The sequence below is a fragment of the Buteo buteo genome, chromosome 16, assembly GCF_964188355.1.
Source record: "Buteo buteo chromosome 16, bButBut1.hap1.1, whole genome shotgun sequence".
In the NCBI taxonomy this organism is placed as follows: Eukaryota; Metazoa; Chordata; class Aves; order Accipitriformes; family Accipitridae; genus Buteo; species Buteo buteo.
Window position 1 is genome coordinate 3,985,256 of NC_134186.1, and position 114,651 is coordinate 4,099,906.

The following is a 114,651-nucleotide window of genomic DNA, read 5'->3' on the forward strand; positions in this document are numbered from 1 at the left end:
CAAAAGGAAAGGGAAAAGCAACCCAGCCTGGAAAACACCCGCTGCTGCACAGAGCGGGGTCTGTGGCACTGAACAGCATCGCCTTGTCTTGCTTGCCAGACACCCACCGCAACCACAGCTCCGACCCCGGGATGTGAGGCTACAGGCAGCGACGTTGTTTCTACCAGAACGGTGGCATCGCTCCCCTCCAGCTCCCCAGCAGCAGGGGGACGCGGTCCCTTGGCCCCCGCTGTGGTCCAGAGGGGAGCGGGGTGGCTTAGCCCAGCAGCATCCCGCTTGCCACCCCTGCCTGCTTCAGCCTTACAAGCCTCTTGGGCTATAGTCAGGGTTTTTTCAGGCTATTTTTGGATTTCGTGGCTTTCTGCGGAAAAGGGGTCGGGGTCTCAGACCTCACCTGGCTTAGGTCCCACTGAGGTTGATGAGGAAAAGTCAGGATGAAGAAGAGGAGGTCCCGAGCGCCTTTGGTGTAGCCAGGGCTTCTGGTCCTGGTCGTCATCCTCACGTGAACCACAAAATCAACCTTTATCATAAAATTTCTTCTCCTGCCCCCTCAAATCATGTTTGTATCCTCATGCGGAGCTTTACATCGAAATGGTCCCAGTTGCTCCTGCAGTCAGATGTAAGGGGCATTATGGGGCTACAACCTGCTGGGTATTCCATACGTTATCTAGGCACGGTACACTGGCAGCGTTCATCAGGGAGATTAACGACCAGCCCAGGCAACGCACTTAATTACACATATTTATTTGCATCTAGGTGAGAATCACAGACATCCCCAATAATTTAGTGCTCGCTGGTACTCGGGGAGATCCAAAATTCCTCCCCAAATCCCCAAGAGACTTCAGAGAGATCTGAGGACCAAACCCACATTAAATTCTTGCCCTTTTATATCCATTTGCAAAAATGGGTCCTTTTTCATTAGCAGTTTTACGACGGGAGCTGTGAAATGGAGCCAGGATGAGGTGAAACACCTACCCCATAGAAAGTACGAGGGAATATAAACTGATCGAGGGAGCTTCTGGGATTAAAGACGCCGTTCTATTTGTACTTGCAAAACAGGGCTCAGGAATGGGCATGTTTTAAAAATAATTGATTAGCAGGTCTCATGCAATTAATCCACCTCTGGGATGGTTCCCCCCCTGTTCAGAGCCTGGTGCACAGCTCTCCCAAACAGCCACAGTGTGGGGTCAGCTTTCGGGTGGGTTTGTTCCCTCCATGTCCGGGGAGAGCTCCGTGCCGGCTAGAGGCAAGCGGGTACCTTGCAGAGGATGATTATTTCCCGCCAATAATAATATTGATAGAAAAAAAAAATCAGACACCCCAGCCCCAAACCTTTCCCCCTTGCTCTCAGCACCCTGAAGCTCAGGATTCGCTTTGTGGGCATTGCTGCGAGTCAAGGGCAAACCCAAAAAGCCACCGAGCCTTAATGCTCCCCTGCAAAACACAACCCCAGCCACGAGCCAGCCCGGCTGCAGCTGCACGCTCCCAACCAAAGCGCAGGTACGGCAACCGGCACTCGCCCCCTCGCTGCCTGCACCCTGCCTGCCTGCAACCCCGCTGCCTGCGAGCCGCAGAACCACCCAGGCATTGCTGGTTTTGCAAACCCACCGGTTTTACCCCTAGCAAAGTGCTGCTTCTAAGAAAGCTGTGAAGGTCCCTGAAGCAAGCGGGTGGCTGTACGTGCAGCTCCGGTGTCGTGAGCCGGTGCGGCAGAGGGGCTTCGCAGCACACACACACGTGCACCCCCCCACACACAACCCCTGTGCAGCCCAAGTGCCAGGACCCAGACACCAGCGAAATTCAAAATGAAGGGCTTTAGCACCCATGGGTCTGCTCCGCAGGGAAAGCCGCCGCAGCGGTCGGTGCTTCCCAAACAGCATCGCTATGGGCAAGGCAGGGATGGGGCTTTCACTTTATGGATGGGAAACTGAGGCACGGGGCGATGGGGACTAAAACGGCCATTCCTTTGGAGAGATGATTAAAAGCAGATGAGTCGTTGCCTTTAAACGTGCACAGCCCAGCATGTCTGCGGCGTGTTGTGTCATTTCGGCACGCAGCATTTTAGCCAACCCAGCCACCAGCATCTCACCCAGCCGTCCCAAAACCCGAGTGGCCACTAGTGACCCTCTCCAACGCCCCCGGCTGATGGCGATGCCCAGCCGAGCCCGGCCGAAGCAGGACTCGCTTGCCCGAACCCTGAGGCTGTGACGGCACATCCCTGCTCCACCACCAATCCCAGCACCCTGCCTGAAGCCATGGGGATAGGAGGCATGTGATCGGCTCCATAAAAACTGTCATGACCCAGGAACAACTCACGGTTGTGTCTGAGCTTCACCCTCGCCCTTCCTCGCCGGCGCCAAGGAGCTCTGGGAATGCCCACGGCCGGTGCGCAGCGCCCGGCCGCGTGGAGCCGTGCGGCCGTGCCAGCGGCACAATGCCGGCGTTGTAACCCCGATGCCGGCAGAAGCGATGCCTCCTGACCCCAGAGCAGGGACCGGCCACGGGATCTCTACCGTCATGGCTGCCTTGTTTTCCCTGTGCATCCCAGGGATGTAAGGGAAAGCACCCGAGCCTGGGAGCCGCGGGTGCCGCTGCGGTGGTCCAGGACCCCGGTGCCGAGCTGCTGGGGATGCCAGAGCGGGGAAGAGGTCGAAACCGGTGTGGTGGAGCCGATGGTCTGGCGGAGCTGCCGTCCAGCATCTGCGGGAGGTACAGGCAGAGGGAATCTGCAGCGGGTCTGGTGGATTGTCCAGAGAGGTGACCATGGCCCTGGGATGAGGGGAAAAAAAAGAGGGAGATGAAAAATGTGAATTTAGGAGGGGACATCTGAGGCAATTCAGTGGTGCCTTTGGGCACAGACCTAGCGCCTGCCCGGACGTCTCCAGAGCCCGGAGGGGCTTTGGGAACAGAGGTGTTGGCAGGGCAAGAGGGACAGGAGGGGGTGGCTGTGCTCCTCTCCGCTCCCGCGGGACCCCGAAACTGCCAGGGAGGGGGTGCAATGCCGGCAGACCCACGGGACGATGAGCAGGTTTGCAACACCCATCCATGCCGTGCACCGGCCGAGCCGTTGGCAGCCGTCTGCCATCGCACCGCGGGTACCCCGGGAGGGGGCATCGGGGTGTTTGATGGGGCTCGGGGAACGCAGCGCCCCGGAGATAAGAGCTGAGAAGAGACATTTTAGCCGAGAGCACGGGCGAACCCGAAGGGAGAACCCCACGGGGTTGCGCCATCGGCGGGTCACGCCGCAGTCACACGCCGGCAGAGCCCTTCGCCTGACCCTGGGGATCGCAGGCAGGCGCCGGTGGAGGGGGGGGCTGGCGGTGTCCTGGGGGGGTGACAGCCCCGACCCACCGTACGCCCTGTCCTGGCGAGTGCCGGCCCCTGTCCATCACCGGCACTGAGGGGGTTTGTTGCGTTTGCAAGGAGGATGAACGAAAAAGTGGCGGGACCGGCAGGTCCCCACGGGGCCGAAGCCACTTCTTATCCAGCCCCGCAGAGGGAGAGAAAGTCTAAAAATCCCCCAAACCTCAATTCATGCACTGAGCATGAGGAAATTCTCTTTCCTTTGGGGGTTTAAATACATCTGCCCGTTCTGAAATACCCAGGGGATCACACGGCGATCGCCCACCCATTTTAAGTGCCGCTCTCGCAAACAGCAAGGCAAAAACAAACAACATTTTATGGCAGAGAACGTGAATTTTTGTGTCTGGTCTGTGGTCTTGGAGCGTACGTTCTCCAAGAAGAGTTTCCTGCAGAAGCCAAAGGAGCTGAGACGGTCGCTGGTGGGTTCTCACTTGACATGTTTCCCATCAGGGATGACCACACCAGAAATCGATCCAAGTTTACCAGCACGGAGAAGAGCAGGAGCAGCCCGAGGTCCATTCCCCACTGCGCTCAGTCCTATGGTCCCACCACAACTTGTGCCAAGAGCAGGGGGGTCCTGCAGCAGAGGCCATGGAGGGAGGCTCCAAGTGTTTCTTTTTTTAAGAGTATGTTTTGCAAGATTGGGCATTAATAAGGAAAAACCATCATCTGGAGAGCTTGGGGAAAACTGCCGTCGCCCTCCAGCTTCCTTGTTTCCCTTCCCAGGAGGTGGGGTTGGATTTACTTTATTAAACAGAAGCAATAATTCGCATTTCAAGGGGCACCTGCGAAGCAGGAGTGATGGGGCTGCGAGCAGGTAGGGAGGCCGCGGCTCACCCAGGGCATATTTTGGGGCAGTGATGAAGATGGAAAGTCAGGATCCCGGCTTTTTCCCCCTGTTAAGGACCCGCTGCCCTCGGTAGGACGCGCTGGGCTTGCGTTTCGCAGCCGGCCGCTGCTTCTCTCCGCAAGAGCACGTGTGGGCTGCAGCTTGTTTTCGGGCACCTTTTGAAGTGGTTAGAAAAATGAGTATTATCCCCACAGCCTGTGGGCAGAAGTGGATTCGGAGACATTTTCCACCTTGAAGAAACAAAAAAGGAAAGAAAAAGCAAACCAAGAGGTGGAGGTGTCGCCACCAACGGAGGAGCTCAGCAGAGCTGAGTGCGGCCTCGGTGGGGAGCAAGCATCCATCCATGGGTGATGGAAACCCTCCTGCATGCCCTGTGCTGCTTGGAGAGAGGAGGATTCATGTAAAATTCCAAAAAAATTAGTCTGGACTTCGGAGGAAAGGTGGAAATGGCAACTCCTGAGCACTCAGTTAATCAAGGAGACAGTGGAGGAGGGACCCCAAAACATACATACACACATATATATATATATATATATATATATTTGTCCCAGTGCCCTGCACACTCCTGCTTTAAGGATCTGATCTATTGGGCTCATTGTTCTTTCCCATTTTAAAATCCACAACCAAATCTAAAGGCAAAGGTGTGGTTGAAATTTTTTTGATGTATGGTCACTATTCGTAGAAAATACTGGTATATTAATATAGTCAGGAAATTGTGGAAAAGAGACCTTGAGGAGTCACCCAGCCCCTTCTTATAGTGCATATATACACACACACAGACATGCATATATATATATACATATATATGTATTTGAATTTCCACAGAATTTGTAAGTGATCCAGTTGGAATTATTACCTGGCATTTATAGAGCATTTCACAATGAGTGTGTCTCCATAAATAAGGTTCACATCTTTTTTCATTAAAAACTTTTCACTGAAAATGGCTCGTTTAAAAAAAAAAGGCACAGGTTGTAGTTTGGCTGAGATTTGGTTTTTTTCCACAAAAACCTCATTTTTCCACCCCATTTCTTTCACTTTTAAGTAGAAAGTTTCACCTTTGTTTTTAAACTGAAAACTGAAGTTCTTTTTGTTGGTCTGTTCAAGAAAGGCAATTAGCTATTGCTCAAGTCGTTAAAAAAAAATACAGTCCCCCCTGAAGAAGGAGCCCCCCCGCCAGCTGCGGATGCCGTCCATCCCTCAGCCCCGGAGGTCGCTGCCTTCTCCATTTGCAACTTCAGTCCAAGCCAGAAGCGTCACAGATCCCACCGTTCTCCAAGCCTCGAGGGGGAGCAGATACAAATCTGGTTATTAGAGTAAACCCAACAAATAAACCTGCCCACAAACGAGGTGCTTTTGAGGGGAGGGCAGAGCTCTCTCGCTGCAACTGCTCAGGGAAATCTCGCCTTCCTACAGGCGCCTGCATGAGCCCCCCAGTTTTTGGATAAAAAATTGTTCCTGAGCATTTTTTGTGATGGGAACGACCTGGGAGCAGAAACACCCGAGTGCACGAAGGAGGCACAGCCAGGAGAAGGTGTTGTCCATTGGAAGATGCCTCCCTGGGTGGGAAGGTGCAGAAGGCATCGGAAAAGCCGGACTCCTCCTCCTGTCTTCAACAAATATCATATTCAGGCTGGTTTTCCACCCCAAATCCAGGCATGCCACAAGTACTGGTACACCACTGTGGGGAGAATATCCACCTGAAAAGGGGCTTGTAGCCTTCGGAGATATCCAACACGACGGTTTTGGTATCACTTCAGTTTAACTTGTCTCAGGGTTTCTCTTCTAAGTCCACTAAAACCAGTACAGGACGCAGGTGTGTTGGGAGAGCTGCCTGGGCTAAGCCACGATGACCATTTTGGATCCTACTTGCACATCACGCTTTTGGTTCACCAAAGATGCTGTTAACCAGATATTGCCATTATTTTGCCTTCCAAAATACCGCTCAACCCAGCGATGCCAAGGGAGAAAAGCGCAGCCATGGCTGGTGCAAAGAGCCGTGGGCAAGGAAAGTCCTTGCAGCTCTCCTGCACCAGCGGAGTGAGGCGGTCTCTGTTTTAAGGTTAAACCTGGGGGTTTTGGAGGTTTTGCCCCTTTCTACTTCAAAAGTACCAGCGGCGTGGCAAACTAGGGTGAACTTTTATTAGGGATTCAAGAACCCGGGGTCTGACACCCAGCCCAGCCGTGACCTTGGGCATCTGCTCACAGAAACAAGATCCTTTTCAAATCCACCCCGCAGAAAGTATCCCTGAATGCAACGTTGGATGGGGACCGGGATGGGGTCAAAGCCCTGAGTCCCAGGAGGATTTGACCATGACCAGCTTCAAAATCCCAACATGAGCCTCCAACACAGCAACTGGCTCTGCCGGGTGTAGGAAAGGACCCTGATCCCTCTGGGTGGGGGTAAAAGCTACTGTAATGCCAATAATACACATAATTTACTACCAGCTGGTCACCGATTCTCTCCTGCCATCCATATTGCAAGTACTATGTTTTATTTCAGAGACAAAAATCTTTATTAGGATTACTACCGAGTTACTTGCTTTCCTCCAGAGAGAAGAGATTCAAACCAGAAGGGCTAATGGCTTAAAGACCAGGGATGAATTTAAAAGGATTCAACCCATGGTGTTCTGTTCCCATTCACGCAACACCCCTTTTGCTAAACAAAATAACATTGCCTCCGTTTCTTACTTTTTTTCCTTTTCTTGTCCTTTTTTTTTTTTTCTGCCTCACAGGCAGCTGTTTCCCTTGATCACATCTGTAGCAAATCTGCACTTAATCCCCCACTGACAGTGCAGAAGAGGGTGGAAAAATGGAAGGGCTGATCCCAGCGCCAGGGATGTGCCAGGGAGGGAGGGAAGGGCTGTAACGGGAACAGGAGGCTCCGGCCGGGGCGAGTTCCCAGGAGCGATCCCCACTCCAGACCCCGTCTCCCCTCCACCCCCCGTCTCCCCTCCACCCCATCCCACCGTGACTCCGAATCTCCAGAGCCGTGGGATCCACCTCCACCTGCCTCGGGGAGCCCCGGCTGCAAGCACGGAGAGATGCAGCTCGATGTTTTGCCTCATTGCTTTTATTTTATTTCCCTTTAACCCACCTATGATGGTCTGAGCCCTCAAGGACTTTGCTGCAGAGCAGGGCTGTGCCAAAAGTAGGTCGGCAAGAAGTTCCCCTGCATCATTTCGCCCCGTGCGAGGTGGGAGCTGATGTTTCCGAGAGGATGGAGAGCTACTGCTGTGCATCCCTGGGGCTCCCGGCTGGGAAGCACGGGGTGACCTCGCATCCCATTGCTTCGAGGTTATCGCTGCGTCACCTCGGGCAGGTTTTGGTTTGAATGTGACGCTTCGGGCCGGTGACCTGGCAGCGGTCGAGGGCGAGCAGGCAGCGATGAGCAGGGGGTTCCTGGGGGGCTGTTTGATGGGCGGCTTCTGCAGAGACTCCTTCGCTTGGCACCGGGAAAGCAACGGTCAAACCTGCCTCTTATCCCGGTGCAAAGCAGCAATAATCCTGCCGAAGGCGACGGAGACCCACCGACACAGGCAAAGGCAACTCAAACCCCAAAAGCACCTTTTCACTGCAGAAAAAAAAATTGAGGACCAAATCTGGCTGCTTGGGGGATGCCAAAGCAGTGCGCGGCCGGGGTGAGGAGCTGCAGTGGGCGCAGCCACCCGTGGGTGCTGGGGGAGTGGGATTTCAGCTGGGATCTGCCCGGAGCAAGGAGCATCCCTGCCAGGGAGCAGCCAGGATGCGGCGATGCTCTCAGCAGGACGGGGGCACTTTGCCACTGTCTGCCACCTTCCGCAAAATTTCACCCTCTATAAATATACATAAAGTAATTTGTAGCCTAAATTGTGATTCTTATTATTGTCGGCGTCTCACCATAGCTGGCGTGGGGAAGGTTTAGCGCTTCGGCTGCAGCATCCCAAAACGTGAGCACAGGTGATAACACCCCGAGACCCCCCCCCAGCTCTTCCCCGCGCCTGCGAGACGCAGGGCTTCGCATCGGCACCACGGCGCGTGGGGCAAAGACCCTGCGAGGGGCCGGGGTACCCGGGGAGGGCTGGGGGTCCCCAGAACCCACTGGGGGACGGCGCTGGGGGCACATCTAAATTTCACCTTTCATACCCAAAGCGCTTCACGAGAAGAAGCGGCGATGGGGGGGGAGGTTTGTGTGCAGGAGGGGGCACGTCCACCCCCACCTCCCATCGCTCGATTTCCCCACCACCAGCTGCTTTCAGCGAAACCCTCCAGCCCCCCAGGTGCCCCCTCCACCTCCCCCAGTACCACGAGCTTCTCAGAAGGGCCTGTCGCCCCCCCCTTGCGCTTGCCGCTCTCGCTTACTGGAAAGAGGTGCGGAGAGGGCCCCTGGCACGCTCTTTCCTTTCTCACCGCTTTTTTTTCTTGCCTTTTTTTTTTTTTTTCTTGAAACTTTTCGAGCAAGAGCTCAGCAGCATCATGAGTGAGCCCGGGGCGGAAGCAGCACCGCGGGACGCTTGTCACGAAGGCGGTGGCAGGTGACGGGGACGGAGGCAGAGTTGCAGGCAGGATTTGGCAGGGGATGGTCGCGAAGCACCGGGGCTTGGCTGCCAAGCCGGGCAGGAAACCATTGGGCAGCACCGCACGGTCCCCGGGGGGGCTTCAGGGTACCCTTGAGGGTTTTGGGGTGAAGCGGCGGTGGGTTGATGCTAGGAAAAATTTCCCCCTCGTGGGGTGCTTTGGGGGTGATGGGGGGAAAGGGGAAGGCGTGCGGGAGAGGAAGAGGATGGGGGAAGCGATGCTCGAGCACCGGCGTGGTCCAGCCACGGCTCACAACAGCTATTTAAAGAGCAGACCGTGGGAAACTTCTTCAGACGTGCGGTTTCTCTAAACGGAGGGACTTGTGTCTTCGCTGCCGCCGGGTGAGTCACAGTCAGAGCAAGAGAGAAGGGGGGGAGAAAGAAAAAAAAAAACCATTAAAAAAAAAAAAAAAGACCAACCCCAGGCCCCCAGCAGTGGCAATTAGTGCCGCTGTCTTGGAGGACCCACAGCACAATTATCTCCTGTGCAGCCAATCAAGGCCAGATCTTTTAAGAGGAGGAAGCTCCAAAGAGGGCTTTTTTTTTCACTCTTCAAAGAGGAAAACGGTCCCCCGCCTCAAAAAACCAAAGAAAGAAACCCCAAACCTCTTATCTGAAATTGTATCGCATGGGAGAGGCAGGAGAGATGCTAAGGGCTCCTCTGACCCGGAGGGGACCCTTGAGGGGACCCTGGGTGGCTCCGGGACCTCGGGCAGCTGCAGAGGTCGAGCATCCTCATCCCCATCCTCAGGGAGGGACCCTGGAGGTCCCGGCCACCAGTGTGGAGCTGGGTCACCTCCTTGATCTGGGAGGACCCCAAATGTCCCTGGAAAAGCCCCTGAGCCCGCGGGGAGCCGAGCAGGGTCGGGGCGGGAAGATGCGCATCCACGGTTTCTAAAGGCCTTTTTTCTCTTCCCTTCAGAAGTCGTACGATTCCCTGCGGAGGGTTTCGGTTGCTGTTCTAGCCCTAAGGGAAACTGAGGCACAACCCAACGTGCGCTCCCGGTTCATTGTGGGTTAGCAGCGTCTTTATAAACCCGGGGCGGCTCTAAGCTAGAGCGACGCGAGCTGTTGAAGTGGCATTTTTCTGGGTGAAAAATACACATTTCTGGCTCTCTCAGTGCCATCACGTACACGACGTGAGATCCTTCGAGCTCCAGGATCAGGCGGGTGGCTTCGACCAGCGAAGAGCCACAGTGGGAACCGGGAGGTGTCTTTCCCTGGGGACAACATCAGCACAGAGACAGACACCCGTGGGGTCACAGGGGCTTCAGCGGATGCTGCTGACGCACATGGGGGGCACAGGCAGCGCTGGGGGGGGCTCACACCTCCCCGCAGGCGTCACCGAGTCTCCTCCTGAAACGAAACCGCTCGGAGATCGAAGTTTTGAATTCTTGTAATTTGCTCTGAATCATTTTGGAACGGTCTCTGCAGGTGACTCAACCTGGGGGGGGGGGGGGGGGGGAATTAAAAATAAATCGCAAAGCCACGTCTCATTCACGTTTGGGAGGTACCTGGGGGGGGAAGGTCAGGGTATGTACGGAATCGCGCTGCCGACGGCCGCAATGGGTGACGGGCGATGAGTGACAGGTAACTCCAGCACTGAGCCGGGGCCAGGGCAGCAAACAGGCACTGGCTTTCCCCCAGCTGCTCTCGGTGCAAAAATCCATTCAGAAATACAGTTTTCCCCAGTTCCCGAGCAATTTTGAGAACTGCAGGAACTAATATCGAGGGTCCAAATGCAACAAAGCCGATCAGAAAGGAAGGAAAAAAAACCCAACCAGCAAGGTTTGCATTTGGCTTGGGAGGAAACGCTTCATTTCAGACACCAAGTTTTCTAAGGTTTTAATTTAGAAAGTAACAACTTTTTAGTGTTGAAGCTACTTCCCCCAGGCCATCCTGCCAGGCTAAAGGGAAATCCAAACCCTTTGCCAGGAGACCTCGGGGCTTGACCTGCACATCCCCCTTGGCGCAGGCAGCCGAGGCACCCCAGGGTGCCGTGGGGTGCACTGGGGGGACACTGGGGACGGTGGCGGAGCGAGGAGTGGGCATCGCGTGGGGACAGGGACAGCGGCTCCGGCTCTGCACCGCTCGGAAGGATTCGAAACCCAGCAGCCACAGACGCTGCTGAACTTCGCAGGAACCCTGCGGTGACACAAAGACACGGGCCAAAAGTCACCTTATCTGTGACCCAGATAACTGATGTGAAACCAGCCCGGCGCAGGGGCTGGCCGGGAGCCGGCTCACCCCAAAAAGTGATCTGGCCCCCCTGACTGCAGACACGGTCTCTGCAATAGAAAAGGGCTGCGGGAAGCTCCGGCCCTCGCTCGGAGCATCCCTCTGGGGTAACACCGGTACCAGAGAACCAGACCGGTGTAGAGATGGCTTTGCACAATTTCTGCCCCAAAACCGCTGGGGGTTTTGCTCTGGGGACCACAGAGAGGGGGTGAAGGGGATGGGGGAGCACCCCCAGAACGGGGTCAGGCTGCGTGCAGGACCCCAGGGCTGAGCATCCACCCCCCCACACCCACTCAAATGCCCCCCAGCTCTGTCACCCACAGTCCCCACGGCCGGGAGGAAGCGGAGGAGAGCGTTTCCCCCCAACCACCACCTCCAGCAGACAGAGCCGCTGCATGAAATCATGAAATCGCCTTTTTTTCTCAGCAATGCAGCAGACACAACACGCGGCAGCTTCCGGGGACGGGGAGGCGGGGGGGACCCACGGCGTAGCAGCTCACGCACCCCCGGCTGCCCACCGTGCTCCTCAAGCAGAAGTCTGCGCCGTGCTGGGGAAGTTGCCGGTGGCCAATGGCCCCGGCGTGGTTTGCAGCCCCCGACACGCCGAGGCGGCTGCGTGGGAGAGGATGCTGCCGGTGGGGGCGGCTGGGGGGGGGGGGGAAGGAGACGTGGCTTCCAGTGACCCCCCCACCCCGACACACACACACACACCTGCAGCTCTGTGGGGCTTGAAGAAAAAGCCAACGTTGCAAACCCCACTGGGGATTTTTCTTTCTAGCGAAGATTTATGCTGAATTACCGTCTTTCAGCACTTCGCTTCTCTCTTCCCCGGCGCGTGGTGAGGGCCAGTGGGTGCAGGGAGGGGGATGCCAGCCCACTGCTTTGCCTTTGCTGGCCAGGCGGACACGGTGCCGGACCCCTGCGGTACTTGAGGTGACTCTTCCTGACCATCGCAGAGCCTCAAGCCCACCAGTCCAGGGTGTTGGACTGGCCTAGATGCAGAGAGGGAGTAAAAAAACCCCAGATTAGCCCTAGCTTTGCAGGAAAAAACATCACAAAATTAAAAATACTACCCAAAACAACAACAACAAAACCCAAACCAAAGCAAAATAACAGGGTTCGATGGTTTCTAAAACCAAGAGGCACCCCAAGCCTGGGCTCTCTGCTCCTCCCGTGCTACCCACGAGCATCCCGGTGCTGCATCCGCATCCCCGGAGATCACAGGGGACAGGGACGGAGCGCTCGGGGTGGGCGCTGGGGCTGCCTCTGGTGCCAGCCCCCCAGCCTTGCTGGGGCCGGCCACGCCACAGTAGCAAGGACAAAACCGCAGCTTTCTTAGCCCAAAGCACGACAGATCCTGGCCGGCCCCAGTCCCCGTCTCCTCTCTCGGGATGGATCCCCAGTTGGGTGAATGCGGATCGCGAGGCGAGGGAGGTTTTTCCCCTTGGCACGAGCAGCCAGCCTGACCCGACCCAGCACGCAAACACCGTAGGAATAATTTACCAAGAATCTCATAAACACTTGCAACCGCGGCCAGTGCATTTCCTTGATTACTAGCCCGAAACTTTTCATTAGAAATTACTTATTAAACAGGGATCTAACCTTTCTCCCGGCTGGCAGTGGATAACAAGTGTTTTATTAAGTTGTCAGGAGTGAGCGGCAGCTAATGCAAGCTGCATCCGCTGCATCCGCAGGGCTCTGTACTTCATTAGCCATGGATTATTATGCCATTTATAATTAAACGTTCACTGCTTTAAAATATGGCGTGGCAAACAGTGGCGATCAGGCGGAAGGGACCAGGGAAGGCTTCTGTAAACGATGTGTGCTCTACAGCCAAAAAACACCTTCCCGTGGTTTTGGCTACTGGACGATTTAACCAATTCTCCAGTTTTTCCAGCCCTTCCTCAGCAACCAGGGGGTCTCCAGGCAGGGACGATGCAACACCCATGGGCTTCTCCAAAGACCATGGCCATGAACTCAGCGGCAAAATCCCCTCCAGGTGCTGCTGCAGCAATCGGTGAGACAGCACGGAGCAAAACCCCAGCCTTCCTTGCCCGCCGTGCCCGGGGTCTTTGCGGACAAACTCCACAGAGCACCCGCTCTCCGGCAGCACCATTTCCATAACGCGGCCGTTTTACAGCAGAACCACAGTCCGGAGCAGCCTGATGGTTTGGCTTGATTTTAACCCAAAAGAAATATCTCATTTCTGATCTAACTGGAAGCATTTCTTCCAGGGAAAGACCAGCTTTCTCTGCCCCACCACAAAAAGACAAACGTTATGGATGAGCCGATGGCTCATCTCACTCCAGGTTTTGCCAAGCCCCCTACGCTGTTATTTTGACCTAGAAGTAACTCGGTGCTTGTGCCCATCCCAGGGATGCTGCCAAGGGCAAAGACAGCCCTGTGTGAAACACAACATTTCCTTTGAGTTGAGTCCATGCTGTCCTGGAAAGGACCCAGCCAGCTTCAGATTTTGGGCTGAGAGTTGCCTCTGGACCAGTGTTTGCAAACCCAGGACCCTTCCCGAGCAGCAGGCAGAGCAGCAACGGCCACACGGACAGTGCCCGCACGTTCAAGAGCAGCAGCAGCTTAAGAAGAAACAATTAGGAAGGGGAATTTGGATAGGCAATAGGCTGAGCTTTTCTCTTGCCTGGGAATAATCCCATAAATTTCAGCTGAGTGAATTAAGTCCAAATTGATGCTCAACTTGTTACATGTCTCTGATATTTTGATCTTGTCAAGAAAGAGGATATGTAAGATTAGAGGGGTTTTGTCATGTGTTTTAAGGCAGGGAAGGGAACGAACGCTTCCCTGATGGAAACCGGGCGGCAGCACATGAGCGCTCGCCACGGCATGGAAACAAACGGAGATCAAACCCAAACTTGGTCCAGTGCATCACAGACTGGGGCAAAACCTCCCAAAGCAGCCGCTCACCCCGAAGGAAGAAACCTCTAACGAAAAGACTAATTAACAAAAGACTTCATCCCTACGCCAATAATATAAACCTGAGGAGCAAGGAAAGAAAAACCACACTCCCATTATTTCAGCCTCGCTAAGTTTGGTCAGTTGGGTTGTGCTTTTTCATTAGGCGCTCTCTTGCAATAAGTAATTTTCCTTAATGCCTCAAATCACTCTTGATACCACTGTGGTGTGCCTGTGGCCAAGGTGAAGTATGAGGAGGTCACAGCTGATGTGTCTTCGTTGGGATGGGGTTTCATTAAATGTGAGTGACCACAGAATTTAACGGTGGAGCCCAGCAACACTGCCCACTAATTGCTTTAGTGTGCTTCTGGTACCACCACAATTTCCCCTCCTCGGTATTGGGATTTGTGTACTTAATCCAATGCCCTTCGTCAGGATTGTAGGGAGATGTGGCCTCATTATGTAAATACGACTTTTTCTGAGTCTTCGGTATTTCTTCAGCGTTGAGAAGAGGTAGACAGCCCTGTGCAGGAAACTTCTCAGTGCCAGGGGAGCATCAGTGCCTGGAGGACCTCCAGCTCCGTTCACCAGCGCTGTGAAGTGACCTGCTGGTGACACCGCTCAACAGCATAACCCATCGCGAAATGTCCCTGAGCCCATTTCACAGATGGGGAAACAGAGGCGATGGCAGGAAATTGCCCAAGGTCACCCCACAGCCTGATGCGCATCTGGGAAAAGCCAAAAGCTGTGAAAGCACACCAAAAATTGGGGCATATCCTGGGTGCTCACAGCACTTGCAGAAAAATAAACTCCTTTAAGGTGAGCGGAGCTAAACACCCTGCGACAACCCTCCGAAGCAGTAGGTAAACAAAGCAAAGCCCCATCGCAGCCGGGAAAGGGACGACGGAATCGGGGACTGAACCCGAACCCCTGCCCTGCATCCCCGGCAGCTTCAGCCCCACTGGAAGCTGCTTGGAGTCGTCTCTATTGAGCGGTGTTATGGCTTGTTTTCCTTTAACTAAGTAAAATCCATCTGCTCTATTGTGCTATTTCTATTCCTAAATCTTGCATTACATTGAAAGTCTTTTAAACTGTCTGCACAAGAGGACTCTATGTGGTTTCTAGGGCATTTTCTGTTTAACTTGCATTAAAGTGTACCAAAGAGTTACAAGTGCATTAGCGGTCCTGCTCCCAAATTGCTGTTATAACCTTTGCCCCCGGCCAATCAATCTTGCTGACACCCATTAAAATGAGCTCATGGTGCTGTTTTTATGGCCGGATTAAGTGGTATATCTGTAGCTCAGGCGGTTCGGTAAGGGCGTCACACTGCTAATGATTTCTTTATTGATCTTTAATGATTTCCTACATTAGTACAAGCAACATTAGCCTCAACAACATGCTCCAGGACAGATTGACTAAATAATTCACTGCAGCAAACTGTGATCACATAACTGCACATTCCTCCTTTGTGTTAAGAAACAGGGGTGGAAAGTGCATAATTATATTCTCTGATATAAGACAGAAAGCTGTTGTCTCCCCCCAGACTTCTCCCGGCTGTCCCCCCCCAGGGCTGACCCACCATGAGAAGAAACTTTCCCATTAGGGGCCGGTCATGTCCCCCAAATTACTCACCAGGAGAAGAAATGCATCGACGTGGTTGAGGCTTCGCTCTGCTTCTGCCCGAGGAAATGCAGTCCTTGGGGGGCCGAGGGAGTCGGGAAAAGTTGGGCTTCGGCGGCTCTCGGCATCGGGGCACTGCCCGGGGACTGTTGGCTCAGAGGGGACATCACTCACGGAGGACGTAAGGAGCTGCCGCTTCCCCAGCCGTACCCCTCCCCACAGGACACCCCACGGCTGATGTTTAAGGGGCGACTGGTGTTTAAACTTAAATATTAAGATCCCAAACCCCAGGGCTTGGTTTGCATCCTATGTGGGTACCCAGCGGTTTGGGGGAATGTCACACCACGGCTGCCTGCGAGGGCAGGACCTGCCGGACCCCGTGGAGGAAAAACCTGTCCCAGCTTGCTCTGCTTCACCTCCAAACGTGCCCAGAACAGCAAATGAGATGAGAGGCGCAAAGGTCCTCAGCGGCCTGAAATGAGGTTTTAAAATTTCTGGTACGAGTCTGATGTTTACCACTACCTGGAGGATGGATGGATGGATGGGTGGGTGGGTGGGTGGGTGGATGGAGGGCTCCCCATGCCACCAGTGTGCACAGGGTGGATGGGATGGTTTGAAGGAAACCTCTCGCCGAGCCCAGCTGTAGAGGAACGCCCGGGGCCACAGCCAGCACGGGCATCCCTGCAGGCAGGGCGCTCTGCCATGCCGGTGGTAGCAAGAGCAGTGCCAGGGTCACGGCAGAGCCCTGGCACCGGGGCATGAGCGGAGCTGCGCAGCACCAGCCGCGCTCCTCTCCATCCACCTCCCAGCCACCAAACTCCGGGGAAGCCCTTCAAAAGCTGACTTTGCAGCATCGCTTCACTATTTCCTTGCTTCAACCTACCCGGGAGCTCCTTCCATCGACGGCACGCCAAGGACCAAGGCCAGGATGGGGATGGCTGCTCCCTGCCAGCCACCGGCCACGAAACCATTGCCCCCAGCCACGTGGCTCAGGATGCATCGGGGGGTCTCAGGCACCGCGAGAAACCTGACTGCGACCTACAGCCTTCCTGCCGGGAGGTAACGGGGAAGCGCCGGTCCCGCCGCCGCACCATTTAATTGGGGAAAGCACTCAGTGGCGTGGGTCAAATTCTCCATGGGTGCTGGCGCGGAGCCAGCTGATGCTGGGCATGCCACAGTCTTCATTAGCGTAACTGGTTGCAAACCACAGCTCTTGACCTGCAAACAGAAATGATTTCTTCATTAATGGAGATGTCAACAGCGGGGAACCTGTGGTTTCTAATGACACAGCCATTTTCATCAAGTGTACAAACAAACTATTAAGAAAACAGAAAACCGGAGCCTTCTGCCCTCTCCCCCGACTCAACACGGGGATTTTTTTCCTTGAAATGCAAGGCGATGCTTCCGAGGTCCCGCAGCCAAGGAGCTCTCTCCTGCAGAGAGACCGTGTTGAGCATCACCATGACTTACTCAACTTGGCAAGAAAACTCCTCCCTGATGTTACCACCAGCACATCAGCAATGGGAAGGGCTTCAGGATGGCACCTGTGGATGTCACAGCTTGACAGTCCCATAGAACAAGGCTAGAGGGGCACGAGGACACAGGGCAGTCAATAAGGACTGTTTTGGGGACCTTGGCAGTGACTAACAAGGTGTCTTAGTTTGTTCCTATCCCCACTGTCCTGGACAGGTGCTGGGGAAACTGCCTGCCTGTGCCACAGCCTGTGCCCTCCCCGGCTGGCACTCGCCTGGCACTGAGCCCGCAGGAGCCGATAGCTTTACTGGGTGATCTCAGTGCCTAGGAAAAACATCCCAGAAAAAGACTTTTTTCAAGCCCTGGTACAGATGGGCTGCCTAAACAAATGAGGCTGCTTGGACAAGTCCAAATTAGAAGCCAGAAGAAGACAGACTATGGCTCTAAACAAATAAACAAACTAAAGCAAGAGCTCGTTTGCATCCCTCAGCCCTCAAACAAACCACAGAGGATATTCTCGGCTGAAATGCAGAGACAGCGTCTAACACCTGGACCGAACCCTGCTGTCAGGGTGCCCCACACCCCAAACACCAGCCCGGCCGCCGCTTCAAAACCCTCCCCAAAAAACTTGCCGAGGGCCATTTCCAACTCTCCCATCTGGATGCCGTGGAACGGAGGACGCGCTCGTTGCTCTAATTATTATCTGCAGGAGCAAAGCACTGCCGGCAGCGTTCGGTTTGCATCACGGCAAGCAAAGCCGCTGCAACCCGATGCTGCAGTGGATGGAGCGGGATTTTGCTGTGGCCCCGTAGCAGAGCATCACCTGAGCATCTTAACAGCGGTTCAGAAATGAGAGCCAGTTTCTGGCCTTGTGGTCATGAGCAGAGAGTGGAAAAAGGAAGAGAAAAGCCTCCGCCGTGCTAAGGAGAATAGCCTCTGCTTATTTTATTTATTTTATTTTTCTGGGTGATTTTTTTTTTCTTTAAGGCCACCCTGGGCAGCTGAGTGTGCAGGGTGGCAACGCTGTGGACTCAGCAGGAGAAAGTGGGTTTTCTATGGAGCAGAAATAGAGCAAAAGGCAAGAAAACAAACCCCACTGAAACTGAGTACTTGGGCATGGGACAGGCTCAAACTGAATCCGGCACTGCCAGTAGGAAAACAGCCCTCAACCCCAAAGAGTTCACATGGAGAGCTTGTTGCAGAGACATGATCCCGGTTTCATGGCGTGTAGCTCTAGCCCTCCCTGTGCAGACACCCCTTGTCCCTCCGGGAGCCTTTTCCCGATGGTGAAAATCCCCACGGATCAGGGAAAGCAGCTCCTCGGAGCTGGCTCTGCTCCTTTCCAGCCCAAAACACGTGCACAGCCGAGCCCTTGCCCGTGGTTTCTCGCAGTGGACATCCCCACAGACTTGATTCACGCCTCGGAGATGCCACAAAACGGGCTGCTGACAAACACCGCCCCGCTGAACCCATCAGCAGGAAGATGTAAAGGATCTCGTTAAAGGATCCAGCCATCAGCCAAGGCCTCTGCTGCGAGGAATCAGCATCGCCCACCTTGAAGTCAAAGAAAGCAACGTCCAATGTTACTTGCTGAAGCTCTGAATTTACACGTGTGTTTGGGGAGACCAGCAGCGCTGCACTAGGAAATGCCACCTCCTTGAGTAACTTCCACATTAGAAAGGATTTTTTTTTGGGGGGGGAGGGGGAGGAGGCATAAAGAATAAATACATAAACTTGCATTTAATCACACAATCTACATGCAAGCAAACCAAGCGCTGGGTAGGTGGGCAGCCTCACTGTGCCAGAGGGAGGTGTCAGGTGGAGATGGATTACAATGAAAAATCAATTTTTGTTCTCACCCATACTCGTTGCATTTATTCAGAATAAAATACTTATACTCCAGAAAAAGAGCAATCCCTTGACAGAGGAGTCATTAACTGTCACTTGGGGATAACCTCCTGCCAAGGGACTGCTTCTCTCGTGGGCTGAGCAGAAACCCAATCCCACGGATTTTCAGCCCTTTTGACCCCAGGAAAACCTCACTGGTGTGCGGCCAGGACAGGCAGGTAGGATGAACAGGCAGGGATCCACGCCCTGGAGGGGAGAGAATGGTGCTGGCGGCTGCGGGAGCCCCGACCGCTCTTCCCATGTGGCTTCAGAGCCTTGAGCCGCTGCCGGCCGTGGCCGGCGGCTCCGACGGTGAAGCCACAAACGGTCCCGTCTCCTGGTCCCCTAATGCCCCGCGGGGTGCCACCACGGTTGGGGACATCGATCGCCGTCGCAGCGGAGCGGCGGCCAAGGCCGTGCGGGGCGGCACGGGGAGCGCAGCCCGGGCACCGGCACCACGCGGGAAAACCGCGTGCCATCGCACGTCCCGCCAAAGGACCGCGGCGGTGGGTGCCACGCCATCCGCCATCCCCAAGGGTGCGAACGGGCTGGGTTCAGCTCACCCGCAAATCCACACCTGAGTCCTCGAGGAGCTCCCGGCCCCACGCGGGAGCATCCTCGGTGCATCCGGCTGGACCATCAGCTGGGAAAAGCCCCAGCAAGCGCTCGCCACGTGTCTGCGGCAGCAGGACTGGGGTTCCCATCCCATGGGGTACCCAGTCTCACCACGCACCCTGCACCCACCACGCACCCACCAGCGGAGCGTGGGGCTTTGTCTCCCTCTAGTGCACATCGCTCCAGAGCAACTCAGCGATGGGATACACTGGCCGAGGCACCCCTGGATGTGGCTGGAGCCCCAAAGCTGGGGGCTTAGCCGCTGGCTGGCCACTGCACCCACGCGGGATGCACCCCACGGCACCGGCCGGCAACGCCGCTTCCCCGGGGCAAAACTTGCAGCAGCGTCGCGGCGGCATTCACGGGCCGTCCGGCGGGTCCAACCGGTCCTGACGCAGGGGAACGCGTCCGAGCGGAGGCTGCTATCCTCTTAGGGCACAGTTTGGACACAGGACCCCAAGATACCGCTCACCTGAAGCGGCACCTGGAGTTTGTCACCTACGGTGATGCAGCCGGGAGGATTTTATCATGGCCCATGCACCTTCTGTATTGACTTTCCCGGTTTGTCCTATTAAACAAATATTCTGGCAGGGGTACAGGGTGACTTATTATCCTTGCGTTGCAATATCTAATCCACTGATATATCTATTATTCATTTATTTTTCTATTATTCATTTATTCACTGGGAATTTAGAGGCAATCAAAAAGGCACTCTTGGTCATTTTGCTATAAAAGCATTTTTGATCCTCCTCTCTGCCAACACGAACTTGTCTCTCTTGCTTAAAATACATTAATGACCCATTACAGGGATGGGATCTGATGCTCTGCTTATATATAGGAGCGTCTTCGGAGATTTTGAAATTGATATAAATAAACGGGGGCTTGTTGTTAATGTGCTCATTAAGCAAGGGGTGGGCTAGGATGAGGAACATAATATTTTCCACTCCGAGCTCCCCGGGGGCTCTGCGATAGTAGATGTTAATGCCTAAAAACAAGCGACAAGCCAGGCTTTACTGCCCTGCACCAGCAGCCAGGACCCCCCAAACGGTGCCGGGGAATGCCATGACCATTCAAACCACCCCAAATCACCAGGAATCGCTCACCAGGTGGTGGGGACCATATCCAGCATGTTTGGAGGATGAGGTGATCACCCAAGAGAGTGGGAAGGTCCAATCCTGCTGCTATCCTGTCCACCTAGGACCAGGAGGCCGTGGCGGTGCTGCAGCTCAACTTTTAGGTGCATAACTACAATTTTAACACAGGCATACAGATAACCTTGCAAGAGATTCTTGCCAGAGAGGCAAAACTTTGCTTACAAAAAAAAGCCAAAATTCACAAGGTAAAATTAACAACCACAGCTCATTTAGTCAGTGCAGCTCTGCATCGGGTGCTGAGCACCGCTCCATGCTGGCACCCTCCCTGGTTTTACTGAGGCCAGTACCTTACACCAGGTCCTTTGACAGGGGACATGTCACGGCTTCACCGGGTCCAGATGAGCACTGGTGCCTTCGGCCCGCTGCCTCGAAGCCGTTAGCGAGCGGGGTCAAAGTCGCACTCGCGACGGGGGAACCTGTCTTCGGCACCGGGGGAAGCAGGCTGCGGCCACCTGGGAAGGTAGAGGAGCACCTAAGAAAGAACCAGCTGCAATATTATTCTAATAATAGGGTGATATCATATGAGACACAATGAGGTGCATATGTCAGCCTCTTTGTACTGGCTGAGAATTGCCTTTACTCACCAGCAAGGAGAGTGGGCAGAGCCCGTCCTGTTCTGCAAGACGTGCACAGCTTGGGCCACCACTTTCTGCCTCACCTTCAAGGATCATGCATCCCTTCAAGGTCCATGTTGTAGCCTTTTCCCAGGAGCTAGAGACCCTTTCTGTTAATTAGGGGGTTGGACACGAAATGGCATCATCTGCCACCGCACCGATGCCCATCTGCGGAGGGCAGGGCTGGGGGTACATCGTCACCTCCACTTGGCACCAGGTTTGGAGTCGCAGGAACTTACAGGGGAAACATCATCCAAGAAAAGCTAGCGGCAATGGGATAGTGAAGAGGAAGAACAGAATTAGACAAGGGCTATCTCTGCCTCTGTGCCACCGCTCCCATTGCCTGTCCCCAGTGGTGTCGGGACAGGAAGGTCCCTTCCCCAGGGCCAGGAGAAGTCACTGGGATCACTGAGCTGGACCAAAGGCTGCCCTCGGCCCTGGAAAACCCTGGAAAAGCAAATCAGTGCCCACCCAGCACCGACCCAGCCCTCGCCACCACCCGGGATGGGCCGGCTGCAGCCACAGCCACCAAGCTGTCCCAAACCCTGCACCCCATTTGCTGGAGCAGGGAAAGCCCCAGCACAGGGACCGGGTCCCAGCAGCCCCCACAGCTGTGCAATGGCTCCTCGCTCCTGTTTTTCTGTTCCCAGCAGCGGTCACCCCACGGGATGGCCTTTCCCCGCTTCCCCCTTTGCTCCTGGCCCGAGATGACGCCAGTCCCTGGCTCCGCAGGTGCCGCGACTTGATGGCTTCCTTGCTCCCAGCGGCTCCTTTTGCACTGGCGAAGGGCGAACGCAACTGGTAGGGCACCCTCTGCTAAGGGCTTCTCTTCTCCCTTGCCCAGGGGAGCCGGCCCCAAGCATCACCCAAGGCTGCTCAGCAGGGCAAGGGCACAACGTGGCCGCCAAGAACCCAAAACCTGTCCTTGACCACCGACGCGACTTCCCTCAGCTCCACTGGTTGAGCTCGCAGCCTACAGGGTCACCGTCACCCACCGCACAGCCGCTTCTTGGGGTTGCGCTTTGAGACAAAGCTAGACAAGGTGGTTTCCCGACGTCCTACTTCTTCTTTAGCATCTCGGCTCTTCTCCCACTTCCATAAGCAGCATCCTCTCTGCTCGCGGAGGGAACGGGCTCGGCGAGCGCCTCGACCCACCGTCTGGTCCATCTTCCAGGAAAGCAGGTCATCTCTGAGGATCCCCATGTCTGGGAAGACACACACACACACACACACACACACCCAGGAGGAAAAATGAAAGCAGGGAATAGGCTGGAAATGAGGTCTTGACCCAAACCCTGATGTCACCTGGAGATTTTCCATCTCTTCCAAAGGGTGCCGAATCTGGTGTCCCCATGCGATTGCCATTGCCTGGTCACAAGCTCCGGTGGTATCGCACCGGCGGCAGAACCGAGAGCTTCATGCTGGAGGATGGCCCAGGTTGCGCGCCCTCCCCCGAGCCCACAGGCTTTTGAGACTAAAAGAAGCAATAAAGTCCCAACAAGAGAAGCAGCGGCCGGGTGAGAGCCAGGACCTGAGCAGCTCCCTCTCATCCCAGCCATGCAACAGTTGTGGAGCCCCAGCAAAGGACAAGTCCTTCGCAGCACAAAGGGCCCAATACGGACCAGGGACAAGTCTCGGAGCAGGCGCTTGACCCTAAAGGCTTCCCAGGGACACTGAGCTCTCCCCAGGCGCTGTACACCGACCCCAGCCCCGTCCAAACCTGCTCTGCCCCAGCTGTACACGGAGCTGTGCCACGGCGCAGGCGATGCCGCTGCAGAGCATCCCCGTGGGCTTCGCATGGCGTAGCCAGTGGCACAAACCCCTCCGGCACTTCGATGGCAGCTCCCAGCTGTTGCAAACCCCAAAACACCCAACGTCTTTTCTTTATCCTTCAAATACCCATTTATCAACCTCTTCTGAGGCCGTTGAGGGCTACCGCAGAGAATCCCCATGGCAGGCACAAAGCCTCTGGGCCACAGTCAGGGCCAGGTAGATGTTAATTATTACATTAGTGAAACACATTAAAACTAAAACCAACAAGAAAAAAAAAAAAAAAAAAACAACAACCAAAAAACCCTTGACCAAAAAAGAAAACAACCCCAAACCCCCATGAAACAAATGGCACCAGCATTATGGAAAAAATAAAGTTATTACTGGCTGCAAATGCTCAGGCTCCTGAGCAAAGTCTTTCATAGGTAATTTCTGTTGTAATTAACATCTCTGGGGTTAATGGATCAGAGTTTCAGGGGATAAAGAGCGGTATTGTTAAGAGCCCGCGCTCCTGGCTGCGTCCGTCCAGGCTGGGGCTGGACCAACCGGGAAATCTCCACTTTCATCTGCCATTAGTGTCAACCCAGCTGTTATACCCAGGAAATTAAAACTATTCACTGCAGTAAAGTTTTAATGTCCGCAGTTTTATTTGACGTCCCATGACTTATGGGCTGGACTGGATCCCCCTGCTCTGATCTCTTGGATTTATGAGTTTGAAAAAGGCACTGAGCAATGGACCCCGGCACCCAGCCGCTGGCCAGGGACCGACACACGGCCCCGAGGTGCCTGTTTCCCTCTGTCGGCTCCCGACTCGGCAAACACGGGGCCGGAGGCAGCTCGGTTTGCAGCTCAGCAGCTCCGTCCTGCCTCTGTCCTCAGGAAACCTCCCAGCTGCTGCCTGCGTGTTGGCCTGAGCGATGCTCGGATTCTGATCGGTTTTTAATATCCATCAGTGCTGCCGTGCAGGGCGGGCAGCGTGGAGCAGAGCATCACGGGGACGCCCGGGAGAAGGGACGGGGACACCCAGGGAGAAGGGACGGGTCCTCCAGCGCTGGAGGTGGGGACAGTCCGCTGCAGGAAAGAGAAGAACCCGTTGTGTGGCTCATCCCTGTCTCAAAGTGTCCCGTGTGTTCTATAGGCTCCCGGGCACTGGTACCTCCCTGCAAATTTCCGTGCTGGCCCATCCCTCAGCAATTTGTCCATTTGGGAACAGAGGGAAGAGGCAGGACCCTACACCAGCCTCCACCGACCACAGTTTTCACTGGGGGCAAAGCAAGTAAATCAATACTGCATCCGAAACCTTAGGGAAAATTACACTCAGTACCCGATCTCCCCTCACAGGGACAAGGAGCTTCGAGTTGTCGGAGGGGAACACGCGGTTCGGGAGAGCCGAAGGAGCTGTTCGGTGCCACCGGCCGTGTCGGGAGAGCGGCTGCAGCGGAGCTACTGCAGTAGCATCCTGGATTTCAGCAGGCAAAGAAATGCTTAACAGATGGATTTTGCATCCATCCTTGTGGCTCCTAGAATATCTTCATAAGCCACAATGTGCCCTTAATCCCACAACAAAATCAAGTCAAAGAGCAATTAATATTCTGATACCTGTGGCTAGCTGAAGTGATATAGAGCTGAAGATTTCTTTTTCCATTTCACTCCAACTGTGGTTTTGTTTTTTTCCAGCCATTCTCTGGTCAGTGGTTTTAGGGGCACCAAGGTTCACTTTTGTGGGTAACCTCCACTGCTAGCTGTTGATTTAATTAACTCAGGCTCCTCTGCCTTCTTGACCATACCAACCCCAGCAGGGCTGGATTTCAAACACAAGCCATGAGTATTTCTCTGGGCTGAAAGAAAAGCCCTGGGAAATTAAAAAAAAAAAAAGAAAAAAGACAACTCTGAACAACTAGGCTCCGCAATTCCAGGATAGCAATATTGGTTGCTTAGTCCTCAACCTGACTAGCAATGAGCATCTGTGACTTGTTTAGCCTAAACTTGAACCAAGTGTTAATGAATGCGTTCGACGGCTAAAAGTCAAGGCACGACCACGGGGATGCTCGTGGCATCTCCCGGAGGCAGCACTGAACAGCAGCTCCTGCTGCTTTGCAGGGACATCTGATTGCACCCCCCAAAAAAAGGGAAGGTAAGAGTTTCTGGGCAGGTCAGGCAGAGAGACAACCCCGGAGCTCAGGGAAGGGACCCGTGTTGCCCCAGCACAGCTCCACAACCCACGGACAGCATCTGCAGGTCCGAGTCCAGGAGAAGCCTCCAAGTCCTCTGGGTTAGGAGCAATGGGAAAACAACTATTACCTACAACAGCATTTATCAACAAAGTCACCAAACCGGACCCCGGTCAGAAACATGGTCCCCAGTCCCCAGGGAGGGGTCGGCATCCAGAAACCCCCGGCAAGACCCGAGGACATCCTCCATCCCCTCGCTGAACCTCCTTGACCTTCGCCGGCAGCCGAAACCCCGGCCAAGCGATCGGCCCAGGCAGGTGCTGCCTTGTTTTTAGCAACCTCGTTGAAATTTAAATTGATTTGTTATTTATCCAACTGACAACAAAGAGAGAAAAAAAAGTCCTAACTCTGTGCGCTGGGGAGATTGGATTCCTGTATCACTGTCAGCTGCATTAACTTACTTCCTGGACCTAAATTCAATTAGGGCAGCATTCCCTAGCATTAATAAATCAATACCAATGCCATTTTGATATATTTTGAATGTCTTTCATTATATATTTCAGGGCAGGGATTAGTGCTGAATTCGAAGTTAATGGGACGTGACAAGGCAAATCAAGTTGGGGAGGTAAAGCCTTAAAGCCGTTAGCTGTAATTGCTTTCTGTTGCAAAAGATTGCGGCGGCAAAACAAAGAGCTGCTGAACTTTTCTTGTCCAGGAGTAATCCCAGCCAGGGACTGTCTCTCTTTACAAGGGGGAAGAAGAGTTAAACCCCAGCAGAAAGTCTCCGGCGGGGTTTGTGTCTGCATTGCGATAGGGGTACGGCATCAAGTCCCTCCTGCAGCAGCTTTTGGGATGGATTCGCATCTCGTGTCTCTCCCCGAGGCTGCCGAGAGCTCTGGCTCCACCAGCTGCAGCATCCCCGGCTACCCGCACGCTAGGCTGGTTTTTAAATTACAGGGTTGTAGGCAAATTGAACTGGTTTTGAAGCTCAGTTAAAAAGGGTGAGACATGGTGATGCAATAAAAAATTTGTCCCCCAGCCCCTCTGAAGCGGTCTTTTGAAAAATCAACGTGAAAATCCAGCAGCTGGGACATGAGCCCAGCCGTTGGGTCTGTACGTGCACGCCAGCTCACTCGTCTCAGCCCAGGCATTTTTCACAGCAACGGGGCAGTCAAAACGCATGTAATTTCTACCGCAAAGACTCGTTGCAAAGCAAAGAGCGGTTTGCAGAAGTGATGGAAAAGCCTTTACCTGGGGCAGGGAGAGTTTATGGGCATGAGGAAGAGACAAGCAATGGGTAAGCAGAGTGGTGCTGCTGGCACAGCTAAAGACATAGCAGAGCATCCTTCACATTGGCATCCTTAAGCCTAAATATAAAAGGCAAAAATCCAGATCCTCAGCTGGGATTAACCTCACTGACTCCTGCAGACAACCTGACCCTTGTTTTGGCTGCTCTGGGCAATAATCCCTCGATAGCTGCCACAGCAAAGGTAAATCTCGGCATCTCCTCCTCGCTGCGCACGAGCCCGCTGCCTCTCAAATTGATCAGGACAGTCCTGATTGCAGATTAAGTGACCGGCTATCAGGGATTTGAATCCTGTCCATCAATCACTCAGTTTGGTCCCTTGCAAAACATTAGTGAAGTAATTTCTCAGAGCGACTCTTTCAGACAATAAACCAGGCACCTTGCAAAATGGAGCGTGCGACTGTTAAAGGTCTTAAAAGCATTTGCCAATTATGAATGGCCTGAAGGGAGCCATTCTTGCTGCATCTGGGGATGAATAAAGATGGAAAATAATAGTATATCGATGGTATTGCAACTTTGCTGTATTAATCTTTTAAGAATTAAAGTTGCTCGGTCCTTCTAAACAGGAATGGCATGAGATACCTCTGGATTTTGGTGCATTAAAAGTGGAAAAATGTAGAGTCTGAGACTTGTTCTGACCTGTGCCCACTGAGCTTGTTGCGGTTGTGTCCCTGAAAAGCTGATGTAGCCTGTACAGGAGACAGGGACACATGGGAAAAGGCCCTGACTGCTAACAAACTCCCAACATTTTGGGGCCAAGAGCCAAACTTTGGGAGATCCTTCATCTCCTTCCCAGGCAGCTGCTGAGGGGATGCCCAGCGAAGGCAGTGGCAGACTCTGAATCCTGCACTTGGCCAAGCTCACTGCCACTTCTGTGGAGAGGAAGATGTTTCACTGAATCTGGAATCACCCAGGACCCCTCTCAAAAACAGCGTAATCTGATCAAAAATCCCAGGTTAAAAAAACCCCACGCACCCTCCAAGTTACTCCCCTGCCCTCCTCCAGCTCACTTGGGAAAACCGGGCAGACACGGACACCCTGGCCCGCTTTTCCACCAAAAACCTTCCTGAACTCAAACTTCAAAGCACCAGAAAAGCCCAGTGTTTCCTTTGCCAAGCAAGCAAGCCCCCAAGTCGCATTATCCTGTCCATAAAATCAAAATATGCTATTAAGAGCACTTAAGAGTCAGGATTGCCCTTTGAAACCAGGTGTTTTCACTTTCGGGGGCACCATAAGCTACAAGAATAGGGGATTTATATAGATTTTCCATAGTTGACTTGGGAAAAAAGAAATAAATGGAAGGAGCCCACTAAAGCGTAGCCCCGAGAAGGCAGGTACAGTCGCATCCTTTTGCAATTCATTAGATCCTTCCTCCTCCGGAGGCAGGTGCTGAGCTCACCCGTGGGTCGGGCAAGGGAAGGAGGTATAAAAAACCACCACATTGTTGATCAAAACCATTTAGGCCTGACAAAACCCAAGTAGCTCTTTTTCCAAGTGAACTCCAAAGCCTCATAAAAAGGCACCAAAAGTGGAACGACCTTATAAACCTCAGCCCCAAGTGCCTTTGGGGGCAGTTCAGCTTGGACCGCGCCATGCAACGAAGTACCCAAAATGGGTTTGCCCCTAAAAGACAGCAATTGCTACCCTCCAGGTGATGCAAAAAGCCAAATCCAGGTCTGGAGGCAGGATCCGGCCGCCCTGGCCAACATGTTTTCCCAAATACCTCCGTTGGGGCTGGGCTCCCCTGAGGTCTTTTCAGCCGGTGGGAGTCTGGCTCAGTGAAAAATCAAATGGAGATGTTTTGGCCACATCTGCAGCTTGCCAAAATAAATAGGGCATTTTCTGCCCACTTCTGAGGGACTATAACATGGGTTTATAACTCCTGGAGGGTGTGGAAAGTCGGCTATCGCAGGGGGTTTTTTAACTTGGCCACGGAGACTAAAAAAAACAAAATAGATGTTCAATTAACCAGTGAGGATTCTTCAGCCTCAGCCACAGGCAACACACCCTCCTGCAGGGGCTCCGCTCATCGATTTGATGGTAGTAACTAAACATGGACAAAACATACCCAAAATAAGATCCAGGCATGTCTAGCATCGCATCACAGGCTCCTCAAAAAGAAAAGCTGAGCAAGTGATGGGTGATGTGCCACCCTCAGCCATCCTTCAGGAGTCACCCAACGGTGCCTGTGCATCGATGGGTTTTCTTTGCCTGTCCACGGTCTCCCTAAAGCACTTCCCTCAAAGCCTGCCCGCCCGCTTTTGGCTGTGCCCTCCTTTTAACAGGCAGCTGAACTCCATCCCCCAAAAGCCAAACCCCAGCCAGCAGCTCCGGGCAGGCACTCCCCAATGCACAAAAGTGATTTATCCCCCGCCCCCGCAGCCTTCAACTTTTATTTTTCAGGCTCAAAACCTTTCACATCCGCATAACAAGCAGCCCCCGGCACTACCTCTCTCCGCGCAGCCCCGTCCCGGTGCTACCTGCCTCCCCCGCGTTCGTGCCAGGTGAGACCCCAAAAGCAACCGCCATCCGGGCTGGTTTCCCCCAACTTCCTCGTCTCATCCAAGCGCTTAACCCACTCCAGGGAAAAGAAGAAGAATCAAGAATGGCTTTGCCCAGATGCATTGCACAACCTTTCAAAAAGCAGAAGCCTCGCTTGCAAAGAAACCTGCTTCGGGCAGCCCAGACGAGCCCCAAACCTCTCTGCCCACAATCTTGAGCAATAATTTATCCCAGCCACAATGGGGATCTTCTCTCCCCATGCCACAGCGAGCCGAGCGCAGCCCAGTACCCGGGAAGGCTTGAGGTTTGCTCATGCATCCAGCTGCTATAAGGTCTTATTAAGGGGGTCTTCATCCTGCAAACAGGGCACGATGCTGCCGGCTCGCTCCTAACCCAGGGGAACGAAGGAGGAGATGAAGAACAGGGCTTGGAAAGATGGAAGACCCCACATCTGTCTAAGGGATGTTTGATTTTTCCTATTTTTAATTAATTACAGATGTAAAGCGAACGGCAAAGGGAGCCAGGGCTGCCAAGACCCAGCACGGGTGCAAAATCCTGCGTACGAATGTGAAAATTAGACAAGGTGTTTGATGACCTGAAGGTGGGGGGTGGGGGGGGAATAAAAAAAAAAAAAAAGAAAATATTTCAAACATTCCAGAAATAACACAGGCAGTTCCTGAATTACCACCGCGTTAATGGAGACTGCTCCGCTGGCAAGCCACCGAAATCTGCCGTAATCCCACAAAAATCAATGCAGCGATAGCGCTGCCAGCCTGCCATAACGTCGGCATCTTCTCGGACTCGCGAGCAGCGTTTCTTCGAGGATGCTCAGATACAGCAGCGAGGGGGGCTGCACTGCAAGCAAGCGCTCACCTCTCAGCCCATCATCACCAGCAGATGCTTAAAATCAAGATAAGAGCATTACTGCATCAAGAACCATCAGATCCAGGACCGAACACAGCAGGAAAAATCGTGCAACCTGCAATCCAACCGCTAACTCCCTTTTTCTACCCCAAACAAAGCTTTTATTTTTCTCCCTGGAGAAATTTTTGAGGCTCTCTTTCAGCAGGGTTAGAGCCCGTCAGAACGACGGCAGGACTCATTTCAGGGACAAGCCCATCTCCCCCTACTTCTTGCCTTTACTTCAGACATGACCTTTTGATTTCTCGGGTAGAGTGTAAATTACATGTCGCCAGCATAAAATATTAAATCCAATTTATATTTAATTATTGATGTTATTATGTATTCCATAGTAATGGCAGCAGGAAAAAAAAAAAAATCCACCCCACCATTAAATAGCTCGGTTGCATTAGCAGCTTCTTGAGGTTAGAGATCTTCCTCCGTTCCTTCTTAACGGTAAGATTGATGGGTAGGGGGAAGTTTGTAAATAGTCTTCCAGAAATATTTTATCTGATTATTGTACCTATAAAAGGGAGTGGGGAGGGGGAGAAAGGGCCTTTTTAAACCGCTACTAATTATTTGTTCAGCTAAAGGGCAAACAGCTCGGCGAGCTGCGTGCGTCTAATGCTCTCCAGCAACCCCACTGGAGGTCGGCAGCTCCGATAGCCCCCGTAGGCAGAGACGGGGCCATGGAAACCAGCCTGGGTTTAAGAAAAAAAAGACGGTGGAGAACCACAGTGGTTTTTTCCAGCTGAGATTTAACCAGTATGTTAAACACGAGTTTGACATTTTTACTAAAATATTAATCAATTCTGTTTCGACTTGATTAAGCTAATTTTCTCCCCATATATATTTAATGCCAAAGCCACCCAAGGTGCGCAGAGCCTCGTTGCGTTGGTTTTGCTCCCGTGGTCTTCATGTGGGATGAAAGAGAATTATGGACATCCAGCATGGACTGGGCTCCCGGTGGGGAAAAGCTCATCCCACCACCCCAAAGCGCTGCAAGGCTGAACCACCCAAATCACCTTCACCCCCCACCACAGCAGCTTCACCTTCACCGTAACACGATAATAATTCAATTTATTTCTGCAGCGCCCTCGCCCCCCGCCAGCATCCTCAGCTCCCCACTCAGCACAATAAAAACAACATTATCCCCCTCACTTTAAAATTCAAATCAATAGACCAAATGGAGAGAATCCGACTCAAGAAAAGTAAAGAGAAATAATTCATCCGGGGACTGACAGCAGGCCACTAAGTGCTCGAGTGTCACCACGCTGGGTGACAACCTTTGGGACCGGCCAAGCTTCGGAGACGAGGGGGAAAGTTTCTCCAGCCCAAGTACGTCATGAAGCTGCTTCTGTAAAAGAGCCATGTTCAAACAAATAAGCAAGTTCCTTGATATTCCCCCCCCGTCTCGTCTGGGGGTTTGGCAGAGCCACGCGAGCAGCTCGGCACGGCCCCGCGTGCCGGCTGCGGGTGACGCTCCGGTGGGAGCTGCTGGGCTGAACCTGCACATTTAGCAACATCCAAATACTCTGCAAGTTTCTCTCCATTTCCTGAGCCATTGTCTTAAAAGTCAAAACCATCAAGCACATTACGTCAGCATTTCAAAATAAAGCGCTCCCACTTTTTGACGGGAAAGGCTTTTTTATTTTGCTTACAAGTGCTCCTTAGCAGCTTTGTAAAGCAGCCCAGAAGCCTTCTGCAACCAGCCCAAAAGAAAACACCTGGAATTTTTTTCTTTCAGTTAGCTCAAAAGCTTTGCAGGTATTTCCGGGGAGCCAAATACAAGGTTAGCTGCCGGCCACCCCATCCCAGCACTGCGCAGAAATCCCCTAAAGCTGGTGGGCCAGAGACCCCAGAGGACCACCCGATTCCTCCTCCAGTCCCCAGCACCAGCCCTGGGCTGGGACAGCCCAAATTTTACTGTTTTGCTGCCTGCCAGCCTTTGCTTTTCCCAGGACTCCGACACACAGGGAGCCTGAGCGTACCTCCGTCGGATTATTTCAGCAGCACAACAGCTCTAAGGAGCGGCGACAGCTTTTCAAGACTCACGTTTGCCAAAGCAGCCCCCGCGGTTTGCAGCACGGGAGCAGCCAAAAGCCCCTCCACCGGCTCTCTGGAGAGATGCTGGCATGCAACACAACCATCGCCTCCCCTACCTCCCACCGACTGCAGCTAATTAATCCCTAATTGCCTCCACCCCATCCCGCTGGAGCTGCCTTGCGGGACAGGTCAGGTACCGGGCGTTTGACCCTTCCTCTTGTCACCCCCAGAATCGTGCCAGCTCCAAACTGCAGGTCTGGGCTTCATTTCTGAATCCCCAGGACCCTGAAGGGGTTTAAGAAGGGGCCAGACCGCAGCACACCGCTGGCTTTGCACCCTTCCTACCCTGCCACGATGCATAAGAAAGGAAAATTTGCCCCAAAGGGACCAAGGGGCTGAAGCTGCCTCATGCAAGCCTGAGCAGCTCTGCGAGGGCTGCAGGGTCCCAGTGCCATGGTGGGGCTGGAACCAAGAGAGAAAACAAGAATATTGGGTCTTTACATTTGCCTAAATGCTCAGGTCTGGGCTTTTCCCAGCTTTTCATCAGGATGGAGCAGCTGGGAATTTCAATGCTCAATATCCCAACACCCGGATACTCCCGGTGACGGCCCCTTCCCTTTCAGCAGATCTTCATTTCAAACACAAATTATCCCCCTTTCCCGGAGAGTTCAGCCAAGCCCCGGCTGGGGAGGCAGCTCCGCCTGTCCTGGGCCGGGCTGTGAGCGCTGGCGATCGATAAGCACGTCCAGCCGCGGGAAGGCGAGCGATCAAGCATCTTCCTCCCGCCCCACGTCATCGGCACGTCTGCCCAGGTCCTTGCGCAGCGCAGCTTGGATCCAACCCCTTCATGCTTCTCATCACAAGTGTCCACTTGTTGCTCTTTTTTTTTTTTTCCTTTTTTTGTTTTCTTTAGCTATTTTTTCCCACCTTGGGGCCCAGCAACAGGGCTGGCAAACCCTCTGCTACCCCATCACCCAGCCCCGCTTTGGTACCTCCAGTGCCAAAACCCTCCCATCCCACTGGGCCAAGTGGTTGGTTATGTTATTAATTAAAGCAAGCTGTCATACTCAGGAGATTTATTTTCTTTGCCATATCTTTAGCAGTAAACGCCACTCGGAGAGCTCAGAAGACCATGTCAGATTGAATCAGCTTCCGAACAGGCTTGTTCTGTTCCTTGTCCCCCTTGATTTCGACCGATCCCTCTTTTCCGTTCCCAGGAAAGAAGCAAGACCTGTGCTATGCCCGCGTCGCTCCCATCACCAGCCCTGCACCCTCAGCACCGCGGTGTCACCCGTGCACCAGCCCAGGCACCCATGTGTCTTAATTACCCCCCGACCCCGCTAATAAGCACAGGCTTTTTATCCTATTCAATTACCCTCTGTGATGCCTAAATCAGTTCCAGTAGAGCCCTCAGCCCAGACCTCTGATCTGGCAGCATCAATTCCCTAATTGTGTTTGTCCATGTACTAATCTCTACATTTACTTTAATGGACATTTGTATATATGAATAGTAGTGCAGCCTGTGGTGTTTCTCAGAAGCAGAGACCCCCCCGCTCCCAGCAAGAGCCGCACACGGGCATCAGGGACAGGCACAGCCCCTCTTTGGGGATTTCTACGCCTGAAAACATACAGCCTGGATAATTTTTTTTAATTTCATTTCCCCCCCCCCCCGAAGACCCCAAATCGAAGCTGCACTGGTACATTTTTACAGGCATGCACAGCCAAACCCCTGCTCACCCGCTGCCCGAGGACGGCGAGCCGCCTGCGGGGACGCAGAGGGACGGCCACCGCCGACGGCACCGCAGAGCGGCGGGCGCGAACGTGGCGACAAACGCTGGCAGAGCCGCCGCGCCGAGCTGACGCCTCCTGCCAAGACGCTGCTTGTAAACAACAAGTGAAATAACTGCCCCGGGGTGGCCGGGGAGGACTCGGTGTCCCTGGTCCCCTACACGGGCTCCCCTCGGCTGGGGGTCCGGGAGAGGCGGCCGCGGGCGCAGAGGTTCCTTCCAGGAGCTTCGTTTTGCGCAACCACCAAAGAAGGGTCTGGAGCCGCACGGTTTGGGGGGGGAACAGCCGGGGAAACACTCGGAGGGAAGCAAAAAAGACTCAACCGGCCCCGGGTTGAGTTTCGAAGGGAGGAGAGCTGGCAAAGGGAGACGGATGGGGAGGCTTTAACGAGCAGAGCTAAATGCTCAGAGGGGACTCGTAGATCACGCTCGGGCTCGGCTCAGCCCCGCTGCAAGGAGCGAGCGAAGTCTGCATCCCGCTCGCTCCGTACAAACCCATCTGGGCTCCGGAGGCTTCCCGGGATGAAGACGTTTCCCCCTCTCCCGCCTCCTCGGCTAATTTTACTCCGTCTGGCCGGAGCTCACAGCCCCTGGTTCTCGTTACGCCCCCCGCCGCGCACCAGCGCAGGCACGCAGCATTTTTGCAAAGTTACAGGGTAGCAGAAATATCCTTGTTTTGTTTTCCCTTTGGCCACTCTGTCGCGCTTCCAAAGTTGGGAAAAAATTACGAAGTAGCAAGAGGGGAGAAAAAAAAACCAACCCAACAAACCCAACCAACACAGATTAGACAAATGCATAAATAACCTCTGTTCTTTGGAGGTTGATCATGCTCCAGAGCGGAAGAAGGGGGAGGACAGAAGGAGGGAAGAAATTCAAAATCTAAAAAATTGGAGTTTGTTTATTAAAATAACCCCAAATCCGCACAGGCGGTGACGCCAGCCCCAGCCAGCCCGTCGTGCTCTATCCCTGCGGAGACGACCCGTTGGCTGCAGCTCCCTATCAATAGCCCCAGCCAGGGGTCCTTGCCCCGCAGCAGGGGCCTGCTTGGGGGAAAAAAAAATAAAAATAATCCATATTTCCTTCTCCTTGCCTTTCCTGGCAGATCAACCCCAGCACTGGTTATTGGACGGGGCACGAGAGCACATCCCCACCTTGTGCCACCGCGCTGAGCCCTGGACGAGGCAGCAAAAGGGAGGGAGACGAGGAGCTGAGGGTGATTATGGGCATCTGGGAGAGACGTAAACCATCAGCAAGAGGGAAAGCAGTGAGGTCAAAGAAAAGGGAAGGCACTGGCATGGGAAGGAGGGGGTCTGGCCCCAAAAGGAGGGCAAATAGCACTGGTCAGAATGGTTAAATACGTGCTTGGAGCTGTACATGGTGCAGGGCAGCAGCGAGCAGGACCAGGAGCTGTTACTGGTCCTCGCTAAGAAAGTGGGCTCCGTGGAGTCACTGGGGCCATGGGAGCCCAAATTTCTGCGTGTAACACGTTCAAAAAGCCACGGCCCCAAGGGTCGAGCGGGAACCTGAAACTGAGCTGCAGTGGAGGGAGCCAGGGGCAACCCTTGAGCCCTCACGGTTTTCATCGCAGTCCTCCCCCAAAGCGAAAAACATGTATAATGGAGGGTACAGAGCACAAAACACCACGTTTTGTCCCAAAACCTAAGAGTTGAAGCCATCGCACCCCTGGCCGCTTGGTGGACGGGCGCAAGGTGGGCGCCGGGAGGAAATCGTCCCAGCGGCGGGTGAGGAAGCTGCGGGGCCGGGTCTGGATCCGGCACACAGTCCTGGTTAACACATGTCGCAAAACTGAAAGCCAAATGGAGAAGGAAACAGAAGGTGACAGTAAAGATACCGTGACTAACGGGATCTTCCAGGGCCGGTTAGAGGAACTGGCTTTGCCTTGAGGTGGTCGGGGATGTGCTCGAGAGCTACGCACGGCCCCGCAGATACCATCAAAATGCCACCCAGGTGGTTACAAGAATGACAGATAAAGGCAGCCGAGCAGGAACAGATTTGCAGAAGTGACACCCGCCAGGGCTCAGCACCAGTTTTCAGCCAGGCCTGGTGGTTTCTCTGTTTACTCTCCCAGCAAACAGCTATGCTCCAGCTCCTACACAGCCAGAGAACCCTTCCCAAATCCAGCCCTGGACTAGCACCCTCTGAGGGTTTCCTAACCCCGACCGAGGTTTTGAGGCAGGCAGAGCGTTGGTGCAGAGCATCAGCACGCCTCTAAGTTCTCCCATTGCCAAAAAAATCACCTTTCAGTCCTGCAGTTAGATGCCTTTTTACCACACCTGAACACCCAAACGCTTTTGCATCAGCACATTTTTTCGCTTTGGTGCATTTATCACCTTGCACAAATGAGGACGCGACCATTCAAGGTGACTCCCAAACCAGGGGAAAAGCATTCGCATCCTCCCCAGCAAAGACCAGCATCACCGAGCCCTCCCAGCACCCATGGGCATCCCTGGGTAAAAGATGCTCTGGGCAGCTCTCACGGGAGCATCTCCCATGGGATGACTGCAGAGGACTGTGACAGGTCACGGCTCGGGGGGTACTTACAGCACCGGAGGGGAGAAGACCTAAACTCACATTTCCCTACAGAACTGAACATCCCCGTGCACGAGTATCAGCTCCTGGGTTTGATCCTCCACAAGAGCTGAGCAAACCCAGCTTGCTTACAGCCCCTCTCTGCTCCTTTCACCAAAGTTTCACCATATTAAGCAGCTGAACTGCATCATCCAAGGAGTGTCAAATTGGTTTTAAATGGTTCTAATTATAACCAGGAAGTTCTAAAGTGTGTGGGTGGAAAGGAATGCAGCAGATTAATTTAATAGCAGTTACCACGGCACAATAGTCCTTCAATTAAGAGTTCTTTCTGGCTGGGTTTTTTTTTTTTCTTTTCCCTGTTAATAATAAATGTCACAAATGAGAATAGACATATTACTTCATCAGATGCTTTGGCATATCTTGTCGCCGAAAGCCTTTTGTGCAGAAATAGTAGCTGAAAGGGTAATTTTATAGGGCTTAACACTCACTTAACACTTTAGGGGCCAAAATCAGGCCTCAGAAGAAACCCAATAAGCTGCACCTGTTTACATCCCAGCAGAATCCGACTCCACAACCACAAAAAAAAAACAACCCTCGTGTAGTAGCAGGGTTTTGCTATGGTGTGTCAGACACGAGCCTGGCTGGGGAACATCCCGCTGCCAGCGGCTGGAGAGACCAAGGAACCAGGGAGTTTGGGGAGCTCAGCTCTACACCCCCAAAATTCTCCCACTCGACTCTTTTTGGTTTTCCAGCCCTGTGAACCCGAATCCTGCGCCAGCTGCGGGGCGGCTTCACGGGACACGAAGGGAGCAGGACCCCACTCCGGCTCCCCGTGGTCAGGGAAGGGGCCGGTTTCCTCCCCTCTCCGGCTTTGAACAGCGTGGGGGTTCCTGAAATCCAGGTGTCGAGACGGGAAACAACACGTTTCCCAGCGCTGCTCTGCAAAAAGAGAGGCCGTGTGCGGGGCTGGGGGGTTGCGGGACTCGGGGTGTCCCATGGGGAGCAGGCTGTACCCTGGCTCGTTCCCGGTGCTCGTTAGCAGAGACGACGTGCAGCGATGCCCGTGCAGCGATGCCCGTGCAGCGACGTGCCCCAAAGCATCGCGTCACCGGTGAGCAGCAAAGTGCATCTTACATCTCCCTGGAAAAGAGACATTTTGGCCCCGTCTCTCCTCTTTGAACTCCTCTCATTAAAGCCGTCAAACCCCAACCCTAATTGCTTCACACCTGAAACGCAGGCTGGGTTTCCAGCATCCCTCCCCGGAGCCATGATCCCACGTCCCTGGCCATTGCAATCTGCTTTTTCCTCCCAGGACTCGGCTGCGGCCAGGTGGGTTTCTCTTTGCAGCTGGAAGTTTTCCCCGGATCTGGCTCCCAGTGCTGCGGAGGGGAACCCACCGGCCCTGGCCCTGCCTGAAATAGCCTTTACCGTTCTTTTTTTCTTCTTTGAAAGGTTTATTCTGGTGGGTAATGAGGGGGGAGACCACTGGGATAGGGGAAAACCACGGAGCAACCCAGCCCAGGCAGATAATAATGAGGGAGGATGCAGCGGCCGCGGCCAGGAGACAAAAATACTGGGAAGAGCGACCAGAATCATCTTTAAAAAGAAAACCTGTGGCTGGTGGGAAGGGAAGGGAGGCTTGGGGGAGGGCAGGAGACACCCCGACACCTCCAGGCTCCCTGGGGCACTGGGCAGAGGATGGAGGTGAGGGAGGCACAGCCCCTCTGCTGGCATGGATGCCCCATGGACCCCCAGCACGGTGTACTGGGAGCACTGGGAGCCCTGGGGGGAGCTGGCCCTTGTCCCCCCGGCATTGCCGACGAACCACAGTTTGGGGGTGAGGTGCCTGCTGCTTACCAGCACCGGCTGTCCTTTAATATTTAATGATGGCTAAAGCGTGCTTCCCACGCGGGGGGGGCTCGCCGCGGGGTTACAAGAAAGCAATGAGCAGACTGGGAGAGCTCGATCTCTGCAGCAGCAAAAATGCATGGCGGGGGGGACACGGCAAGGCAGGAGTGAGAGGTGTCCAAAATGTTCGATGGGGCCCATGTGGGACAGGGACACATCCCCCGGAGCGGCAGCAGCATCGCCCTCGCCCAGCACTTCCCGGACCCCGCTCAGCCCCAGCCCTCCTGTGCTTGCCACGAGGTCGGCACTTGCTCGCGGTGCCCGGCAAGCCCACGGGAGCTTCCCTGCACACTGCCAAGTGCTGGAAAACAGCAAAGACTGACTAATATCCCCCAAAATCCGGCTTAGTCTTTGTGATTTGTGTTTGCGTTTGGCCGATGCAATATTGAACAGATGCCTGGAGGGACTTTGGTACTTAAAAACAACGCACAGGAGGTAAACAGGGAGATTTATTATTTTACTTTTGTGGTTTTGAGATAGTTTATGACACCAGGCTAATAACTCACAAACCCAAATCTTCATTGATCGGGGGAAACGTTACGTTATCCTCCCTCTGCGCCCAGAGGGGCTGCTCCCGCACAGCCACCCTCTGCCCCACTGCCTGCTGGGGACGAGTCCATCCTGGCACATCCCTGGGGTGCACGGGGCAGGATGGCCATGTCCCAAGCCCCGTGCCCCACACCAGGGAGGGAAGCAAATCCCCAGTGTCCAGGGCAGCCTCTTGGGACTCCCGTGGTGCTCTGGACTCAATATTCCTCATGCTGGGGCCGACAGCAGGAGTGTCCCTCGCCACACTGCCTGGCTCGCAGCATCCCTCCCTCCGGCCTCCTTCTCCCTCCTAATTGCAACAGCAGGACCACAAGTCCCATCCTTCCCCATTATTGACAGCTAATTAATTGCCACTTGTCGCATTTCCCCCCCCAACCCCGGGGAAGTGTCTGCCCCCAGCAATCGATCCCTCCTGCTGCTGGGTTTTGGGAGCCTCGAAGGCATCCCCGTCCCACAGAAGCTGGTGGAGAACCAGCCTGGCACCTCCTGAAATGGCTGCGCGCAGAATGTGGCCCTGTGCCGCGGCACCGGGGTGGCCGTGCCGGCGGGTGATGCTCGAGGGTGGCACATCAGCGGGGCCATTTCCCGGCCAGAGCCCGGCGAGGGGAGAAATGCAGAGGCGAGTGCCCCGGGCCGCTCTCCCGCTGTCTTGCACCGGCATATTTCTGTGATATATACTGTAAATCTGCTTCATTTGAAATTCACGGTTAATGACTGAGGTGCTCTCATCCAGGAAACTCCGCGAGGTTCCGGCTTTTAAGGGAAAAGATGTAACCAGGCAGGAGTTGACAAGCGCTGCGGAGAGCTGCCCTGCTCTCCAGGCACTTAAGAAGTCTCCAAAAGAAACATCAGCCCCCCCGAGAAGGCTGTGATTTATCAGCCCTTAGGGCTGCGAATCCCAAACCATCCCACCCCATGTCCCCCAGCCCATCGTCCCAATTCAAGCTACGATCCCGGATCGATGGGCTGTAACATGGACAGGGAAGGCTTGGGCAAAGCTCGCTCGCAGCTCCTCATTTGGCCGGCACCAGGGACACCCAGCGGGACCCTCCACGCGGTCTCAGGGGGAAAATGGGGTGGATTTTCCATTTTGCTCACCCGCTCGCTGCTAGCATTAAAGGCAAACCATTGCCATCATTTGAACTATATGATCAGGAGCCTAATTCAATACAATCAGGCTCATTGTTTGAGGGTTGAGCATTTAGCTGAAACCCTAAGCCAGTCCTGCAGTAATTTGGCTGGGGAGGAATTGATTTTGACCATCAGCACTTTCTCATTTTCAATAGAGTACGAACGTAACCAGGTTAATTTCTGTTAAGCACATTACCCAGGTACTTTTTGCTCTCCAGCCCAATGATTATGTGTCTGATCTGAAAGATTATAATTGCAACCCAACAGGACACAAACAGTAGTCTGTGATTGAAAGGAACCGGACTGAAAGAAACCCAGCTTCAATTCTACCTAAAAAACAATCTTCACATTTCCCCTCTCTCCAAATTTCTTCACGGTTAATGACTACACGCAATAAAGCAGTATATTAGATCTGTTCCAACACGTTAATATGCTCTGATTAATCTTATCTTCCAATACACTAGTATGTTGCCATCTGGCTGGACTAATGCAGTTATTGCAAGTTTGATTTGGTCCTGTGCAAGTTTTAGGTCTGGTTTTCTTCTTCTTTACCCAAACCAGCGCTTCTGCTTGCAAAGGGCTTCCCAGCATGATCGATCCCAGCACCCCATCAGTCCCAGCCCCAGGGCTCCCAGCCACGTGGCCATCCCGGGCGCTGCCTCTGTTCCTGCCGCCAGTTTTCATCCCGGTGACAAAGAAGATTTGGCCACAGGTCTGAGATTCCCAGATGTTGGCACGCCGCTGTTATGGCACTGCAGCGAGCTGGCCCAGAGGGAGCACGGTGAACCAACCTCGTATGTGCCACCCATGCTCACCCCTGTGGTTTCCCCCAAAATCCAAAGTGGGGAATGGTCCCGGCTGAGGATATCCATCCCCCCCGCCGCCACCACCCATCCCAAGGGCTGTGACCGGGATGAGCGCAGGCTTGCCTTGTCTCCAGCCCTGCCTGTACATTATTTCTCCTGATCATCATAACTTTCTTCCGCTTCTAAAGCACCTTTCATCACGAAACAGGATGGAGCGCGGCAGCTGTTGAACAGCATGGAGCTGCGCTGCACAGGCAGGGACGGGCAGGAAGTGGAAGCGGCTCCTGCAGCTGCTGGGACGGCGCAGGAGAGCTGTACTCACGCCACCGCATGCTGGGGCCTTATCGCATCCCCCAGCACGCTCACGGCTCCCTTCTGACACGCAAGAAGCCCATGTGGCAGGTTGCACGTGACGGCACCGATGTGACACGCGGCGGCTGGGGAGGGGCGAGCTCCCCTGCGGGACCAAGGGGAGAAAGAGGCGTCCTCGGCCGCTGCAGAGCATCGCGCCTTCCTGCCCTCTCCGGCAGCACCTGCACCCAGCGCGACAACCCACGGTGCGGCAGTTCTGACCCGCGGCAGTGCAGGTCCAAGCCCTGGCGTTGCAACTCCGGATCGTGGCATTGCATCGCACACTCGAGCCACGGCATTGCATGCCCAGACTGCGGCACTACACACCCAAACCGCAGCGTTGCACACCCAAACCACAGCGTTGCACATCCAAACCGCAGCATTGCATGTCCAAATCGTGGCATTGCACACCCGAATCGTGGCATTGCACACCCAAACCGTGGCATTGCACACCCGAACCGTGGCATTGCACACCCACGCTTTGGTGTCGCAGGTCTGGCCACAGCACCGCACACCCAGCTCAAGCCGCTGCCACCCCCAAGCCGGGTGCTGCAGCAAATCAGCCCTGGTGGGTGGAAAATAGAGGCTGCGCCACGGGACAGAGGCAGCGAGGGCGGATGTTTAGGGAAGAGACGCTGATGGATGCCCCATCTCAGGGCAAGGGACCAGCCATCCCGGTGTCCTGGCCATTGTGTTTAAGCACTACCCACGCGGAACAAGCTGGGCACGCTGCAGCACCTCGCTTCAGCTCCAGTTTGAGGTTGTCCTCCCTATCCACCCTCCCTCGTGGGTAGGAAATGTCCCCAGGGCTGCGGCTCGCTACCTGCGGGGGCTTGGCTCACATCCTGGGGAGCACGCTGTGGCCTCTGTTGTGCTGGAGCCACAATTATTTTTCTGAGAAATGACACAAACCCCTCCCTTCCCTGCTGCCCCGACTGTCTGAGCAGCCCGAGGAGCTTCACAGTGTGAGGACGTCCAGCTGCCTTCGCAGGGGCACTCAGCCACGTGCCCTGCGGACTCCCGATAAAAGCGTCACGTTTGCTGCCGTGAATGGGAGATAAGCGATGCTGCTCCCCCACCACCCTTCGACCAGGATCTTCCCCTTTGAAAAGGACAAATATAACCGAGATGAGTCAGTTCCTCCAAGCTCCCATCCCCTGTACAATATGTAACTGGAATTTTTCATTTCGGCACTGCAGGGGAGGCATAACTGGAGAAGACAATGGAGTCAGCTACAACCCAAAAAAGCAGTGCCAATTCTGTGTGCATGAGAAATAAAAACATTTTTTAATCTAAAAATAAATTAACTGTAAGTGACAGCAAGAGCAGATCTGCATGTACTCACTGTCAGCCCGCGCAGGACCAGGCCCTGTTCCTTGGCACAAGGCGGGTTTGGGTGAATTCCCTGCTCTTTCAGGCCAGGTTGGGATTTGCAGCTGTACCACCAAGCCAGGGAGGCACTCGGCACCTGCACCAGGAACAGGGCTTCCTGAGTTGGCATCAGACCCAGAAGCAAATCCACAGAAGCCAGGGAAACCTCTTGGGTTTATTTTCTAACTTCATTACGGCAGTGAGAAGGGAAAAGAGGCTCCACAGAGCTGAGGGCTTGGCTGGGCCAAGGCACTGCACAAACCCATAAAAACCATCCAGCTTCCCGTGATTAAATAAAGGGTAGCGAGTACGCAAGTGGCTGATGGCCCCACTCTGCAGCTGAGCTGTGGGGACCCCCATGTTATGGAGCAGAGCAGATACCTGGGGCAGCCTCTGCCAAGAGTCCACCCTCCTCCCCTGCCACTCGCCCCTCTGCTTGCTCCTAATTTGTGTTTGGAAGAGACATGGAGCAACCCAGTGCTCAGGTATCACAGGAGATTGGAGGCTCCAGAAAATAAAAGGCCAGTTAAGGGACCACAGGTGGGAGCTGCAGAGGGGCGCAGCTGATGCAGTGTTTCATGCATCCGAGAGCCAAGCCAGCATCTGTCGTGGTTTAACCCCAGCCAGCAACTAAGCACCACACAGCCGCTCACTCACTTCCCCCCCATCCAGTGGGATGGGGGAGAAAATCAGGAAAAGAAGTAAAACTCCTGGGTTGAGATAAGAACGGTTTAATAGAACAGAAAAGAAGAAACTAATAATGATAATGATAACACTAATAAAATGACAACAGTAAGTAATAAAAGGATTGAAATGTACAAATGATGCACAGGGCAATTGCTCACCACCCGCCGACCGACACCCAGCCAGTCCCCGAGCGGCCAAAAAAAAACTGCCTCCCCCCCCTTCCCAGTTCCTAAACTAGATGGGACGTCACATGGTATGGAATACACCGTTGGCCAGTTTGGGTCAGGTGCCCTGGCTGGGCATGAGAAGCTGAAAATCCTTGACTATAGTCTAAACACTACTGAGCAACAACTGAAAACATCAGTGTTATCAACATTCTTCACATACTGAACTCAAAACATAGCACTGTACCAGCTACTAGGAAGACAGTTAACTCCATCCCGGCTGAAACCAGGACAGCATCCCTCCGTGCTCCCAAAACTTCTCTGACCCCAACTGTGGCAACCAGTTCCCACACATGAGGGACATGGAGACAGACCCTGAAGCAGAGCACTGTCTTAGGGCACGTGAGCAGAGACGGATCCTGCTACTCTTCTTTACAAGCACCAAGAGTTGTCGGGACATGGCCAGGGTTGCTGCTGCAGCAAGAAGTTTCTCAGCTTTTCCTTGCTCTTGTCATGCACTGATCACCTTCGCTAAAAACCCTTTCCATGGGGCCACCTACGCAGGCGGTGGGACACCCCTCGCTGCAGAGGGCTCAGAGCCAGCGAGGACAGGACCTAAGGGACAACCTCATGGCAGAGGGGCCAGGAGCTCCAGATGGAGCAGAGACACATCAGTAAAGCCGTGGCCCAAGCACGTCACTCAGATTTTGAGAGCACACTGCCCAATTTACTGTGCAACAACATCAACCACTTTACTGGCTGCTTTTTTCAGAAATCCCCCCTCTTCCAGCACCACCGGTCCCTGTCCCCAGTGTGGTGGCAACTCACTCCCTGCGCATGGAAATCCAACAACTCCCAGCCAAGCAGCAAGGATATGGAGAAGGCAGGTGAGGGGGATACCCAAAACCCAAACCACGTTGGGACAATCCTCTCTTTTTTCTGAAGATATTGTCAACAGTGCTATATAAAAGCCTTCTGCCCCCCATTCTTTGCCCCAGTCTACTCTGTTTTACGACACTGGCTTCACTAGGTTGGGTTTCTTTTTTTTCCTCTGACTCGACTCCTTGCTGGGTAACACTGTATTTGATATTTTTAATCACTCAGCATGCATCAGAGTTTGGCAGCGGAAGAAAGTGAAGTTAAAAGAGAACAGAGATAGTTTGCGTTTGCCAGGGCTGCCTGCCATTGCCACAACCCTCATCGCTTGTGCTGCATTTCCCTCTGCTGGAAAGTCACGAGCCACAGTTGACAAGGTCAATTTAAAAAACGTATCGTCAGCCAACAGTTATTAACCTTACAGGGTTTGGACTGTTTCTCCAAAGAAAAACAAAAGTCCTGAACCCTTCTGCCTTTAGTGTACAAACTTAAAGACTTTACACATACATACGGATAGATGCATTTGTATGTGCATACCAATAGTACTGATAAACCCTTATAATAAATCTATATTTGGCTTTGTAAGGCTGGAAGATCCTGGCCACTGCAGCAATATTATGGAAATTTTGACTTTCTTTGCTCAGAAGTTGCAGCAAAATTTTTTGTTTTCTGTGAGAGCTGCAACTTACTCCCTGAGCAAACCTGCTGTGGGTATCCTGAGTGATTCCCGGAGGGGCTGAGTGGCTGGACAGCACAGACAGAGGGATGCTGTTGCTTGCTTTCTCATCCTACACCTGGCTCTACCCTGGATCTCGCTGGTGCTTCCAGGTGAGCTGAGGCATGACAGAGTTCATCTGGTTCACGTGCTGCTTCCTTACTTTGACTATGAAGTTTGCATCACCCCATTGATTCCTTGGAAGAAGAAAAAAAGGCTGATTAACAGTGTTTACTAAACCACGGAGTCACATTAAGCCTGCAGTAGGCTGCCTGCCTGGACATTAGTGGCTGGAATACAGGGGTAATTTAAAGATTGCTTTCCAGATGGCTGTGAGATGCACTGACAAGGCTTTAAATCTCCCTCCAAAGATAAAAAAAAGGAGGGTCACCGCTTTTCATCTCCTTCTCCTCGGCACACAGAAATTAAGCCTGTAAAGCCCAAACCACCCAGAATGCTGACTCTGGGGTGCCGGCAAGGCCGGGGCCACCTTCCAACAGCCCCTCACGACCCCGGGCTCCTTTTAAATCAGGCAGCAGAAAGGGGAGAAGACGACCAGGAGGCCATCACAGCAAACCCAGCTACCAGATGTTGGCGGGGAGCAAAGCTGGAACCCTCTCCAGCTTCAAGCGTGGGGGGGGGGGGTAAAAAAGCCCCGTAGGCGTCGAGGGGAGGAGAACCGAGGGCCGGTTTAGTGGCGGCGGGGCAGGCCTCGGCTGTGGGGGAGCCCCGGGCCGCGCCGCCGCCTCAGGAGGTGAGGGGATGGCGGCGGGAAAAGGGCGGCTGTACCTCCCGGCCGCTAGGGGGCGCTCGCCGTAGCTCTCCGGCAGGAAGCGGGCGAGGCCGGAAGCGGAAGTGTTTATCGTTCGCGATGGCGGCGGCGGAGGTGTCGGCGTTGGGCGGTTTGGGGGTTCCCGATCCCGATGGCGGGGTGAGGCGTCGGCGGTGACGGAAAAGGGAAGGGGGTTTTCGACTCCTTCCCGGTGCCGGTAGCTGAGTGTGGGTTGTTTCAGGGCTCCTCGGGTTCGGAGGACGAGGCGAGGCCTGGCACGGCGGCGGCGGCGGCGGCGCAGAAGCGGGAGGAACGGCTGCGCAAGTTCCGCGAGCTCCACATGAAACGGGTACGCGGCGGCGGCCGGAGCGGGACCGGTTCTTGCTCAACGGTGCCGCTGATACGGGGGGAAGACGAAGCGGAAGGGTCGGGGGGGGGGGGTTGCCTGGTCCAGCTCGGGCGCAGGCCGGCCGCGGTCCGGTGGTCCCGGGGGGGTTGTGCCGCCGGTTCGGTGCTGCCATCGCATCGGGGATTCCCCGGCCTATCTCACTCCGGTACGCGCGGGTGACGGTTTCTTTAGCACTTTGCCAAAAAGCAGCGTTTTACGTGGCACGATCGGTGACCGGCGGCCTGGCCCCGCTCCGGGACGGGCTCCTGCGATCCTCGGGGGTTCCGTTTTTCTCGTTTCTGCGATCGAGCATTGCCCCCCGTAATAAACCGGTTTGTTCCTAGAACGAGGCTCGCAAGCTGAATCACCAAGAAGTGGTGGAAGAAGATAAAAGGCTTAAATTGCCAGCGAACTGGGAAGCCAAAAAAGCTCGGCTAGAGTGGGAGCTGAAGGTGGAGGAAAAGAAGAAGGTACATGCAAAATTAACAGCTCCCCATGACCCTGCTGAGCCTCAGTCCAAGCGCTTGCAGCGACGCTGAGCCCCCTCTCGTGGTGGCCAGACAGTCTTGGGAGCTTATGCAGACGTTACCCCCACAAAATCCATCTCCTAATTAGACTCCTGATTATCTAAATTACTGTCCTGCACTAGAGGTTGGCTGGACTGATCAAGGTAGTTCTAAGTTTGACGCTTGGCCGCTGTCTTGTTGTTAAAAGTGAAGTGTTCTTTGTGCTGCGTTAGGAATGTGCAGCCAGAGGAGAAGACTACGAGCGAGTTAAGCTGCTAGAGATCAGTGCTGAGGACGCCGAGAGATGGGAAAGGAAAAAGAAGAGGAAAAATCCAGATCTAGGATTTTCAGGTAATGGCCTAACCATGTAATTGTCTGTGTTCCTAATGAAAACCTTTGTTAGTATTTCACCTGCAAACTGAACCATGAAATAAAAACCTTCACCTCAACGCCAGTTCATTTTCTTCCCAAGATTATGCGGCCGCTCAGCTGCGCCAGTACCAGAGGTTAACCCGGCAGATCAAACCTGACCTGGAGCAGTATGAGAAGCTGAAAGAGCAGTAGTAAGTTTTGATTTCAGTCATCTGATACCATCTGTGGTATTTCTAAATTATTAGCAAACACTGAAGATTTAAACTAATCCTTACAGCGCATGCATGTTCCCCTATGCACTGTAATTTTAATTAACCTTTTAACACGATCTTAAAATGTGTGGCCTGATAATCTACTCAGCAATCCCTGCTTCGGTAGGTAACCGGGGTAATTGATGAGGTTCCTTTCTTCAAACTGAGTTTGAAGTATTTTGTCAATTAAATTGTATTTAAATGCATGAGTTGATGACTCTTGTTTCTTGGAGTAAGTTTTGGGGTTTTTTTAAGCAGCCTGGCACAGTTTAAGAACAGACTGACTGACAGATGAGAACTTGCCAAGTTTGCATTCAGATTTAGAATTTCAGTGGGTTTTGTATCTCTTGTAGGCGTGTGCTAGTGTCTCTCAAAATAATTAAGAGAGCTTGTTAATATCAACATGTTCTCATCTTAATCTTGGGTTCCCACAGTTCAGTGCCTTAAAATATTACATTAAAAATCAAAGAAGCAGTGAAATCTCAAAGCAATCAATACAGTTGTGTAAAATGCTGCCCATTTGTTACTCTTGTCCAGTGGTGAAGCGCTTTATCCCACATCCGACAGTCTTCTCCACGGAACTCACGTGCCATCTAAGGAAGGGGTTGATAGAATGGTTGCAGATCTTGAAAAACAGTAAGTAAATACAAAGATAAAACAAAGAAGTGTGTGACATAAGAAGCTTTGTGTAATCAAATCCACAGGATTCACCCACAGGTCTTCAAACACTACTGCTTGTCTTACAGAATTGAAAAGCGTGAAAAATACAGTCGACGACGTCCTTACAATGACGATGCAGACATCGACTACATCAACGAGAGAAATGCCAAGTTCAATAAGAAGGCAGAGAGGTTCTACGGGAAGTACACAGCTGAGATTAAACAGAACTTGGAGAGAGGAACAGCCGTCTGAACTGTCATCTCCCACAAAGCACATACGACAGCCCTACTGCGTCTATTAAACTTTGGTATAGAGATTTTGCAGGCAATTTCAAGTTGTATCAAAAAACCCCAGTTTGTAGACCTCATTAGCTAATTTGTAAAATCAATAGTATATTTAATGTAATAACTTGCATAAAACCTTCAGCTGTATATGGCTTTTACTTGCAGAAGTAATCAGCTCGTGCAATTTCATGTTCTAAATAAACACAAACTCTTATCACTCGATTTAGAATAAAGCTTGTCTTCATTCTTCAGTAGCTGGAAACTGGTAAAGTCCCTAAAAACACTTGTTTAGCAAGAAGGCAAAAGAATGCTTGAGGAACACATGTGACCTTTCTGTGAAAAAGAAGCCACCCTCAGCTGCCTGTCATGTGCCTGAGTTTGGAGTTTTTCCATGGGCAGCACCTGCACAGCACAGCTGTCCCCTACCCAGGCAGCAATGCCTGTCCTCACCCACAGGGCAAGGAACAGGGACTCTCTCAAGCATTAACTTTTGTTGCCACAAAAATACACAATCCTTAGTACATCTGCTAGCCTTGTCTTAGCAATTTAATAGTTTCTTAAAGAGGCTTCCAGACTGGAGGAGTTAAAGTCAGTTTATTTTACTAACCAGTGATTTTTACAAAAAAATGAGTTTAACTGATTGCTCCAAAACCATGCAACAGCCTGTTGACTTGCATGCTTCTCTTCAGAGACCAGAGGGAGGTCCAACTGCACTGTACCACTAAATGGTGGCACTCTGAACAGCTACAGCCTCCTCCACTAACTTCACCAGTTGCTTACTACCTTACACAGGGAGCTTTTAAAAGCTGTTTTTAAAGCAACTGAAATCAAAACACAAGCCAGCACTGACTCAAGTTCAGCATTAGAAGTCAGCAGAAGTGACAGCTGCTCAGGTGCAACACTTTCAACAGTTACTTAGAATGGCAGTCAGGTATACATCCAACACAAGCTTTCCACTTGCAGAGGGGTATCTGGGGAAATGAGGCTGGAGGCCCTGAACTACACACAGCCTGGACAGGAACGATTCCAGTGTATGATGCAAAAATTACCTTCTGTTGCACTTTGTGCTAACAGTAGAGTAACAGAAAGCTAAACCTGGAAATAACCACTTAAAGGACACAGTCAACTTAGAACCAAACACAGGTCTAATACTTGACACATTGAGAAGCCAGTGCAAAACTAAAGTTTATTTACTTAAGTAAACAGTTACACAATGTAAATCAAGTGTTGAAAATAACAGCTACTGAACTATTGTTTAGAAAAAGTTACCCACCTGTAAGTTCTAGTCCATTAAAGCAATACAAAATATTTACAAATATACACAAGATTCCCATCTGTGGCTTCTGGATCACTGTGCTCTAGATCTGAAAGAGAAACCTAAGATTCCAAAATTAAGATCTCAGAATAAATACTCAGTATGAACAAGTCTTCAACCTTATCAGAAAATTTCAGATCTCACTACTGAAGTATGCATAATGCAGCAGTCAGAAACAGCAACAAAAATACGCTAGCGTGCCCGGAACGGTGCACTTTTAGGTGAGAAGTTTAAAAACGTTTTCTTCTCCTCCTTCTTGACAGGAACCCATTGCCCATAGGGACTTCCCTTTCTGTCATCTTCTCTTCCTGGAGAAATTGTCGGTTCTTTAACAACATGGCTTGCTGGCTTCTGTAGTACTGGTTTTGCCATTGTATTCTGGAAAAAGAAATTACCTTCAGAAACACTAGAATGAAAAGGAACATACTAAGAGCTGTCAATGTCAAGGGGCCTATTTGTACTGGTAAGACAAATGTTTTCATACGCTTAACTGACACAGGATTCAGGGAAGCTGCTTTTTCGTTAGTTCTGCATTATTAAAACACATCCAAACATTTAATTTGAAATAAGTTCTGGTGTAAACCAGTTCTGGCATACACTTTTGAGCCTATAGTACAGTATAGGCAGCCAACATTAAGCACTGAAAGGTAAACATCTATTTTAAACACACTACTGTAGTGTGTTCACAGTGCTCTACTGTTAAAGGGCTGATCTCCAGGAAGGTAATCATCAAACCATGAAATTCAACTTGTTACTATCAATAAAGATCTTCAATCTGGCAACCAATGCTGGGGAAAGCCTAACACTGTGTCCTGGTTTTGGCTGAGATAGAGTTAATTTTCTTTCTAGCAGCTTCTAGTATAGTGTTATGTTTTGGATTTAGTATGAGAAGAATGTTGATAATACACTGATGTTTTAGTATAAACACTACATAGCAACAACTAAGTCAAGGATTTTTATGCTTCTCACATCCAGCCAGCAAGAAGGCTGGAGGGGCACAAGGAGCTGGGAGAGGACACAGCCAGGACAGCCGACCCAAACTGGCCAAAGGGGTATTCCATACCATGTGACATCATGCCCAACATATAAACTGGGGGGAATTGGCCAGGAGGGGCGGATCACTGCTCAGGAACCGACTGGGCATTGGTCTGCAAGTGGTGAGCAATTGCCTTGTGCATCGCTTGTTTTGTATATTCCAATCCTTTTATTATTGTCATTTTATTATTATTATTGTCTTCCTTTTCTGTCCTAGTAAACCATCTTCATCTCAACCCACAAGTTGTTGGGGTTTTTTTTCCCCAATCCTCTCCCCCATCCCACTGGGTGGGGGAAGTGAGCAAGCAGCTGCCTGGTGCTTACATTGTTAGCTGGGGTTAAACCATGATACACGGGAGGAATGAAGTACTGGAATTCCATCTTGGGAAATCACACTTACGTTAGGACTGAAAGAAATGCTTCTCTGTATGGTTGCTCTCTCCATTCCACTCTTGGTCATGTCTTCTGCTAGTCTTCTGGGTTGCTAGAGAAGAGCACACACAGCTTAAGTGGGAGGATACATTATTCTGTGCAAGTTAAGGCAGTTACTAGATAGTATGAACTTTCTGGTAGAGTTGTTTCAGGCATTTACATCAAAAGTAGCTGTAAGCTACTAAATATGCAAACAGATCAACGCTGAACTCAATTCAAAAAGCATTCAGTACTTTTATCAATGTCATTGTGCCAATTCACACGTGACCTGATATCCATGCCCCAGTTACAGTTTTAAAAAGGATTCAAATGATTCAAAGCATGGACTGCCATACAATGAAGTGCAGAGGTAGAACAAGTTGCATTAAGTTCTGCATATCCCTCCTGCAGAGCTTTGGATAATGACAATAAACTTATCTGCAAGTGATGCAGGCCTCTTCTTCTGTACTCTCTCAACATCTGGAATATATTGCATATATTATGAAAGGGATGCCTGTACCATTTGTCTAAAACCCTTAGTAAATTTACTTCCATTTGAAATAGCAGTATCTGATCAATGTAACAGTTATTGCAGTTTTGTATTTACCATGAATCAGGTTAACACACCATAACAACAGAGCCAAACTAAAATTCAAATTCAATTTAAGCTGCTCAAGTTTCTCCCTCCCTTAAATTCACAGCAGCTACAGCCCACAAGTCCCTTAATTACCAACAGATTTTCTTCATCATGTCTGGAACCATAGTCATGATTTCTATAAGACAGAAATAAAGTATGTAAAATGCATTGTGTGCTTGGGATGTAATTTCTGGGAAACAGTTTGTTGCACATGAAAAGCTTTTAACAGTCAAAAAAGGTAGAAAGATTTAACCTTTAAAAAAAACCACACTATTCACTAGGTTTGGTACAGAAACTCCTCGCTTTAGGTCAGGAACACATAAACTAGTCCAATTAATGGGCAATATCTTACTAGAAGAACAACTCAAAAGACAAGCTACATTCACCTCTCCTTCCCAACCTATCACAACTGGAAAGCCTGCATGTACTCGGTGGATCAACCACCTCTTAAGAGTCCATATTACTTTCAGCTTAACACAAAGTCTACAGTGGTTTCCAGAGTCGTTTTTAGCATTCTGGTAAATCTCAACTTTTTGTTCAAGGGTTTGAATTCATCATCACAAAGTCCACAGTTAAAAACTGTAACACATCTATGCAGATGACAAGGTTTTAAAAGTGTTTACCTTTTCATTGAGAATACTCCAGTTCATACTTACCTCAGCTGACTCTCCAGGACCTTCATGCTCTTGTTTTTCATTTTTTATCTCTTTGGAAGGAGTAAGGATCTTCAAGCTTGCTGGCAAAACTATGTTATCTGTTCCCAGAGCTTTTGCAGCATTAGCTTTCGCAATTTCCAGGAGTTCCCTCTTGTCTACAAGAGGAAAAAAAAGTGTCACTCTCTTATGTTTAAATCAACACGTACCTACTCATACAAGCCTAAAAACTGCAGGTTTACTATCAGTGCACCTATGTAAGCATCAACTGTGATGAATTTTCATCAGAACTTAGGAGATTTAGTTTCAGTTGCAAAGAATATGCTCTGAACTATTTTTTTAAATACAGTTTTATAACCATGCAGAGATTTTCTTCCCCATAGCCATTATCAGTTATGCTCTATAAAGCAAGTATATAGTTGAGAATTTGACTGTTCAAATATAAATTGTGTGTTTTGAGGTTTTCACACAATGGAAGTCTCAAAAAAAAAAAAGTACCTTTTTCACTCAAGTGGAGAGGTGACCTACTCCGAGATCTTGTTCGTGACCTGCTTCTCCAGCTCCTGTAAGCCTCAGGATATATTGTTCGCCCAAATCCATAATACCTTCGGCCTCTTGAACGTGATCTGCTTCTCGAATATGACCTTCTGTAATATGATCTTCCACGAGACCACGACCTACTGCGTGATCTATACCTTGGAGGAGAGCGATAGTACCTCCTGTAGCATCTGGCATGGTACCTTCCTCGGTATCTCATGTAGCCACGTGATCTTGACCGGCTTCTGGAATACGAACGGGAGTATCTTCTGTACCTTCGGGAACCATTTCTTCTAGCCCATGACCTTGATCTCGATCTGGACCGGCTCCAACTCCTGGAGGAAGTTGAAGAGGAACTACTTGAACTGGACTGCGAACTGCAAGAGGATCTGCTAGATGATCTTGTTGATGACCTATCACAACTTCGCTTGGATCTCAAAGACGACTCTCTTTTCTTCGGTGAGCTGAGGGTTAAGTCATCCATGAAGCCTGTCATATCTTCAGTTTTCCTAACCACCATTTTCTCCATGCAGGTACTTTCAGAAGCTGGTTCCGTTTTTATCGTTGTTCTGCAATACCCGGTCTCTGTTCCTGTTGGGGGTGGGGAGGGGGAAGCTAATAATTTACATGCATCAAGTCATTTATACAGCAACAACAAACATGACACACAGGCAAAAAGTTCAAGGATAATTAAACACACCACCAATGCTCATCCAGTTTATCAGCATGTTTTGCACATGACAATTTTAAGTTTCATCATTTCCTCTCCTGTAGTCAGCCTTCTATATAAAATAAAAAAAAGGCTTCAGTTTAAACTGTAAGTAGTTCTGTGTGGAATTTCGAAGAGAAGTTTGTTTGTGTGGGTTTAAAGTTCATTGCCCTTTGTTTGCTAGGTAAGCACAAACCTTCTGTGAAAAGGATACGAGTTAATACCTTTTTCTCTCCAAACATAATTTTCAAGGTATGTTATCTTTAATCTATTCTTAAGGCAACCTATCACACCTACAATGCAAAATAACCATTTGCCTTCCAGATGAGTACAAACTGAAGTTTTCTTCCTTCAGTTCTATGGAGATTAAATTTTACTGTTGTCGTCCAACGGGGGAAAGAAAAAAAAAACCACACCAAAACCTTCAAGGTACAAAGCAGCCACTTCAATATCTTAACCATATAATTTTACAAGATTATCTGCACAAAGCTCCACAAATCCCAGCAGCATATACAGCAAGCTGCTATTAAAAACATTCTACATAAGTAGTGAAAAATACAGCTAATGATTCACTGGATGTGACCTGTAAAGGACAGAACACTTGTTAAGTTTATATATTAATAATTAAAATGGCTGTCCCTCTAGTGGCAGCCATTTTATATCTACAAAGGTTACTGCATTCTAGGGTGTAACTATCTTATCACCAGTACTGAAACCCTGAGTTACGTCACCACTTAACAGTTTAAGGAAGCCTGCTTTATCACAAAATTGCTACGCAGTGGTCGTTGTAAACCGAAGTTACCAAATAGACCTTAAAACCCTACTGAAACCAATCAAGGGTACTAAGGTCTACACGAGTTTGGAAGAAGCATTCCCCTTGCTACTACTAAAGCCGAGGTTTGTCTACTTCACCTCTAAACAAAGGCCAAGGTCACAAGCACTATATAGGGCACAGCTAAGACAAAACAACTGATTAATTCTGGTCTCCTCCAACACTGCCCCCAGGTCCCATCGCTAAGCTACCTAGACATCGCCGTTTCCAACAAGGTGCACATTGGGGACATCTCACCTATCCCCACGGCACCGACCTGCAGCCGGCAAGCCGCAGACGGGCACTGACCCCTTAGCGGGCAGTGCCGCAGGGACGGCACTTCTTGTCAGAGGCTGTTCACGGACACTTACCGCTGGGAGCCGCCGGACACCCCCGGTGCTGGTTCCCGTGAGACACCAGGGCGCTTCTGTAACAAAAAGAAGCGTGAATAACGGGTGTCCCCCACCCCGCCATCAGCCCGCAGCAGTGCCCCCCCAGCGCGTTCAAACACAAAGACGAGTAACGGCCGCCTCCTCTCCCCCCCCCCCGACCCCAAGAACCATTTTTTGGGAGCACACCCCCCCCTCTCCCCCACCCCAGGGCTCCCAAGAGCTGTCTCCCCCCCCCCCCCCCCCCCCCCGCCGTTCCCCACCAACTCACCGGCTCCAGCCAGCCGGGCTTCCCCCACACGGATCCTGCTCCAGCGGCGACGCCTGAGGAGACAACCCCGCTTCATGAGTCACCCCCATAGCGACCGGCCAGGCTCCTCCACCCAAGAAACAAACCGCCACACAACCCCCGGCAGGACTCAGCCCTCCCAACAGCCACCGCCCGCTCCCGCCGCCCAGCAGCGACTGAGGGAAGCCGAGAACCTTCCAGAACCCTCCCCTCCCCTTACGTAACGGGGAACCAGGGCGCAGGCGCAGAAGGCGGCCCCCCCTCCCCCTTCCCCGCGCATGCGCACCGCCCGCCATCACTCCCCCGCCGCCACTACTGCAGCCTATGCGCAGTAGGAGCCGTTTGGGAGGCGCCGGCAACCCAGTGCGCCTGCGCGCAGCCGCCCCGGCTCCGGCGGAGGGGGGGGGGGTCGGCGGAGCGCCGCGCATGCGCTGTGTGGGCGGGGTCGGTGGAGAGGTTGGCGGCCAACGGTCGTTCCCCGCCCTCAGGTAAGCGGGGACGCGGGGTGAGGCGCCGGTTCGGGGCCTGAGCGCTCCCCGGGTAGGGCGGGATGCTTGAACCGGAGCCTTCTCCTCCCCTCCCGGATGGCCGTAGCCCCGCTGGATGTCTCCGGCCTTAGGCTCCCGCTTCCGCGGGCTGGCTGCGCTGACCGGCAGTGTCTTCGGTTTGTAGGCCGTCGCTTCTCCAGCGGTGTCCCGGGTGGGTGCTGGTGGCCACGGTCTGTCAGCTGCTCTGCTCGGTCGTCCTTCGGGGAGGGGGCCCCGGCTGTGGTAGCGTTTCGCGGTTCTAAGCTGCCTCGCACGGTGCGCATTGCTGTACGCCAGCTCCTGATGTGCGATGCGTTTCCTCTTGGAAAGAAAAGTCCCTTTTTCTTCTGCAGTTCTTCAGAGCGCTGAAAAATGTCAGGTTTTCTTGAGAGCTTGAGGTGCTCGGAGTGTGTTGACTGGGGAGAGAAACGAAACACGATCGCTTCTGTTGCTGCAGGAGTGCTGGTACGTATGGCTTCTCTTATGCTGCTTTTGGGCTTTTTAGATGTAGTCAGCTGTCGATGAGCTGTCTGAAGTAAAAGGAAGAACAGGGATACATAGTCCTTGTATGCAGGAGCAGAATTAACGACAAAATCTGTTTGGGGTGCTTGCATCCACGTGCTACTTATGTTTTGCAGTTTCTACCCATGTAATAGCTATTGGGAGTAGGTAAATCTCCAGCTTTGCATTTAATCTTGTTCCTAAGTTGATGTCAAAACTAGTTACACTATCAGTTGACACTGGGTTGGAGACTGTAAGAATGATTTTATATTTAATGTTTTCTAGAGTAATCTTATATATTGTTAAAAGGCTCATGTCCGTATTTTAAGGTATTGTGCTTTTTCTTCTTTTTTAATAGTTTTTTACAGGTTGGTGGATAATCATAGATGCAGCTGTAAAATACCCTAAAGTGGAAGACTTCAACCATTCATACCATGCTTGTGGGGTTATAGCCACTATTGCGTTCCTAATGTAAGTGTAACATCTTGATCAGAGCTACACACTCCTAGAACTTATTTTATACAATTAATAAAAGAACACATAGTATTAAATGGAGAGGTAACTAAGAATAACAAATTAAATTACTATCTGAGTATCTCTAATATCTTTCTTACATTTGTTGATATTTATAGTAAGGAACCATTTTTAAAAAATTAAGTATATAGTGCAGGTCTAAGTCTTATTAGTCTGGAGAAATGCTTTCAAAGTTTAGCCTTGTCTTTCTTTTAAACAAAAAACAAAAAACAAAAACCACAACATCATCCATTCTATATAGGTTTCTGAGAAGTTTCTCCTGTTGTTTTGTAAACACTTACTTCTTGCTTTACCTATGTTTACCCCGTTTTATCCTGTTTTGCTGGTACAGGATCAATGCCGTGTCTAATGGACAAGTGCGGGGTGACAGTTACAGTGAAGGCTGTCTAGGACAAACAGGTACGGTGGCATAGGCTATTGTATAGCGATAGATCTGTGAAGCCCTTAGTCTTGGAAGAGTTGTAAGAGCTGTACCAGTGTGCACATTGTGTATCTGTGCATAGCTGTGGTGTGTGACAGGTGCTCTGAAACAAAAGCATGCTGAAAGTCACAAATGTCTGTACTCGGACAGAGGCACAGAACATCCCTATATCTTTTTCAAGGTGCTCGGATCTGGCTCTTCATTGGTTTTATGATGGCTTTTGGATCTCTGATTGCTTCCATGTGGATCCTTTTTGGAGGCTATGTTGTTAAAGGTAAGATACAGCATGGAATGTGACCTGATCCATTTTTGAAAATTTAAAGTGTTTTAAATGACTATTGAATTTTAGAACTTATTTTTAGTTAAGTTTCTAGGCAGGGCCAGTTTTAATATTTTGGTTCCCTACGCACCACTATTCCATACTATCTACTATTATTGGGATGGATTTTATCTATTTCTAAGTCACAAAATTCCAACTAGCCTCACTAGAAACACAGGTCTCAACTGAGAACTGTACTGATATAATTAAGACTGCTGCAGTTATATGGGAATAATTCCCTGGATGAACGCTTATTCCCAGAATAAAAATTACTGACTTCATGCAGATTGCTCCCAAAGCCTATATGCTAAATTAGCAAAAAGGAAGAAATTAATTCAAATTGCCTATTTAAATTCATATCTTAACATGTACCACAGTAACTTTTTGTGAAGGCAGGTCTTGAGAAGACGTGAAAACTGCAGTGTGTTAGTCTTTGTTCTTCAAAAGGAAGTTAGGTCCCTTAAGTAAATGTAAAGATACTACTTGTATGTGGAGCTGAAGTGAATTTCAGACTAGTCAGGGCACATTGGTGGTTTTGTTTACATTCTTGTCAGCTTTTGCCTTACTCAATGCACAGGGGATTTTCAAGGAAACCTAGGTGTGTTAGTTGCATAGGAGTGCTAATGTGCACTCCCACTTCGTGTGTCAATATATATGAATATATATGTATATATATTTAGACACACATGCATTCCAAACGGGATGTGCAGTCCCATGTAGTAATTACAGTCTTCGTGAGCATTGCATTTGAGAGGCACATTTTTGGTTATAGAACAGGACAGGCTTCTTTTATTTGGAAAGCTGAATGATGGCAGGGGAGCACAAAAGCTGTTGAATTAAATTTCCAGTGAGGTAAGGCTTATGCTTGTGTTCTGCGTCACACCACTGAGCAACAGAGATTAGAGGCGACCATCTTGTTAGAGAAAGAAAGGGGTCTGCACAGTGCTGTCTTAACTGTATGAGAAAACAATCTGGCTTAGGCAGATTTGTTGTGTAGTAGCGACAGCACTAAGAGTTTGTTGTCACTTCACTCCTGCATCTTGTTGGGAATCCTACATGGTAATGGATCCCTCTGTCAAACTTGGCTCCTTACCACTGCTTCACAGTGCATAGACTCCAGATATTCCTATTTAAATGAAACAGGTTATCTTTGTTAACAAGTGCAATTTAGTGTCTCTGAAATGTCAGAGATGGGATATGCTTGAAAATGACTTCAAAAAAATTTATGGAGATTTTTTTCTTGTGTTAGAAAAACCAGTAGTATACCCAGGAATAGCTGTGTTCTTCCAGAATGCGTTCATCTTTTTTGGGTAAGACTATCTTCCATTGTTCATTTTTTGTCTAATTTGTTTTTGATGATAAAAGCTGAAACTTGCTGTAATCTGTTTTTGGGGTTTTTTTTTTCTTAAACCCTGTTTGGTAACTAGGCACATGTGAATAAACTGCTGGTAAAGGCAGTAGACCTCTGGGATCTGTCTGCATAGGTTTCATTGCAGGACCAGGAACTGGATTTACAAATACTACAACTTGCTCCCTGAAATCATGTATTTAAAGTACTAGTTATTTGATTTGCTCCATTATGTACTCATGTCCCTTTATTCTGTTTTAAACAGAGGACTGGTCTTTAAATTCGGTCGCACGGAAGACTTGTGGCAATGAACATGCCTGTGGAAGTGCATTGGCCATGCTGGTTTTTTAACTGCACACTCCCAAATTTTGTAAAACCATTTTGTAAACAGTAACCTTCAATTGTGTCTAAAGATAAAATAAGGAAAACTTAAATCATAGCACTAAAAATTCTGGTTCTAGTCTGTTTCATTTTTTTACTCTTGTATGTTGATTTAAATGTTGTAATGTTTTTGACAAATGTAGAATTGCTACGAGTAACAATGGCAGTCACTTTTATGATATAATGTTTGCTACAAGTAAATAGTATAGTGGAAAATGGATGTATTTAACCAGCTGTTTCTATGACGTTATCTACAGTCCAAGACTTACTAAATGCTTTAAAACAACTTTTTAACATATATTTATTAAATATTTCCTATATCTGGACAATATAACCATTTCTTCAATTTCAAAACTTACTGTGTGTGGCTTTTCTTGTATAATATAGAACTATGCTGCTTTGGGATTCCCCCCCCCCCCAATATTTAATTTATCCTGTGGCAATAATGGTGAGTAACAACTTACAGCTGCTGTGGATGACATTGTAGAGGCACAAGTACAAATGACGAAGTGGCTCTAGATGGAAGTAGCTCATCCACAAAGCCTGCTGTCAACTATTTTCTAACCACTGTAAAAAAAAAAAGCAAGAGTAGTCTTCAGATCAGAGTCCTCTCTTTGGCAAAGAGTACTCCTCAGACCAGGGACGGTCACTACCAGGGAGAATTTTGATCCTGTATCTGCCCCTTCCTATGCATTCATCTAGGCTAGTTGCCCGAGAAATCAATGCTAAAAGAGATGTGGGAAAAAGGGAAGGAATAAAATGCTATTCTTTAAAAGCACTCCTGCTAGAAAACCATTTGTGTTGCAGAAGTTATGTTTGGTTGGTTGCTGGGAAGTTAAGAAAGTGGAGAACACAAGTTGAGCCTGGATTAGACTATTACACAGGTAGTAGTGTGTTACTGTGAGATAGTGTGACTATGTAAGCATGCGTCCAGGCTGAATGCAGGCAGCTGATAAACTCGGCAGATCACTGGCTATTTTGTGACCTGGAAGTAAGAAAAACTGTCCCTTCCCCAGCAAGTAATTTTTCATTACTTGAAACCTGTCTCAAACTTCTTTAACTGTAGTGATTTACTTTGCTTAATCCCAAATGAATGAAGGTCAGCATGCATTACTGCAGTGAGCATCAGAGAACTCATGCCTTGTCTTCAGTATGACATTTTTCCTCCTTGCTTCATTTTTAAGCAAGCGTGCTGAATAAATAAAAACAATCAAATTTTGACTTTTTTATTAGGTAAGCATTTTTGAAAGAGTTTTTCTAGGTCAACTAGTTTGAAACAAAGAAGAAACTCCGAAGATCACAATCCATTTAAAAACAAGGGTTTGCTTGCACAGAATCCTCTGCCTGGTCAGGCCCTAGCTCATGCACCAAAGCCGCCTGCTGGTCTCGGAGTAAAACAGCTCAACATACAACGCTTCAGAAATGGGGTCTTAGCCTTGGTACCACGCAGTACCAAGGACTATTCCCTCAGTCTCTCTGGTTGTCTATGCCTTTGGGGCAGCCAGGGCCTTTTGGGCAGCTGTGACCCCATGGTGGTGCAGACTGTCACTGTACAGACAGGCTGTTCTGAGGTTTGCTGCCAAACCTTGAATACAAGTAAATACCATTGATTTCAGGGGCACCGTCCACAAGCAGAACAATTTAACTTCTTGCCATTTGAACTTCCAAATAGCTAGCCTGAGCCAAGTAATTATAGATTTTTCTTTAAGCAGTCACATAACTCAAAGAGTTCAGTCTGGCAAGATGCAGAGTTCTGGCCCTGATCCAGCTTACTCATCAAATCCTTGCTTAACAAGGCCTTCAACAGAATTAATTTAGCTTAAAAACAAGTACTTGAATGCTTCGCTAGATAAGAATGAGTATGTACTCCTTGAAAAATTATACTTTAAAATACATATTTTGGCTTTTAAACTTGGGAGCTAAAAATAGTTTAAAGTTTCCAAGCATTTTTATTGATAAGCCATTACAGCAATTAATGCAGCCAACTTTTTTGTATGTATCCCACAAAAGAATATTTAAGGTAAGACCAACAAAGCAGAAAAGCTAATTGCAGCGTGAGTTTGCATCTGTAAAGTTACACTCTGTATCTTTCAAGAATAACTACAACAGTTTATTACTAATTTTTTTGTGGGATGCCATTGGGATGGCTTTTTTGAGCCTGAGAATTGATACTTAAGTGCTCTTTCAACCCATCGTAGTTATTGATTTTTTCTAATGACAAACAGGAAAAGCTTATCTTGCTCAAATCTGTCATCTGGGTTCCTCCATTCAAAATCCAACAGCCAAATGGGGAAACTGTGAAGACAAACATTCTTGTATCAGAACATTTTATGCATCAAATCATCATATGAAAAAGGCAATGGAAAACCTTATTAGAAGCTTATTTTCATCCATTTCTTTTTTCTGTAATTCAGATGTAGCATCACATTCAGCACCTAAAGGTGCCCAAGGCCTGTGTTTGTGCATCAGACTGAACAGCTGCTCTGCACCCATGAAGGCCAGGTGGCTTGGTCTGTTTGCATAAAAAGCACCTTCCATTCCATTCACTGGCTTCTAAAAATCTCTCTCTTAGATGCTGCTCAAGTCTCCTCAGGGACTGTGTATGAAGCACAGAGGCCAGGGCTGTCAATCCCAGAGGATGTCTGAGCACCTAAGATTATGTGTTACAACAAGCAAGATCATTTCAATTCAGCCCTGTGGCCGCCAACAGCTCTGACAATCTTAGCTGAAGACTATATGCATTTATAATGTTCGGGCTCTGAATCAACTGTGGGAACAGTTCGTCCATTTCAAACAGGGCATCCAAAATGGAATTCTCTTTTTTTTAATTCAAATACCTAGAGTTCTTCATCAAGGTCAACAAGGTGCTATATATACTCCCACAGAGTTAATTTTACATTGAAACTTACCTCCCAATAAAACTGGTCTTCAAAGTACTTTGATACAGGGGTGGTCTTAAACAGTTTGAGGTTTACGATTAAACCTATTTGTAAAAACACATATATCCAATATAAATGTGTACATCAGGGAAAGGGGAAGATTGTGTGTAACTGGAGGTTTCTTAGTAACACACATCCAAATGTAACATAGATCAAAATACACATTCAGAACTAAATGCTTCAGCAGAGCCCCTTGACTCAAGCTGACCTTAAATACAAAGAGAGAAGCTTGCCAGGATCAAGGCTTGTGTTATTAAAAATTAATTACTCTAGGTAAAACCCCATTAAACAGCCTGCCAGATTCTAAAAATACATCAAAAATTATTAACTTCTTGCATGAAAAATGCCTGTGTCTTTAAAGCAATTGGGCTTATCAACACTGTGAGCTTGGGATTTCAGATGGAAACATTGGATTTCTAAACAATTGGTTAAACACTGAATGTTTGATTATTTTAGCTGAATGTTTTTTAAAAATCTGCTTGATTAGCTCAACTTCTTAATTACACTGAAAGTAATGCAGAGGTTTCAGATCAATTAAAGGACAAAAAAAATCAAAATTATTTTAGATTGTATCACACAGCAATTTTCATCTGTCATTTCTCTTTTATTCAAGACAGTTAACAGCTGTAGAAAAACAGCAGCTGCCATAAAACAGTATGTCACATGGGAAACACAGGAGCCCTGATGACTGCAAACCACTAGTGATCAAAGGCCTAGTGCTTGGCTGATGCAAGCAAGCTACTGACATTTTTGAAACTTCGCAGATTCATACCAACTGGCCTAAAAAGTGACACGCTCTAGACAGCATTTTTCTGTCACTGAGACAATACCCAAATGTAAAAATACTTTCATCCTCACACATCTCCTGTCTGAAATTTGAAGGCAACTGTTAAGCATCTATTAAAATAAACTTCACCAATGAAAGAATGGTGCTAATAGGTTATTTATGTTGACTACATCTCTTCTTCAAAAGTCTGGTTTTGAAGAGTCCCTGGCATGTTTCCATGGTTTCTACAATTAATTCACCCATAGACACATTTCAGAGCCCCAGTTAAACTGGCCTCTTTCTGCAAGGCGTTGCACTGGCATGATAGCAGGTGCAGGATGACATAACCCTTGTCCCGAGGAAATGAGGAAGATATTACTGAAACATGTTTTTCAATACTGACCTATAATAAAACCTGTTATCAAGGCAACACTGATGGTCAGGCAGAAGGCACCAATAGGAATCATGACCAAATAATGCAGTCTGAAAAGCAAAACAAGTGTTTCACCTTTTACAGTTGCTGAATTTAGCATTAAGACTGTTAATGAATCTCTATCTACACAGCATTTTATATCAAAACCTCTCATAAAATTCTGTTACTCTCAAATCTCTCTGCAGCTGCAGTTAGATGTTTTAAGAGATTCTATCCAGCCTAATACAGACTTCAGAGGACATATTTTGCCCTTAGAAACCATCACTATGGTACTAAAACTTCATTAAATTTGTTTGTTTCAATAAGAACATGATGAGAAGTGTAAGGCCCTTATGCCACACTGCGATTCATTCCTGTGTAAACAGAAAATCAGAGAACTTCTTGTATGACATGACATGAGCTTGATTTGCAAAAATGAGGTGTCAGTACCAGATCAGAACAACCTATGGAGAACATTCTTAACTGACCCCTTCAGCTTTTGCAGGGTATCCCCCCAAGTATATTTTCCAGTTCAGTGTCCAGACTGGCTTTAGTCCAAAGTGGCATTCTTGCCCCTGAGTCAGAGTTAAAGCCTCATTGAAAGAGAAATGTTGATTTCTGCCCCCCCCCGCCCCGCCCCATATTAGCATACAAAGCTCCCCAAAACACATCACAAAAGCCAAAATCAGTCTTGGAAGGATGCATATCCCCAGCCTTCATCTCCTATGTCTGCTGTATTTAATATCAAATAAAAAGGGAGACAGAAAACAGGACTAAAAGCTAGTATTAAAGTTTTGATCCAAACTCTGCTCAACTCTGAAAGTCTTTGTTACTGACTTTTTTGGACTTCAGAGATTATCTTAGGTTATCTGGTATAAAACGATTTATCTGTGATGACATTCGGGCTTTCTGTATGTGTAAGAACTCTTCTCAGGAAACATGACAATAATGATTAGCTAAGCTTATTACTTAGTAGCAGTGATTTATGTACCTTGGTGACTCAGTCCATTCTTTTAATACTAAGAGAACAACCTGGGCAAGAGCTCCAAGCACACTGGACAAGCCAAAAGTGAAATGAATTCCAGAGGTATCATGAATCTTGAGAGCAGGATGCAAGCATCTCTGGGAAGAAGAAAAGGTTTAAGTGATACACTAAAACACAAGTTGATAATAGCATATTGTCTATTGCAGACCTACAAAATGAACTTTGGTCTTGGAAGTTGCAATCCTGCGCTCTGCTCAAAAGACTTCGGGTTTCCTAGCTTTAATCTCTTTGAAAGAGAGGTTTCCCTTGAGGTATGTTACGTTGGAAAAGAAATTTATACAGCTTATACAAAAAACAATTTCAGGTTTTGAGTATTACCTGTAAACAGTAAGATCCTAATACGGCTATCCCACTGGCAAGCAGACCCAAAATCATTGCAATCCAAGGATACTCGATAATGTTTGCTGCATAACCAATAGTGACCCCACCAGCTAGTACTGCACTGTGGATATCAGTCTGTAAAATAAAACAACAAAAACATGGAGTGAGAATTTGGTCATCACTTACAGGAGCTCAGAATCATAGATTGCTATTCTCATGCAACTGCAATCTCTTTAGGGTGAATTTGGGCCACTGTACACTGTAAATTACAATCTGAGAACATTATTTTTAAGGTACAGCTTCAGTGTTCTGCTTGGGAGGCTAATGATGACTGTCAGGCTGAAAACCTGGACTTGTTTTTATTTAATAGCTATTATCCTTCCAGTGTATTACTGAGAGAACAGAAAAATATCTTTTCCATGCAGTGATTTTCTCTCATGTCTTACCATTCTGAATTTTCCATCCTTTGCAGTCAGAAGAGACAACACGAAGGCAGTTACAGCACTCACTGCAAGGGCAAAGTAGGTGTTGTAGATTGCTTTGGTCTTGTTGTTCTCAAGTAGTACAGAATTGAAGCTTGGCCAGAATACCCAGAGAAAGAGAGTACCTTGGAGACAAAGACAAGCAACTATCATTACCTGCTCTAACACAGTGAATCCATCACCGGCTGTCTCTGGAGGGCTCCACCCCGCATTTTGCATTTGCTATAATTCCCATGTTGTAAACAAAGGATAACAATTCACAACACAGACAGCCCTGAGAGTTACCTGCTATACCAACACCTTCCCAGAAACATACCACTGTAATGTCAAACATACAGCCAAAGCGCAGCTCTACTGGCATCTGGCTGGTCCTTTGCAGAGTTGAAGGTAGGATTGTCTATTCAAGAAAACCTTTTAACTTCAGCTTTGTGCTATCGTCCCCTTAAATGCAGGTTCAGATACAAGTGGGAACAATCCCACTATTGATTTCTAAACGATCAGTGTCCTGCCTGTTCTGCACAGGCATGAGGGGCTTGCTCCAATGTCCTTGGCCAAAATTTCTGCTTATTTTCATGGAACTGTGGAATAACTGTTCAAAACCAGCTGCAAGAGAGAATGAAAGCAAGCCAAGGAGGAAGAGAAAACAGCTCACATGGTACAAATCACTATAAAGAAACACAAAGTCCCCTTTGGAATGTCTTTTACCTTGGCTGCCAGTACAACTGGTACTGGTTGTCTTGCCTCCTGGCAGGGTTTGAAGAGAAAAAGAGGATGAACTGGATTATAAGAACAGAATCCTCTCTACCTCTACTAGGATTACTCCAGGGGAGGGCTAAAGACCAATAGCTGGAGCTGAGGTGATCATGCTTCACCAACTCAGCTACACACAGCTTAACTTCCTTGTTATCTGTGAAAAAGTTACCTACCAAATAGCTACTCCCTAGTATATGGGTCCAAAAGAACAATTCACTTTCCTCCTGTAAGATCACTGCACGGTGTCGCACTTTCATAACCACATAGGCTTCGCTAACAATAGGAATGAAAACAGGTTCTTGTGTTTCTATGACCTGGGCCCTAATTGTCAGCATTTAGGAATCTCAGCCTCTATAAAACAAGTTCACTGCTTGGCAGGATACATCTTTTTCTAAGTGCATATGGATACACACCCACAGATGAAATTCCAACCAGCAGAGGGAAGTAGGTGGCCTCACACTAAGTCTAGTTGGACCACACATGACAATCTGTGCCTCTGCTCCCTGAGTTAAGCATAGCTCTAAGTGCACAGATGACAATACAAACAAGCAACAGTTTATTTTGCCTTGTCCAGTCATTATTTTTTGCTGTCCAGTCAACTTCCATAGCTAATGTTCTGTTCATGCTACAGAGGTACCAGACCCCTGTTCAATTCACCTGACAGTAACTAACTTCAACTGTTCTTGCTCAAGTCAATTAAGAAGTGACACAGGCATTGTCACTACACAGCACAATGGTTAACTCCAGCTTCTAGCAACCCTGGTAGCTACTGCTTTTGTACAAGCTTATCTTGGCTCCTTGAAATCCAATTTCCATTGCTAATTTTCACCCTTCCAGTGCACCAAGGTGGTGATAACCATGCCTCTCAGACAAGAGAGGCCATTTTGGCAATTCAAAACCTATGGTAGCAGTGAGGACTGGTGGAATGGTCTATACTATGACAATCTTATTTCCATTGATTAGTCAGTCACATACACACACACAAAAGTATCTACTAATGCCACTGAGGCATTCTTATGAGTATCTGCTCAGCTATGGAAATAAAACAGTCACCATATGAGTCCGAATGCGGGTGAAGACCTCGGCACCCTTCACACAGCCCTCAGAAGCGGGATGCAAAAAGGAACTGTGAGGAATTTGCCTGCCCAGCTGCTCCTTTCTACCCATTTATGTCAGGAATTATTCAAGACATGGCACTATGATTACTCCAAATAGCAAGCACTTGGTTGTAGCAAGCTGCACTAAAATTATAATGAAGGCTTAACAGTGTCTTGTTGAGTTAGATTAAAATACTGATCTTCTTGAATTCTCCAGCAAACCAAGAACTCCAGGGACTCAAAAGAGCAGCATTTAAATTTCTCTTTCCCTCAACTGGGTGAAGAATGACCGAGAATTAAGACTCTGTAGGCCTTTGCAGAAAGATCTTAGCTCAGCTGGTGGCAGTTACATAACAGAAGTGATGATAATAAAGAAACCAAATTGCTTCTTTAAGAAAAAGAATGGAACTCCTATACATTCAGCCTGTCATCACTCAGATCCTTCCTCGTGTGCCTGTCTGTATCATATTCCCCACCCTTCATCAGGCTTTTATCTTTTCATTTACGTTACTAGGCAGGGACTGCCTTTTTTTATATCTCTGTACAGCACCTTGCAAAACAAAATCGAGCCTTGGCCCCAGCCAGGAACCGTAAGCACTCCTGAAATACAAGTAATGACCTCAACTTTGGTGCATAGGTCCCTTACCAATATGCCTATACAAGCCCAAAGGGGACAACTTAGCTGGGAGAGGGAACGGTTAACCTGGCATAGCCTTTATGCCGAGACTGACAAAAGCACACTAAGCCACAGCCATTGCAGGAGTGGCTTATATGCCTGGTGGGAAACATGCTGAGACTTACCAACTCATTGTCAGAAACCACGAACGACAGCAGCAGCAGTTTTCTATGCTTGGCTGCATTCAGACCTGCACTTTGGATGCAAAAGCTTCAGTGTGCCATGGCCAGCCCCTAGAAACATTCCTTATGTTCTTACTGCAATCTCTTCTTCCAGCTGAGACATTAAAGCAAATGCCTTACCTAACATTGACAACAAATCCGACTTTGGGGTACTCGCATTCTTCTCAGTCCTTGGTGATGGCTCAGAGAAGTGTGAGGAGACTGCCAAACCAAAGTAGGCTCCAAACAGGTGAACATGCATCATGCTGATATCGTCTGGAACCTGTATCAATAGAAAAATCAAATTTGTGGTTTATTTCATCCCACAGGAAGCCTTTGGTGCAGTTCCTGATATAGTTGCTCATGTAACCTCCCTACAAGCAATTTCTTTTCACAGTCCCTCAGTTTATGCATGAGTTATTTATGCGAGATTAACTTATCCGAATTCAGTGCAGCACATAAACACACAATTCATATACGGAGTTTGGGGTATGTTTACATTGTACATTAAATGCAAGTCTGACTCTGCTGCCCATACTGGGCTGGTACACCATTCACACTGGAAATCTTCCAGCCTGAACTGACACAGGGAGGGGGTAAAGTTTAAAGGCGATTAGTGCCTTAGCATAGGTCAAGGCTGTCATTCATGTGTTGGGGATGGTCAGGACATGGGCAAGGCCAAATGCACTACATCCCAATCCATCAGATCAGCTCACCCTTTAAGGCCAAGAATATAGATCTAGGCAATTATATAGATAAAAGAGTGCGCAGGGTTTGGAGTTCCGTGTCCTTAAGTTAGACTTCATCTCTTAATGAAAACATGGCCACAGTCTAACTGAGATGAGATAAAATACACTGATGTTCCTGTCAGCAGAGCACTAACAAACCCCCAAAAGGCAACATTCCAAAGTCCCACTGAAATTTTCCCCCATGTGCCTGGAAATCATACTACAGTACCTCCAGGAATGTGGTGTTGATCCATCTGCTCATATGGAAAGCTATTATCTCCACAACTGCCATAAGAATTAACTGCACAGGATTAGCCTTCCCAAGAACAGCTCCAGTGGAGATGACCACAGCAGTCATACTCACAGCAGCCTTTGTCATTCTGCAATAAAAGAAAGAAAAAAATAATTCTGTATCAGGACCACACCAGGGCCAAGAAAGAAAGAATGACAGACAGTAAAATGTACTTAAAAACCCAAAGCCTTCTAAAATGTCTGCAAATATGACTATGCTAATTCACAAATAGGTCCATATAACAAGGCATCATCCTTCACAAAGAGCAATCAGCAGTTCTAGATTATTCCAATTCTAACAGAAACTAATTACCTTTTCAGACCATCTTCGTCTTCCCTTTTGTGAAGAAGTAAACCTAATGAATCTTCTATCAGCACAGAGCATTGGACACCAAGTACAATGATCAGGAGGTTGAATCCAGTGCTGCTAAACCCGTATCTTTTCAGAAATGTCAGGAAAAAGCCAAATCCAAAAATCACCATATGGTTGACATCTTGAAAAGCTGCATGACAGAAAAGACCAAGACAGCAGTGACATTATTAATGTAGACTGGATTTCTGGTTAAAAAAATTAATAAAAAATCACAATTAACTAAGAAGCCTTCAGATAAAAATTCAGGTGCCATTATTATTGAGTGAAGAATTCCAGAGCTTTCTTTCCAATCCATAAGTAATGAGAAAAACAACACCCTTGACGCTGAATTTATTTTTACAAAGTAATCAGAATGGATGCCATAGGATGGGGGTTGAGGGGTCAAAAAGCACAACAGAAATTAAGCACATTTAGCAATGAAATTTGGACATTCATTTAATGAATTTAAAGAGCTTAAGTTGGACTTTTCAGGGAGAGTTACTGTGAATTAGTGCTGATTCATTCCTTGAGGGCATTAGGGAAGAAATGAGTTACAAAAAGAAACCTGCATGAAGCCCTCATCTGCATAGAAGGAACAGAAACAGCAGTAGAAAGAATTTAATATGGAAACCAGCACCATTGCATAAAAGGAAGAGGCCGCCCAAGATATAAGCTTTTGGGTCTGTAGCCCTGGAATTGTCCCCCGGGACATGCTAACAGTCATATTCTCATATGGTTATGCCAGCCTCTACATATAGCAAAATATTAAACTGCTAGTAAGTAGGTCTCATTTTTCCAGCTATAAAACTGGGAGGGTAACACAAGAATGTCATGAGGATTAATCAGCTCATATTTGCACGACACCATAAATACATTACACACTATGGCCATAGCATAATCTGCTAATGTATTCCTTTGATCAATGCACAAAATAAATCTCCAGAATATATTTAAAACCTTAATTCCGCTGTATTAACTTCATTTATTTACATCAAGCATTCAAATACTGCCATCCTGAATTCTTACTTTGTAGCACAACAACGCCTTCACATGCCAAGACCTCACAGAGGTAGGCGCTTAACATAGAGCAGTGCCTGCCCTCAGAAGCTTTGTTGTTCATAGAAGCTTGCTACCTTCATAGGAGTCAAGATTACCACAAACAGGCAGCAGAAAACAGACCAACAATGCAATTTAGTATCACTTATGGTGTCATTCACTGTCATTGGTTTGATACAAATACACACCATACATAGCAAGGTACGGTACTTAAAGGGCAGTAAAAACATTCTACTTCTCACTAACAATTACACAAACCTGCTGAATCCCATCTCTATTGCACTGCAAAATAAAAGCAGGCATTAACCTTTCCTTTCACAGCAACACTTCCAATCTTACCTGGGTAGATGGTTGATACGGGTGCATCATTGTCTGAGAACAAAAAGTAAAAGAGGATAATCAAAACAACTTCCAGAAAAAGGAGTATCCATGGCACACTGTTTCGGAAGTTGCGGTATTTAGAAGGCATTGTGCCCTAGACTACATTAAGCACAAACACATTAATATTTTTTTCTATAAAAATGTTCCAGTAACCTCAAACCAATAGAAAAGGAGTTGTGGGGGGAAAGGAATAAAAACTCAGAGCGATAAAAAGCCCAAGAGGCGTCAGCAAGGAACAGCTCCTTATCTGTGGCATGTCAGGAGCCCAAACTTACCGCAACTGACATGGACTGAACTCAAAAAGTACTCATGAACACAGACATATCAAGCTGTCAATACTGTAATGCTCCAGGATACCACCCATACAGTACTTTGGCTGCTGTTGAGCCTTACATATCAGCTAAATGGCAAGTAAAGAAGAACATGGACTCACAAGAACAGGATGTTAAAGTTCATGCAAAAACATTATTTATTTACATTGCTCATATCCATCCGAGATCCAAGTCCCTTCATGTAAAGGTCAGGGAAGGTCCTGTTGAGATTCTCAATGTGATTCTCGGGTTGGTTAGGCTATAGCTCTACATCCATGTCCCACGACAAACCTTCTCATACATGATGAATCCAACCCAACACTAGAGAATCAAGAATCTCTGGACATGCAGAGGTGATGTAGCATTTCTGATGCTACTTGTAAGATTGGTCTGTTGGTTATACTATGGCTATGGAAACAGCTACAGCGAACACTCTGGAAGACCTTGGTAATCCCCAGGCTGGGAAGTCGCAGGCAGACAGCACTGTTCAGTGTGCTGCTGGCTTTTAACTGAGAACCAAACCACAGACCTACACCCTCCTGATTCTTTAATTCAGACCTAGCCTTCATCCAGAAGTGTAGCAACTTCTGTTACCACATTGTGGCTACAAAGTACCTGTTGCCTTACAGGTTCTGAGCCTTTTGGTAAGGCAAAGGCTTTTTTTAGTTGTTGGTTTTTTTAAACCAGGAGCCACTAGAACTAGTATTTTGGGCACAAAAGAAGGGCTATATGGTGGAAGCTAACTATGTTCAGTATATTGCTGTGCACAGATGTCATAATTTGTTAGATAAGATTATTTGGTTGTTGAGGACAATTTATGAATCCATAATATGAACATTACCATCTTCTCAGTATTCACTGTGCTTTTGGTAAACTGAACGCTTCTTTGTTCATGTAGTCCAGAAGATTAAAGTACTATAATTATGCCTCAGACTTTCTACTTAGAGGCCGTTTCAAACTCAGTGCTGTGCTTGCATGCTGGGGGTTGAGATAGTAACAATGCGTACAAATGGGTAGAAAGCCACCTACTGGTGACAGAAATGTCTGTCAGACAAGCACATACGCAGAAAAATTCCTGTTCACTTGTATTTTAGGACATTCCTCCTGCAAACCCAGGCCGTATGGCACAATAGTAGTTTTCAAGCCATCTGTGAAAGGTTTGCATTTGTGGTGGTAACTTGCACCTTCCTCACATGCAGTATCAATTTGCTTTACCAGCTTTTATTTAGGCCTAACAAAACCGTCAAGTATCCTTACCCCCATTTCAGAAACTCCTACATAGCATTCAAAGGACCTTCCCAGACATGCAGAGCGCTGCCCTGACTTCAGAAAAATCCTAATACAGAAAGATCTACATTCAGCTCCTTTTTATAGGAATTCTGTGATCACGTGGTAATTCAGACAGAACCAGAACTGCTAGTGAACTTTCTCTAGACAAGAAAAAGATAATAGCTGAAACAGCAATTTAAGAATTGATTTAGCTAACTGATGCAGTGTCTTTGTGTGGTTTATAAATGCAATATATCTAATTAGCTTTCATTTCTTTCCTGCAGGACAAACCATTAGGACTCATATCCAGGGTAAGAATGACCCAAAACTCTTTCCACCATTTTGCCATGGTCAAATGAACACAACTAGCTCTTTTGACACTTGTTACCAAATCTGCTGTCAGCATTAACACTCAGGGAAAATACACCAAAGGCTAGGAATTTACCCATGCTTTTTCCCCAGGATGACATGCCACACCGCCAACGCTGATGTTTGGACTTCCAGCCTAAACTCCCTCACGGACAGAAAGACTTAAGCTCAGTGATCTCAGACAGGGAGAAATACAAAATAACTTTCAGATTAGAGCTCCACGACCAGCAAAATATCCCCATCGGCTCAGCCAAGAGGGCCAGCAGCCTCAGATACACTCCTCTGTGCCAGTTTTAATGCAATATCGGGACTCGCACTCCTCAGACTCAGCCCAGCACCGCGTAACCCTTGTTCAGGGAGGCCCGTTAACCCCCAGAGAGGCCTGGCAGCTCCATGACACCCCACCCAGCTCCGGGCGAGGCCGGAGAAGATAAGGGCAGCACGGAGAGGCGCTGGGCGCCCCGGGCATCGCTACCCTCCAGTCAGCCAAAGGGCGGGCGGGGCCGAGGCGGGCCTAGCCGCGTTGGCGGCCTCCCTCAGGCTCGGGGGCCGCCATTGGTTTCCTCACGGTTATCCACAGTCCAAAAGGGACCACAGGCCTTGGGGTGGGAGCTCTGCCGAGCGGCCACCGGAGCGGGGAGGCCCAAAGCCCGGGCTCCGGGCCCTGAACCGGCGGCGACGGCGCGGGGAGGAGGCGGCGCCCGGCCGTGACTAGGCAGGCCCGGGCGGCAGCAGGGGCGGTGGGAACCTCCCCGCCCCTCGGCTCCTATTGGCCGAACACCCACTCCTCCCAACGGGCCTCCCTTAGGGACTAGCCTCCCATTGGCCCAAGGCTAGCGTCCCTCATGGCCTCTGATTGGCCCATCTCCAGCCATCGTCCGTCTTTGGGCCGATCGGGGAAAGAGAGGCCGAGTCGCCCCGCCCCCCCCGGCTTCCTGCCTCGCGATTGGACCGATCACTTGTCACTCTGCTGTGTGCGTTCTTTATTGGCTGGAGGAGTCCGTCAGTCACTCTGAGGGTTTTTTTTTTTACCCTCTGGTGAGCCATCAGCCCAGGGCAGCGCTATAGGGGAAGCACAGGGCACGACAAGCTGCCTGCACTTACCTTTGCACCTGAGACTTAGCTCTCCTTTTGCCAACAGCCTATTTGCCAGAGAGGTTGTCAATCAAGTGGGGGGGGGCGGTACTTCAGTGCTACGGTGACAGAGGAAATTGAGCCCTCCTTCTTCCGTTTCCGAATGGATAGCTGAGCTGTCCTTTGATTTTTATTTGTCTCTTCCATTGGGCGGTTTTGCTGTCGATCACAACACGGGGCGAGAGCCAGCCCAAAAGGACAGTAGGCGGGAGAAGAACAAAACCTATTCAGGGATTGGCCCGCAAGCCATCAATCCACGAATCCTTCTCTTTGACGGGTTCTCGCGGCCGTCAATCAAGGGCGTGGGCGGGCCACCCGGTAGCGCGGGGCGGGACCAACTTTCTGATGCCGCGATGGGCCTCCCAGGCCGTCCGTCTGCCTTTCCCCGCTGCCGATTGGCCGAGCACGCCGTCATTCCGGCGGGCTCAACCGCTTGATTGGGCAGCGCCGGGAAAGGCGGGGCGCTGCGCGGCGGCTGCGCGGGGGGACGCGGCGGGGAGGGACGGACCAGGAATTATTTTTATTTCTTTGTTTCCCGGGGAAAAAAAAAAAAAAAAAAAAATTAAAAAAAAAGGCCCCGCGCGAGCGAACCCCCCGCGGGGGCGGATGGTGCTGCCGTGACCGGGGCGGGTCAGGGCAGCGCGGGGCCGGGGCGCACGGCGGGGCCGGCCGGGCCGGGCTGGGCCGGGCCGGAGGACGACCGGGAGGATGAAGCGGAGGAGCGCGGACTGCAGCAAGCTGCGGCGGCCGCTCAAGCGGAACCGCATTACCGAGGGCATCTACGGCAGGTACCGAGCGGCCGCCGGGGGGGGGGGGGGGGTTGGTGGCGGTGAGGAGGAGGAGGAGGACGGGGACCGGGACGCGCTGCCCCGGTCCCCTCGCACCCCCGGTTCCCCTCAGCGGCTGCCCCGCCCCCGCCCCTGTCAGCGGGGGCCGCGCGCGCCATGGCGCCCCGTCTCCCCCTCAGGCGCTGCCCCGCCCCGCGGCCTGGTCGCGCCGCCGCTAGGCCGCACCGGCCCCTCCGCCTGCCTTTCCCTTCCCTCAGCCCCTCACCCGTTCCCGGCTCCGCCGAGACGTCGGGAACCGGGGTTGGGGGGGAGGGAGAACGCGGGGTGTGGGGGGGAGCTGCTGGCCAAGGTCCTGTCGGCGCTGCCTGGAGGAAGAAGCGGTGAGGAGCCGGTGGGAGCCTCCCCCCCCCCCTCCACCACCACCCTGGGCTTCGCACCTCTGTGGTGGAACAGGGGGGCCTGGCCGCCCTGTCTTCCCCTTGGGGAGGTTTCCCGAGCGGGTGGGTTCTCACGGCTGGGTTTTGGCAGTAGCGCTAAACCTCTGAACCGCCTGCTGCGGCGGTTCGACAGCGGCAGCGTGGTGGAGCGGGCTAGCATCTGGGTTGCTGGCTTTTGGCGGGCGGCAGCCTTTCGCGCTGAGGTTGAGAAACTTGGTTTTCACGTGGTGGTGAAGGTACCTGTGGTGTGGCCTCTGCGGTGGAAGCGGGCGAGAGCGATAGGTGTAGCAGCAAGGGATGCGAGTAAGAGCTTGTGTGGGTCGTGCCTGGAGCAGGGATGGATGGCCTCGTGGCGGTGAAAACGCAGTGGGTGTCTGACTCGCCTCTGACATACGAAATGAGAAGGGAAACTGTGGTGAAATGAGATCCACGTTCTTAGGTGCGGGAGGTACCTCATCGGTGTCTTGGAACGAGGGCATGCTTTCCAGGTGTCCACATGCAGAATGCACCAGCAAAGCACAGATTCTTAAGCGTTTGCTTGTTGTGAGCATGTTTTAAACCGTATTTTAGAGCCCTGCCCTCCTGAGTATCTAAGTATGCTAAGTTTTATATGAAATACAACAATTAACATATTTCTGAATAAAGAGCGCTTTATTCTAGTAGAGACTGGAAACCTGGCTTTTGAAAGTTCTAGTGAGCGTAATGTCCCATATCTGTTTCTAGTTGAGTTGAGGTTTATGTATGCAGTGGCTGGAAACTTGAGCAAACTCATACAATGCAGATGTTAGCTTTGCATAAGTGAAACAGTTGATAGTGAGCTCTGACTGTAATAAAATTGTCACGATATACTGCTTATCCTAGTTGTAGTGAATCTCTACGTGAGAGTAGAGAGCATCTTGTTTCTTTAGACTCTTTCAGGTGTTTGGAAAACAGTGCTTGGAATGTTAAAGAAAAAGTATCCATTGCTTAGAAGTTAATATTTAAGACAGCTAGTCTTAGGAAAATAATTCAAATATAAGCAATTCCTTGTATAATTACTTAGTTTTCAAAAGTCATTCAAAATCATGTGCTTTCCATTACCTTTGAGGTGACTGGCTGGAAAGGTGGAGTGAGAGAAGGAGGGAAAACCAGAAAAAGATGAGAACACCAGATGATGAGTGTGTTCAGCATGTAGAGCTGTTGTAGTTGTGTGAACAGCTGAGGCAGACATCTGGCTTCTTGTACTAACTTCTCCTGGAATGCTTTAGTTCAGAAGTAGGATTTTTAGCCTTTGTTTCATGTGGCATTTTGATAAATAGAAGTAGTCAGTGATTTCAAAGTACTGTCCCACAGAAAGAAAAGAGAAGCTAGTGTGAAGTCTTGCCTCTTTGGAAATCTAACCAGAGAGAGGTACTTCTACATGCATTGTGGCTCTTTCTCTTGTTTCTTTTGCTCTCCTTTTTCTCTTTTTTTTTTTTTAACCTCTTTTCTTTGCCCCCCATAATTCAAAGAGATTACATACAGGTAGCTTCTCATATAACTATAGAGTTCTAAATTCTTGTAACTACTACAGTTATTTACTCAACTTATCTTAATTGTCACCATCAACTTACACAAACCCAGTAAATACAGTTATCAGTAAGTAGCATCGTAGTGTTAGAAGCTAAGCAGCTAGGCTGAACAAACAGCATGATTGAGATACTTAACTCTTGTGGGATTTTTGTTTGCTTTTAAAATTAAGACCACTTTTCCCATCCTTGTTCCCTCTCCAATCTTAAAATGCAGAGCTAGGCACAGCTGTCACTAATCGACACATGTAAGCATAGTTGAGAGCTGCAAAGCTGAAGAGTTCTGGAGGAGGTGAAGCAACGAAGGAATTGTCCTGCAGTAAAACTCTGGTGGCAGGGTTTTCTACATGTGTAAATCTGAAGCAAATTATATGAAGTGATAGAAAAATAATTTCTAGTCACAGAAGAGAGTTAGAAATGTAAAATCCTGGGTTGCATTGAAAAATGTGAATATCCTGTCTCCCTGAATGTTAAATTTTTTGCCAACTTCTGCAGTATCCTTTTTAACAAGTTGATCTAAGGGTTCACAACCTTTTTTTATTTGAAATTTTACAGCTGTAGTTCTTTAAAGTACCTTCCCCAACATTCACTACCTAGATTAAATGGACTGTTTGGCCTCAGCCCTTCATAAACACTTCCAAAGTTATTCCTGACCAATCTTCCCCCCTGCCCCTTCCCCACCAAATTTTCAACAGCTGCCTTCCCTGTTCTTCTTTATACTACTTTTTACATTCTGCTGTTTTTTCTTCCTTTTGCTTTCTGCCTTTTTTACCCCTTTTTTTTCCCCTTTCAGTTTAGTTTTACTCCCCATCTACAGCTCTAAGGTACTTCAGGCTGTGTGCAAGCACTGCATAACATGGCATACCAGCACTGCCATTGGCAGCTTTGCTCCTGTGTACTGCGACTGAAGCCTTGGATGCCAGTGGTATAGTATCGCAGCTTCAAGTGAATATTGCTACCTGTACTCTGAAAAACCTGATGAATCCCAATCTAATACCATGTGCAAGCACAATAAAGACTTATACTGTTTAGAAGTATTACAGTATCCGTGGAAAGAACATTATTATAATTAAAACATAACTGTGCTTTCAATAGATCTTCAAAACCAACAAACTAATGGTAGGAATTGTGAGATCTCTTGTTATTTCTACAGTGTATGTTCAAAACTTTGCCTTTTCACTTCTTAAGCTATCCGTTGCCATTGTTTTACAATGCTTGAGTGATTAACATTTTATACCTTTGACAGTGTGCATGCATTAAAACCTTAATTGTTAATTAAAGTATTCATTGCAGCTTGTCATCAGTTAAGCAATTAAAGTTTACTTGTTACTGCTTGTTTCTAACTCTTCCCAGTCCTCATCCTTGATCTATTTAAAATACTTCAGCTTTATTGCTGTTACTGCTTGTTTTGGCTCTACTGAGTCATATTGGCACTTGGTACCAATTTTGTAGCTGGTTAAGTTTCAAGATGAATTCCACATGTTACTGGCTTAACTTACACTGTCACATCAGCTGACTTATGCTATGTATCATGGGTTTCCTGACAATAGTCCTTAAACACTGTATGTTCCTTTGGAATTAGGATTTTTAGCCTATTTATATATATATATTGCCCTTTATCACAGGCATTACCTGGGCTGGCAGCCAAGTAAATGCCTGGGAGGATGTGTATGTGTCTGTAATCTCCAAGCGGTTACTGAGATACCCACTGATGGAATAAAGGCAGTCTGTGCCCCTGGGCATCTCATACTGGGCAGCATTTCTTGATACCACGATCCCTTTGCTCAGATACTCATGTGGTTCTGTGTGCCACCTAACTTCTGATATGGCTTATTTCCAAGGCCTTGAGTTTTGACTCGGCTGACATCCAAATAAACTGTAAGGAAAAACGGTTCATTACTAACTCCAGGAATGTGGCCTTTTTTAGGTTTTTTCTTTTTTTTTTTTTTTTTTTTTTTAAATCCATGACGATTATTCCTACTGATTTATTCTGGCACTTTTTTATAAGCTTGCTATACAGGGAAAAACATTTTCTTCTCAACCTGCCCTGGAGGTCTGTAACAAACCAGCAGTGCTACCTTTTAGTACTTAAATTCAGGTCTCAAATCTAATTTAGCTCACATTTAAAAGTGTTCTACTGTGTCAACCCCAACGGTACATGTAATATTGCTTCCCTCTGCCAGTGACTTTCATTCCCTGCACACTGCAATTCTCTAGCTTTATGGGTTCTGTACTCTGGTGTTTTCAGCTGAGTTACCATAGTGGGCTAACAGTTTCTCTTGTTTCAGTATTACAATACTGATTGCTGATTATATGCCTGTGGTTCAGCAGTCTATTACACTTGCTTCCAGAATTACTGGAAGGGTTTTCTATTTTGTCTTCCTTTACTTACATTTCCATAGTTTGGTGATTGATATATTCTATGCCATATCAAGACACTGAATAAGTAGTCAGGGAGGTTTCCTGGGATTCTTTACATTTCTCTTCCTTTTCAAAAATTTAGTTGGCAAGTGTTTCACATAATAGTTTCCAATATACATACCACATCCCAGCAGTCATATTTTCTGTCTTGCATGCTTCCTGTGCTTGTTCTGTACTACTTTTTTAATCCACTAGTAATAATCTTACATATATATATATTTGTGTGTTTACATATATAAAGCTTTTTTATTTTAAAATCTCCAGTGATATTCAGTCAGCATCCCCGCTGTTCTGTCTGGCATTGGATGGATAACCTTGAGATGGTGGTTGTTGACTCCTTGGTAATTTCACAGCTATGCTAAATTTCACCTTTCTAAAGCCTACCTCTGCATTTAGCACCCTGCCAGCCTCAAGATGCCTTCTACTCCATTGTCTTGTGTGAATCAGGCTGTAGAATGAAACATGCCATCAGTTCTGTTAAGATTCACTTTCCAGCCTTTGGGACTTGCTGGTAATAGTGGGATAGAATAGAGGCTTGATTTGCTACCAGTTTGGATTTGGGGTGCATAATTGTGTGTTTTTGCTAGTGACTTTTTGGCAATATTTTACCTTACAGCAAGCACAATATCTGCTTCTGTGGGGCAGTAAAAAGAGAACAAAGAACAAGAGGGGGGGGATAAAAGGGGGGGGGGAGGAAATGGCATCTGACACTTGATGGGGGGGAGAAAGAATAAGGAGGAAAATTATTTGTTTGAAAATTCGAAGGGGGAGCACAGCCACTGTTGGGCTCTGAATAAATCTTTATGTTCAGTATACATTAGCAATCAATTGACCTTCCACAGAATTTGCAGCAGTGTAATCATTGCTCCTTCCCGCTTGGTACCCTGCTCTTCTCATGAATGTGTCCATCCTTCCCCCTCGTCTTGTATAACCCTACAAGATTAGATACCGTATGCTGGTTTTATAGGGAAAGCCCTGTCCTCCTTAAACCTCTGTCACATCACTGAAGTCAGCTTTTTTGACATGTGTCAGAAAATTGGATAACCCAGATTTTATGTATTTATCTGCAACAACCTTCCCCTGTATTGAGAACAAACTTGGAATTATAATTGGCATCATGGAATATATTTGAGCCTTTCTAACATAAGGGCTACAGAGGTTAGAAAGCACTTCTGCCTAGTGAATGTTATCTCTAAGTGAGGATACTGACGCAGCAGCTATCAAAATTGGAGAAATGTGTGGATGTGCCCAGAAAGATCAATGACTATCAGAGGTTCACAGACACCAAATGGCTGGTGCTGGATTCCGAAGGAGTGCCGGATGAGTGTGTTGGAGAGGAGGTGCAGTGGGGACAGAGACTAGATAACAATAGAAATGCACTGAAGGGAAGAACCGTGCCTGGAAAGAATCAAGGGATTGAAGAGCAAAGATGAAGCGAAAGTGAGAGCAGAGAAAGGGAGGAGGGCTATTGCTACATTTTGTTAGTCATTTCATTCATGTCATCTTATTTGAACAGTCTGTCATATGAAACAAAACAGCTGAAGAGTGATTAGCCTGTCCAAATGAGAGGTCCGTTAGCCTGTTTTTCTTTGGGGTTTAATTCTTGCTGGACGTTTTTTGGCTATCACTAATTTAAGTGTTCACTGAAGAGGTGTCTGTTCACTAAGCACTTGTAAATTAACTTATGAACTGTGTGCTTGCCAGGAACAGCAAATCCCAGTGTGCAGGCGTACCTTTATGGAAGAAGGGAAGCCGAGATTTGTGTTCCTTTCTTCTTCCTACAAAGATTCATTGCCATCTGCAGACTGCAGTGTGCAGCAAAGACACCCGAGCTGGTTGTAACCCAGCAGTGTATGTAACTGTGGCAGCGTGGAAGCTCAGCGCAGTGTGTAAAACCGGCCCATTTCGAGGAGGCAGCTTATGTCTTTAGGCTGCTACCTATGTAGAATTTAAAGCTGGGGTAGAGTGTTTTGTTATGGACTGGAGTCTCTGACTCTGCAGTCCTGCATGCTTTAATTGGGGGTGGCAGGGGGTCCTGAGGTAAAAAACCCAACTGATTGAGTATAGTACCTTTAAAATGCTTTCTATGAGTGCGTGTATGCATGTGGACTCATGCAGTTGAATGCATATGTAGACTATATTACACAAGAGTGAACTTTGTTGCTGAGGCCAACATAAGTGGATGAAGTCTTTTATAAAAGGAAATAATTTTCTTGTGCCTTAGTCTTGTACTCATTAAATTCTTAATTGCTTTTGAGTCCTTCAGATGACTGAGAAGTAGGGTCCTTAATATTGTTGGGAAAACCTTATTACAAATGTTGTGTTGTTACAATTCCACTTTAAGAAGTGGTAAATGTCACCATGGCCTTTGGATTGATATGAATTTAATATTAGAAATCACTTTAATGGCTGTATTACAGAACTCTTATTCAGCAAATGCTTTAACTTAGAGTGGCACTTAACAGTTGAAAAGCATTAGTTCTGACAACCCTAATTTGCTAGGAAAAATGTAGTCTCTCTGTAGATTTCAGTGGCAGAAAAATAAACAATAGCCATAACTTTAACCCAGGAAAAAGTGCCTACACAACACAACTGCTTTTCCAGCTATACAGACAGAATAATGATTGCCTGGGTGTGATGCCTTTATGTATTTTCTCAAATCTTAAGAGCTGCACGTGTACAATTCAACAACATGGTCAAAATGAACAGAGTGCTGACTGCATCCCCAAATGCCTGTCACCTTTTACGTCTAAGTATTCTCTGAATGCAGCTGCTTTTTACAGATTTCTGTTGAGGATGTAGACTTTAAATATGCAAGCATAATCTTGCATATTTAGGCAAACATTAGCATTAAAGTTTTTTTAGTGGGTTTTGTTTGTTGTTTGTTGTGGGTTGGGTTTGGTTTTTTTTAATATATATACTGTAGTTTCATTCTTCTCAAAGAGTAATTTTTGACTAAGTGGCTGGGGGTGGTTCTATAAAAACTGAAAAAAGCAGTATCTTAAGTTTTCCAGGTGTGTGTGTATTAATTTTGTTTCCATTGAATTAAAGTGCTTCCTGTAGCCTTTTTACTTGCATATTTTTTTTCAGTCCCATTATGTTAAACTCCAGATACAGAATATTCAAAAAAGTGGGTGGGAGGAAGCTGAGGTGGGTTAAATGTAGGAATAGTTGCTTATTTGTCTCAGACTTCAGAAATGTATTTGCTATGAAGTCCTTCTTTAGTTTGTGCTGATTTAAAGCATGTCCTTGTGTGAGCATGTTTGAGAGCATATATGTAAGTGGTTCCACTGAAGCAATTCCTTTCGGGGGTCTAGTCACAGTGAAAACCTTGGCATTGGACTTTAGGGGAGAGCCTGATAACATACAGTAAGAAAGAAAGCTAAGCAAAAACTCTTCCATTGGGGGAAGCTGTAGGGCCAGGACAGTTGATAAGGGTCATTTTCATGCACATGCAATTAATCTTGATTCACAAGAAATCAAAAGTTTTCCCAGTCATGTGGTTTAGAAGCTGACCTTGTGTTACAAGTAACGTGAGTGATAATTGGGCAAGTAGTTCAGTTGCTTCTAAACTTCTGTTGGTTCATAACAGTTTTCGTAGAAGTTTTCTATTTTGTATCTTCTCTGAAGCTCTGGACAACTTCCTAAAAAAGCCACATGTCTGTGAACAGTGCAGAAACTTGACCCTACCTGGCACTGTGCATGCAAACTCTTGGCAACTTATCAGTAAACATTCCAGGGCAAAGTTCTACTGGTTTTGTTGGCAGTATGATAGAGGAGGAAAAATAAGTTACCACAAGGAAAAACTGCCCTTGATTTAAAGAATAAAAATATATTTTTAAAAATCCACTTTGTTATAACCCAATACAGTGCAACAAAGTAGTTGCATTTTGGGAAACTGGAGTAACATACTAGATTTCTGGGTGCTGGGTTTTAGGGGAAGAGGGGTTTTACTTCCTCCTTTTTTTAGCAGAATGGATTGCGCTGATCCCTCAAGTGGTCCTGTGTCAGTTAGGTGCGATCTCAAAACATTTTGAGCTCCGTAGCCAAGAAGGATCATCAATGGTTTAAAATGCAGGACTGAGAATAAGGGAATGTGTCTTTGAAATAATGAAAAAAATAGAAGTTAGACTGTCTGCTCTCAAGTCTCATGTGCCTCCATTTTTCTCTTAGTTTGTTGTTTCTTTTTTTTTAATGGATGCATTTACTTTAATATGGATGTTTTCAAATATAACACTGACAACTCAGTATCAAAACAGTCTTCCTAATTGCTATAGTTATAGGCTTAAAATATATCTCAATTTATTGGTGTTGCAGTTTGTCTGTGTTAAATGTAGAAAATGAGTGAACATCTGCAGTCTGTTGAGGAGAGGGAACACAGAAATTTCTGAGCTCCAGCAGTGCAAACTAGAAGGGAAACACTTCAGCCGTGATAGCATACCTGTTGGCAAGACTTTGCTTTGTAAAAATACACTGCAAAGCTAAAGGGAGATTGTTGCTGAATGTCTTGTAAGAGCAGCAAGCCTTTTCTTTCTTTGCTACTTTAAAAACAAACACAGTTGAATATAATTAACTTCATTAGACCAAGCCTGATTTTAATGTAATAATAAAACTACCTATTTTGTAAAATTATCTTGAATGAAACTTTCTTATCTGTATTACACTTGTCTATAGTTTTTATTCCTGAACTTTTAATTTTAAAAAACAAAAGTAGTATTAAGTCTCTCTATTGGAAACAGTGACCTGATTTTTTTTTTTTTTTTTTTTTTCTCCAGTACTTTTCTGTATCTGAAGTTCCTGGTAGTGTGGGCCCTAGTACTGTTGGCAGATTTTGTCCTGGAGTTCAGATTTGAGTATCTGTGGCCATTCTGGCTCTTCATCAGGAGTGTTTACGATTCCTTCAGATACCAGGGTTTGGTAAGTATAACACAAAATTGCTGTCCCTTTGTAGGGAAATCCTGCAAAGTTTCAGGGCATATTCCATGTTATACAACTAACTTAATGGCACTGATGATCATTTTCACAAGAGGAGGAGTTTTCTAATGACTAGGTGACCTGGGCTCAAGGCTCTTCTCTCTGACTGCCTATTTTATCTATGGCAAGTGGCAGTGACATACATAGCTATCAGATTTTCACCATAGGAAAATACTGTTTGAATTCCTGAGATTAGTGAATTGGTTTAGGTCCCTACATAACAGGGTTTTGTTTAAAATAAAACAGAAGCCCTTGCCTGTTTAGATATTTACTACTCTTTCAGAGTAAATGACACTGCTGGTTGTTTGGTGGTTGGTTTTTTTTTTCCAGAAGGAGAATTTAGCAATGATAATACTATATCAACAGTGTAAATGAAAGTCTTCAAACAAAATAATAAGGAATAAATATAGCTGTTTGGAGACTCCTTGGAAGAGTAGATGGGTACAAGTTCACAAATTGTGCCTGTTCTCTCTTAATTGGCTAAGTTTCTACTTTCGTTGGCTAGACTGCTCCATTTCTTTGCCCTGATTATGAACAGCACTAGTGTTTCTATGTTGAAATCATTGTGGTGTCACCATTAATAAACTGGTAATTGCTGGAATAAACCAAAACACTCTTCTTTCCCCCCACCCCTCCTTTCTTTTAGGCCTTTTCAGTATTTTTTGTTTGTGTAGCATTCACATCAAATATAATATGTCTGCTCTTCATACCAATACAATGGCTGTTTTTTGCTGCCAGCACGTATGTTTGGGTACAGTATGTCTGGCACACAGGTAGGTCGCTATTCTTTATTTACAACTTACTGATTTGAATGTATATCTTACAGCTTTTAGTAACATGCAGAAACCCTATTCTATTTGTTACCACATTTGTTTTAATGCCATTTTGTTATAGTTAAAAAATGTTCTTTTGCTTTCATTGGTATGCCGATTTGCACTTGATACATGTCTGGGTGCATCTTGTAGTTATGATGATTAAAACTTGACCAATGGAACTGAAGGTGTATAAACAGGAATTCCAGAGCAGTAAAAAAAGGAAAAAAAAAAAGAAAAAAAATATTTTCCTGACTTCAATACACTTCTGCAGCAATTCAACAAATACAGAGCACATACAAAAAGTTTGTGAAACAGTGTTACTTTCTTCCTACTACTCGATCAGTGTGCTGTTAATTTTGGATATTATCATAGTTTAAATTTGTATTAGTTAAATCTTTGTGTCAACTGGATTCAGTTTCTGAGCAAAAAGGCTGGTAATACCAGTGGCTGCCCCAACAGTTTGAGACATGTATGGAGAAATCTTCTCCCCCTCCCCCCCCTTTTTTTTTTATCCTTAGTTGTTTGGGTTTGTTTTAATAAATCCTTGGGTTCTGGGGCAGCAGTTGGATTGGGGGGAGGTGGTTTAGTTTGCATGAGCACTAATGCTTGATATGGGTTATGTGTATGTCTTTCCCTCAATCAAAAAATTTTAGGAATAAATCTTTTTTTTTTTTTTTAATTTTTTTTCTTAGAGGTAACTTTTCACTACCCAAGTCCTTGAGATTTGGGGCTTTTGTAGTATTTCATGTTAGACTTGCCATCAGATCACAAGAATTTGCAGGATAGCATGGATCATTTCTCAGCTTACTGGTGAAAGCAGTCATCTTTCTGACGAGTTAGTCATTTATAATAATGACAATGTGGGAGCTAATGGAAGATACTGTGAACCAGTTGCTGCCCAATTTAAAATACGTAGAAAATCTGAAGTTATTTTTAGGATTGTATTAATATGTTAAAGTGTTATCTGAAGTCATTCTCAGGGTTGATGTTTAGAAACCCCAAAGGAAAAACCTGATGGGCCAGTTTTAACTGTAGCTATTGAATTTGTTTAATATTTTAATTCACTGCAACGTTGGGGTTTCTTCTTTTTAAATGCTCATCTTAGTTGATGGGAACTTACTCTTTTTTTTCTTTTTCCTTTTTTCTTTTTTTTCTTTTTTAAGAAGTAATGATCTTTTTAGGTGGTATGTCTACCTAGCTGATATGTTGAGTTCCTTTAAGCTGACAGTTTCTGCTATAGGTTTCTCATTTATGCAGAGTGCAGCTATTCAAGAGAGACCAGACCAAACTGGAGACCACAGTAAATAACATCGGGGCCTCAGAGTAATGGTCTTTTTAGTTTTAAATTTGAGACCTGTTTTCACATCAGCACACTGTATGTTGATGTCAGAATGTAATCAAGAACTTTGTTTATTTTGATGAAGCTTGTGGCATGTAACTGCAATTGATTTGTGGAAATTTACAGTGGCTATATTGCAAGCCACAGTGATGTTTTCCATTGGCCAAGAGGTTTAAGACCTTAGTTTTGCTTGGCTACTATTTTACATTCTCACCAGTAGTGCTGGAGAGATGCGTCCTAAATGTTTTCCCGATGTAGAGTTTTGAGTTGCAGACTGTTGTCTGCATTACTGTATATGGAGTAACCAGTACTGTGCTTACTCACCCCTGTTTTCTCAGCTGATTTGCTCACTGCTGCTACTAAGATATACCTAACTTGGAGTGAAAAAGTAGTCCAAGCTCACCACTTCTGACTCAAACATCATAAGCTGTAACATTACCTCATCTTCTGCAGTTACTTCCATTCGTGTTCCTTCTCTGTATAGGGTTTTGTGCCAAGCTATTTCATTAGCTCTGCATCTGTTATTTTTCACTGATGCCTTATAAAAGTAATAAATCAAGATAAGGAGACAAAAGTTTAGAGTTGGTTTAAAATAAAGACATCCTGGATACTTTATTCTGAAAAAAAACTCTTACAATTCCCTATATCTGTCAGAAAATTTCCCTTAACTTTTGGACTGTTTTAAAAATAACTTCAAAATATTTGCTGCTTGTAATATATTACTAAGGTGTTTCTCTTTTTCTCTTCTCTCAATAGAGAGGGGTGTGTGCTTACCAACAGTATCACTGTGGATACTTTTCGTTTATATTGAAGCAGCCATTAGATTTAAAGATTTAAAAAACTTCCATGTAGACCTATGTCGTCCATTTGCAGCACACTGGTAAGTGTTTTTTTCTCCTTTTCTTATTAACCGTTGTTTCAGCAGGGAAATTAATATTCAGGGCTTTTTATTTTCATTCAGGGTTTGGCTTCAGTTCTCCCCTTGCACATCTGTCATTAAATATTCCACAAGAAATGTACGCTAAACATTAACCAAGGGTAACCTTTCTAAAGATACAGTGCTTGTGAGCTGTAGGGAATTTGTAGCATGGATATTCATAGCATTTCTTGAAAGTTCTTGTCATCAGTTTACAAATTTTGTATTTACATAACAAATAGATGGTAAAAGTAGCAAAAAAATAGTTTCACTGATAATTTATGTATCCTGTTATGAAAATCTTCTTCCTTTTCTGTAACAAAGCACCCCTCTTTTCCTTCTCCAATGAGAAGGATTCTCATGAGCGTCTGATTTCATAATTCACCAGAGGAAGTGAATGAGCTTCAGGTTGAAAATCATGACAGAAAATAAAAAACAAATGCTACTTATTACACTACTTCTTTGGAAGTGATAAGAGTGACTTCAGGCAAAAGACTTAAACTGCAGAGTATCCATATCTGGAAGAACTGAACTTCTATTCTGCAAGTTTTTAGTGTAGTATGCATTGATTGGGCTATGTTTAAAAAGTGTCCTGTTTTTCCTGGAGTCATTTGGTCCAATTCCCTGTGATACAGTCTCCAATAAATTAGACATCTGTCATTTTAATTTATATTGTCTACATTGTGCACTAAATCCCTTAAACACTAATTAAATTCTATAATAGGTTACAAAAGCACTTTAGGAGCTATGAAGAAAGGTCTTTCTGCTGCTGAATTGGATGCAAACATTTCAGCTTGTCATCAGAGTTTTAGAACTGTAGCTACAGCTGGCTTTACACAGTGTTACAAAAGAAGCATTGGCAGAGATAATGTCAGATGCATATGCAAATGATTCTTGCATTCTGGCAGCTTACTTAGAAATGTGATTTGCACAGTGCTATTACTGATCAAAGAATGAGAAGATTTTAATGGTTAATAGTCACCTGCATCTGAGTTTTCCCCTGATCTAGGATACCTTCAGTGTTTAAAATGCAACTTCACTGTGCTTTGTTGAAATACTTGTCAAAGATATATTTATTTTTATACAGGGGTGTTTGCTCATTGATTGAGTATCCTTGTTAATAAACACACTAGCATGATTTGTTAGTATTCTGTATTGGTGCAGTTGTCACAAGCTAGTAAGAATACTTAAATTTTGCATGATGAAGCTGATACTCAAAAAAATAATTCCAAAGTTCTGTTATGCTTCTGTCATCCCTGTCAACAAATGGAACAGCAGAGTCTGCTGGAAGTGAAATTCTTCATATCTTATCTGTCAGTAAGATAAGTGGAAGAACTAAGTCTAGAGATTAGATGTTTTTCGCTTACAGCTTCAAGGTCAGTCTCCTAAACGAGGAATTTCCAAAGGCCTTTTGTTGCCCACAGAAGATGTCTTAATTGTGGCCATCCTCAACAGAGGCAGATGGTTATTGAGGCTTTACCTCCAGGGTCACTTCTGGCTGTACCAGGTGTGGGTGATGGAATTTTGGCTCACAGCCTTGGTCCCCCCCAGCAATGCAGTAGACCCAAAGCTGTATGTTCCAACGACTTCTCCAGCTCTTGTCTCTCAGCCTGTGCGGCAGTGAGAAGGTATCGCAAGGCCTGTTGCAGAGGCGGTATTTTGGAGAACCATTGTTTTGTCTCAGTTTTAAAGAGTGGTCTGCTATTAATTTCTGAGTGCAAAAGGATGGGGCTAAGGATCAATTTCTTCTTTCGCTGTTCTGGGTGAATGTTGTTAACACACCTCCCAGTTTAATGTCTTGCATATTACAGGGTCCTTTAGGTACAAAACTTGGGAATTTCTGCTGTATTTGGCTGTTATCTCCTTAAAAGATGTATAATTCCTAGTCTGGTGCTTGTCTAAAAGCTGTCTTTGCTATGCATAGTGCAATTGCGTTGTAGTAATCCTTTAATCTATGCTACGGTTAATTGCTGTCTGTAATGAACTGTAATTTTATCTTGATAAAGACATGCCTATATTTTTGAACTGTAACTTTATTGTAGTACAGTAAAAAATGTTTTGTATATAATTTTCTATGAAAAGTTGTAATTCAGACGTATTCACAGCTAGATAATTTATTACAATTTATTCATTTGCTATTATGGTTACATTTTGATTAATAATGTTGCTTTTTTTTCTTAGTATTGGCTATCCTGTTGTGACTTTGGGCTTTGGCTTTAAAAGTTACGTCAGCTACAAAATGCGTTTAAGAAAACAAAAAGAAGTGCAGAAAGAGAATGAGTTCTACATGCAGCTTCTCCAGCAAGCTCTGCCCCCCGAACAGCAGATGTTACAAAGGCAAGAGAGGGAGGCAGAGGAAGGCAAGTTGTATTTCTTACTTAATGTGTTTGCTATTATTTAAAAAAAAAAAAAAAAAAAGCCTAAAAGCCTGCTAAGGAAGAGCTTCTTTAGTCCATGTTGTTTTGATCAAAGTATAGTGAACTTAGAAAGAGAGGAACAGAAATAAAATGATCTTGGCAGTGGTTAGTATGACAGTAGAAATGAAATGCGTCTGCTGTTTAGTTCTTTATTAGCAACTGCATCAATCTAGTCAGTCAGTGCTCTATGAAGCACTAGTATTTATTATTAAATCCCTTGGTTACTGTTTCCTGCCTGTAATGAGAAAAAGTCTTAAAATATCATGTGACTTCTGATTTTCTTTTCTAAATAGACTCTAATAATGATTGTTTTCTGCAGAAATAATTGATGTGTACTTAATGATTTTTTTTCTTTGTATGTCACAGTATTGATTGATTTAATGAACTAAGTATTTTTTTTTATTTTGGTATTGCAGCAGCCAAAGGATTATCTGATATGGATTCCTCAATACTTTTGCAGCACAATGGAGGCATTCCAGCTAATAAAAAAATATCTGCAACATTGCCAGAGCTAGAATATAGAGAAAAAGGGAAAGAAAAGGACAAGGATGCTAAGAAACACAACCTTGGAATAAACAACAACATTTTGCAACCTGTAGACTCTAAAATACAAGAAATTGAATATATGGAAAACCATATCAATAGTAAAAGATTAAATAATGATCTTGTAGGAAGTACAGAAAACCTCTTAAAAGAGGACTCATGCACTGCCTCGTCCAAAAATTACAAAAATGTCAGCGGAGTTGTGAACTCCTCGCCTCGCAGTCACAGTGCAACTAATGGGAGCATCCCTTCCTCATCTACTAAAAATGAGAAAAAACAGAAATGTGCTAGCAAAAGCCCAAGCACACATAAGGACTTAATGGAAAATTGTATTCCTAATAACCAGCTAAGCAAACCAGATGCACTGGTAAGGTAAGTTTGATCTGAGCACTGTGTAATAACCTGTCTTATCCTCCCTTTGTTCCAGTACATCAAATCTTTTTTTTTTTCCCTTAGGAAAATGTAACTTAAGATCCCATAAAGGAGACAATTGTCTAGTAATGGAATAAGATAACTAGGAACTGGGCCTTTTGAGTTCTGTTCCTGATTTTTGCCTCTGGTTTGCTACGCAGCCTTGAGCAAATTGCTTCCTCTCTACCTCAGTATATGATACTTGCCTACCTCGGTATATGATACTTACCTACCTCACAGGGGTGTTGTGAGGCATAATAAATAGCTTTGACAATCATTTGATAGAAGGCATGAGGGAAATGTAAAGAATCACTATTACAGAACTCGGTGGATGTGTTCTTGACAAACCTTCCACGGAGTGACCTTTACATGTCCAGGGAATTCAGTGGGGTTTGATGGTGCCTGAACAGGTGTTTTGTCTTAACGTTTTGTTTTGTTTTGTTCTTTTCCCTTGAAATGTGTGGCTTTTGTTTTAATCTTCAATTCATGAGTATAGATGCAAAGTGTCAGCTGCCATGTAACTCCTTAAAGTGATAAGTTCAGATTCTTGCTTGCATACCTGCTGCCCTATTGGTTTAAGTACAGGTCACAAGGATTTAATTTAGCTGCCTTGTAAACTATAAAGATTGAAAAAGTCACATCTTTACATATGCTTATCTGAGGTTTAAATAAAGATGTATTTATGAAATGCTGCTAAGTACTTAAAGTGTGTGAGTCCTGAGACATATGGTGTTGTCATATGTTACCAGAACAAGTAACCAGAACCAGAACTAAGAAAGAGGTAGTGCGTAACTGTCCAGAATGGGGACAGAGAGATGTCTAGAACAAAACTGTTGCACAATTACGCACTTTCCTACCCTTCCTGGCCTATGTCTCTCTTTTTCCTTTTCTCATGTGCTGAACACTCTTTGGCCAACAAATCCTTGTTGGCTAACTTAATTGGCAGATCAGGTTCGCTTTCCCTGCAGGTACCTTTTGATAATTGGACTTTTGACTCTGGTCTCTGTCTGAGGATTTGTGCTATGTGAATACAATTACTTCAGTGAAAATACTATTTTCTCCTCTGATAATCACTCTGCTGCTGATTGGTGTACCTCTGCCAGTTAAATATCCAGACTAATTGATACCTAATGTCTGTAGAGAACTTGTATGAAGCAAATAAGAAACCAGCTAATCAATCTAATCTGTGAATCAAATTCAGCCAAGATTAATGGGATGCAGATGGCTCTGTCTTCAGCAAAGCTGCATCTAAATAAACATGTACAGGACTGCTGTATTTGTATGTTGCTGGTTTCAGATGGGCATCTCTATACTCTTTATATGGCTTATTTGCTCACTGAGGATGAAAACAGGCCACTTAGCTTTGCTGCAGTTCAAAATATCGTTCATAAGTCTTGAGAAAAGAGAAGGGAAGCGCTTTATAGAATGACCTGCCAGACTAAGAATTTTGTCCCATGTAGCTATGACAAGGAATGAGTTTTAAACCTTGTGTGTTTTAAGTTTTAAATTACATATTGAAATTCTTATATGCTGTGATGTGAGCTTAGACCAGGTGGTCATTATAATTGTCCAAAGCGGGTTTTCTAATGCAGAAGTGAGTATACAATAAACTAGACTGTGTCCTTACAGAATTCTAGCTTCTCTAATTTACTGGGTAGGGACAGAGTACACAGGATCCTCTGAAAGTGCCTTTGTGCAATGTAGCCTTACTCTGCCCTGAAAGTGAATTAAGCTACTTCAGTCTTTTGTTTGTCAAGTGTTTCTATGTGATGCGTGGGTGTGATGTGGGGGCTATGCTACAAATTCCTGTACCTGCTTGTTGTACACTGATTTCCCCATGCAAGCAAGCCAGGAGCACTTAAAACACCAACGTCCTGCGTGTTGCTGCTCACAGTTTCTTACAAACTTAGATGACTGAAATCATTCATGAAATCTTGTTTCTATTCAGATTGAGTATGTAACTCCTACACCAATGGAAGCATAAACTTACCTGACAAATTGGATAGGATGTTCTGCAGTTAAATTTAAAAATTCATGTGTTGTTTTTTTTTAACTTGTCAGTTACCCTGTCCCTGGAGTGTAAGGCATTTGTTCATCATCTTTTCCACTTCCAGTAGTATTACTCATTCCTGTTATTAAACTTTTAGTCTGCATCAGTGCCGTACCATGAAAAGGGCTATGTGAAGTCCTGCATTTGTGTCCAGCTTTCAGATCAGATCTGCTCAGCTTCCAAATAAAGATGCTTTTTATAACTACTTGTCCAGCAGACTCACAGCAGGATGTCAAAACCAAGCTGCTTTACTTTTGTGTTCACAAATGATTTCCCTGAGCTGACTAACCAGTATTAAATGTAAAGTATGCCTTATGACTGCTAGGGACTCAGGATTAACAGGGGTTATTCTAGACAGTAAAGACTGGGGTTTTTTGAGAACAAGACAGTCTTGCATGCTTGTTAACTTTTTCTCTTAAATATTTGATGTGACATTTATATCTGAAAGGGTACTGCTAATAAATTTAAGTTTATATTTCATATATACAATATTACTCTTATTTGAAAGTAGTTTTTATTTTTGTTCTGTCTGGTAAATGATTAGTGCATGTGTGTTTAGTTTTCTGGAGAGGAAGTTACTGATCCCCATCTCTAGGTATTTCACTGAATAATATGTTACGTTATTGTCATCTTGTTAGCTAGAGCAGAGGTATTCAAGAGGCTCTGTCCTTGCTGATCAGCCTTTAAAGTAACCTCTGTCTTAGGTTTGGGGTTTTTTTGTTTGTTTGTTTGTTCCTACAATTTAAATGAATATCTACTTCTGATGGATGCTGAAATCTGCTGTTTGTTTGTCAAGAACTTAATAATTGAATCTCTGTGATCTGAGTTGCTTATTTCCCAACATTGCGGTAATTGGGCCAATGGAGGGATACATTTGGTATCCAATGCAGGGTTAACCATGATATCCCCTTACACTTAACAGTGTTTGTCAGTAGGTACAGGGCAAGTTGACTTTTTGTTATTGTTACTTGTTTCACTGTCACTTCTGAGGTGCAGCAGGTTTTGTTCATGTTTTAGGGGGCTCGATGTATGGAACAAGTCTAAGCTGTAATTGATGCAGAATTTTTGTGTGTGTTGCTTATTACACAGTAATAATCAACAAGTCCTGCCTCTAGTTATTTGCATCCTTAAAAAAAACAAAAAAACAAAAAAACAAAAAAAAAACAACCCCAAACAAAAAGAAAACAAAATGCATACAAAAAACTGGCAGTGCAGCTTGGCAAAACTGTTTGTATCCATAGAGGTCTTGCCTTTGGCACATGAGGTGTTGAAACAAGCTGTCTTATGTACTAATTATTCTCAGAGATAATGATGACATCTTCTGGAAATTGGTCTAAGAAAAATATTTGTGAAGCAAGGGCTGGTCTACCACATCTTATTTTGCTTTCTTAAAATTTGATATCACCTGCAGAGATGAACTTGAAGGTTTCAATGTAAATTTCTGTTCATTTGATGCTAAGTATTATACATCTTCTGTGGCACCACTGACATTCTAAAAGTGATTGCTGCTGCTTCCTTATCCCCCCTGCCTGAAACGGCATTAGTATACCAGAAGGCTTGCTGCTGTCAGCTGCAGTGGGGGAGATGGTCAGTGTTTCCTGCAATATGATGGGAGTGAAGGAAAGTATAGAATAGAAAAGCAAAAGAATTGGGAATGTAAATTAGAAATCTGGGAGACAATCCTTCTAGCAGACCGTTTTCAAGCCACTGTCAGCGTAGTGCTTGGACTGTTCAGAAACAGAATAACCTTTTGAAATGCCAGCTACTTAGATCGATTCTGTGCAGGAAAAAAATAAGTAACTCTGCTTTCTCTCTGTGGATTACTGTCTTTTTGGTAATGAAAAATGCTCTGAGGAACTGCTGGTAACAGCATATTAGTTACAGCAGGGGAACCTCAGTGCCGTGGGATCACATTGGCTACTTCAAAGAAGTAGGTTCACTGCGGCAGATGCTTATGCCAACAGATTGGGCCGGAACAGAACAAAGGAAAAAATGAGTCTTAGAAAAGCATCCAGGTGCTTTCTGGGTCTTTTAAAACTTTGATTTTTATATCAATTGTGTTTAATTTGTGTGCAGTTGTCAGGTGATTATGGAATTGCATTAACCGAATAAACTAAGCAACAAGGGTATGTTGTTCACCAGTTATCAACACTTAAGAGGATTAAGCTGAATTGAGTTGTCTTTAAGTTGATCCATCAATCTTCCTTGAAGCATTTGGAAAAATACTCAGTCTTGGAGGTGACTACTGATTAATTCTCTTCATCAGTGAGATCAGGAATGATATGTGGTAGTGCTGAGAAAAGAAAAGGGGTAAATCTGCATTTATAGTAATGACAAACCAAAAGAAATTGGCCTTGGTTGTATAAACAGCACAATGTAATAATCTGCAACTAAACCCTCATTTTAAAAATAGTTGTGTTAAAATGACTTGTAGTTTGTGCAGCAATAGAGAAAAGTATCTTCTAGAACTCAAGTTTTCTTCACCCCTCTTTGTAAATAACTTTTCCAATAAGCCTGGAAATAAGAGACTTAAGCAGAAAATGAAATGGCAGAAAGAATAATAATAATAATAAAAGTGCTGTCTTATTGGGTCATTTATCATTGTAACAGTAGTGCAGACTATTACGGTGGGGGGGAGGGAAAACTCCACACACTAGTCTGTGCTCATAGCAGCGAAGCTTTCTTTTATGACATTGTATTGGTTTACCTTGATAATGCGCTTTCATTTTAGAAAGAGGGCAACATAAAGGGTGTTTTTAATCTCTTTGTATTTCTGTGAAATGATGGATGACCTCTCTGTCTATATACAGAGAAGAGCTTTGACTTGCCGTTCCACAGGAGGAATTTTTTAGGCTGAAAATGTTTGACTGGACTTTATAAGATGGATAAGAACATGGTTACACACCAGAGAATGCAAGGAGTACATGTGGCTTTGAGGGCAAACTAACTTCACATCTCTCTTTTTTTTTTTTTTTTTTAAATGAAGTTGTTTCTTTAGCTAACAGTGGCAGATCTGGGAGAGAAACCATGTAGGAAACATTTGGTCCTTGCATTATGATGGATTATTAGCTTCCTAACTCACTTTAGATAGTAAGGAGCATTTATTTGCTCTATAAATCGCAGAAAACATCTGCTCTGGTATTTAAAGCTATAGTAAAAACTACAGTATAATGAAAAGGAGTAATTAAAATCTGGTAAAATCTTGCTTTAAAACTTGTTTAGAAATAAGTCCATCGATAGATGGTCTTGTTTAGAAATGGTTTTGTCTGACATTGACTTGGAAGAGATTAGTTTTCTCTGTATTAATTCTATTTTGCCCCTTTGGAATTGCACTATAGTAGTTGATCACTCACTGTATGTAGATTGATCATGTTTTACATATGTTAATTCTGTCTTTCGACTGTTTAAGTTAGGTCATCTGTGCTGATAGGAGTGATTGTTTCACAACAGAATAAAAACTCTTAACTGCATGGTGTTTTGAAATTCGGGTGTGTGGAAGTACTGGATCCTTTGATTAGAGTAAGTCAAACTGGTTAACTTGTCATTCTTTCACTCCTGAGCCTATGGTGAGCTCATTTGTGGTGGCTAGTAAATCAGAGAGTGTTTGTGTTTTAATGGATGCACAATGTATATAGTTCCCAGTTTATACTTGCTAGCAGTTTCTAAGAAAATGAAGCTTCTCTCTGCAGTGTTTAGTCAGTGAAGGGTTGCAGGCGAACAGTGCCAGCTGCTCATAGGCAGTAATATTCTATTGGTATGTGGTCTGCCTGGGTGTGTTTTAGCAGTGTGGCTACTGTTTTTTCATAAGCAATGGAAGCACCCAGAGTTCAATCGATTCTTGTTGAATTTAATCCTGGCTTCTTTGCGATTTACAGTGAAAGTCATAGTGAATGGCAGGTTGGTCTCGTTTTCCTGTAAAAGCTACCCAAATTCCCCTGTGGTCCTTCAGAGTAAAAGGATGAATATTCGATGCTTGGAGCATGCTTGAAAAGTTAGGGTGGAAAGGACATCCATGAGGCTTTGGCTCTGTGTTCAGGCAGGATTTGAGTGATGTATAACGACTGCGCAACACTTCCTGACCCCAATTCTCGCAAATGTAATGTACACAGCTCTGTTTGGACACTTAAACCTATGCTGTGTAAAAAGGAAAGCTGTGGCTTGTCGCCTAATATATTTCCTGGTTTGGAAAGTAGGCATCCTTTCTGCTCATGTTTGTGTGCACTCTATGGATCATGCAGGTTTCATCTTTCTTTACAGCACAGTCTGGACCAGCCCCATGAGCACTGCAGGTACAGAGCCCTCATTGAAACCAGCAGGAATGCCATGAACCAGATGGCCTAAGAAGTTTGAACTAATGTCAATGCTCTGTTGCCAAAAATACAAATTCAGCTTGTCCTGTACCAGCACCGCTGATTTATTTGGGCTTTACCTGATCAGTGCTTCTTTTCCTGGAATACTAAACAACCAAAATAAATCCTGGTATATCTTATTTGACCAAGTTTGACATAGTCTTAGTTACAGGGAAACGGCTATTTACAGCTGTCTTATTTTCACAGTTATCCTTTATTGTAGAGATATATGTTGAAATTATTTATAGATACTTGTCAATGTAAAGTGTGTGTGATTTATGTGCATTCCTTTACATTTTCCCACCAATCATTTTTTCACATATTTATGAAAACCTATATTAAAACCAATTAGCTGTTGGCAGGCAAGAGTCTGTTAATGCTTCCTACAGCATCTTACTGTCTTCAATTAATAAGTTTGCTCTTTCTAAAATACTTAGTTACTGCTTATTGGAAGATTAAATTGAACTGTTATATCATCATCCAACGGCTGTCCAGCTCTATCACTTAACATACTGAACACGGTGAAAATACATACCTAATACGGTCTGCTGATGGGTTTTCCATTTTTGGTTTGTGTGCTGTGTTACATGGTTGAATGAATACTTGGTTAGGTTTGCAAATTCTTTTCCTCTTACAACAGAGTTGAAATGATTTGTGGTCTTCAACATGAAATGTGTATTTGCTTTGTACTATTGCTGTTTGCCTACTAAGTATAAGTTGGGGTTTTTTTTTTCTTTTTAGAGGTACATTTGACCACAATTTATACTATAGAAAAAGGAATTCATCTTACCAGTGGGGCAGTTCAAGTATAACTAGAAAGACAGCTTAGTACAGCTGTAGCGAGTAGGCTCTGAGCATTTGAGTTCTATGAGTATATTATAGACCACACTCTTTTATAGGCTGTTTCTTTCTGTTCATTTACCCAGTAGACCTCTTCGGTGCAGTTTTAGCCAATACAGACATACTTTTATGAATTTCCATAAGTTTGATGATTCCACATTTAACCTCCTCATCATTCACACAGGATGTTCTTATGCCTCATATCATTACATCTCTCGCTAGCATTTTAGGTTGAGATTTTCCTGCGCAGAAGCCCAAAAGAGCTAAGTGGTTTTCATTACGAGGACAAAAAGCTATAACCGTTCGTCTGTGCTAGTGAATGTCAATAAGGGCAGTTCATTTTGGCTTTTGGGACTATTTTCCCCAAGTCTGAATGTTCAACTACCATTAATTCTGTATGGAACTTTAGGAAACAAAACCATCTTTATCTTCTTTATGAACATTGAAAAATTTTTACATCGATAACTGACGGAGCAAATGAGAATTATGTGTGAATGACTGAGAGGCATATTTGCTTTAAATAAGTATGTAACATAGTGCTTGTAAAACATGGTTGGTTATTCACCTATGATGTGTTTTTATTCTAAGAATCAATAATCTTGTTTTGAAAATGTGGGGGAAAAATAAGGTGAGCTAGGGGCCTCTCTTTAGAAATTCGTGTTTTCTTTAACCAATTTTGGTTGAAAATATTTTAATTAATAAGCTTGCATGAGTCTTCAAGAACTTTCAGAAGCTACAATTAAGTGTATAGCAGATGGTCTCTGTTCAGGAGCAATTAAAACTACATTTACTGACTCCTGAACTGTGGATGACTTAACACGTACTCTTTATTCAACATGCACATCATGTACTTCAAGAAAAAAAATGTTTAGGTGAGAATTCAGCAGTATGCTCCATTGCTCAGCTATAACTAACAAATGAAACTCAGAATTAGTTGAGAAAAGTAAAATTTGTTCATATGTGCACCTGTCCTTGTTTACAACTTCTCAGACTTACCCATTTCACTTCTGCTTGAAGAGGAAAGATACAGTTCCATAGGATTTGTTTTACAACTCTGCAGTGCATGGAGGAAAACAAAATTCCTGTGGGAGGTTATGAAGTGTGTGTATAGCTATACATAGAGCTATATGTGTGTAGTTACATAAAACATTATTATTTAGAAGGATAGACATAATTTCTGAGAGCTGATTATTTTAAGTATGAAGGGTTTGGGGGGGGTTGGCAGATGGTATGTTGTTTACTCTGCTTATTTTTATATAATGTGCTTGAACCTTTGAGTAACTGGGAAATAAAGTGAAATTATCTTTTAAAATTGTCTTTCTTAGGTTGGAACAAGATATTAAAAAGTTAAAGGCTGACCTGCAAGCAAGCAGGCAGATTGAACAGGAGCTACGTAGTCAGATCAGTTCTCTGACTAACACAGAGCGGGGAATTCGGTCTGAAATCGGACAGCTCCGGCAAGAAAATGAACTGCTTCAGAACAAGTATGTGTTTTTACACAGCTGTGTACATTAGTTGCTGATGACTGTAGTCTGGTAAAGGGGAATTATGATGTTAAGACTTTACAAAATTTGAGGCACTTGTCTGCAAATCCGGCAAGACTCATTTGGGACCATTGGCAGCAATTTATTTTTAGTAAGTAAAATCCTCCATTAAATCCCATACCTGTTACTTTCCAGATTACACAATGCTGTACAAATGAAACAAAAAGACAAACAAATGATCAGCCAGTTGGAGAAGAAACTAAAGGCAGAGCAGGAGGCACGAGCCTTTGTAGAAAAACAATTAATGGAAGAAAAGAAGAGAAAGAAGTTGGAAGAAGCAACTGCTGCACGTGCTGTCGCCTTTGCTGCTGCTACAAGGTACTTTTGTTCTACATAAGAAGCAAGCTTAGCTCCAGAAAATTACTGAAATGTAGCTGTTGCTAGTGAAATGTGTTTGGGGGGGATTTGGGGAGGCACTTCTCACTCTTCTGTACTGTATTTATTTATTTATTTATTTTTAAAGCTGTATTTGTGTTAAGAGGTTTATTTGTGTTAAGGCAGTGGGAGGACTGGGAGATCTTGCATGAAGCTGAGTCTCAGTACTCATATACATTCCATTTACAGGATGTAAAGGATGAATATGCTCTAAATTATCTGCTGTACCTTGATTGTGCTAACAGAGAGATGTTGTACCCTGCATGGGTCAGTCTGCTTTAAAAAAAGGAACATCACCTTTCATGTGGGGGCTGTAAATCAAGGATTCATGTAACAACGTTGGCCAAAATACTGTCTTGATCTCGGATTTTGAAAGCTTTCTGCTCTAGCCAGTGACTACCAGTGCTCAGGACAGTGGTGTTTCAGTAGTAACATAGGTGTATAGGTGGGAAGTTTTTCAAGATGAAAGCATGGCACAAATGTGGATCATTTTAATCTGCAGTGCTTCAAATGTCTAAGAATTACTATTTCTGCTTTTCTGCCCCATATTTCATAAATATTCCAAATTTCCTAATACTTGAGGCGTAACATTGAGTAACTTTTTGCAGCTCTTTGCATTATTGCCATAAGGCAAATTCTCTTGCTGAAAAGAACAAAGTTAGCTTCCTCTTTTTATCCTTCAATATTTATATTAATTTTCATGTTATAAACAGTTCAGGAATGACAGCCTCATTCTTATTTCATCTTCTTCTCTTTTAATGTTTTTTCTGCAGAGGAGAATGTACTGAAACTTTACGAAATCGTATCCGAGAGCTGGAGACAGAGTGCAAGAAGCTAACAATTGACATAAAGCTGAAAGAAGATCAGATACGAGAACTAGAAATAAAAGTTCAGGTAATGAGAAAGCACCAGGGGCTTAGATCATCCTCACAATGAGTTGCTTTCAACCCTCTGAAATTGGTGAATCTACATAAGAGGCAATCAACCCCTTCAAGAATTATGCTCTTGAGATGTCTGTCTTGCATATCTTGCATCAGGCTTTGTAGGAATGTGGGTATGAGAAAGGTTAATAGTCTCAGCTCCACACCATTCAATTGTTTAAATTACTAGATTTTTTGTTTTTTTCCCTAAACCAATGGTCTGGGTAGGCTGAGAATATAATCCTCTCAACAACATTTTTTGGTCTAATATGAGGAGCTTGTTGCCAGTATGTATCATTATAAATTTCACTGCTAGCAAGTAAGATTGCTTACTCAATGCAATCTTAATCACTGGCCAGACATTTTAATTTTTTTTTTTTTTTTGTGAAAGGGCTTGAATATTGAAAGTACATTGTGGTAGACTTGCAGCAGACACATTGTCTGGCATGTTAGAGTTTAAGAGCTCAAATGTGTGGGTTGAAGTTGACCTTATTCCTTTAAAATGTCTGTTCCTAAAGATGTATTCGGACTGTCAACTGGCAATTTGCATGAATATGTATTTTTAATGTCCTGTGGGTTTTTAGACACTCTTCAGGATCCACCTGGTCTTATTGTGAATTTGTTTCCAAATAACATATGCAGTCTTGTTGTTCCTAGGTTTACCAAACGCTTGAAAACAACTGTGGTTTATCCATAGAGAATATGAGCATGGCTTTCAGATAATTAAACCCAGCTATAATCAAGCTTTTTGGTTTTATTACTGTCTTCAAACTGTTAGAGAAGCTTTTTGCTACAGGCATTAATATTTCCCCTGTTGTATTATTGTTTCTTCATTCAAAAGTATAGAACTTTTTTTGTGTATAGCATTTCTTTTTTTCTTAGTCAAAATATTAATCCACACTTGCCAGCCACAAAGTGCCTGTCTCTTAGGTGTAGAATACTTGCTCCTTCCTTTTTCTCTTTCCTAAATTTCTGGGTTTGCAGCACAGTTAGGTTCAATGTGGGAAGTATTCTGAGATAAAGAAATCCCTCTCATCAGCCAACTGAAATAGCTTAAAATGCTTATTTAGTATCCCTTTAAATTGTCTAGCAAGAGATCAGTCCCCATTCTAGCCATTTTGCTTACGGGAAGTGTTTTCATACTCCACAGGTTGGCTAAGAGTACTGTGTGGCTGCTTAGCTGGCACTTGGAAGTGCTGAGGAGGGTTTCTGGGTGGAGGGTCTCGATACGGATGATAGAGGGCTGAGAAGCAGAGTAAATGGTACTTGCTCACCGCACTGTAATTATGCGTTGTACAATATGGCTTTAATCACTTGTATGATGGTCATGTATAATTACTGGAGGTAATATTACAGTGTCCTTAATTAACCATCATTTTAATTTTACAGTATTAATACCAGGCCCAGTGGTGTGCTGTGGGGAAGAGAAAGACTTCTCAGTGTATCTCATGTGTAAAGTCGATGAGAATAACATTTGTCCTAATTACTCCTACAGGAGCTGCGGAAGTACAAGGAAAATGAGAAGGATACGGAGGTGTTAATGTCAGCACTTTCAGCCATGCAGGATAAAACACAGCACTTAGAGAACAGCCTGAGTGCAGAGACAAGAATCAAGCTGGATCTGTTCTCTGCATTAGGAGATGCAAAACGGCAGCTTGAGATTGCCCAAGGTAATGTGGAATAGTTTAATTCAACGTGTAGTACTGACTGAAATTGTGGAAAATATGACAGAAAGAAAGAATATCCTCCCTTTTTATTTAGGGATGGGCTATGGCCCCTGCTCAGCATTTCAGCTTTCAGTAGGTTTTTGTCTTGTACGGCTTTGTGAATGTGAGCCTAAGCAATCCAGCTGATCAGCTGACCTAATTTCCCCAAGCTATTGAACTGAAGACAATAAACGTCAAGATGGGCGTTTAAGTTAATTTATGATGATTTTCTACATTTTTATAAACCATTACCTTAAAGCTGGAGAACTTCTTTTGAAGAGCTAGAAGATAAAATAATGGTTGCCATCTATTAAGCCCCTGTCCTTGAATCCTAATAACATTTTGATACTCCTGAAGTAAATACAACCTAAAGGCGGGGGGGGGGGGGGGGAATAACCCAACCTGTTTTAAACCTCACGCTTGTGAGGTAAGCATGGACACCGGTGTCTGTGTTGGGCTGGTGTTGCAGCCACCAGAGGGAGCATGAAGCCAGTGTAAAACCCTGCTCCGACTGGCCTTTGTTTAGCTGTGCAAACCATGAAGCAAAATTAAATAACCTTCTGATCTAGTACCTGTTTAATTTCCTTGCAGAAGTTTGCTTGGTTGCAGGAAAATTTGATCAGAGTGAGAAACTTTTTTGTTTCATTTCATTGGTGTTTCTCTTTACGTAGTTTCATAAATTGCTGTAGTGGTGGTGTGAGTGTGCACAAAGAGGTTTAGAAAAATGGTGAGAATAGGACAGTTTTTAAAATAAAGTAAGTAACACATTTTAATAAGCGAACACTTCTGCTCCTGTGAGGTGCTTGTAAAATGCAAATGGAAAGGTGCAGAAAAAAGCTAAGCCATAGAAATAATCTTTTGGTATGTTGCAGCTGTGAATCCAAACAATGCAAAATCTAATGGGAGTGCTATGTCTAGTTGTGTTACATGGTAACTAGAGGTAATTAAACGTAGCTCATTGACACGAACCAGGAGTTACTTGAGTTGTGCTTATACTGATGATCATGTTAGAGTGAATGTCTTATGGGTGTTTTGCTTCAACAGCTGTTATCATTGAACAGTTGGTGGAGGGTGAGAACATGCTGCTGGTCCTAAATTATGTTATTTGCTGTTTTCAGGGCAAATCATTCAAAAAGATCAGGAAATCAAGGACCTAAAACAGAAGATTGCAGAAGTTATGGCAGTAATGCCCAGCATAACATACACTGCAGCCACCAGCACTCTGAGTCCTGTTTCCCCACATTACTCTTCCAAATTTGTGGAGACCAGCCCTTCTGGACTTGATCCCAATGCCTCTGTTTATCAGCCCTTGAAGAAATGAATGCCAATTTTCTTTTTGCCCAGTAATTTTGTCATGCTGAAGGCATCACACAGGAGTGTCTCTTGCAGTCAAGATGAAATTGTATTGTGTGAGACTGTATTTGTTGTCATTTAAAACAGGATAAAAAGAACATCTGGATTGACTAGAACTGCCCATCAGTTTTTCTTGTAAATTTTTAGAAAACCTCACAGAACTTTGCAATTTATTTTCCTTGGCCAATGCATTAAAAACAATTCTTGGTTTTCAAGTAGCCAATTTTGCCTTTTTATGTACTCTTGCATGGTTTCCTCTTGAAAAATACAGGGCTTTGCTTGATTTTGAACCCTTTCTTCTTCTTTTTTTTTTTTTTTTTTAAATCAAGTTGAATTTGCAGATTCATTCAGAAATAGTGAGGAAAAAACTTTAGTTTTTACAGTGAAAGGGTTAAATAATCTAACAAAGCTTTGATTTATAGATGTATGAAATACAAATATGTGATGTTGCAGAAGATAATTTGATTACCCCTCAAAGGACCAAACAAATTTCAGGGGCGTTGTTTAAGGGAAAGAATAAGAGAATAGATGATGATGTGACGGTTGTTGTTGTGTGAAATATTTATATTCCCATTGGTGTTTTTAGTCATTGAGAATTGCTAACAGTCTTGTTCACAGTGCCTTGGGAAAAGACATTTCAAGAGGAAACTTGATAGTTTAAACTATTTTTTCCCCCCTTCACTGTCATCTAGCTTATATATCAAGCTCATTACAGAGTCTACTGCAAATTGTACATGGTAATTTGGATGTTCATTATAAACCAAGGTTACATCTCCTGTTTATTTTGATATAAACTCAGCAGTGTTCTGTAACTTGCCTTGATTATACTGCATCATGGAAGGCACAATATTAATACAGGAAGCGTTATTGTGAAGGCGGAACTGTGCAATGTACTGTATACAAGAGACTGTAAAGCTGGCTAATAAAAGCTGCAGTTCTGGGTTTTTTTTATTTTATTCAACTGTGATTTACACTTTATATCACCTTGTGTTTGACAATTTAAATGGAGCTGAATATTTTTCAGCTGTTGTGCCAAGGAGTTTTTAAGGAGTTTTAAAGGAAACTCATAAATTGCACAAAGGTTTAAGTTAAAATGTATATTATACATTGATAGAAAGTGTTTGCACTGGCAACTTCTGAAGTGTTTCAGATTTTTTGAGGGTGGGGATTGGAGGGGTGGGAAGCAAAATTGTATTGGAAACTAGCAGAATTACAAACCCAACATTATGATTTTGCAAACATGCAGTGGACTCTGGAAGGACAAAGTTCTTCTTAAAAGAAAAGATTTTTTTTAAAAAAAAGTTTCATGTTAATTGGCATGTATGCCTCATTAAAAAAAGAAATTAAGTAGGACACGCAAGTCAATAGAAGTATTAAAGTTTCATCATTTTAATCACAGATATTCTTTTGGGATAAAACTTCTAGCTTTAGCCAGGTGTGCATGTTGCTGTCATTTGCATTTTTGAATCATCTTGTGTAACTGTCACCATAAAAGTGTTACTCAGAAATGTCATAGGTTTTTCATCTTTGTGCAAAACATGAAATATTGTCACTGACTTTTTGTGTTGAGGTTCCCCCATTTTGCTGCCTACTTTGGCACAATTTTCGTTCAATACTTGGTCTTGGCTGCATTCTTTTTTTCTGTGGGGTTTACAAAGAATAAACATTTTCTTGCAGATAAAAAAAAATAATTTTTTTTGCCTTTTTAACTGACCTGATTTAGCCTGGTATAAAGAATACATTTTGTTTTAAAGAGCACTCTGTTATTCCAGGTAAGTCTTCTCTTTTGCAACAGAGCTTCGCTTCTGTGAAACAGAAGGAAGAACAGATGTTTTTTGTATTTGACATATAAACTTAGCAAGTTACCCTGTCTGTGGCTTTAAAAAAAAAAAAAAAAGGTGAATTTTTTGAGAATTGCAGAAGTATGTCTGTAAGTTTAGCCTTTGTTCCTTTCCAGCCATTCTCCTTACTGCCAAAGCAAAGCAAAGATGGACAATTTGGAGGTCATTGTTGAGACAAAAAGAAAGAACAACTTGTCCCTGGTTTTCAGTATATCAGCCTAATACTCTTAGCAGCCACAGTTCCTGTTGTAAAAATTTTTATTGCAAATCCTGCAGTTGTATTCACGGTAAATGAGCTGCCTTTTACATCTTTGCTTTGGCTACTGCTGTAGCTGGTCCTGACATGGGTGTTCTTCTCTGACTGCATTAGGCCTTCAGGTAAAATTTTTCAGGTACCAAGAAATTCCAACCTCAACTATTCTGTCATTCTGCTGCAAGCACTTCCAGAACTTTCAAGTTCGCTGAGGACATGTTCTTTTTTTTCTTTCTTCTTCTCAAACCACCACCACTCTGACATACACGTAGATCATCTCCTAATCAAAATACATTATAGATAAGTTTGCAATTTTAACGTATCACGTTGCAGTGCAGCAGAAGTTGCATTCTGTAGTACCCTCCTCAGTTCAAATGGAAATGTTCCTTTAGGAAAGGCGAAAGTATTTGCAGGCACAAGTCTGCTATGCAGGATAAGTGGAGTGAGTGGAAAGAGATAATTTAAGCACTCAAATCTTATACCAGCCAACCTCTGGATCTTTAAATATTTAAATGTCTGAAATGGAAAATATCGTAATGACTCATTGTAAATTGTACTTGCAAGATTAATATATAGGGAATTTAAGAATGTAAGACTGCAGAAGGGTCACCTAGGATGTTTTGTTTTTTCCACAGTCAATTTTGAAATATTACTGCAGAATAAATACTCTAGAGAGATCTGCCAAAGAAAAACTGAAGTATCCAGAACTTTTTCCATCAGCATAAGTCTAGGAAGAAAAGGTAATGGAAAGACAGGACTTCTATGTAATGGTTCTGAGCACCTCAGGGTTTATCCTCACTAAAATTTTAAGTAGAGTGGAAAGCAGTATGTAATTTTATTTTTAATATTTAACAAAAAGCTCCTTTATTCATAGAATCTATTCTCTAACTGTGCTAAGATGAACTAGCTCCCCTTTCTTAGTATATTTCATGGTGATGTGGAAGGGAGGGCTTAAATGCATGTATTGAACTCAGTCTTGCTTCATCGAATAACTTCCAGAAAGTAAAAAAAATTGCTGCTTTGACTGAAATGTCCTCTGTGGCCAGCTGGAAATGAAGCTGGAGATACCAACTTGAGCGCAGGAAAGCAGGTGAACTTCCATCTACCTTAAAGTAGCTATTTTCTCTGAAGTGTTTAAGCAGAACAAACTTGTGGTTTGTTTTTCCTTTTTATTTCTTAATTGTTAAATCAGATTTGGAATTTGTTTGCTTATCCCAGCATTGCCTTAAGCACACTGGAATTGCACACTAGAGTAACTGGCTCCAAGACAGTTTCTTAGACGGAAAGCGTGCCTTTCAGCATTTCCTGATCCTGCCGTTACTGTGTCCAGGAGCTGGCTGCTCTGAATATGTTGTTATTGATGACATTTGTATGCAACAGATGGATTTTTTTGCACTTCAAAATAAAAATAAGACTCCTTCCAATAGCATTTGATAGAAAATGCTCCATGAAAAAGTTTTAACCCTTTTCCTTTACCGATAGTGCCTGCTATTGAGAATAAGACTGTTCCCAAGATTAGCATCGGAGAGCGGAAGGAAAGCCTAACCCAAAGTCTGCATTTGACCTCGTCCAAACAGGTTTGTGTACTACTGGCAGTGAGCACTACTATAGTGCAGCAGCTTGATCGTCTGCAGCAGTAAGTTGCTGGGGTTTTGGTTTTAGTTGTTTGGTTTTTTTTTAAACATACAAGTCACAGTCATAAGCTCAATGGTTATTAAATACATAGGACTTAGTGTGCAGTGGGGGATGTGTTTCTTTACTACTGGACACTTCCTTTTCTTGTATTGCAATTTGGAAGTCAAGGTCAGAAATAGACCTTCAGCAAGTTAATACATAATAGATTATAAAAATGAAATCTGAGATGCCACAGTATCTTAATTGAATCAGCTTCTATGATGTACTAAAATAATACACAAGCATTTGACTAAAGCATTTCTAATAAAGGAGAATAGGCAGAAAAAAAAGGGGCAAGAATCCATTTCAATCAAGTTCAAATGTAAGTGGCTCATTTACCTATAATATCTCTGAGTGGTAATTATGCTGTTCTAGAGCATGTTGTCAGGTTCAGAAAATACTGGGGTTTACTGCTTACAATGAAAAACTTTAAACTATATGTCTTACGTAATTAACAAGAAATTATTTCCCATCAAAATTTAGCTGGTATGAACAATAATGGTTTGATTATAATAAAATAGTAGTGGCAGTTAGTGAAAGTGTAGCCTGCTCTCTTTATGTTTCTGGAAATGCTCCAGGAGTAGTACATTTTTTTTGTGGGAAAATGCAGCTTTTTCTTGCTCTACCCTAAAGCATTAGCTTAACAATTTCCTTTTCCTAACAAACACAGCTGTAATGCAGTACCCTGATCATAAACCAAGTGTCAGCTTCAGGTGAATTTTCTTATCCTTTGCTTTCAAGCCATTCCATTCAAAGTCTGATTGAAACATTCCTTATGTAAAATGCATGACAAGCATTTTAAAGACAATTTAAGATGGTGCTAAAACCAAGGGATTCTTACAAGATTGAAATAACCAGCATTTTACAATCTTTATCTCCATAATTGCTCACTTAATCTGATCTGTTTCCTCATGCATTTGCCACTATATCCTAACTTTCATTAACCTTGACTAAACAATTTGGTCTCTTGATGATCTTTTTAGGCAGTCTCTCTATTTTTTGTAACTTCTTCAGGTGTGTTGTCACTTAAAAGCATCTGTTTACCAGCAATTTCTTTTTTTTTTTTTTTTCAAATATTCTTAGGATTTTTTTTCTTAGGCCCCTCTATGAATTAACTGCCATATAGAATAATTGCAAGCAATTTTTATCATGAGAAAATTTATGCTTCATCTGCTTTTAGTCCCGTGTATCAAAAAGCAAACCAAAACGATTATATAGAGTGCATCCATTACCCATGGGAATGCATTTCCATCTGCAAAGCCCCTGAGGCTCTTTGGAGGGCAGCAGGGCCCTGCATCTTTAAAGAAACCGAATCACATGCCATTCTTAGAGACTTAAGTTTTAAAATATTAAACTGTCTTGATGGGGGGAAAAAAGATGAGAAGTGAAGTAGTCTTTTACTGGCGATTAGCTTGAAGAAAAAAAAAAAAAAGCAAATACTCCTAAATCCCAAGTAAATTTGGATCTGAAACTAAATGTTGTGGTTCATAGCAGTTTTCAATGACAATATTTGAGATCTGGAGGGCCCGAAGAGAACATGTCTTGGAGTTTTCTGAAAGTGAGAACTTACTGAAAGGAAAAGTACTTTGTGTCCTCTCCAAAACAGCCACGAGAGGGCCCAGGATGCCCGGAGTGAGCCTGGCCCTGCTTAGAGAGCAAATCATGAACATTACTCAGTCACCAGCATACTGGAAAAAATTCCATTTCTTTTTAAACAGACATCTGAATGTTATTTCATAGTCTTTCTGTTATGTGAAGGAATAGGAAATTCATCTTGGGAAGCCCAGAGAGCTCAGAAATACATGGATTTGTGTGATAATAAAAGTATAATCAATATGCAAACATTTTCTCTATGTGAGACGATATAGAGATTCAAAGAAAGGGAAGAAAAAAGGCTTTGCTTTATTCTCCATATCCAGAAGCCTTTCTGATGCAGAAACCAAAGCAATATAGATCCTTGGTTGAAGTTTGATGCAAATACAGGAAACTTTCCACAGTGTATACACCTAGAGTATTTCACCCATCTTCTGTCCATGGTGATGGTACTTACCTGCTGAACTGCCTTTGCAGCAGGGTGTCTGCCTGCTTCAGCTGCAGCTTGCCAGTAACTCTTTTTTCTCAGGAACACTGACATTACAGCTTAAATACCTTTCAAAGATCCATGGCTAGTCATGATATCCTACAAGCCATTATGTCTTTGCTATCCAAAAGCGTAGAATTGTCACCTCCCATAAATGAAAGGTATTATTTAGAAATGCAGGTGAAAAACATTTAGTCCTGGCCCAAAGCCTGATTTATGATCTGGTATCTGACTTCTTAGGGCTAAAAACAAGTTGCTGAAACTCTCCTCTATTTGCAAAGGGGTACAGCATGTATCTTGACTTGTGTGGAGGAGCTGGTTTAGATTTCTGTTGAGAATAATTCTTCTCATTGAAGTTCAATTTATAGTAAAAGATGCCCAGCATCAAAAGTCACTACATTAAAAATACTCTTATGTTTACAAATATTCTTTTTTAACCTTAGACAAATTAACACTTTATACCAAATTTTAACATGGGGCAGGGAGGAGCCACACCAGTGCTGTAAGATGCCCCATTAATGCCCTGTTGTTGTGGAGTTGACCTTCATTAGCTCATTCCTTTGGCTTCCTAATTTAAATGCAATTCTCCACACTCTCTCCTCTAAACCCTGTGCTGTGTCTCATTGTCTGGTGTGTACAGCGTGTATTGCCATGCAGCTGTACAGCAGGACTGAGCAGGCCGGTGGCTGGGAGGTTATTCTTTGAAGAAGAAGAAGAGGATTATGGAATGAATTTGCTTTCTCTTGTTGTGGTTTAACCCCAGCCGGCAACTGAGCACCAACGCAGCCGCTCACTCGCTTCCCCCCCACCCGGTGGGATGGGGGAGAGAATTGGAAGGAAAAAGGTAGAACTCATGGGTTGAGATAAGAACAGAAAAGAAGAAACTAATTAATATAATAATAAAAGGATTGGAATATACAAAACAAGTGATGCACAATGCAATTGCTCACCACTTGCTGACCGATGCCCAGTTAGTTCCCGAGCAGTGATCCCACCAGGCCAACTCCTCCCAGTTTATGTACCGGGCATGACGTCCCATGGTATGGAATACCCCTTTGGCCAGTTTGGGTCGGCTGTCCTGGCTGTGTCCCCTCCCAAATCCTTGTGCCCCTCCAGCCTTCTTGCTGGCTGGGCATGAGAAGCTGAAAAATCCTTGTCTTAGTATAAGCACTACTTAGCAACAACTGAAAACGTCAGTGTGTTATCGAGGCTATACTCGTGCTAAATCCAAAACATAACACTAGACCAGCTACTAGAATGAAAATTAACTCTATCCCACCCAAAACCAGGGTACCGTTTTTCCCCCTCCCCCTTCCATTTAGTTATTTTTTAACTCTGTTTTTACTACTTACATTAGTAATCTATAAGTAGCACTTACAAGTCTGGACCAAACTCGGAGCATTTGTGCCTTGTATTAGACGTATGCAGACAACGAGGGGGCTTTCTGCCCTGAAGTGCTCAGAGCCTGAGTGGACTTGCAGAAGAAGAGGGAGAAATCAATCAAACAAGAAGCACAGCAGCGTTCCTGTTTTACAACTTGGCTAGCAAGACACAAGTATGCTGGGTTTGCTTCCCTTCCTCCACTGCCTCAAAGACCGCTCTGCTGGGGCCAGGTTTGCAGGGGAGCTCAGTGCATATTCTGGTGCACGGATAGAAACTGAGCTCTTATGCAAAACTTATTGCGCTGTGTGAATTTCGGCAGGTTTGAGCCCTTGGCAGACCTGGCAACTTGAATAAGACCTAGCAATTCAGGCTTAAGCTGCTGCTACATCTAAAGATTCACGTCCGCTGCTCCAAGGAGTCAGTATATCAGTGTGAGTGCAGAGTATAAAAATGGACCTGCCCTTTCCTAATGGCATTTTTACATATCATTAACACAACTTTTCAAACCCACTCACAGCAAAGTGCGACCTTAAGGCTCTTTCCATCAGTGAGTGGACACCTGGCTTACCAGGTACAAATGATTCCTTTAAGGTTTCACAAGAACGCGTTTTTTTCTAGGTGACTGTTTGAATTTGCTGAATTTGGTTGAGTATCATTCACCTATTTTTTTGTCACTACATAAAAAAAATTTCTATACGTTACAGGTTATCTTTTTAACTTACATTTCAGAGTGCCAGTAACTGTGCCTTACAGTGCAGACTGATAAAGCCTGATACTCTTAATTTTGTGGCTCTAATACAAAAATTTGAAAGTATATTTCCTACTCTCTTTTACTTGGTCTTCATATGGAAATATAAGTAAACGGCTGAGTGTCTGTCTGTTTCAGCTTTATTTTTAAATCAGTTTGCTAATTTCAGTTAAAATTGGCAGCGAATCAGCAATGCTAAGGATATACAAGTTCCTGCAACCTTTGAGAAAACAGGCAGTTGAGGAGAGGAGGGGGAGACTGTTAGCTGCTGCAGGAAGATCTCTGCATAGAGGTCGAGTCTTCTTTGGCTTTATAGTTAATTGGGAGACCCATATCCATAGGACTGCAGATACTGCAAGTTAGTGGGTTTATGGAACTACTTCATGTTAAAGCCTATTTAAAACAAACTGAGTGGTACTCGTTAAAACAAAAAGGCTTGGCTGAAAATAAATTAGCATTATTCTTTCTCAGACAGTAAGTCTTGTCATTTGTGCTTTGCTTGTGAAGTACATCATCTGCTCTGATTTGCTACAAAAACTTTATTTTGTATATTGGGCTGTAGAGGGTCATGGCCAGTTTTGAATGATGCCAAGAAACCGGGATCGTTGTAACTTCAATACCATCTTTCTCATGATGAGTATGTATCCTGGAGGGAATTGTTTAACTTCTCTCTACTTGCTTACCCATCTGTAAAATGGGATTTTTGTTTCTTGGCTTCTCAGGGAAATATTTTAAAGCTCACTCCATGTTTATTGCTGCTTTAAAAGTTTAGAGCATTATTAAAATATTCAGTATTTCTGAGGGGGACTTCACTGGGCTCAGACACAGAGGAATGCAGCGGGTGCATGTAATAGTTTACAGGTAGGAATTTCTCTGGCAGATATTTTGTAAAATATTTGGCTTCCTCCTACGTCTTATCTTGCCCACAGCAGCAAAACTTTAGTAACAATAAAAGGAAAACTTAAATATATGCATATTTTTAACAAAAGACTCTGATACCTTCTGGTCCCTCTTTTTTTTTTAATTTGTTTCTGATTTACCATAGCTAAAGAAAAAAGGAGGGAAACGTAGTAATGTGATAGAGAACAGCAGGACCCCCACTTAGGCATTAACGGGAGAAGCTGGAGGAACTGAAACCACGAGTTTTACTACATACTATGGCACAAAGTAATGCATTAACAGTCTGATTCTCATGCTGCGTTTCTAAACGGCAGCAGTACTTGGAAAGTCAAAACGCTCCTCAAGTATTCAAACACAAAGGCAAGAGTTATTCACTGCAGAGGGAGCCTGTTCAATTATCCCACATGTATGAAGCCGCTCAAAAAGGAGCATTATCTGGTGGTTCAAGCAGAGCTCTGCGAAGCCCTGAGCAAGACTAGGTTGTGCTCTGAGCCCTGTCGCTGTGACTAGCTGCAAAAAGGGGGGTTTAAATGAAAAATGGTAAGGCAGCTTCTTGCCCCAGAGCAACTGATCTGGTGAGACAATGGGGAAACATAGGAGGGAGAAGGATTAAACAGGAGAATCTTTTCAGCACTTCCTCCTTATTTTTTTTCAGCATTGCATGTTTAATAGTAGTTACATTAACCAACACTTAACTGATTCCCTTCTGCCCTTAGCTGAGTTTGTTTTGCAATTTCTTTGTATTTCAGTTGTGCCGGCCAGGTGCCTGCCCTGCTCTTAAATAGATGGTGATCAGAGGAAGCAAAAAAAGTAAAGGTAAGAAATACTGTTGAGTTCTTCCCAGCTTGTGCATCTGATCTGGTTGACTTTCTAGTGAGCTTGTGAAACAGCAACTTTATTTGTTCTGTGATAGCACTTAAAAGAGCTGTTGGACAGGGATTCAAAATCATCACTGGCAGCTAAGCAGCAGCATGCTTGGGGTCCCTTTTGCTTTTTTTTGACCTTTAAAATTCCTGGGGCTCTCAGCACAACTGCAGAGTCTCACAAGCCAAAGCAATTGCTGAGCTGAGCTATCTTGCTTGACAGGTAGAAGTTATTCCCTCACAGCTGGGCTTTCTATGCAGTGCAGCTCTGAAGATGTACATCTCCCTCCACTCATTTCTTGGCTCTCTAGAGAAGCAGGTCCCTTATTCTAAAGGAGTTAATTTGCTTAGCTGGACCTCTTTCTTCATCTGCCTTGCTTTTTGTAGCCAACGAGCAGCTGATGGAGTTTCAGCCTGTTGAAAGTTTGTGGTCTGTCTTGATTGGATTTTGGATTGCATGGCTGCCAGTAATACTATTTCTCAAAGCCCAGGCTTTGAAAATTACTTAGCCTTATGTTTGGCAGTTCAGTTAATAAGTTGCATAATTACAGTTCTAGGAGCAGATCCAGTACCTTTAGAAAGTGCAGTGGAATCTAAATACCTTCTTCCTTCTCTGCCTTGAAATAGTATGCATTTCTTTCTCCTCTAAATGGCATGAGAATTAATTTTGGAGAGACCTGTTGCTTGAAGTGGAGTCAGTGGATTAATAAAAGTGTTAATTATTAAAGCCTGCAAATGCTCCCTAATGATTGTTTGCTGCAAAGTTAATGTTTGATTGGAGAAGGTCATCTGCAAGCCTGAGTAGAAAACCTGTCTCTGTAATAGCAGGTGAAAGCACAATTACTGCCTCTTCATGATATGCACTGGTGCTCTCTACTACACCCCGCCTGATCATCCTAAACAACGAGCTTGGAGGAAGAGCTGTTTTGCCATAGGACAGCTGCAACCCAAAAGGTCACCCTTTTTAATTAAGTGGGAGAAATTAACATCTGTTACTGTGCTTCCTAGAGTGAGGCATGGGCGCTTCATTCTGTATCCCTACCTGAAAATGAACCTCGGGCTGAGGGTGGTTTGTAGTGTTCTGCAGCCCAAAGGACTGCACTGCACGGTTTCCTGAGAGCTCAATTAACACACGGCAGATAGGCAAAGGAAATGAGCGGATGCTATGTTTTTACGCCCATAATCTGTGCTGAAATGGCGTGTGATCAGAAGTGTCTAGCAAAAATCTGTGCTGCAAAAACTCAGCCTGGTGTGCGGCTGGGGTGAAGGGTGTCATCCTGAAACCTCTGTGTGCGGTTGCCCATATACAATCTTTAGGTGTAATTGAATTGAAGGGCACCAGCAGGTATCTTCTCCAAAAGAGATGGGCATCCCATTGCTCCAGCTGAAGAATGAGCTTCTCTATTAATTCTAGGTCTAAGGCATGCTGCTGAGCCTTTCTGATCTGATCTCGTAGGGGCAAGTTAACTGCAGGCTAGCCAGAGCTTGTGACAGTGTTTCAATACTAAATCCTGCGCTTTGACTATTTTCCTCTACTGAAAGTTAATTGGAAAGGACATCAAGAATCTGGCTTAACATTTTGATTTTCCTGAAATGATGCTTGGTAGTACTAAGGGTGGGAAGAGACCTCAGTTTTTCCCAACCCTGCTACTCAGTTTCTTTGTGGTTTCAGGCAAAGCATTTAACCTGTCT

General features: G+C 45.9%; 5 protein-coding genes across 10 annotated transcripts; 3 read left to right on the plus strand and 2 right to left on the minus strand.

Annotated features, from left to right (window-relative positions):
* Nucleotides 1-45,723: 45,723 nt before the first annotated feature.
* SYF2 (SYF2 pre-mRNA splicing factor) lies at nucleotides 45,724-48,334 on the plus strand. The gene is made up of 7 exons (XM_075047468.1): nucleotides 45,724-45,810; nucleotides 45,893-46,000; nucleotides 46,384-46,509; nucleotides 46,779-46,896; nucleotides 47,018-47,108; nucleotides 47,706-47,804; nucleotides 47,915-48,334. The coding sequence occupies exons 1-7, from the start codon at nucleotides 45,751-45,753 to the stop codon at nucleotides 48,078-48,080; spliced, it is 768 nt and encodes a 255-aa protein (XP_074903569.1). The 5' UTR covers nucleotides 45,724-45,750; the 3' UTR covers nucleotides 48,081-48,334.
* A 945-nt stretch (nucleotides 48,335-49,279) lies between these two features.
* RSRP1 (arginine and serine rich protein 1) lies at nucleotides 49,280-55,133 on the minus strand. Its single transcript, XM_075047464.1, has 6 exons — nucleotides 54,881-55,133; nucleotides 54,592-54,647; nucleotides 52,662-53,291; nucleotides 52,167-52,321; nucleotides 50,863-50,946; nucleotides 49,280-49,805 (listed from the first exon to the last, which is right to left on the minus strand). Exons 1-6 carry the CDS (start codon nucleotides 54,967-54,969, stop codon nucleotides 49,620-49,622), a joined length of 1,200 nt encoding a protein of 399 aa, XP_074903565.1. The 5' UTR covers nucleotides 54,970-55,133; the 3' UTR covers nucleotides 49,280-49,619.
* A 130-nt stretch (nucleotides 55,134-55,263) lies between these two features.
* TMEM50A (transmembrane protein 50A) lies at nucleotides 55,264-59,287 on the plus strand. Of its 3 annotated transcripts, none has more exons than XM_075047469.1 (7): nucleotides 55,264-55,386; nucleotides 55,779-55,890; nucleotides 56,285-56,397; nucleotides 56,792-56,859; nucleotides 57,063-57,155; nucleotides 58,450-58,510; nucleotides 58,814-59,287. In XM_075047469.1, the coding sequence occupies exons 2-7, from the start codon at nucleotides 55,798-55,800 to the stop codon at nucleotides 58,857-58,859; spliced, it is 474 nt and encodes a 157-aa protein (XP_074903570.1). In that variant the 5' UTR covers nucleotides 55,264-55,386; nucleotides 55,779-55,797; the 3' UTR covers nucleotides 58,860-59,287. The 3 variants fall into 3 exon arrangements, with proteins under 3 accessions (XP_074903570.1, XP_074903572.1, XP_074903573.1); XM_075047471.1 differs by having other exon boundaries at nucleotides 55,382-55,597; XM_075047472.1 differs by having other exon boundaries at nucleotides 55,384-55,562.
* An 852-nt stretch (nucleotides 59,288-60,139) lies between these two features.
* RHCE (Rh blood group CcEe antigens) lies at nucleotides 60,140-73,039 on the minus strand. 3 transcript variants are annotated; one of them, XM_075047466.1, is made up of 11 exons: nucleotides 72,415-73,039; nucleotides 70,348-70,380; nucleotides 68,914-69,103; nucleotides 68,539-68,689; nucleotides 67,723-67,864; nucleotides 64,859-65,019; nucleotides 64,410-64,547; nucleotides 64,038-64,168; nucleotides 63,038-63,117; nucleotides 61,839-61,912; nucleotides 60,140-61,224 (listed from the first exon to the last, which is right to left on the minus strand). In XM_075047466.1, the coding sequence occupies exons 1-11, from the start codon at nucleotides 72,437-72,439 to the stop codon at nucleotides 61,198-61,200; spliced, it is 1,152 nt and encodes a 383-aa protein (XP_074903567.1). In that variant the 5' UTR covers nucleotides 72,440-73,039; the 3' UTR covers nucleotides 60,140-61,197. The 3 variants fall into 3 exon arrangements, with proteins under 3 accessions (XP_074903567.1, XP_074903568.1, XP_074903566.1); XM_075047467.1 differs by lacking the exon at nucleotides 72,415-73,039 and adding an exon at nucleotides 70,867-72,354; XM_075047465.1 differs by lacking the exon at nucleotides 72,415-73,039 and having other exon boundaries at nucleotides 70,348-70,658.
* Nucleotides 73,040-73,959: 920 nt separating this feature from the next.
* MACO1 (macoilin 1) lies at nucleotides 73,960-104,173 on the plus strand. Of its 2 annotated transcripts, XM_075047473.1 has the most exons (11): nucleotides 73,960-74,260; nucleotides 83,441-83,582; nucleotides 84,286-84,412; nucleotides 86,550-86,673; nucleotides 88,891-89,069; nucleotides 89,543-90,041; nucleotides 98,645-98,803; nucleotides 98,999-99,181; nucleotides 100,012-100,132; nucleotides 101,654-101,828; nucleotides 102,983-104,173. In XM_075047473.1, exons 1-11 carry the CDS (start codon nucleotides 74,181-74,183, stop codon nucleotides 103,183-103,185), a joined length of 1,992 nt encoding a protein of 663 aa, XP_074903574.1. In that variant the 5' UTR covers nucleotides 73,960-74,180; the 3' UTR covers nucleotides 103,186-104,173. The 2 variants fall into 2 exon arrangements, with proteins under 2 accessions (XP_074903574.1, XP_074903575.1); XM_075047474.1 differs by lacking the exons at nucleotides 73,960-74,260; nucleotides 83,441-83,582; nucleotides 84,286-84,412; nucleotides 86,550-86,673 and adding an exon at nucleotides 88,127-88,337.
* Nucleotides 104,174-114,651: the final 10,478 nt, after the last annotated feature.

Coding starts and splice junctions, on each gene's coding strand:
- SYF2 (XM_075047468.1), top strand. CDS start 45,751: ATGGCGGCGGCGGAGGTGTCGGCGTTGGGCGGTTTGGGGGTTCCCGAT. Junction 46,510..46,778: donor AGGTGGAGGAAAAGAAGAAG/GTACATGCAAAA, acceptor GTGCTGCGTTAG/GAATGTGCAGCCAGAGGAGA. Junction 47,109..47,705: donor GAGAAGCTGAAAGAGCAGTA/GTAAGTTTTGAT, acceptor ACTCTTGTCCAG/TGGTGAAGCGCTTTATCCCA.
- RSRP1 (XM_075047464.1), bottom strand. CDS start 54,969: ATGGGGGTGACTCATGAAGCGGGGTTGTCTCCTCAGGCGTCGCCGCTG. Junction 52,322..52,661: donor TCTCCACTTGAGTGAAAAAG/GTACTTTTTTTT, acceptor TTCCTCTTGTAG/ACAAGAGGGAACTCCTGGAA. Junction 50,947..52,166: donor GTCCTGGAGAGTCAGCTGAG/GTAAGTATGAAC, acceptor GCTCTTCTCTAG/CAACCCAGAAGACTAGCAGA.
- TMEM50A (XM_075047469.1), top strand. CDS start 55,798: ATGTCAGGTTTTCTTGAGAGCTTGAGGTGCTCGGAGTGTGTTGACTGG. Junction 56,860..57,062: donor AGGCTGTCTAGGACAAACAG/GTACGGTGGCAT, acceptor ATCTTTTTCAAG/GTGCTCGGATCTGGCTCTTC. Junction 57,156..58,449: donor TGGAGGCTATGTTGTTAAAG/GTAAGATACAGC, acceptor TTCTTGTGTTAG/AAAAACCAGTAGTATACCCA.
- RHCE (XM_075047465.1), bottom strand. CDS start 70,477: ATGCCTTCTAAATACCGCAACTTCCGAAACAGTGTGCCATGGATACTC. Junction 67,865..68,538: donor TCAACACCACATTCCTGGAG/GTACTGTAGTAT, acceptor CTATTGATACAG/GTTCCAGACGATATCAGCAT. Junction 65,020..67,722: donor GGATTTGTTGTCAATGTTAG/GTAAGGCATTTG, acceptor TTTGTCTCCAAG/GTACTCTCTTTCTCTGGGTA.
- MACO1 (XM_075047473.1), top strand. CDS start 74,181: ATGAAGCGGAGGAGCGCGGACTGCAGCAAGCTGCGGCGGCCGCTCAAG. Junction 86,674..88,890: donor CGTCCATTTGCAGCACACTG/GTAAGTGTTTTT, acceptor TTTTTTTCTTAG/TATTGGCTATCCTGTTGTGA. Junction 90,042..98,644: donor AAACCAGATGCACTGGTAAG/GTAAGTTTGATC, acceptor TGTCTTTCTTAG/GTTGGAACAAGATATTAAAA.